The sequence below is a fragment of the Bubalus kerabau genome, chromosome 15 (genome assembly GCF_029407905.1).
Source record: "Bubalus kerabau isolate K-KA32 ecotype Philippines breed swamp buffalo chromosome 15, PCC_UOA_SB_1v2, whole genome shotgun sequence".
Classification (NCBI taxonomy): domain Eukaryota; kingdom Metazoa; phylum Chordata; class Mammalia; order Artiodactyla; family Bovidae; genus Bubalus; species Bubalus kerabau.
In genome coordinates, this window is record NC_073638.1 from 56,280,828 (window position 1) to 56,420,567 (window position 139,740).

General features: G+C 44.7%; 2 protein-coding genes and 1 non-coding gene across 4 annotated transcripts; 1 reads left to right on the forward strand and 2 right to left on the reverse strand.

Moving 5' to 3' along the window:
* Positions 1 to 62,936: 62,936 nt before the first annotated feature.
* THAP12 (THAP domain containing 12) lies at positions 62,937 to 92,629 on the reverse strand. The gene is made up of 5 exons (XM_055549131.1): positions 92,282 to 92,629; positions 75,906 to 76,026; positions 72,227 to 72,334; positions 67,421 to 67,457; positions 62,937 to 65,803 (listed from the first exon to the last, which is right to left on the reverse strand). Exons 1-5 carry the CDS (start codon positions 92,368 to 92,370, stop codon positions 63,870 to 63,872), a joined length of 2,289 nt encoding a protein of 762 aa, XP_055405106.1. The 5' UTR covers positions 92,371 to 92,629; the 3' UTR covers positions 62,937 to 63,869.
* A 206-nt stretch (positions 92,630 to 92,835) lies between these two features.
* GVQW3 (GVQW motif containing 3) lies at positions 92,836 to 120,323 on the forward strand. Of its 2 annotated transcripts, none has more exons than XM_055549132.1 (2): positions 92,836 to 93,822; positions 119,910 to 120,323. In XM_055549132.1, the coding sequence occupies exons 1-2, from the start codon at positions 93,358 to 93,360 to the stop codon at positions 120,168 to 120,170; spliced, it is 726 nt and encodes a 241-aa protein (XP_055405107.1). In that variant the 5' UTR covers positions 92,836 to 93,357; the 3' UTR covers positions 120,171 to 120,323. The 2 variants fall into 2 exon arrangements, with proteins under 2 accessions (XP_055405107.1, XP_055405108.1); XM_055549133.1 differs by lacking the exon at positions 119,910 to 120,323 and adding an exon at positions 94,285 to 95,357.
* Positions 96,588 to 96,660, reverse strand: TRNAD-GUC (transfer RNA aspartic acid (anticodon GUC)). The gene has a single exon. It is a non-coding gene; the product is annotated as a tRNA-Asp (tRNA).
* Positions 120,324 to 139,740: the final 19,417 nt, after the last annotated feature.

A 139,740-nucleotide genomic window follows, 5' to 3' on the forward strand; every position in this document is an offset into this window, starting at 1 on the left:
TGTGGGCTGGCTCCATCCAGGAGAACGTCATTTATTATATGGAGCTGTGACATGACACGCTGGTGAGTTCCAGTTCATCCAGAGAAAGAGAGCTGGCAAGGGTGGCCTTCTGGACTCCCACCCTCACCTCCAAGCCTGCCCTTCTCCAGGTGGGCACCACTGCCATCTCAGCCACACTTCACAGGACATGCTTGAGGACCTATCCAACATTCTGTCTCCTCTGAGCAAGCTCCAGTCTCTCCGTGGGGCCCAGAGGGGGCTGTTCTCCAAAGCAGGACACCCCCTCTGTGGTCCTGGCCCCTATGCCTCTTGGTGATGCAGCCAGAGATGACACTGGCAGCCTCTGCAGCCTCACACTGTTGGCTCGTGACCACCCTCCTCTCTTCACCCCTCCTGGGTGGCCTGCAGGTGCACTGAGCCACAGGTGGCAAATATTTGCTGACTGAGGGAATGCATTGTCACTGAAGCCACTCAGCAGGTGTCTGCATGTGCAGGAGGTGAAACAGGGGGCAGTGGCTGGGGAAGCAATTGCCCCAAACCTCACACCTGTGGGGAGGCCCAGACAGTGTGTGACCCAGCCCCAACCCCAGTCAAGTTCAAAGACTAAGGGAGAAGACCGGGGCCAGGTGAAACCTTTAAACAACCAGGTACACATGAAGATGTCCTCGAAGGCCAGGATGACAGCCCCACAGCTGAGTCTGAGCAGGAAAGAGCTGGGCACGAGAAGACAGCGGGGAGGGCAGTAGCTGCTCCTGGAAAAGCCCGGACATCCAGAGACCCACCAAAGATGCTGAGCATGAGGGGCTGGAGAGGGGGGGTGCATATCAGGGTCCGCCTGGGGAAGGGCTGTGACTGTGAACGTTCTGGACAAAGAGTCCCATAGAATATGCTCCACCCCCCAAATCTGTGCAGCCTCAGCCAGGACACACCCCCTCTCTGAGATGCCCCTCCTCCACAAGGTCATTGCCCCAGGAGGGATGATGGCCGTGCAGCGGGTGTTCAGTAGAGAGGAACTCACCCCGTCTCTAAATCAGGCCCAGCCTTCAGCTCCACAGCTGCACCTGGGTGAAGCTGGCCTGTTCACCACTAGTTTAAAAGTGTCCATAATATAAGTGGTGAATATAAGTAGCTACATCTTATTAAGCATCTACTAAGTACCAGTACTTGTTCCGTGCTTTGCAAGCCCTTGCAATGGATCCTCAAGGCAAGGGCATGAAGTAGGCGCTGCCACCACCATCCCTTTAGAGACAAGGATCCTGAGGCTAGGAGCTGGAGGGACTTCCCGAGGTGCAAAGCCAGCCTCAGAAAGCACGAGGCCCCCAAGGGGCTTTGGGGCTTTGATGCCAGGCTGCAGGACCCTGTCCATCCTATGGCAATTCCCCCCGACCCTGCAACTTGTCACCTGGTCACTCGTCTGACCCAGAACCACCTACCACCTTAGAACAGTTTACAGAAGGGGTCCTGGGTTTCCCCCTGGTCCTGTGGGCAGGAACGCTATCTGCTACCTCCTGGTCTCCCTCTCTCAATGGGAGAGACTGGGCAGCCTCATGCTCCTGTGGAGAGATGAGGGCCTGGGTGTGGCAGGCCATGGCTAGGGAGGGGTCCTCAGAGCAGCAGAGAGTCCAAGACTCAGGAACTTACACAGCTTGCCATGTCTGGGGGCTGGAGAGGACCTGGCCTCCTGCCGACAGCCAGCTTCTGCCCACGCCTGGGAAAGGAGAGGCAGGGAGACGGGCCAGCCAGGTCTTTAGCTGTGGGGCTGAGGCCCCTGCATTGGAACCTGCCTTGCTCAGTGTCTGGGGTGAGCACAGAGGAAAAGGTGCCACATACGGGCCTGGGACCCTGGGATCTCTGAGGCAGTCTTGGCAGCCCCATACTGTCTCAGGGCCTCAGTTTCCCCCTGTTGACTGATGGGCAGAAGTGTCCAGGGAGACAGTGCGTGTGAACATCCTTGGGCAGGGGGCAGCTCTCTGTTTTTTTACTGTCATTGTTGTTGATATGCAACCTCAGGGCACCTGTGTGTCTGTCCCAGCAGGGTTCCAGGTGGGGGACAGAGGTATGGTCTGCTCAGATAAGGGGTCCCCTGGCTCCTGAACCGGATGGCAGGGGCACCGCCATGTGATAATAGAGGCCGTCATAACAGTTAGGGGAGCCAGGAAAATCATAGCACGACTGCTCCTTCCTGCTGCCAGAGTCACAGATGGGAAAGAGCAGGGTGGGGCCGCATGGCATGGCGGGGAGAGGGTGGGGGTGGGGGTGTTGTAAGGCCAGTTGCCCTTGAGCCCACTTATTCACTATGTGGATATCTAGGGGGAAAGCCCCAGCCCAGGGCTGGTCTCAGCTCACTGTGCCTGCAGCCTCCCCCAAGGATGGGCACCAGGGCATTGGAGGGGGCTGGATGGAGCTGGGCTGGACTAGGAAGATCCCTGTCTTTCAAGGGAACTTGGGGGTCACTGGCCCACTCTGGACATTACAGTTTCCATCTGTAGAGGAGGGATTTCTTTCTGACTTGACTTCTCCAAGACAGGTGATCCTGACAGAGGCTGCGGGTTGATGCTTGCAGGGGCCTGTGCTGGGAACAGGCCGAAGGGGAGAGCTAGGGCCGCTCGTTCAGCCTCTGCAGGTCACTCTGGCCCTGCATCTGTGGCCTGTTCCTTCACATCCCTCATCTGGACATCCCCAGGCTCCCTGCCTCCCTGCGCCTGCCTCGCCTCCTCCAGGGTGCACAGACATCACCCCCACCCAACACAAAGGGCTCCTCAAAGCAGGTCTCTGGCAGGTGCCTGGCACAGAGGAGGCACATGGAGATGTCTGCTGAAGGACCATCTCCTGGTGCAGAGAACTGGACCAGAAATGCTCAGAGCTGGAGTGGACCTGGCCCAGTGGGGCCCTGGCGTGTCCTGGTGTGGCTCAGGGACCAAGATGGGGTGGAGACAGCAGTGGCAGGAGAAGGGACTGAAGAGCACATTGAGGGTAGACTGAGAGGGCCTTGAATGCTGGTTGAGGGGCTGGGGAGGCCCCCACACAGGACACTTTTGCTCCAGGAAGGAGCCCTGTGTTCACAGTATGGAAGAGAGCCAAGAAAGAAGGAAGAGACCAGGACAGTGGGCCTGGAGAGTGTGGTGGGGTTGGGAAGGATTCCAGAGCCTTGACAGAAGTGCCAGGACAGTCACAGGGGAAGGTGCCCAGCTCTCTGGATGGGGGTCTTGCTGGGGCTGGGTCTCTCACCACAGGGCAGAGATGGGGAGTTGGGAGGGGGGTGGCGCAGCATTCAGTAGCCACAGTGCCAGGAGCCCAGTGCAGCCTCAGGGTGGTGGGGGGCAGACCCTTAGTCTAGGACAGTCCACCTGGGTAGGCCTGGGACAAGGGCAGTCACCACCCACCCCAAGACAAACTTGACCAGTGTGGGGTGGGGGAGCTGGTGCTCCCATCTAGGACCTCCCCCAACCTCAGCTGGAGGTGGACACAGCCCCTGCCCCACCTCTCTTCTGACACCCAGGGCCTCCTGCCCACCAGCGCCTCCTCCTCTGATTTCCCAGGAGCGTTTCTCTGTGTTTTAAGGCTGGGATCAAGGATGCCTCTTCTGGCAGTCTCCCTGAGCCTTTCCCATTTTGGGTTTCTGGGATTCCTGGGTTTCCCAGCTCGACACGATGTGTTGGTGACATCTGAGTCTGCGTCTTTTGCCTGGTGCTCCCAGGATCACTCTGAAGTCTGAGACTCTGGGATGTGACCCAATCGGAGGTGTGTGTCCCCAACATGCTGAGTGACCGTGGGCAATCCACACCTCCTGAGCCTTAGTTTCTTAGCGTGTGAAGTCTGATGATCACCACCAGGCCCATCCTGCAAGTTGCCAAGGGCCTGTGGAGTTGTGTAGGTAAGAGTATCTCTAGATGTTCTAGGCATCCGGCTCAAGGAGCCGTGTATCATCACCGAGCATCCTCTGGGATGCAGGTGCTACTTGTGCCTGGCACCCGTTGGGACAGGAGAGAGGAGACTGCTCCCTGTCTGGTCTGTGGTTTCATCTGAGCCACCTGCACTTCAAGGGCCCTACTCCTCCCTGCCCTGCCCTGTCTGTCCCAGAAGCCACCCCCCACCCAGACCCTTACTGTTCTCAGAGTCCTTCTCCTGAGATTCTGCTCCCAGGCTGGAGCTCTGGAGAAAGCTCGCATTCCAAGGATTCCACAGCCCACACCTCTGCTCTCAGCCTCCTTCAAAGAGGCCGCTGGAACTAGGGTCCTCTTCACAGACGTGCCAGGCAGTGCACCCCTCCCAGGCCCCTCAGGCTTTACTGCTTAACTGCTTCTGAAGTTCTTCCAGGGGTGCTGAGAAAGGGCTCGTGCCATGGAGCGTGCAACTAGGGAGGCCTGGCTGGGATGGTGGACTTCAACCTAGATCCAAAGCCAGGGAGGCCCTGGTGAAGCCACTGTCCTCCTGGGACCTCAGTTTCCCTGAGAGTTACAGAGGTAAAGCTGGTCAGAGACACAGGGTTCGGTGGTCCTATGCTTGGGTTTTGGACTCAGATGCTTCTAGGCCCTGGTCCTGCCTTTGACCTGCACAGGGTATGAGATCTCCGTATGCCTCAGTTTTCTCCTCCATCAAATGGGGATAGTACCAGCACCCAGCTCACAGGGGACTGTGTGGTTTCGATGAGCTATATAGACAGCCCTCCCAACTCAGGGCCTGGCCACATGAGCACAAAGGGGAACAGCCATCCCTAAGGGGCCTTCCAAACATGCCCCTCCCCTGCATCACCTCCTGCCACTTTTTGCTCCCCATCACAGGCTCTCCATGCAGTCCTGCCCTGTGCCTTTTGCCATGTTGACCATCCTATCTCTTCATCGAGCCCCAGCCATGGACCTAGCACAGTACACACCACACAGCCACCCAGGGGTGGGGAGGGAATGAGGGAGCTTAAATAAGGGAGAGAATAAGAATTCATGGCAGCTTCTCAGGCTCTGGACTGAGCCTCTTTTATGCTCTCTGGCACTTCTCTTCCTGAGCAATCTCGTCCCTCACCCTCACCTGGACCCAAAACAGCCCCCTCACTGGTCCCTCTGCCCCTGCAGGATGCTCGGATGTCCAAGTGGGCTTTTTACGCCTCTTTTCCAAGACTCAGTGTTCCTTGGGGCAGGGCCAGGGCATGCTCATGGACCTGTCACTCCAGTGCACATCTGGGCTCGGGCAGTGAGGATGCTCAGTCATGGAAACCTTCAGTGATTGTGACCCTACCTAGGATGGCAGCCTCACCTCGGGCCCTCTTCCCAGGCTCCGCTCTCCAGCTGCATTGACCTTAAACACTCGCTGCCTGCTCCTCTGGTTCATCCTCCACAAGCTCTTTCTGCCACCGGGACCACCCTTCCCTCACCCAAGACCATCCCTTCCCCAGAAGAGTCCTTTCTGACCCTCACACTGAGTTAGCTGCCTTCTGTCCTTCCTGCCGTCTTTCCCAGCAGAGTCATCTCCATCGTGGCCACTTGAGAGGTTAGATGGCATCCCTCCAGGTTGTAAGTCCCACAGGGCAGAGAGCTGTGCGGCTTGGGTCACAGAGCGAGCCCCACACTCCTTGACCCTCACTCAGGGCCGTTTCCAGAGCCCGTCTCCGCCTCCGAGGGGCTGGACAGGGCAGGGCCCTTCTGGTGGGTCTCACATGGAAAGTTGAACAGAGAAAGGACTGAACTCAGGCCAGCCCAGGGCCATACGGCCACTTTCCTGCCCCTCACCTGCTCCTAGTGCCCCCTGAGGCCTGAGACTTTCCACCCACACCGTCCCACATCCTCCTATTCCCACTAAGACTCAACTTAGATGTTACCTCTCCCTGAAGCTGCTGCTGACCTCGGGGCAGGCTTGGTCATCCCAGCCTCAGGGCACCTATGTGTTAATCATTAGCTGTCTACCAGTCAGTCTCCCCTCTGCACACCAGGCCTGGAGTCCATTGAAAGCAAGATCTGAGCCTGCCTCCATCTCTGAGTTCCCCACTCCCAGACAGGGGGACCTCTGTTGCATTTGGTGTTGACTGATGAGTGGACAGGGAAACGAGGACAGATGAATGAAGTGATTTGAAGGAACACACCCATCTCCAAAAGGCCTCCAGCCAGCCAGTCCTCCCAGCCCCTCTGGCATCCCTGCTGGGGCCTCCCAGGCCAGGCAGCAGTGGGCCTTATCCTGCCCTTGCTGGCCTTGATTTGCGGGATCCCTGAGGTGGTGAAAGGGGCCTGGGCCCCCTTCCCCTTCCTGCTTGGCCTACATGCACCTCTTGGAGGCTCTGAAGCTGAGAACTCCCTCAGAGGAGGCATCTCTCAACAGCATCAGGGAAGGGCCACGGTCAGCTTAGTCAGCCCATTTGTCAGCTCACTGGTTGACACCTGCCTGCTTCACAGGAGATGCTGGCCCTGGCCCCTCCCTGCCCTGTTTCCCTTGGAGCCATTTCCCAGAGCTGTCTGCTCCCCATGATCAAAATCCACTCATTTCCTTCTAAAAATACAAACCACTTCCTGGCTTCACAGAGAACTGCCCTGTTGAAATGGGCCATGGTCTCAGGATAGTCTGGACACCCCTCTCTACCACCCAGCTGGTCAAGGATATGTCCCCTGTCCCCATCCCCCATCCCAGTTCATGTATGTCCCCACAGACACACATGCTCAGCCCATCCACAGTCTCGACCCCAAGCCGCCCATCTGCCCAGCCCTGCACAGAGGACTGGGGCAGGTGCAGAGTGCTCTTTTATTCAATCAACTCCCACCAAGCATCTTTTCCATGCCAGGGCCTGGACTGGGCACTGGGGTGACAGGAGGGCATGCCCTGGTCTTGCCTCAAGGCTTTGACCATGTGGATAAGGAAACCTAGATATGGAGAAAAGCCAGATCCTGTAAGCCCACATCTGAGTTTGCCTCCTGACTTGGCCATTCACAAGGCTGTGTGGCCAGGGGAAACATGGAACCTCGTCCCTGAGTGCAGGTGGCACAGGCTGTGCAAAGGCCCAGAGGTGGTGAGCAGATGCCACGAGATGCTCCAGAGGGGCTGTCTCCTGGGCAACCCTGGACTGTCCTTAGTTATAAGCCAGTTATAAGGCAACAGATACTCAGGGTGGGGGGAACAATTCACTCCAAAAGTGCTGAAGAGATTCCCAAGTGGGTGAGATTGCCTGGAGCCCCCAGAGGTGGGAGCCTGGAGCCTGCCTCTCACTACCTCCAGAAGGGCCTCCAGACCAGGCCTCCCATTGGACAGAAGGGGGCACGGGGATCCAGAAAGGAGCAGGACCTTATCTTAACGGAGTGTAGCCCTGAGCGACTAGGAAAGGAGGCGGCCCTGAACCCAGGTTCACTGTGGGGTCCCCACACCCTAAATGAAGGGGAAGAGGAGGATGTGAAAGAAGGGGTGTGGTCTGCAGAGGAATCGGTGGCAGGGGAGGGCACGGATGTAGAGTCCGGGGCTCTGATAAAGAGTCTAACAGCACCTGGACATCCCTCATGCCCTGCAGACCCCACCTGTCCAAAACCTCAGCATCCACCCTTACCCCAGCTCTCCCCGCATTCTCTTTCTCAGCGGGAGTGCTCCTACACTCCTAAGAGGAGCCAGAGCTCAGCCATTCCTGGAATATCCCGCCTCTCCCTCCTCCCCACAGTGAGCCTGTGACAAGGCCTGGCGGCCCGGCCTCTTGAAAACCTTTCCACGGTGAAGGTGTGAGCTCCTATAACTCTCACGCACTTCTGAAGGAGCGTGGACTGGCACAAGTACTTTGGAAGATGGTGCTGCTGTTCAAGCTGAATGTATGCACTATACAGCTCCCGTGAACCAGCACTAGGAATGGCCCCGGTGATGTGATGGCAAATGTTGACCACCAGCTCTTTTTTAAAAGCCCCGATTTGTAGCACTTGGCAATGCCAAGTGCAGATGCCCCCAGGGTCCATAGTTTTGAACTATGTACCCAGGCCATGGCACAGAATGCAGAGTTGGGAAGAGAGGCACGCCATGGGCCCTAATGTGGCACCACTAGATACATCCCACACAAAGGATGAGAATATTCACAGCAGCTCTGCTCCTAATAGCTCCAACCTAGATGCTGCCACATGCCGACCACAGCAGAAACAGTAAGCAAGCTCTGGTCTTTTCACACAGTGAAACATCACGCAGCCACGCGAGAGGACAAGCTGCTGAGGCTCCGAGCAGCCCGGTGGGTGACCTTTACATGTTCTGTGTTGAACAAGAGCAGCCAGACACAAGTGGGGACACGCTGCCCTAAGAAGCCCCAGCGCCGGCAAATAAGCCTGCAGTGATGGAGGGCAGGCTGTCCCTGTCAGCCTGGGTGAGGTCCTGCCTGGACGGAGCCCGGGGCGCTGTCCTCTCTCTGTTCCTGCTAAGCCGTTACCCAGGCGTGTCCACTTTTGCTAATTTACTGAGCCCTGTGTTTACAATTTGTGTGCTTTCCTGTATTGTGGTATACTTCAACAACAAGAGAAAAACCAACACCCAACCTTCTTGACTGCCCCAAACCACCCATACGCTAGCTCTACCAAACTTGTTTTTCTTTTTTCTCATGGCATATCAGTGGACACAGCTTTTACCCATTTTCCCCCTTTTTTATACTGAGACATAATTGGCATACAATAGTAGTTTCAAGTGTACCACATAATGACTCAATATTTGTATATATTGCAAAATCATCACAATAAGTCTAGTTAACATCTACACCACATATTAGTACAAAATTCTTCATCTTATGATGTGAACTTTTTATAAAACAAATTTATTTATTTTTGGCTGTGATGTGTCTTCATTGCTTCGCGGTCTTCTCTCTAGTTGCGGTGAACAGGGGCTACTCTCAGCTGCCGTGTGCGGACATCTCACTGCAGCGGCTTCTCTTGTTGCAGAGTACAGGCTCTAGGGCGCCCAGGCTTCGGGAGTTGCAGTGTGTAGGCTCAGTAATTGTGGTTCCCAGGCTCTAGAGCACAGGCTCCATAGTCATGCTCTATGTGGTATCTTCCCGGATCAGGGATCAAACCCCCACCTCCTGTGTTGGCAGGTGAATTCTTTTCCACTCAGCCACCAGAGAAGCCCTGTGATGAGAACTTTTATGATCTATTCTCTTAGCCACTTTCAAATATAGAATGTAGAATTTTTAATGACAATACTCCCAAGCTTCTTCACATTCATTCAAAAGCTAGTCACTGAGGGCTAACCATGTGCCAGGCCCTCTGCCCCACTACTCTCTAAAGGACTGTCATTTTGCACGTTCTCTCTGCTGTAAGGACCGTCCTGTAGCTTCGCTGTCTGATGAACTCATCTTCAAAATTCAGGCCAGGCTTCCTCTCTCCATTCTCCCTGTGAGCTCCCTGACCCCAGGCTGTGTTAGGGGCCTCCCCGCAGGTCTTCTACAGCCCCTGAGCGTCCCTTTGCCCTGGCACTGAGCAACTGGTTTGTCGTTGTCATTGCCTGTGTCCATACCTGTCTCCCCACAAGACTGTGACCTCAAGCCGGACAAAGGCCAGGTCTGACTCATCTCGGAGTCCCCAGCCCCAGCTTGGGGCCTAGAGTGGAGCCAGAATCAGGAAAGGTGTGTGGAGGGACTTCCCTGGCAGTCCAGTGGTTAGGACTCAGCCCTTCCTCCGCAGGGTACATGAGTTCGATACCTGGTGGGGAAACTAAGATCCTACACGCCACTTGACACTGCCAAAAAAAGCGTATGGAGTAAGTGGAGGAAAGGGTGATAAAGGAGCCAAAGGAGCAGAGTCCTGGAGTTTTCCAGGAGATTCTGATTTCACAGTTTCTTTCCAGTTGCCCTTGTAAGAGCTCAGCTATTTGCAGACATGCAGACCATGTGTCTCTACTGATGTTTCAGAAAGCACAGTCTAGGCAGAAAGCATCTCTGTGCAGGCGCAGGGCCTGGGAGGTGGGGTGGGATACGCAGTGGGCTGTGAGGCTTGAGTTGGGGTTTGAGCTCTGACTCAGCCTCAGTGGGTCTTTGTTCCCTCAGCTCCCCAAATTTCAGTCCCCAATCTGTGATTGGAAACTGGAAAGTGTTTGAGGGTCCATGCAGGCAGCCATTTCGGCCCTTGCTGTGTCTTCTCCAAGTTGCCCTTGGGTTTCACGCTCTAGTGCCTGTGGCTGTGGGAGGCGAGACCAACAGCAGCAGAGGTGGAAGCCCCAGCGCATTAATGGGACTTGTGTTTACCCAGGCCGGGCCCATAAAATGCCTCAAGCGGAACTGTGCTTGGCTTAGCGTGATCTGGCATTGTCCGTTCCAGCTCTTGAACCTTGGAATGGACCACCTGGATAGGCATCTCCTTTCCTAGACACCTGGGGAAACTCCAGAGGGAAGCCTGGCAAGGCCTCGGAGCAGAGGAGTGGACAAAGTTGGGTTTGTAAGACTTGGAGACCTGAGGGGTCAATTTGTCCAGCCCCCAGTCCCAGGCAAGGATCCCCTTCAGGTTGCATAGTGGCCTAAGGGGAGAAGGACTTGAGCTTGTCCTGCATGCTACCTCTCAGCAGAACCCTGCACTGGTGCCCAGGAGGCACGGCTCTCTGACACATCACCTCTGCCCAGTCTGGCTTCTTTCCCTACATTTTTTCTGTGTTCCTGAGGTCAGGGATTTGAGTCTCTTCACCCTTCTGTCCCCAGCCTGGCCCTTCTAAGTTCCTCCTTTGTGCCCTGCCCTGTGCTGAGCTCTTAGAGTCAGAGAAGCATCAGATGCAGTCTTTCCTTTGGGTCATTTATGTCTAGCAGGAAAAATAGCTGGGTTTCCAATGCACCAGACGGTAAGTCAGGAATCCATCCATCCATCCAACTAACCACCCACTGTCCATCCCTCCATCTACCCATCCATCCTTCCACCCATCTCTTGACAATAGTCCCATCAGTTCTGGGAAGCAAAGCTGTAAGTGAAAGCTTTGGGGTCACATGATTTCAAGTTCCAAACTGTCCTGTATTGCATGACCCTTGGCTTCTCTCTCCATCTCTCTCTGGGCCTCAGTTAAAAAACCTGCCTCACTGGGTAGCTATGAGATTCCCTGAGACAAGACAGGCAAACTGATGGGAACAGTGCCTGGCACCAAGGCACACTCAGCTGGAAGGTAATGAGTCCTCTGGAAGATACTCTCAAAATGTGTTCTCACAGCCACATGTTTTTTAAAACTTTTGTAAAAAGTAAGTTATTTTGGCCACAAAGGTAGCACTTTTTCTCCCTGAATTCCCTCCATCTTCCTTTCCAATTGAATGGTGTTGAGTGGCTGAGGCACTTTGGAGATCTGGCTAAAAGGGAAGTTAAGCCGAGGATACATCTACAGCATTGGGGGATGAGTGATGTGTATGTATACCCTTTGTAGTCACCTATGGGTACAAATATTGTTAGCTGTCCTGGCGTAGAAAGAGCTTCCAGCATGAAGACCCCTGCCGCCCACTGCGCCAACTCCTTTTAGCCTTGGAACTGCACCCAGCCCCGGGAAGTATCAGTGGAAGAAAAACAAGTCTTGAAATGAATGCACCTGGGAAGTTAGTCTGTGGAATATTCTTTCAAGCATCAGTTGGGCCAAACCGCAGGCAAAGAATTTGGGCCTTATCAAAATAGAAACTCTCTCCCGTCAATAATGGCACTGATAACAAAGTCTGTATAATTAGAAATGATAAATACAGCTTTTTGTCTTGCTGGGAATCATGTGGATTAGAACTGATCCGAAGTTCTGTGTTTGTAGGGTACCATCTGTAGCTGTACACAAATGGTAAGTAGCTCTCCATCTCAAGGGGCATATTGTATGTATCCCAACCAACAGTAAACTAGTTTTAACTAATCAGACAAGAAGAAAGACTGAAATATCTTTCTACAGATGATATTACAAAAGTTATTATGAGGAGGCAAAGAAAGAGCACGTAATCCAAAATTACATGGAAAAAAAGTGTTATGAAGGTATTTTTGACAATTTTTTAAAGATTATATTTATATTTTTCTGAATTTTTTGGTGTTGGTGGTATTCATCCACTTCTTAAAATTTGTAATTAGTTGTGACCTCTTTTCTCATTCTGATTATTTACTTTTGTACTTGGTTTTGTAGTTTTTGTGTGTGTATTTTCCTCTCAAAGATTGATCCCAGAATTGTGTAGTTTTCGGGTCCCTCAAAACTGGATCCGGCCCCACCTAGCACATAGTAAGTGCTCCGTAGTGCTGGAAATTTCTGAGTTGGTCCTTTTGCTCTAGCCAGGATGCCCGGCAAGGCCTTCTGCCTCCTCCACCATAGAACCCAAAGCCCCCAGCCATGTTGCAATTATCGGCAGATACATGGTAGCAGAGAGCAGGGCAGATGCAAGGTCAATGCTGGCTCAGCCAGCCAGTGTCTCTATCACACATCTGTCTGCCCCACCAGAAGGAAGGCTCCCGGGCAGAGACTGACTTCTTTGGGTCCCCAGTGCCCAACGCGAGCCTGGTGTGGGTGAGGCCCTCAAACCCTAGAAGCAATCTGTCTTGGGCTCAGTGCCAGCCACAGCTGGCACTAGTTCCTTCACTTTTCATCCAATGGACCAAGAAGAGTACAGTTTGGTGGTGTTAAACTGAGACCTCAGGACCCTCAGAGGGGCCCGAGAGCAGCCAAGAGGGTGGAGGGAAGGCTGAGAGGTTGGGTTTCTGAGGCCTGCCCTCACCTCCCTCAACCCAGAGCACTTCTTCTTTGGTGGATGTATTCACTGGGGTTCTGCTTATGAGTTCCCCTGGAAATATGTTGTAATGCAAGAAACAGGATGGAAAAGCGGTGGTATGTCCCTGCCTCCCATGCCTCATAGGAGTCCAGCTGGGCAGAAGGGATGGCAGACCTAGGCACTACCACACTAGGCTCACAAGTATTTGCTGAACAAATGAACGAGTGAGTGAGTGAGTAGGGTCCCCTTGGGCAAAGTGAGGACCAATAGAAAGGCAGCACAGGGAGGGAGAGGTTTGGACCAGTGTCTATAAGGACCTTCTGGGCAGAGTGGCCCCCACAGAGGCCCTGCCCTGGGAGGAGTGAGCTCCCCATCAAGGGAAGGCTGGAAGAGTCACTCTGTGAAGGACCCCCGGTCAGAACTGCTAGAGCCAGAGTTCTGGCTCCTGAAGATCTGGTGTCTCTGAGATTCTTTGCACGGAGCTGCTGGGGACCACAGCTGATCACGTCAGGAAGAGGAAAGTGCCTGCAAACTGGACACCCAGCAGGCTGGAAGGTGACCCCTCTGAAGGTCTGGAGGAGGCGGGGGCCCACGGAGGACTTGAGGCCTCCATGCCAGACAGCCTCGTGGTCTAAATGGCCCAGGCCAGCCTGCCACCAGCTCACCGTGAGGCTTCCTGTAAGTCTTGCCCCCTCAGTGCCCTCACCCGCTCTGTCTGCTCTCAGGGTTGTTCTAAGGCAAAAAAAAAAAAAAAAAAAAAAAAAAATCCTATCCTCCCACACAGTTTGCAAACTAAAAACACAGTTACATTATGCCACTTATATACAGTGGGGGAAAAAAAAACACAACTCAAGCTTGGATGTATGTCTTAGATGCAAGAATTTCTTACTATAGTGGAGGTGGAGGGCTGTGAGGTGGCCCCCAGAACAGGACCGTTCTCGTTCTCATCTTCCCCAGAGCCACCTCATTCTTCAAGTCCCTTTGGATCTCCACACCTCAGTTTCATATTCCTTAAAATGAGGGTATAAGACTGTTTTACAAAATCAAACTGAAAAAAGAAAAAGTTCTTAAGAAAGGGATGGCTCTTACCTGACCCCAGGACGTTGAGGGCAGATGTGATGCCTAGAAGATGCCCACCCCAGGCCTGGCTCCCACAGATGCCCCCGTTGGCCCCCAGATCAGGCACCAGCATGGAGAGTAGGCCAGCGTGGGGAGCAGCCCTACCACACACTGCTTCTGAGCTGCTCGCTCCTCTCACTTTGGCCCCGAGCCGGGAAGACATGGAAACTCTGAGGGCCTCAGACTCCATGTGTTTTATGAGCTCCAGAACACGGCAGCCCCATAAAGTCACTTCAGATGGCTTACAAGCCCCGAGACCTACCGGGATCACCTGATCCAGGGAGCCCTGAGCTCACTGGGGAGCGGTGGGGCCTCAAAACCCAAGGACGGGCCTCCAGGGCTGAGGGACTGTACCACCAAGGTGAATCCCCCGCCTGCCTCGCTGCTCCTGTGGCCTGACAGACTTGGGAATGCATCTCAGCCAGCCAGACCCAACTGAGGAGGCACTGCGAGACTGCTCCCCTGTGCACTGGGTGAGCTGAGGATGGACTCGTCCCCAAACCCAGGCTGAGCCTGTGTGGCTCCTGGAGAGCAGTTTAGGAAGGGAGCCAGAGAGGCTGCTCTTCTGCTTGCATCCCACGGGGCCCTGGTCAAAGGCTCAGGCTTTGCTGTCAGCCCCAGGTTTGATCCCACTTCTGCCACTAACCCTGTGGCCTTAAGCACAGCACCAGCAAGCCAGCTCCTCACTTTCTCCTCTCTTCAGTGACAGTAAGAGCAGCTGTTTCTACCTCACGTGGTTGTTTTGGGGGTCAAACAAGATAAATGTGCCCAACAGGTGCTATTATTTCATCCCAGCTTTGCCCTCCAGGCATGATGGTGTCAACCCCTGACTCAGTGGATGGGCATATTTTGTTCTCATCACAGCTGCTTCTCTCAGGGATTCACCCCACTCCATTTGACTCGGTCTTGTTCCAGGATTGCCAAGATCTTCCAACAGAAATCTTGGCTCAAGTGTCCACTATCCACACACAGTAGCCCCCCTCAAACTCTCTAACCTGATTTTCAGGGGGCCCTCCTCCACTCAGCCCATGTAGACCTATCATTGCCCTCTGGCTCCCCCAACCCAAAGGACCCAACGTGCTTCACTCACACAGGTAATGTTACTACTAACAATAACTAGCATTTATGGAGTGCTCAGGCTTCCTTCCCAGGTGGCTCAGTGGTAAAGAATCCGCCTGCAATGCAGGAGACGTGGGTTTGATCCTGGAGAAGGAAATGGTAACCCACTCCAGTATTCTTGCCTTGGAAAATCCCATGGACAGAGGAGCCTGGGGGGCTACAGTCCATAGGGCCACAAAAGAGTTGGACACAACTGGGCAACTAAACGACAACAATGGAGTGCTCACTCACCGTGTATCACATGTTACACATCATTGAGTTACATGAACAAACTCAATTAATCCTCACAACCACCTTATGGGATAGGTACCCATGTTATCCCACGTTTCAGATGAGGACACAGGCCGAGAGAGAAGTAACCTGCCCAAAGGCCACGCAACTGAAAGGCAGCAGAGCTGGGTTTCGAGCTTGTGAAGTCTGGCTCCAGAGCCCCAGGATGCCCGCTCTTGGCTCACACTATATGTTCACTCACAAGACCTGAACGGGGACTGGAGGGCATGGAGAACACGTGGAGGAGGGGCCGATGTCTGGTCTTGGCATCCTGGAGCTGCCCTGTCGCCTGCAGTGTTATCCTCACCAAAGACATCAAAGTGAGGGTGGTGTTTCTGGGATATGTTCTCTGGACCACCTACCTGAACCGGAGCTTTTCACAGGAGCTCGTGGAAATGCAGAGTCCTTGCCCCCACTCCTGATCTGAATCAGAGTTTTGGGGAGTTGAGCTTGAAGGCCAGAAAAAGAAGTGCTAGAGTAGAAAGTTCTGCCCAGATGCTCCAGTCCATTCAAATCCTGATTCAAGGGCCCCTGGGCAAGCCATTGAGTTTCTCTGAATCTATTTTTTCATCTATAATTAAGCAATGATGATAAAATTGACTTCAGAAACGGTGTAAGATTCCTTGGAATAACGGATATCATCATTGTCGCTCAAACCTGCCCTAAGGTCTCTCCCTCTCCAGCCCTAACAAGGACCTAGGCTGGAGCCCAGCATTCCTGCTCCAGGTTAGGTATAAAGTGACAGTCTCATTTTTAGATGGAAATGGGTGCATTCAGTTTGACCTCAGACGGTCACTCACACACGATTTAAAGTTCCTTCTCCACCTACTCGGGCCCATTTCCAGATTTAGCCACTGGGAGGGGGAAAGGAGCTTAGGGGCTTCTATTTCCTCACTTCCCTCCACTCTGTGTCACTCACTGCTTTCAGAGTCAGGTCTGGATGGGGGGACAGACTAAAGGGGGGCGTGGAGCGGGGGTAGACACAAAGTGACACAGCCAGGCTTGCCTAAGGGGTGCTGAAATCTGGCTTGGGGTTGTGGGGGAGTCGCTTTGCAGACTCTGGGACTTTGCAATGTCCCAGACAAGCTTTCTCTCTTTGGCTGTACTGTGGATTTTTCAATGACTCCCACTCCTTGCTAAGGAAAATGTGTTGACATAGGTGATGCCCCCTCTTCCAGTTGATGTCCATTCTCCCTTCAATGCCAGTTAGACACCTTTGGGTTGGGTCACCTGATCCTGGCAGACAGCAGACCCTTGACTGGTCCTTGCTAGACCCTTGACTGGTTCGTGCTTCGCTCCATTCCAGAGCGCCCACTTGGCCCACAGAAATCTTGTGTTCTTTGTCTGCAAAGCCTAGTAGGGAAGGGTTGACCCTGCAGCCCGCTCTCCTCTCTCTCCAGTCTCAAGGCTTTAGGTGCCATTTCAGGAGAGAATCAGACACACAGCCCTCTGCCCCCAAACTCCAGGACCAACACGAGGAGGGGACAGTCCTTGCACATCAAGCCTGTCCTTCAACTCCTACTTGGACTAGAAGTGAGTGTCAGACACAGAACTGGTCTGAGGTCATTCTTTTGTCCTGTCCTGCACAGATGCTTTTAAATGTGGGGTGCTGGGTATCAGTGGTATGCAATTTAGGGCCTCAGCATCCAAGTCAAAGAAGGTGTCCATAAAGAATTCCAGGCCCTTCTCTTCCTAAAACAAGAGGAGCTAGGGATTCAAGGAAGGAAACAGAAAAGCAGAAGCAGGGCTACACAAAGCATCAGGCAGAGCAGAGCCTCCGTGGGCTCCCGGAGATGCACGTAAAACCAGGGATTGGATGGATTCGGTTTTAATTAAAAAGCAATCGAGGCCCAGATATAAAGTATCATGATACTAATGGTTCAGGAAATCTGGAACCTTAAATCACAGCAATCTCTCCCCAGAGGGCAGGCCTGGGACCCCAGGATTAGATAGGGGGCTCGGCGTGTGCCAAGGCAGGAAATGCTGAAGGTGAGTGCAGATTCCTCCCTGCTAAAGCATTCAGATAAACAGCGGGTGAGAGCTCAGAGGCCTCTGGGTCCAGTTTGGCATTGTCATTTCACAGATGGGGAAACTGAGGTTCAGAGGTGGGGTGGGTCCTGCCCCAGGTCACACAGAAAGCAGAAACAAACCCAGAACCAGAACCTGAGCCGGAGGCCATGTCCCTGTATCAGCATTGTGATCACACCCCAGGATGGATGCTTTCCCGTGGTCCCTTACCAGGGTCCTCCAGTGGGGTCTGGGCATCTGCCAGGGTCATGGAGCCAAATGATTTTTTGAGTTTCTGCATGGCTCAGGTGGTGGTGGTGAACAGGGCTAACCTAGAAGCCTCGCAAACAGGGTGAGCCAGCTGTCTCCCCTAGGTCAGGGGCCACCTGCACTTCATCATCCAGTGTCCTCACCACTGGTGGAATCGCCTTCCAGCAGCAACTCACCCAGTGACTCTAGGAAACCTTGACAGCATCTCCCTTTCCAGCCTCAGTTTTACCATCTGTATGATGAGAAGGCTGGACTGGACCCTCTGTAGAGGCCCCTCAGTGCTGACAGCCTGTGAGTCTATGAGTCTATTAGCCTGCCATTCCATCCCCCAAAGAGGGGTATTGTGAAGACAGCAACCAGCAGGGTGGAGTGATGATGAATGAGGAGACAGGAAGCATTTTGAGCTCCCAGGGAAAGACTGCAACACAGCCCCCAGCTGCAGGGATCCTTCTGTGCCCCCCTAAATTCTCTGGATTTCCCTCCTTGGGGCTGGCCTGAGCCCAAAGTCAGACACTTCATTCATTCATCCCACAAGGATTTATCACTTCCTGGAATGCTCTGTGCTTCTACAAATCTTGAGAATGTCTGAGAGCATCTAGCCTAAGTGGGTGGGTCTCCCTGCTGCAGCTGAGTAAAAGGCAAGTGGCTAGCCATTGACTCCTTTGGCCATATCAATAGAGATTGTGTCCAAATCCAAGGAGGTGATTTTCTCAATCTACTCCACACTGACACAATTCCTAGAGAGCAGTGATCAGTGTGGAACTGTGTGACCAGAGGAGGTGACTAGGGAGGTGAGAACTCTGGAATCTGGAGAAGAGCAGACTCGGGGGACAAAGGTGCCAGTTCCAAACCTCTACAAGGGTGCTGGGCTAGGTGGCCCTGTGTGTTTCGTGGAATAACAGACCCGAGAACTAGAAGACAGCAGAAAGTTCTGGTTCAAGCTCTCTTCCCACAGCCTCCTTGACTGATAAACCCCTACCCGGCATCTGCTCCTGTAGTAAGAGTCCGGCAAATAGAAAGCTCTGTGACTGGTGGTGCCCCCACTGGGTACCTCTGCGCCGACCTCTGCCAGAACCCAGGTGGGGTGTTTACCAACCTTCTTTTATTTAATTCTCACAGCTCCCACATGTTAGAATTATATCCCATTTTCTACAAACTCTGAGGTTCAGACAGTCCAGCAACCCTCAGAGTCCTACAGCTAGTAAGAGCAGTGCTAGGGTTTGATCTCAGGTCTCTTTAGTTCCAGAGCCATTTACACCAGGAAGGAGTCACCACTTTCTCGATTCAGCAACGTAGAACTCTGCACTCCTGTCCAAACCCACGATGCCCTTTCATGAGTCACTGCCTTGCCTAGAGCTTCTTCTGCCAGGAATGCCTTTCCTCCACACCGGTTTGAAAACTTCTTTTCTCAGGGTTATGTCTTTCTTCGTCTCTGTTTTATACACAGCATCATCTTCTTCATCTAGTATGTTTTATGACATAAAGTAGGTACTCACTCCCTGTTTATCTAGTCAATACATAAATGCATCAGCAATTCCATCCTCAACAAAACTCTCCCTCACTGTGAAAACTCTTTCCTGCCTTTTGTCTCCAGCTGAGTGACATGGTTTTGGGGCTCCCCCAGAGAATCCCATGGATGGAGGAGCCTGGTAGGCTGCAGTCCATGGGGTCACTAAGAGTTGGACACAACTGAGCGACTTCACTTTCACTTTTCACTTTCATGCATTGGAGAAGGAAATGGCAACCCACTCCAGTGTTCTTGCCTGGAGAATCCCAGGGATGGCAGAGACTGGTGGGCTGCCGTCTCTGGGGTCGCACAGAGTCGGATACGACTGAAGTGACTTAGCAGCAGCAGCAGCAGTGCGCTTCCCTGTCCCCACCCTCTCAAACACACACCAACAGGCCCGCAGCAACTCTCTCGACCCCAGCACTGGCAGAAGAGGGGGCTCAGAAGGGAATGTGAATTGCAGTGGAACATGAGACCCCTAACAAAACTTGTAGATGGCTTTATCTAACCGCCGATTGTTACAGAAAAAGAAACTGAGGCCCAGAGAAGGCAGTCCTGACCAGAGAAATGTGAAGAGGAGGCTGTGCCAGCACAGGGCCGGAGCTGGCCCCAGGCTTCCCGCAAGTCAGCCTTTCCGCAGCTCAGCCAGCGAGGCCTGCCTCTGGGGCCCTGGAAGGGTGAGCCGGGGGTCAGGGGGGTTACAAAGGCTCCTGCCTCCTCACAGATGCCTTTCATTTTCCCAGCCAAGAGCCTGCTCCCGCTGGCTGGAGGAAAGGACCCCAGTGGGCGCTGAGTGTGGGGCTGAGATTCAAAGGCTGCCTGCAGCAAGCGCTGGCCCTCTGCTTCTGCCATAAATTTATAACCCCGAAAAGGTCCAGTGTTTTTGGACGGAGGTGGGGAGGGTGAGTTTTTCCGTGGTTGGCCCCATGGCCCTACAGAGTCAAACGGCTTGTTGGAAAGTCTGATGGAGATAAAGTATACTTTCCACACGGGGCTGGGGGATGGGGGAGGCAGGGCCTGCCCAAAGGGACCCCACGTGTAGGAATCTTAAGGCAAGTTTATCGCCTGAGCCCCAATCTGACCAGGCCATTTCCTGTCTTGCAGGGACTCCCACATTTCTTAGGTGATGTTCATGCTTCCTTATCTGGATTCAAAAAACAGAGGGTCAAATTGAGGGAGAGGGGGAAGTTGACTCCATACCCCTGGACTCTTTGGGGGGCTCTCTGGGGCTCAGAGCCACTCAGGCCTGTCTGATGTTCCCAGCCCTGCAGAGGGCAGCCAGGACCCCAAAGTGGAGTACCCCTGGCAGAAGCGGCAGCAGGGACCCAGCAAACTGAGCATTTGATAAACATCTGTAGAAAGACCCCTGCCTGCCCAGGAGAAGGCAGCAAGGAGGCTCAGTTCCTGGGAAACCCTTCATGCTGCCTGGAGGCTGGGGCTGAGCCCCAGGGCCCACCTCTGCAACCCCTCATCACATAGCATCAGCACCAGCCTCTACTCTCTGCAGCCAGACCTACAGCAGAAACTGCTGGAATCCCCGAGCAGTTTCCCCAGGTACAGGGCACCGACTGCCACACTCCGCAGAATAGGAAACCAAAAGGGGAAGGAAGTAACTGGTCTCGGGTCAGTGGCTGAGCTGAGTCATGAACGAGGCACCTGGTTCTTCACCCATTGTGGCCTGTGCAGCTGAATGATCACCGGGGCCTGGGCTGGGGCCTTGACAGGGTCACAGCATTAGCACCGTGGGCGACACTCGAGACAATAGAAACTTCCTGGGCACTGCCTCAGCACCAGGTTCTGTCCTGGCTCTGGGGGCATCGGAAGGTGGGGGAGGTCAGATCTGCCCTGTGCCCCATTTTCTGGAGAGACAGGGCATTGCACTTGAGGTGTTAAGGGCAGGGATGGGGCAAGGGTCAGGTGCTCTCTAGGAAAAGTAGGGGAGAGGACAGCCTGAACCAGGAAACCACAACGGCAAAGGCCCAGGGAGATGGGAACAGGGGTGCAGGCAAAGCTCGCTGGTCAGAGAACTACAGGTGGATACAGAGCGTCTCCGGTGTCTGGTGAGAGCAGGTGGGACAGGAGGAGGAGGGCAGGGCAGGGGCTGGATTGGGGGAGGGCTCTAGGAGCCTGTTAAAGAAATGGGCTTCACCCTCAGCACAGAGGGGTTCAATACATCCTTCACACAGCAAGCTGCAGACAGAGCCCAAACAGCGGTCCAGATACCCAGCTCTCATTTGCACCCACCCACTCACCACAAAGAGCCACATGTCCCCTTGCCTGGGATCGTGAGGAACAGAGACTTGGCCATGGGTGAGGACCTCCCCAAGTGACCCCTTCAAGCCCCCCACCCACCCAGACCTTGGGAATCAGGCCTTAGCCAGATCTGCCAGTCCTTACCATCCCTAACCAGGAATTTGCTTCCTAAAGTCTTTGTTTAATGAGGGTCATTTTCTCCCAATTTGCACATCGGGCTGAAAACAAAACAACAATCCTGGCCTCTCCCTCTGCAGCTCTGCTTTCCCACCAAGGAAGGAGCAAGCCCCCACACCCAGCTCACTGCTGCCTTTCAGAACTCCCAGGGGTCAAGGTGTGGTCGGTCAGGCCTGCCCCACCACCGAGGGAGGGGCCCAAAGCATAGAATCCATATAAATTAATTTAATTGGGCCCTATTATCACTTTGCTCCGAGCCTGCAAGTCTAATCTAGCGTTGAAGTAATTCATTGAGTGTGAATGTTCTGGAGCCAAGACTTCCCTCTGCTCTCGGAACAGAACTCTCCACGCTTGGCCTGGGCCCCAGGCCGCTGCAGCCTGGCTCAGCAGAGGGGCTGTGTGAGGAGCAGGGCGGGCAGGAGAGGCCTTAAAATAGTTCTTTGCTTTGGCTTCGTCCCCTGACTTTCCCAGAATGAGGCCCCGGTCCACACCTCCAATACACACACACTCGGCCACAAATGCACACGCCTGGTGCCACTTGGGCCCTCGCAGAACCCAAAGTTGGCTGAAGAGTTCCCCAGAGACCTCGGTAAACCTCAAATGACAACAAGAGGTTGGACAAGTCTTTCTTGCCCTTCAGTGCCTCAGTTTCCCATCCTGCCAAGTTTCCTGAATTCTCACTTTAGCAGCTGTGTGACCTTAGGTAAGTTATGAAATCCCTCTGAACTCAGCTTCTTCATCTGTGAGATCCAATGTTGATCCCATGGGGTCATTCGGGTGATGAAATGAATACAGCTGTAAAATGCTTAGAACCCTGCCTGGCATACTGTTAGTGCTCCACAGATGTTCTCCCATCACGGTTGTGAGACTCGGATGGGATGGGGGCAGAGAACCCTTCATGCTACTCTAATCGGTGAGGCCAAGGTACACATTGTAGTTATAACTTCAGAAAAGTAGGAGGAAGCTGTATGGAGTGGTTCCCACGGAAGTTTTGTCCCAGGAGCAGGGCACCTGAGAGCTGAGAGAATGTGAGCTTTGCAGCGTGGTATTGTTATGCTTAGATTTGCATACTTTATGGTGCAATTATTCATACCCTGATGCCAAGCTCATTAAGCAATCAGGCACCATGAACAGAACCTACCTGGGTTGGGCCCCAATCTGAAGGAGAGACATGGCCTAGGGGCCCTGGTCTGCGGGAAGAAGCAGCACACCCATGTGTGAATGCAAGTGTGCATACCACACACCCACAGGGGACCCAGGCCCTGCCAAGGGCCCTCTCGTGAAGAGGCAAGGGGCACAGGCCCTAAAAGGGGTGGGATGTCCTTGTCTGCCTGCTCCTTCCCTTGCCCACCTTGAAATACCAACCAACCTGGAGCACAGGACTCCCTCCTCAGCCATCCCCCAACCCCAGCCCCTGTGCACCAAGCCCTCGGCGTATGCTAACCCCTGAGCCACACAGCGTCCAGAAAGGCAGAGTCTATATATTAGCACTACTCCTAGAATTAATACTGATTTACAGATAGGAAAAGTAAGGGTTGCCAGGTCCAGCCCAAATCTCTCCCCAATAAAAATAAAGTCAAACCAGAGGTTCTTTCCCACTGATATTTGCTCCCTAATTTGGGGATTATATGAGATGGGAGTTATGGTTTGGGGCAGTAATTAGGAAAAGTTGAGAGAACTTTAGGAGATCTGGGTAAGGCCCTGCATGTCTTTGGACCTCAGTCTCCCCATCAGAGCAATGGGAGTGATCTGCTCTCTCCCACTGGGCCCTGGTGTGGATTGGGTGAGACCACTGATTATAAGCCTTCACACGGGGCAGGCACACATCAAGTGCACACAAGATAAAGCAGATGTGAACACAGCCCTAGAGCTGCCAAGTTAGGACAACAGTCAAATTGCTCTGACAAGTCTTTTTATTTATTTTTTACTGCACCGGGTCTTCAGTGCTTTTCGTGGGCTTACTCTAGTTGTAGAGAGCAAGGACTGCTCTGTTGCAGTGCATGGCTTCTCATTGTGGTGGCTTCTCTTGTGGAGCGCAGGCTCAGGTGCGCAGGCTCAGTAGTTGTGGCACAATCGCTCCTGGTTTAATCAGTAGGCAGGTTCTTATCCACCACACCACCAGGGAAATCCCAAGACTAGGCTTCTTGATAATAAATCCTTGACCCCTACATCTGGCCTTAGCTGGAGAATCTCTACAAGGGGTTGGAAGGTAGGAAATCAGGCCCCCAGCCTCCTTACCCAGGACGGAACTTCTCTTGTTCTGTGGCTAATGACTCTGTTGTCAGGGGAGGGCGTCTACTCCCGCTTATTCTCTTCCTTCTTTCCAGGGCTCAGCAGAAGCAGAAGAAAGATTCAGACAAGATTCATCCAGGACTCTGTGGCTGAGGCAGCTTGAACCTGTCCCACTTCAACTCACCTCCAGGCATGGACTCGCGGAACTGGCCAGACCTGCACTTGGAGGGGCTTCTGCTCCACCCTCCTGGGAGGCTGCCAGAGCTCCAGGAAAGTGTGGTGGCTCCCCCTCTGCCTCTCCATTCTGAATTCTCTTCCTCTCACCTATGTTCCTTCTGTCCACCATTTATTAATTGGATATCACCATGCAAGTCACTGCAGCTCCCCAAGCCTCAGTTTCTTCATCTTTCAAGTGGGATAATAAATTGTACCTCTTCACAGAGTTGTGAGAACTGCCTGCAGTGTATATAGAGCACAGGTAAAGCACTGACAGATACTTCCAGATGGCTGGGGACTTGGGAGTTTCGTTTTGCTTGTTTTGCTTTGTTGTTTATCCTGTCTAACCCATGATCCTGGGAATGGCAGGGCCCAGCTCTGCCTCACCTGTCTTTCCACTAAAACACATGACTTACATCACCTGCTGGCTCTCTGCCGGTACCCAGGCTGTGCCTCTGAAGGGCTCTGGGGGACCAGGGATGGAACTAAGGCCCAAGTGAGGACACTCCTGGGGCTGTGAACCACCAGCGGGAGGTGTGAGATCATCCCCTCCCTCTTGGGTCCCCAGAAGTGGCTTCTGCAGTGTCCCTCTAAGCCCCGAGTGAGGTCACCTGGCAGAGGGATCAGCCATTCACGGCCCCTGCACTGGATCATTTAATTATGTGGCACCCCCTCAGACCCGCTGGTACTCTGCTGCCCCCATGGTTCCCCAAGCGTACAGCTGGTGCCAAGGGCAGAAAGAAAGGTTGGGGGCAGATGGACGAGCTGAGACTGAGAAGCCATGCCATCACAGAGCAATCACAAAAGCAAATCTTGGAACCTCTGCAAGCCTCAGTTTCCCCATGTGTCACGCATGGGTGACATGTACCCCCATGTACTGTGCTGGGCCGGCCAGGACCTTCTTATGGAATGAAGTGCTGGGAATGCTGTGTCAGCCCTTCCCGAGGACTGGACGGCTCTGCTGACAAGGATCGCTCCCCCTTCTAGGGGAAGCCTTTGTCAAGGGTGGACCAACTTGCAGGAGGGAGGGCCCAGCTCCCCACCACAACTGGGCCCAGTCTGAGGTGGTCCCAGCTCCAGAGCTCCCCATGGGCCTGGCCGAGGCCACCTTCTCCCTCTGCCCAACCTTGCTTTCTCCTTCCCATCCATAGCAGGTGGTTCCAAGAGCGCACTTAATAAACACCTTGCAAGCCTGTCTCCATCTCAGAGAACGCTTCTCACGGAAGCCAACCCATGACAGATACTGCCTGAGACATGATAAATGCCTGTCCCAGTGTGTCATTATTTACAGGGCGTTCTTTGTCTAATTAAGCCTCTCACTGGACTCTAAGCTCCAAAAGGGCAAGGATCATGCTTATTCTTGTGTATTTCTAAGCCTCATACGTACAAGGTGCTTAATGAAGATGGGTAGAGAAGGAGGACTTCCCAGGTGGCTCAGTGGTTAAAGAATCCACCTGCAGTGCAGGAGACACAGGAGGCTCGGGTTCGATCCCTGGGTCGAGAAGACCCCCTGAAGGAGGGCATGACAACCTACTCTAGGGATTCTTGCCTGGAGAATCTCCATGGACAGACGAGCCTGGCAGACTACAGTCCATAGTGTCAGAGTCAGACACGAATGAAGTGACTGAGCACCCAGGCACCAGAGAGAGGGGAGGTAAGAACCGGAGAAGTAAAATGATCCTGACAGAACGAAGAGAGGAGGGAGTTGGAGAGTATACATGGAAACTGACTAGATTTGAAAAGGCAGGTAAGACGGCTTCAAAAAAGCGATGTTTAAACTGAGAGCTGATGGAGGGTGGAAGGCGGCCAGCAGTGGATGCCAGGAGGGGTGGATGGAGGGAGCAGAAAGACATATTCTTCCAGACAAAGACGACAGCCCAAGCAAAGACTGAGGCAGGAGTTTGGGGAGTGGAAAAAAAACTGGGCACAGACGACTGAGGGGCACAAGACCATCCTGGAAAGGTGGGCACAGCTGGACACAGATCCACAGAACATGGCTTTCGTCTACAGGCACTGGGAACCTGGAAGAGTTTCCAGCAGAGAGAGACAAGGTCAGGTGTGCATTGTGGACAGATATCCCACTGCCACGTGGAAGACGGGTGAGAGAGACCAGTCAGGGAATTAGACCTGAGTGATGAAGGTTCACGGAGAAGGCAATGGCAACCCACTCCAGTATTCTTGCCTGGAAAATCCCAGGGATGGCGGGGCCTGGTGGGCTGCCATCTATGGAGTCTCACAGAGTCGGACATGACTGAGTGACTTCACTTTCACTTTTCACTTTCATGCATTGGAGGAGGAAATGGCAACCCACTCCAGTGTTCTTGCCTGGAGAATCCCAGGGACGGGGGAGCCTGTTGGGCTGCCGTCTATGGGGTCGCACAGAGTCGGGCACAACTGAAGCGACTTAGCAGCAGCAGATGAGGGTTCAAAGAGGATAGTGCTGGTGGAGACAGAGAAAACTGGAAATAGCAGAAACATATTTGAAGGTGATATCCTCAGAAAAACTATGACAAACTTAGTGTATTAAAAAGCAGAGACATTACTTTGTTAACAAATTTCTGTCTAGTCAAAGCTATGGCTTTTCCAGGAGTCATGTATGAATGTGAGAGTTGGACCATAAAGAAGGCTGAGCACCGAAGAACTGATGCTTTTGAACTGTGGTGTTGGAGAAGACTTTTGAGAGTCCCTTGGTCAGCAAGGCAATCAAACCAGTCAATCCTAAAGGAAATTGGCCATGAATATTCATTGGAAGGACTGATGTTGAAGCTGAAGCTCCAATACTTTGGTCACCTGATACGAAGAACTGACTCTTTAGAAAAGACCCTGATGCTGGGAAAAATTGAAGGCAGGAGGAGAAGGGGATAACAGAGGGCGAGATGGTTGGATGGCATCATTGAGTCAATGGATGTGAGTTTGAGCAAGCTCCAGGAGATGGTAAAGGACAGGGAAGCCTGCATGCTGTATAGTCCATGGGGTTGCAAAGAGTCAGACACGACTGAGTGACTGAACAACAACAACAATCCTCAGAGCTTACTGCTTGTTTGTTTGGGTATCAGAGGCAAGTGGAATGGAGAGAGGAGTCTGGAAAGATGCTGACATTTTAGGGGTCATTTACTGACCTGGGAAAACTGGAAGAGAAAAATGTGTAGCTAATGATGCTCAAGTGTTCTGATTTGAGGAGCCTGGGGGAACCCAAGTAGTGAAGTTCAGGTATCTGTGAGATATAAGAACCCATTGTTCAGTCGCTAAGTTGTGTCTGATGCTTTGCGACCCCATGGACTGCAGCACACAAGGCTTTCCTGTTCTCCACTGTCTCCCAGAGTTTGCTTGAGTTCCTGTCCATTGAGTCGGTGATGCTGTCTGACCATCTCATTCTCTGCTGCCCTCTTTTCCTTTTACTTTCAATCTTTCCCGGAATTAGGGTCTTTTCCAATGAGTCGGCTCTTCCCATCAGGTGAGAGAGTAGGAATCCATACCTGATAATAAAGTCCAGGCTAGTGACAGAGATATGAGGACAGCTGGGAGATGGACTGTCGGTCTTTGAGGGCAGGGACCCAGTGGGGGTCTACTCTGCCATCATAGTATAGCCTAGGCTTGGGACAGCGACCCTGCTGGGTAAATATTTGCTGGGTGGATGGATGGACTAATGGATATATGTGTTCCCCCTTGGAGAACTTTAAGATCTCTCAGGCTGTGATGCCTACGACCCAGCCCAGGCCTGAAAAGTGACCAGGACACAGGATGCTAATGTATTCACCACCCTCTGTGTGAGGCTGAGAGAGAGAGAGGAGAATGGTAAGAAACAGGACATAGTCAGGGTCCTGTTTGTACAGACGTGTTGCTGAGGTCCAGAGAGAGACAGAGCCAGGCATAGCTCCTGGTCTAGAGTTTTTTCCCCACAAACAGCCTCTCCATCTTTACAAGCACCTTCAGGAATACTGGGCAATAGTTATCTTCTTGAAATAGATAAAGAAACAAGGCCCAGAGGAAGTCATCCACTTGCCCAAATTCACACCTTCAGGCAGAACTGGAGGTTGAAGCAAATCAGTTTGGAGTTTAAGACTTGATTTCAGATTTGCAGCTGGGTCCCTGGTCACTCAGTGCTAACGGCCCATCTGACCCCTCCCTCTGCAGGTCCCAGGTTCCTCACTGAGAGGCTGGCCCCCAGGCTGTGAGGAGGGCCGCAGGCTTGGTGACCTGCAGAGCACTGCAGACCATCCAACCCTGGGAGTGGATTCCAAGACCTGCCCCCAGCAAAGCTTGGCTGATGTCAGTGGGTCCACTAGCCAAGTAGGCTTGCTCAGGGCAGAAAGATCAGAGCTGAGATGGAGCAATTCTGAGATGAGATGATGTGAAGCAGCGTGGGGTTAAAGCAACTTGGTAGGCCCTTCTCACACCCTGGCCTTGTGGGGCTCAGGGCTGAAGGGACAAGAACAGGGCAGGGGCTGGGGGCAGCGTCATGTTGGGCATGCGCCTCACTCCCAGTTTCTAAGGGGCTGCTGGAGGATCCCATCACCCCAGTGGACAGAAAGTGAAATTGAAAGTGAAGTTGCTCAGTCGTGTCCGACTTTGCAACCCCGTGGACTGTAGCCCACCAGGCTCCTCTGTCCATGGGATTTTCCAGGCAAGAATATTGGAGTGTGTTGCCATTTCCTTCTCCAGGGGATCTTCCCAACCCAGGGATTGAACCCGGGTCTCCTGCATTGCAGGCAGACTCTTTATCCTCTGAGCCACCAGTGGACAGATGGGAGACTTAAAGCCAGAGTGGAACAGGCTTTAACATCTTCAGGTGCCTCTACCCAACATCTTTAGGTGCCTCTTGGTAGAACTGAGGCCCAAAATTTGCCAACTGGGGATATTTGACCTTTCTGATTCTTTCATACATTTATTTGTTCATTCATTCATTTATTCACCCATCCAACAACCTTCCTTCTTGGCTGTGTCATGCAAGCTGCAGACTCAGAGAGGAATCAGACAAGCCCTGCCCTCAGGGAACTCCTGGTCTGATGGGCAAACAACCACATTACTAGTCAATGACAACATGGAATTGTTGTGACAACAGTTCCCAAGGCTGGAGAGCTGGGAGTGAAGCCCAGTCCAGGCTGGGGTACAAAGTGGCTTCCTGGAGCAGGTGGAGACTGTGGGAGAAGAGGGGCCCCCAGGGGCGTGTTCCCAGCAGAGCGGGGAGCCCAGAGATAGGAGAGCCATGTGGGAGGACGAGACACAGGAGCCCAGAGGGAACACCCCACTGCTAATTCAGTGCCCACCCAACCCTGGTTCTCTCCCCCTCCTCAGACTGGCATTGCTTACCCCTCAATGAGGGGGAAGTGGAGAGGAAATGACACTCCAGCCAGTTGCCAGGGACAAACGTGGCTCTGCACTCAGGGCCCCAAGGGGCAGCTCCTTCCCTGGGCTGGGACTGAACACCGATAAGAGCAGGTCCCCTCATCCAGCCGCCTGTCCTTGAGACTTAGTTCATTCACTCACTCCTTCCCACAACAAACACTTCTTAGGCCCATACTACGTGGTCCATGGGGTCACAAAAGTCATATCAGACTCTCTGCGACCCCATGGACTATAGCCCACCAGGCCCCTCTGTCCATGGAATCCTCCAGGCAAGAATACTGGAGTGGGTAGCCATTCCTTTCACCAGGGCATCTTCCCAACCCAGGGATCAAACCTGGGTCTCCTGCACTGCAGGCAGATTCTTTACCTTCTGAGCCACCAGGGAATGGTTATTCTCACCAGTCACAATCATTTTAAGAAGGAGCAATCATGGTCTTTCCCTATACATGAATGGGGACAGCTTTTTTTAAAAAATAGGTATTTATTTGGCTGTGCTAGGTGCCAGCTGCGGCATGTGGGATCCATTAGTTGTGACATGCTACTGGACTCCCCAGTTGCAGCATACAGGATCCAATTTCCCGACCAGGTATGAAACTTGGGGGCCCCACATTGGGAGCATCGAGTCTCAGCCACTGGACCACCAGGGAAGTCCTGGGACAGCTTCTGAATCTATAAAAGATTTAGAAAGACTCACATTCAAGTCCTGGTTCCCCCACTGAGTGACTTGGAAATTTGGGGTCTCAGCTGGCCATCGGAGTAATGACACCCACACCACTCAGAGTGACTGTGAGGACTGCCCAGAGAAGGCAGCCACACCAAGCACCAGCGGGAGCTCAGAAGAGGCTTGTCCCCTCTCCCCCTGGCCATCAGGGCAAGCACCCTTCCCCAGGAAGGGAGAGGATGCTTCAAGGATGAGGCAGGGCCTGAGGAAGAGCCAGGGGGCCAGAGGCAGAGGCTCTGGAGCATGCTGAGACTCGCCTGATTGCTCCACTTGGGGAAGGGAGACGCTTTTCCCCGCAAGTCCCCCAAGGCGAGCTGGCGGCACCATCCTGGGGCTGATCTGACTTTTCCCACCAGGAAACCAGCAGGGATTCTCCACCAGAAACCCAGTCATCTAGAACCAGATGGCTGGAGAAGGTGCCCTATCCCGAAGCTGATGATCCACAGGAAGAGCTGCCTGCTAGAAGTGGCTGGGCCCCTCGGCTGAGTCCAGGAGAAGACCTGACTAGGACCCCATGGGAGGCCCCGGGAGCAGGCCTCCCCAAGAGAGGATGACCTCACCAAGCCGAGTGATGCCATTGGGTGGGCATGTGTCAGGTTGAGCTAGGCGTCACCACTAGGCAGACACCCCCGTCCTCACCAGCAACTCCACACAACGCCCTGCCTCCACACATCCCCAAGCAGCCTGGTTGCAGCTAGTGTGGGCAGGGGTAGACCCAAGGAAGTTCTCCAGCACTGCTCAGAGTGGATTTAGGCCAGCAAAGCACTCTGGACACTACCTCCAAGAGGGTAAGGGTTAAATCCAGCCATAGGGGCAGCCCTAAATGACCCCCAGAATGTTCCCCCCAAAGAATCTGAGCACAAGTCTTAGAAGAACAGGAGGGAATGTGCTTAGAGTCATCACCAAGTCAGCGTGGGAGTCAGGAGACCTGGCTCCTGGGCCTGGCTTGCTATGGGACTGGGCAGGCACACTTGCTCTGTGCCTCAGTTTCTCCTTCATACAATACAGGACCCAGGTTTCAACACCAAGGGCCCTTCTATCTCTGACTTGTGCGTGGCTTCAAAACTGGGCACCAGACACAGGGGTCCCAAGGTGGACTACGGGCTAGAATTTTCCACACTGGTGCCTAGACCAGGCCAAGGTCACACAGCAAGCGGAGGACACACCCATCATTGTACTGCGACCCAGAAGCGAAAAACACTCTGTGGGCCCCTCCTTCCACCCATCCCCAGCCCTGGGATTCTCTGCAGCGAATACTTGCAGCTCGTTACCACACCCTGCTCCTACTGGCCTGGTTCATGAGGGCAGCCTGACCTCTGGCTTTTCCCAGCATCTGGCCCACTCACCACAGGGCTCCTTGGAAAGTCTTGGTGTTTGGGCCTGGTCTGATCTCAGACCATGAGCCACCCACCTGCCCAGCAAGGCCTGCCCCTCCCCAGATCACCGGGTCAGCCTCTTCCTGGGCCTCAGCCGCTGCTTGCTGTCTCACAGCCGCCATGTGACCATCTGGTACTCAGGCCCCAGGGCCTTGCCTGACTCAGAACAACTGAGGGCCTCCCAAGCCCCAAGACAGGGAGGGAGCTCACTTTTGAGGGCCATCTGCTCCAGGCACCCCTGATGGCCCCACACGGGCCTTACTCAGACCCTTGGGTACTTGTGGCTCCTGCTACCCTTCAGCTGAGACCTTGCCCTGCCCGCAGCCCCCTAAGCTCCATTCCACTCACTCACTCACCTTCTGCACTTCTATTTCCTGTTTTGCAAAACCAAGGTAATAACTGCAGCCTCTTACCTGCCCAGGCTTTGTTGGGATCAGAGAGGCTGTGAGTGTGCAAAAGCGCCTAGCTCCGTGCCTGTCTCGTGGCAGCATGCACTGACCTGGTTAACGCTCTGCCCTGAGTGTTCCTGTCGGTCACCTGGTCACCCAGAGAGGCTGCCCTGAGCTCCAGCTGGCACTCCCTGCCCAGGGCGCCCAGCAGAGGGGCCAGGCACAGGGGTGCCCAGTCACACAGTATAGTCACAGCCTCGGGAGCCCTGGAAGGGGTACCTAAACTCCCACACCTCAGAAGCCCCACCAGGTCATGGAGGTTGAATAGGAGTCTGACAGGACAGGGAAGGATCAGCTTGATGGACCCAGAGCAGATGAGGTCTGTGAGAGAGACGTGGGCCTTGTTCCAGGGCCTGAATTCCAGGCTCAGGAGCATTCCCCAGGGTTGGTGGGGCAGGGAAGTGCTTCAGCAGGGAGGATGAAGGTCAGATCCGTGTATGAGAAAAATCTTTGGCTTGAGTGGGGGCACAGTGGGATGGAGAGAGGCACAGGCAGGCGTGGAAGAGACCACCCTGCAGGGGCCTGTGAGGAGACGGGGACGAAGGTCCAGGCCAGGCAGATAGATGAGGACTGAGCGGAAAAGAGGCAATGGGGATGGCGAGGCAGAGGCAAACTGGAAGAGGGACTCAGGAGGAGGAAGGGACAGCAGATCTCCCCACATCAGGCACTCAGTAGCACCCCTGAGATACTACCCCACTTAGAGACTCAAGCAAGCTGCTCCCTCTCTGGACCTTAGTTACCTTACACATCCTGCAATTCTGTAAAGCAAAGCAAGTGGCTCTCTTTGCTCTTGGAAGAGGGGGAGTAAAGCCCACCCATCCCCGCCCCACACACATACACCCCAACCCAACCTTTCTCAGCACCTCATCAACAGAGATAGGGCCCAAGCAGGACTGGGGGTCTCCCTGCCCAGGTGAGGGGCAGGTAGCGCTGCCCACAGGGCTGGATGTACAGGGAGGCAGCGCCACCTACTGTCGAGCTGGGAAGAGGTCACCATTCCCAGGAGCCTGGCTCCGCCCTTAACAAGTCCCCAGGGACTGAAGCCTACGCAAGGGTTCCTACTGGGGCCTCTTCCCTGGTTCCCTCTCCCCTGGGCCTCTCCAGGTGGCTTACCAAATACATTCCCTTCTCTAGTGGATTCTGACCACATCATTCTCTTGCTCAGAAATATTTCATGGCTCCCCATTGCCCTGGGGTTCCATGCACACTCAGCTTAACAATCAAGGCCCTACACCATTCCAGAGCCCCCAGCCTCAATTCCTAAACAGCAAAACACGCAACAGCCCCCGAAACTCTCCACATTTTCCCAATCCCCACGACTTTGCCTTTGTAGAAAATATCCTTCTCTGCCTTATTGGCTTAGAAAACTCCTGCATAGCCATCAAGTGAAAGTCGCTCAGTTGTGTCCAACTCTTTTCTACCCCATGGACTGTACAGTCCATGGAATTCTCCAGGCCAGAATACTGAAGTAGGTAGCCTTTTCCTGGAATCAAACCCAGGTCTTCCACTTTGCAGGTGGATTCTTTACCTGCTAAGCCACAAGCGAAGCCCAAGAATACTGGAGTGGGTAGCCTAGCCCTTCTCCAGGGGATCTTCCCAACCAGGGATCAAATCGGGGTCTCTTGCATTGCAGGCAGATTCTTTATCAACTGAACTATTAGTGAAGCCCACACAGACGTCGAAGGCCAATGCAAATGCCACCTCTTTGGTGAAGGCTTCCTTAACACACCTTATATCTGAAGTTCAACACTGAGCCCCAAGCCTGCTCCGCTGCAGGGATTCAAGCCAATCTTCTTCTGGGTACTCCTGCCAGTCCCTGGGCTGCCCTTTATTTCTGCATAAACCAGGAATGTTTCTGTGTTTATCTCTTGCTCTTCTCAGGCTCTGAGCTCCTTGAGGAAAGAGAGTGCGGGTGTGAACCATTGCTTCCCCACATAAGGTTTGGTGTTCAATTAAGTAGCATTTATTAACCATCTACTCAGTGTCATTGGACTAGATCTTTCCCATGCCTTACCCCATTTCAGTAACTCAATTTACTTGTGTTGAACAAAGAAGCCTTTACCATTTTGTTCCCACCAGTAGCCTGCTGCATGACCATGGGTGGCTCGCTTAATTTTCACTGGGGCAAAGAGAAGGGTGTGCTAACACCACGGTAATGGTTCCTTTGGCTGGGATCTCCCATGGCTCTGCTAACAGATGCTCATCCTGCTGTTCCCAAGATGCCCATGTCCCATGCCCTGATACCTGCTGCAGCCATTCCAAGCCAGGCCCTTGCTAGTTAGTCCTCTTGGAACTGCAGCTCGGGGCTTGTGTTTCAGGTGCCTCTGCCTCCCAAGGAACCACAGGCCGAATCCCATGAGACTCCAAGCCCTCCTGGGGAACTAGGCCTAGGTCTGGCCTCTAGAGGTCTGAAGGAGCGGGTACTTTTGCTTCCCCATGAGGATGGCTATAGGCAGAAACCAGATTCACAGGTAGGAGGAGGAGCTCATGGCAGCCTGGGAAAGAGTACCGCTAATTCTGCAGTGCTCAGGGCTTTTTGGGAGCTATGGAACTCCACTGGAAACTGGATGACTGAAGGGGCAGCAGTGGGGACTCCAGGAGCTATCTTACGTACCCCTGTAGTCCAAGGCGGGCAAAAGGGCCCTGATCTGCCTTTTGGGAGGTCCAAAGCAGAGCCTCGTGCCTTCTAATCCCAGCCTTAAAATCATTCTGCTAACCCACTCTGTGACTTCTTTCTGAAAGTTCCAGAAAAGAAGTTTTAGGAGACACTCTTAAAGACCTTTGGTTGGTTCACGGCTGACCAACTTTAGTGGGGGGAAGAAAGCTCACTCATTGAGCACACCCCTCATGCCTGGCATACAGAACCCTTCAAGGGAGGATTATTATCCCAATTTATGGATGAGGAAAGCAAGGCTAGAGAGAATGAATGACTTTTCCAGGTCACGGAGCAGGCCCACTAGGATTCTGTGATCTTAACCACCATGCTGGGCTCCCTTGAAGGCTGCTGCACACAAATTAATTCTACAACAATGCAAGACAGCAAATAACCAAACACAAGTTCTGATGTTCTGAAATCCATCAAGGAGAAGGGAAGGCTTCCTGGAGGTGGTGGGGTGAGGCACACTGAATAAGGCCTTAGATATAAGCTGGATGGATAGGAAAGGAGGGGCACATCATGGGAGGAACACATCATCTTCCCCCTTGCTTCCTACTTGGGAAAGGGTGGGCCACCCACCCATCAACCAGTCTAGCACTGAGTCCTATCCACAACCCTCATAAGTTTTCCAGTCCATCCCCTTTCCTCCATTCCCACTGGAGCCACCTTGGCCCAGGCACCATGACCTCTGTCTACAGTCTCCTCCCTCATGTCCTGCCACCCCTCTATTCCACCTCCCACACCATGCCAGAGTGCTCTTTCTTAAAAGCAAATAATCTGGTCAAAATACATGTCCTGCTTACTACAGTGCCTGCCCCACTGGGTTTACAAGGTCCTATTTTGGACTGGTCCTTCCCTGATGGCTCAGATGGTAAAGAATCTGCCTGCAATGTGAGAGACCTGGGCTCCATCCCCGGGTTGGGAAGATCCCCTGGAGAAGGGAATGGCTACCACTCCAGTATTGCCTGGAGAATTACTTCCACAGAGGCTACAGTTCATGGGGTCGCAATGAGTTAGAAACGACTGAGCAGCTAACACTTTCACACTTTGCCACTTTCTCCAGAGCCATCCTGTGACACTTCACCTTGAATTCAATACTTCATTAACACAAAATACCTGTAATTTCCCCAACTGCCACCCTCTTGGCCTTTGCATATTCTGTTCCTTATGTTCGGATGCGTTCATCTTTCACAGCTTAGCTTAAATATCCCTAGGAAGTCTTCCCTGACCCTTGGATCGAGTGCAGAACCCTCCTGCAGATTTCCCTCATGGGTCTGTTTGCCTCCGCTGCCAGGGCCCGGCACTTGGACAGCGCGGGGCTGAAGCTCGGGCGGGGTACATTTACCCTACCCGGGACTGCGCATGCGCCCTCAGGCTTCCCAGGCGGAAACGGGCTGACTCGCGTCCAGGCTTCTCCTCGCACAGTTCGCGCCGGGAGGAGATGGTCCAGGTCCGGAAGGCGCGCTGGAAAGTCCGTTTCCCCCCGCTCTGACCCAGGGAATATTTATGGGCTGCTGGAGGCTGGTCGGAGGGAGGCGGGGGGCCTTGGCTGCCCGGCAGGCGGGGAGCGCCGTGCACTTGGGTCCCCTGCGGTCCCCGGCGGGGGGCCGGCGCGTGCGGAAAGGGGATCCTGAGCCCCCAACCTCAGGGCGCGTCCGCAGCCTATTAGGGAGGCGACCGCAGCCTGGAACCAAAGAGCCCCCAGCTGTTTCCTTCCATCTCCGGGCGGGGCGGATGATTGCGGCAAGGATCCTGGGGAGGCAGGCAGGTGTGGAAAGTGCCCGCGGCACTTCGGCCTTCGGATCCTCGCGTGACTCTCCCACTTCGCAGGCAGGAAAATGAGGCGGTCCCAAAACAAAGCCCAGAGGGGCAGTGCTGACGCCAGGGTCCCCGCTCTGCCCACTGCGCCGTTTGGCATCAGTGCAGGCCCAGGGCGGTTCATTCTTTGGTGAGCACAAGAATCAAGGGGACAGCTGTTAAAATGCGGATTCTAGGGTCCTGTCTCCCATTGATTAGGTAGGTCTAGGATGGGAGCCAATAACCAGATTTTTAAAATAAGCAAGAGTCAAATATGAAAAAAGTTCTATTGGACTTAATGCACATTTGTCAAAGCCCATTGAACTGTACATTTAAAGCTAGTGAATTTTATTGTATGGAAATTATATTTCACAAAAGCTGAATTTAAAAAGTTGAAGCCCTCTTTCTCCCCCTCTAAAAAAAAAAAAAAGTAATAATAAGCAATAGGGCCATACACCACGCATTGTGAAACATTGGTGAAGAGTTATTTTGGAATGGGAAGGCTCCCCTCAACTGATGGCCAGGATAAAGCTAGACTGAAGAGGGTGGGAGAAGCAGGGAACCTGGAATTAGAAGGGATGGATTTGAATTCCGAAACCAACATTACCAGGAGCTAGTGATAAAACCTCTCTGTGCCTTCATTTTTTCTTGCCTAAAATGGAAATAACCTTCCGCCCACCAAATTCTATGATATCAAAGAGATGTCTGTAAAAATGCTTTGCACACTGACCCACCACCATCATTATTATTTGCTGTCACTGCCAGTCCTCTAGGCAAGTAGAGAAGCCAGGCTGAAGTGGTGGTGGTGATGAGGTCAGATGCCACCTCCTCTGTAAAGCCCACAGTGGTTCAGTCACTTGGGATGAAGCCCTCCTTCCCCTGGACTGCACACCACTCAACTTCTTTACCCTGTTGGGTGCTCCTTCTCTGCCTAGGGCTGCCTTTGCAGTACATGTGCCGTTTTTTCACCAGAATGTGAGCTCCTTCTTTGAGGAGCCTCTGAGTTAAGGATAATGTCAGAGAGGCTGGATAGTAGAGACAGGAGTTCAGTCCTGTCACTCATTAGTTGTGGGATCTTGGTCTGCGGATCCACCTCTCTGAGCCTCTGTAGCTATAACCTATGAAAGATTAAGTGGAACGATGTCTGTAAGTTTCTGTAATGTCTATCACTCAGTAAGTCCAACTTAGGTAAAATAAGATATAAGCTTGGGAGACTGAGGAAGGCATCACAAGGGATGGCTTTTGACCTGCACTTTTAAAGCCAGGAGAGACTGTAACAGGTAAAGAACTGGTGGGGAGTGCCCCTACAGGCCCTCTTCATATTCTGGTTACACTCTATTTACTTCTGTAAATTGGAAGCAGAGAATTCCTCCTCTGAAATGTGTTGCTGTTCATTTAAAAATCGAAATGGGATAAAGATAGCAAGTTGAACACACACTGTGGTCTTTCCTGAAACCAACTAAAACAACAGTAAAGGGATTTAATCAAAATATTGGAAACCAGATGCAGCCAACAAAGAATGGTAACTGACTGACTCCTAAACAGGCAATAAAGAAAGTTGAAGAGCAGCCCAGTTTACATGTGAAACCCCCAAATGGTCCAGGAATTGGCTGTCCCAGGTATTTCTGGAAATTGGGTGGGTGGGGAGGCTTAAAAACAGGAAAATTGTTTGAAAATCTATTTAAGAAGCAATCAGACTCCAGACTCTCTCTCCACCTGGTCGAAAAGTGAAGGTCTATTCTCAGGAGAGGGAGCAGGATTTCTATTCTGGGAGCACACTGACAACAGGAATAAAGCCAACACTTTGTATGCAATATTGAGGCCTCTAGCCTTCTTTCTCCACTCAGCTACCCAGACTCTGGCTGCCAGGAGAGTACCCTCCAGGCAGGAGACTGGAAGAGTTTTCTCTTGACCAGCTCAACAGATAAGACACGGAATGGCCCAATAGATTCATGCAGACAGCCCCAGTCATGACCATCATGTATCAAGTCTTTTAGTGTCCCATTCTTAATTATAAGAAGACAGTACAGGATGAGTAAATATTTGAGGAAGGCCTCTAAGAGTGAAGTTAAATATTGGGACCAAAAAAGGAACTTAAAAGATAGTGACTATGCAAAAAGAAGACTTAGAAGAGAAAACTGTCATTAATGTCTTAAGAGATAAGATATTGCATCCATGAACAAGAATGGGATGCTACAGAAAAAAAGAAAAAAGAAGAACAACTTTTGGAAATTAAAACTACAAAAGCAAAAAATTAAAAAAACTTTAAAAAATGGTTGGAATATAAATTTGAGAAAATAGAGCAAAAGGGCCAAGAGATGGAAAACAGAAAAGATATGATAGTTTGCGGGCTAGTCAGGGAACTCAACATCTGAATAACAGGAATTCTAGAAAGAGGGATTAGAGAAAATGTCCTAGAATTGAAATACATCAATTTTAGATTGAAATGCCCAGTTGAGGATTCAGCACAACCGATGAAAGTAGATTGACACCAAGACATCAAAACTTCAGAACCCTGAGAACAAAGTAGTCACAAAAGCTTCCAGTAAAAGAAGAAATAAGCAGGCTTCATACAAAGGCTTAAGTATCACAATGGGGACTTCCCTGGTGAGCCAGTGGCTAAGACTCTGCACTCCCAATGCAAAGGGGCCAGGGCGTGATCCCTGGTCATGGAAATAGATGCTACAACTAAGAGTTCTCATGCCACAATGAAAAGATCTCACATGCGGCAAATAAGCTCTGGTGCAGACAAATAAATATTTTTTTAAAGAAAAGAATCACAGTGGCGTTGGATTTCTAAATAGCAAGGTGAGAACTGGGAGATAGTGGCAAGAGAAAGGTACTTAACACTAAAATGTCCCTTCAAAATGCTGAGGGAAATTATCTCCATCCCCAGATTATACCAGCCAAATGATCATAAAGATTAAAAACAGTCATGTAAGGTCTCTTTGTGCATCTTCTCAGGAAGCTACTGGAGGATGTGCTTCAACAGGAATGAGTGAGCAAACCAAGAAAAAGGAGGACATGGCATTGAAGGAGGAGAAGAGAACACAAAAGGGGAGGCAGAGAAATGCCCAGGTCAGTGGTTGTATGGTAGAGAGTAGCTAATCCTGACTGGAACAGGATGGAAGACTCTGAAAGAGATTCCTTCAAGAAGGTGAAATTGGTAGACTATCCAATGCATTTAAACATATTGAGAGGAGATTACATAAGTGTAATTGTTATGCAGGAAAGGAAAGGAAAAGTAATCATCGCCTATTACATGGCTCACTTGTCAATGGCATTTATACTGCCTAATAATGCACACAGTGAATACTGTTCCAACCAAACCTGTGAGGTAATTATACTGGGAGGGTGTCAGGGAACACAAAATGGACATGTGGGTGTGGAGAGAGCAAGGATAAAGGGGGTGGGTGGTGAGAGAAAGGTACTTAACGCTAAAATAAACCAAGAAGTAGCAATATAAAGAAATAATTTAGAATTGAAAGCAATTGCCTCTGCAGAGTGCCAAGTGGCCTGTGTGTATGTGCTGAGTGGGGGACTACTATCTTTTATTACCAGCCTTATAGATTTTCTAAACTATGTACATGTACAACTAAAGCTTGTAAAAACTGAGTGAATGGCAAAAAGCTCCTAAGCAAAGGTCACTAGTGCCAGAAGGGCAGTTTGCTTTCAGCACAAGGCTTAGTCTGACACTGACCAACTCTGAAATGCTAGCAGGAGAGGAACCTCCTGCGGGACTCTGGGGAACTGAGTAAATGGAATGCAATTCATCTGTCAAGGGCAAATTCAAATACCACGCCTTCCAGAAGCCACTTTCTGTGGTTCCTACAGCCTCGTGGGTACTTCCTTTCCCCTCACTGCTTATCCCACTGCCATTATTGTGTTGTCTGGCTTCAACGGTAGATATTCTGTTTGCCCCACCAAGCTGTGAACTCTCTAAGGACAGTGACTTCAGCCAAATGACATGGAGAAGCTGCTCAATACTTAGCTTGCTCAATGCATGAGTGGTCAGCACCTAGTGAGGCCTGGGCACATGCTTATCGAACACAATAATACTTATTTGAACAAAAGGATCGTCTTCCCTAGAATCACTCTCGCCTGAGTTCTTGGGACAAATCAAGTCCTTGATAAATGTGCATTGCCTCAGTACAGCGTATACAGTTTCCTGGATTCCCAGCTTGCTGTATGGTTTTATCAAATTCCTTAACCTTTCAGAAAGGTGCCAGGATTTCCTCATATATCAATGAAGAGAAAAAGAGAGGTAAAGAATGATTTCCTACATCTAGGAGGGTTGACCTGGGAATTGAGTAGCGGGGAGAGGAGGTGGTGGTGATGGTGCACAAAAGAGCCTCCAGGGATTCTTGTGTGTCCGGGGGGCGGGGATTGGGGAGGCAAGTAGGTGGAAGAAAGAGTTACAGCTAATGAAAAGCAGCTAGAGAGCAGCCTCGATGGGAGCAATGATTCATCCCCGGCATCGCCTGCCCAAAAGCCACTCCTCCTCACTGTCTCTTGGCCCTGGCTTCCAGCAGCCAGCACTGCTTAGTCCCACATCCGGAGGGACATTTGTCCAGATCCTCCCTATCTATCCCCCAGGACTGGGCGGCAGAATCCCAAGCCAGGACTGCTTCCCTCTGGTTGGTGCATCTCTGAAGATGCCAGTTCCAAGGACTCAGGTTGAACTGCAGAGTGCTAACCCTGCACAGGACATGAGGTCATCTAGCCAAATTTTAAGTCTTACAGATGAGTAAATCTTAAATAAAGAGAGGGGAGACCAGCCTAAAGTTGCCAACTTTTTATTTTGCTTGGTAAAAAACAATTTTTTAAAAGAATTATCACAACGTTCTGTTTCTTAATCTGGGAGGTGGTGATGGAGTGTGTTCACTTAGTGGAAATGCATCAAGCTGGACACGTGTAAGTGAGACTATGTGTTAGAATTTGTAAAAAGTTCACTCATAGAACTATCATGTACTATCACACCATCATTTCATCTTAAAAGACATTTTAATGCTATAAAATGGGAAAGGCATAATCTCAATAAAGGACAATCAGTCCTTCTAAAAAGGGGCAGTGGTAAATTCACAACAGCATAGTTTGCATGTATGAGAGTAAAATAAATCTCATCAGGGATGAAACAAAGCTTTATTTTACAAGATTACTCATACATCAGTTTTGTCAATTTAGGAGTCTATTTCCAGGATGTACTTAAGCTTTATCACAGTTCTTGTTTCATTTGATTATCTTGAGGGAAATGGAATGTACTTCCACTGAATTTGGAATGTTCCACTAGAGCTGAGAGAGGCTGAGAACCAGGAGAGTAACCACCAGCCCCTGCTCCCTCTACTGCTTGAGGGAGCAGGTGGCCAGGTGGTGTGGGACTCAGAGCCAACAGGCACCCTGCTCACCCAGCACAGAGTAGTCAGACATTCACCTAAAGGGATGCTGCAGACAGAGACTTTCTGGAGACCTTGGTCAGTAAGTGCATCTGCAAGCTTTTGGACTCCACCCCTCTATTAGATTGAGGCCTAGGGAGAGGAGGTGGTTTACCTGAAGTCACACAGCAAATTAGTGAAGAGTTGAGGCTAGAACCTGGGTTTCTATCCTGTCAGCCCCATATTCTCCCCACCCCTCTTGCCTCTGGGGCCCCTGGTGGTCTCCTTTCCTAATTCTGAAAGGGGCTCACAGGTCTTGCCATGTTGTCATAAACTTTTCAAGCCTCCAGCTCTGGTGGCCAGAGATAGGCTGGTCCTAGGCTGCAGAGGATCAAGTTTCCTGCTTGGAGTGGGTCTCCTCCAGGAGCCAACCGCTCTCCAGCTTGGCTGGAGGACAACTTGGCGAGGCTGGGTTCATGGAAGATGCCAGAGTTTCTACAATGGAGGGCTTCAGCGATCCAACACCTCCTTTGAGGCTGCTGTCACCAAACCCAAGCTGACACCCTGGCTCCAGGCAGAGGATGGTGGGGGCCACTACGGGGGTGGGGGCCGGAGCACGGTGGGGGGAGGGTGTTCAAAAGGCTCTGCCAGGTAGGGGAGGGAAGAGGGTGGGAAGGCCTGGCCTCTGCAAGACTTCTTTCCCTCCTTGAGGGCTTCGCTTAGGCCATGCCTTTTTCCTGCTTCTCTTTCCTCTTAGACACGCCTGCTTCCACAAAGCCTCTTTGACTAGGGACCCGAGACCTGTTCTACATTTGGGGCCTTCATCACCTAATCTGTGAAATGGACAGTTGTGAGCATGGGAATATCTCTAAGGGTCCTTTCAGCATAGACATTGAGCCTCTCGGGTCAGCTCTGTGGTGGGTGGGCTCCCAGATGAGGACATGGACCTGGCAGCCCAGGTGGCTGATTCCAGCCCGGAGTGGAGAGATAGGGACCCTTAATTTTTCTGCCATATGTCAGAGTGCCTCAAAGCAGGAAGAAAATCTAGTGAACCGTATGTTCCAGGCACCTGGAAGGTCTCAATAAATACTTTGTTGAATCGATGAACTAATATTAAGGTTTAGCTTAAGGTTATTTTTAAGAAAGTTACCAAGGCTTTAAAAAAAAGACAATCAAAGACCTAGTCCAGCTGTGCTCATATGACAAAGAGGAAACACGCCTGATGAAGGCCTTTCCTTGCTGAAGGTCACACATGAAACACTCTGGGCCAGGCAGGTGTCCCAAGCCCAGCTCTTCGAGTGCCGCTTTTCTGATGGGTGAGAGCCCATCGAGGGTCAGGGCTGAATGACAGCCTCACTACTTCACTCTCAAATTTGTAATTTCCAGGGACACTCCCAGTCGGTACCCTGAGCTTCTTGAAAATCCCGTCATTCCTTGGGCTAGATTGCTCCACTCCCCACCCCCCTTCTTTTGAATTTTTCCCAAGTTCCCAAACCTCTGCTGTGTGACCTTGAGCAAGTTGCTCAACTTCTCTGATCTTGCATCATTACATTGAGAGACACAGTACTGACCTTGAAGGGTTGCTGTGAGCTTCACAAGCTCTAGGAGAGAGAGACATGACAAAGTCAACATTTGTGGGACACCCTTCCTTACTCTTTGCCAGACACAGGGGAGACACAGGGTCATTTTTTGCACAAAGCAGTGTAGAGGTTAAGGAGACATTAGATTCACAGGCAGGACTGACCTGAGGTAGAATTCTGGCCCCACCTACCCCTGATTCACTATGTGACCCTGGCAAGACACGTAGCCTTTCTAGGACTCTCTTCTCATCTATAAAATGTAGATAATAATACCTACCTTGCCGGATTGTTGAGAGGGTTAAGTGTGAAACCTATAAATGCCCAGTGCTTGACATATGGTAGGTGCTGAGTGAAGGGCAGCTTCATGCATTTCTTCCTCCATGAAGTGCCCCCTGGGCCAGTGCTGCACTCCAAGCCCCAGCCCTCAGCCCCAGGTCCGCAGGTAAGCCCTGGCCCCTGGTGTTTCCTAAGTCCCCACCTCAAGGCTGTGGAATCCTACCTGGGTCTAACCAGGGGCACCAAAATATAGGAAAATGAGGAGGCCCCAAGATGGGGAGCTTGGAGTGGGGGTGCTATGCTCGGCTGGCAGCCAGCAGGCCTGGCCTTGAGCCCCCGGCAATCACCTTTCTAAATCATATCCTTCCCTCCGAGCAAGTGAGCAAGCAAGCAGGCCCTGGCGGAGGCCCTGGCCAAGCACAGCAGAATCTTTGTGAGCTCTTGGCTCTCCCTGCAGCTCCCCGCCGTCATCCTGTCATCACCTACAAGGAGCCCTGGGGTGGGGCTCCAGGCAGGGGAGCAGTTCCCAGGCTCCCTGGCCCCCTTTACCTCCAGGAATCTCTAACTGCCTGAGCCTGACATTCAAGGCCCAAGGTTCTGGTCTCAGCCCCCTCTCCTGTCATCTCCCTCCAGGGTCCTTCCTCCGCTACCTGCCTAGCACCTGGTCTTTGAGTCTCTGGAGAGGTGTGAACAGGGCCAGGGCTACGGAGAGGCAGGAAGAGGACTTCCCTCCAGGAGAGGTCAGCATTGTCTTCCCACCAGAGAGCAACACTTTATCGCCACCCTGGCTAGTCCTGACCACTCACACCTCGGTTTACGTCTCCACTGGCCAGATGACTTCAGGCCCAAGATTCACTTTCTTCCCTTATACACAGAGAGGAAATCCCTGCCTAGAGCAGGTCCTAGTGGAGCAGCTTTCGGTCTACTCAGCGAAAGGCTCAAAGAGACTCCTTGGACGCTGTTCCTTGGCTCCCAGATCCACCCAGGCATAGCTGTGCCAGGTGCCTCATCACCCACCGAAGGACCGACTGGGCTCCAGGATCCTGCCTCTGAAACCTCTGTCTCTTTGAGATTTAGACTTGTATGAGTCACTGCTCAGAACTTTTCCCCTGCAGCCTGGACCCTGGTTGTCCCTCCTCATTCATCAGATACAGCCATGGAGGTGCCCCTGTGACATTCTCACTGAACACTGCCTAACGCCCAACGCCCATCACTGCCATCACTGCTTGTCTCCTTCACCACTGGATTCCCAGGGCCTGGAACAAGGTAGGAGCTCAATGAAGAGAACTATCTACCTGACTTAGGACCCCCACTCCTTTTGCTGCCAGCACTCAAATGCAACTTCACTTCACTGAGAAGTGAGCGTTTCCACATTAAAAAAAAAAAAAAAAAGACAAATGACAAAATGGAGAAAACATTCCCAACAGACGAAATGCTAATTCCCTTAATACTTTTTAAAATTTACTTACTTACTTTTGGCTGTGCTGGGTCTTTGTTGCTGCACCCAGGCTTTCTCTCGTCATGGCAAGCGGGGGCTACTCTCTAGTTGCAGTACGCAGGCTTCTCCTGTTGTGGAACACAGGTTCTAGGGCACATGGGCTCAGTTACCCCAAGGCATGTGGGATCTTCTCAGACCAGGGATCAAATCAGTGTCAATTGTATTGCAAGGCAGACAGATTCTTAACCATTCCTAGGAAAATAAGGAAAAGCTACACTTCACTTCCTCTGGAAGGAGGAATTTGCGAGACCAAGGGACCAAGGGTGGGAAGAGAACTTCAAAGCATACCCCATTGCTCTGTTTGAAAAATGTATTCATACTGTAAACAGATATTAACTTAAAAAACAAAATTAATCCCCTGCTGCTGCTGCTAAGTCGCTTCAGTCGTGTCTGACCCTGTGCGACCCCATAGACGGCAGCCCACCAGGCTCCCCCGTCCCTGGGATTCTCCAGGCAAGAACACTGGAGTGGGTTGCCATTTCCTTCTCCAATGCATGAAAGTGAAAAGTGAAAGTAAAGTCGCTCAGTCGTGTCTGACTCTTAGCGACCCCACGGACTGTAGCCTACCAGGCTCCTCTGTCCATGGGATTTTCCAGGCAAGAGTACTGGAGTGGGTTGCCATTGCCTTCTCTGAATTAATCCTAGTCCCCCAAATAAAGATGCCCCCTGAAACAAATGGATTTGTGGTGAAATAAGTTCGGTCCATGTAGGGTTAAGCAAAGTTAAAGTGTCTTTGTGCAGGATTTGGGGGTGAGGTGCCCTTTAAATACTACTGTGCCTTGTGGTTCCTGAGGAAGACTCTGCACGTGCAGCTTTCTACGCTAATTGCAGGACAGTGTTTCCATAGCGCATCTCTGGGGGCTAGTATTCTGTGACTAGATGCTGGGAATCCCCATCTCTAGGAGCAAACACAAATGCCTTCACCCTCCCTATATTCTCTCCCTCCCTTCCGCCCGCCTTCCCTCTCTCCCTCTCTCCCCTCTCCCTCTCCCTCTCTCCCCCCTCCCTCTCCCTCTCTCTCACACACATACACACACACACATGCAAACACACGATACCAAAGAATTTCCTCAAGGGCGTTCTTCAGGTCACTGATCTCACAAGATGCTCCATGGTCAAATATTCTTGGGAAATGCTGCTCTGCCAGTGCGGATGACAGATCACTGCTTACCCTTCTCCCAGATTTTACAGATTCTCTGTCTTTGCTCACACCATCCCTTCCATCTGGACTGTTCTTTGTTTTAACCCACTTCTTCCTGCCAAAGTTCTGGCTCATCTGTCAAGGTTTGGGTCTCATGTTTTCTGCACCATGACGAAGGCTTCTTGGATCCTGGCAAAATCCTAGAGATGCCTGACAAGTGTCCCAGACCCTTGTTGAAAGAAAGAAATAAATTACTGATGCAGTAGAGGAGGGAGGGGGAAGGGATGCCTGAAGGATGGATGAGTGGAGGGTGAGCGTGTTGGGGGTGACTGTGATTGGGTTAATGAGTGGGGATGCAGTAGCTCGTCACACCTGTGTCTGCAGATCTATTCATCACGGTTGTTGCAGCACAACTTCAGCTCCGTAGATCTGACTGAGGGCCCCAAAGCAGCTTTTTGGACTGCTCTTGGGCAGTCCCAGGCAGAGGGGAGAGGTCTCTCTCTCCAAAGCCTCTCCCCTGGGCCCTCATCCCTATCCAAAGCCCCACCAAGAAAAATGCCCACCTTTGGATGTGGATCTGGGGATGTCTTGCCACATTTTGTGCTCTTGCCCTTGTCTGCATGGGTACTCCCTAGGAGGTGGGTATCCTCTGAGTTCTTTTGACCAGAGAACCCGCAGGGGTCTGTAGAAACTAAGCTATCCTCGCTCCCCACCCAGACTCTTCGGCCTGACAGACACCCCAACACACATGGCTCAGAGGCCATATGAGAGTGGACCTGCACAGGGACCCAAAATGGAGAGGCCAGTTCTCCTACTTACCTACTTATCTTTAAGCAAGTCTCCTTATAAGCAAGTTTCCTCAAAGCAATTTCCTCTGGAACCTTTAGCAAATTGCCTAATCTCTTTGAACACTCTTTTCCCTCACTCCACAATGGGTATGTCTACCTCACTACTTATGTGTATTAAACAAAGTAGATGAAAGTATCTGGCACACAGTAGGTTCTCAGCAGCAGTTTCTCACTCCCTTTTACCCCAGTGTGGATTCTGAGCTGCTGGAGAGGCTGCTTCTTACGTTTTCCACTGTGTAGTATCAGCACACTGAATGAAGGATCAACAGGGACTGATGGGAGAAGGCAGCTGTGGCCCAGTCTGTGCCAAGTACAGGTATGCAAATTTCAAAAGCAGCCTCAGCCCCAGGGAAGGCTTCCTTGAGCGTTTCCCTGCAAGGGTTGCTTTGATCATTTTGCAAGTGACCAGCTGCTTTTCTCATCAGTCTCCACTCTCACCCCCACCCACCTTCCACAGATGTAGATTCCCCTCAGGTGCTGGGGATGACTCAGCTCTGTGTCCCCAGTCCCCCTCAGTGCTTGGCACAGAGCAGGCTCAGCAGATGGAGCATCGGGAAAAGCTAGTCTCTGCAGTTGTCACTGAAGTTCCCTTAAAAGACAGTTTGACTCGTTGCCAAGAGGGTATCATGGTCTCAGCCAGAGAGAGGAGGCACTGGGAATCCAGGCAAGAAGGGATGAGGTGGTAAGAGGCAAAGATGGTCAGAGCTGGATGAGGAACAAGTTACTTTGTGACTTGCCCATGGGTATTCATTCATCAAACACAATGAACAGATATTAAGTGCCTGGTGTTTGCCAGGCTCTTTGCACTTAATATTTGTTCATTGTGTTTGATGTTTGCTGGGCTTCCCTGGTGGCTCAGATGGTAAAGAATCCGTCTGCAATGTGGGAGACCTGGGTCCGATCCCTGGGTTGGGAAGATCCCTTGGAGAAGGGAACCGCTACCCACTCTAGTATTCTGGCCTGGAGAATCCCCATGGACAGAGGAGCCTGGCAGGCTACAGTCCATGGGGTCACAAAGAGTTGGACACAACTGAGTGACTTTCACTTGCACATTCCAGCTTGTGAGACTACAAGGTGTTTGGTCAAGAGAGATGTGGATCTGGCTCTATGCATTCTTGGGCAAGTTGCTTACTGTCTTTGAGCCTCAGTGATAGCATCAGCAATAAGGCCATAATACTCAATGTTTCACAAAGTTGTTCTGAGAATTGTATTCATTTATGTATGTGAATTGCTTGACACAATCCCTGCTAGGTTACTGTTTACAGATGTAATTGTTAAAGATGATAATAATCCTGACTCAATCCTGTGTGGTTAGAGCCAGGACTTCAGGAAGCCTTGGAGTCCAGGCCAGCAATCCAGTTTCCTCATCTAAGAAAACTGGGGCCACAGAAGACCAAGCAGGAAGAGGAACAGATCCCTGGCCAGGGGCTTTCAGGGCACTCTTTCCATCTGAGCTGTTGTTCCTGAGTTTAGAGCCTGCAGAGCAAGCGTGTATGCTGATTCTCCAAGCACTCCTCTGGGAAAAATGGTATGTGAAGCTGGGGCGCAGTTTGCACATAACAGCGCAATAAAGGCGACTTCCTGCATCCACAGCTGAGGATATACTTAAGGCACAATCCACTGCTGGCCTGCAATGTGCTGCTCTGAGCACCTCCTCTCTCTGGCTGTCCCTTCTGCTAAGTTACAGCCTGGCCCAGGAGACTTGATTGCTTCACCCTCAGAACACTCTCCTATTGGAGTTGAGGCAATGATAATACAAGTGTATCTGTAAGACTTTCCACTGTTTCCTTTACGCTGTCATATCCATGATTTCATCTGGATGAAACACTTTTTTTTTTTTTAACAGATGGAGAAACTGAGGAACAAGGAGTTAAGTAATTTATCTGAGGTCCTGGTACCAGTCACAGTATTCTCACAAAGTCTAGTGCTTATTCAACTGCTTAAAATAAAGAGTGGACATTCACTAGTTGCCTTGTGGAAGGCAGTCTCCATTCAGAATGCTCTACGAACATTAAGTCCTAGTAATTGTCACAAGCACCCTCTGTGTAGAAACTTATTATATTCTTTCCCAGATGACAGAGGTCAAGTAATTGACCCAAGGTTACAAAGCTCTAGCGGGGGGCAGAGCTAGGGTTCAAAACCAGATAGTTGGGTTCCACAATCCTCTTTGTTTTTTGACTGCACTGGGTCTTTGTTGCTGCGCATGGGCTTTCTCTAGTCGCAGCAACGGGGGCTACTCTTGGCTGCAATGCGTGGGCTTCTCTTGTTGTGGAGCACAGGCCCTAGGTGCAAGGGCTCAGTAGGTGTGGCACACGGGCTTACTTGCTCTGCAGCAAGTGGAATCTTCCCAAACAAGGGATTGAACCCATGTCCCCTGTACCACCAGGGAAGATCTCAATCCACATTCTTAATCTCTATGTCAGGATTTCTTGTGCTATGCACATTTGGGGCCAGAAAATCCTGTTTGGGGGGCCTGTTCTGTGCAATGTAGGATGTTTAACAGCATCTGTAGGCTCTGAATATTAGATGCCAGTAGCCCCCTCAACCATAGTTATAACAACCGAAAACACCTCCACACATTGCCAGATGTCATTTGGGGGGGGGGGGAGGGTAAAATCACCCCTCAGTGAGAAATACTGCTCTGTGTTATGCTCTTCTAAAATCATAATATATGCAGTGTTTTAATATAGCAACCTCTGATTTCAGACAAAATATGTTCTATAGATCTCTCTCCAAAATGAATCAACATTCAAATTCAAACCACCTTCACTGCTCACCTCCTATGCCCAGGCAATTTATAGACTATTTTAAAAATGAACTGATGCTTAGGGAACTTAAGCAACTTGCCCAGAATAACAAAGTTGGTATGTGGCAGAACAAGAATGTGAACATCTGTCTCAATCTCTGCAGACAAACGTTTCTGGTAGTATTCATTCTAAAGTGACATATTCTGTATTTTCTCAATGCTAAGATACATTTTCTCCTTCCAATTTAATAGCTTTGAAACTGAGATGCAACTGAAAACCAATGTTTGTTTCCGAAGAACTATTTTTTTTATTCTCTCCAAAGCTACAATTTAATTAAAAGTGTGTCTCACAACTAACAGCCTCTTAGAATTGAGAATTGAGGGCAGGAGCTGTGAATGTGGGAGATGCTGATGGAGTCAGATGGGAAGGAAAGAGACAGCAGTAGTGCTCCCTGCAATGGGATGTTGCCTGGTTCTCTGCCCCAGCTGTCCATCAAAACCCTGCATCCTTCCCTGCTGACCCCCATCCAGCCTTTGTGACCTAGCTCATACCACACTCCTCCAGGAAGTCTTTCCAGGTCCTCTGGCATGAAGTTCATCCTTTCTAATTTCATCTAGAGGCGTTTTTTCTTTCACAGCATTTCAGGGACATGATAGAACATAGAGCTGACTTTCTCCTCAATCATGGGTGATATTTGCAAACTTGCCTTAACAGATGAGAAGACTGAGACCCAGAGAAGGGCAGCAACTTGCTTAGCCTCTCTCTCAAGAGCACGGAAGAGAAGGGAGTGTCCAGGTTCTTCTCATCAGTGCTCAGGCTTGCTCTGGGATCGATAACCATAACCAGCTGGTTAGCTGTCACGTTAGCAGTCACTTGGCCTTGGAGAAAGTGGCATTCCATGCTGTGGTGAGGTCTGACCATGACTGTACAATAAACACCATGACATCTGAGCTCAGAGTGGTGAAATGGTTTGCTCAAGGCCCCATAACTCCCAAGTAGCAGCCCTTGGACTGGGTCTCCTCACACCAGACCTCTGCCCTTTCCCCTGTTCCTTATGGCGGGGTGGTCCAACCTTCTTTCACTCTGATGTTTCCAGGTCTTGACCAGGCCTGCCTCCACTCTCACCAGCAGGACAAGGACAGCAGCTCTTCCAGGCTTCCCTCAGAGAATTAGAACCCACCCCTCTGCTGTCACTGGGGCTGTGGTCTGCATACTCGCCCCCGCCACGCACTGCCCTCAATGATCTAACTCTTCTAGAGCTGGTTCGAATCCCGCATCCAGCACAGTGACAAGCACGGGTCCCTGCCCAAGCCCCAGACTCCAAAGCAGAGGGCCATAGGGCTGGAGGAAGTCCCCAGGCTGGTGCATTGTGACAAGTCAGCTGGGGATGACTCTGCCAGTCCTACAGGTTGTCATGAAGACTGAACTGACAATGTCTGTGAAGACCTTGGTGCACTCTCAAGTGCTACGGCAGGGTTGGGGCTGGCTGTGCAGTGTGTACAAGGACACAGCCTCTGGCTCTGGACAGACACTGACCATGTGACTGCAGGCAAATAATGTCTTTGAAATTCAGTTCTCTCATGGGGACAAAATACCAACCTCATCAAAATATGAGTCTAAATGAGATTATATACATAAAGCATATTACACGGTGCCTGGCATATAGGAGGCACTAAATAAATATTCAATTCTTCCCTAAGTATAAGCATCACTACATGAAGCACAGCAGAAATCAATACCTTAATTCTATTAATCACACTGACAAATCTTATGCTATGGGTAGGGACTCTAACATCAGTGAGAACTGAGACCACTAATGACTAAAGCACCAGCAGCCATCTTTGTGTTTAGTGATATTTCAGGAGGACTGCAAAGCTGGAAAATGAATTGCAGCCCAGAAGAAAATGTCACAATGTAATGGAGGTGAATTAACAATGCACATCTCCCTCCACACTGTTTCAGGTCTGCTCCCCTTTCCTATAAAAAGGTTCTAAAGAGGGCAATGAAAATTATATGGGCTGTGGTTTGAGAAGGGAAGGAAGAGAAGAAAAAAACAAGGCAAAAATTACTTGACTTGGAAAGGAAAGGGTAAGACGGGTGATAAATGAAGGGTATTACATGGAAGGGAAGGGTGGTGAGTCACATGCCAAGGCTGTTATTGTGGCAGGGTCTGGGGGGACCAAAGGGATCATGTCTCAAGACTTGGGACACTTTGGAAGAAAGATTATACAAATCACAGACGCTATTAATTATGATTAACAGTGACCAATGTGGGATTTGCTTTTTAGTTCAACCATATTCTCTTTTTCTAAACATGCCCAGAAACTGCAGGCCAGACTTTACCACACACCTCACCTTTGAAAGGCTCCATTCCTATGGCCAGTTCACACAGACAAGGGACTGAGGCTCAGCATCTCTTGAAGGATTCCTCTGACCAGAGGGTAATGGCCAGCTCCTAAGCATAAATTACAAGTGTTTTCATGGATTGGTCCCTAATTGCCTTTACATCTTTATCTCCAGTTTCTTTCCCCTCCCCTGAATCTTCCAGCCACTCTGAATTTTCCAGCGACCCTAGAATACATCATTTGTGCATTCATTCAACAAATATGGAGCACCAGCTACACGTCAGGCACTACTAAAGGCAGTGGGATACAACCACAGCAAACACTACAATCTCCCAGCCCTTGTAGAACTTATATTACTAATGTAGGAAGTCAATTCATTTCTAGAAAAAGGTAGGCTAGTTTCAAAATGGTCATCAGAGAAAGTTGCACTGTGGAGATAATATTTAAGCAAAAATCAGAATAGTGCAAAAAAAGAGCTAGGAGTTAATTGGGCTAACAGCTTTCAAGACTCAGCACATGTAAAGGTCGTGAACAGGCTTCTCTGAATGAGCCTGATGAATGATCACCATAGCTGGGCAGAATGAACAAGAATCAGACTAGAAAATGTGACCAGAGGTAGGCATGGACCAGGTTACATAGGGCCTTAGGGTCATGCTCAGAGTCTGGATTCTGGCCTAAGACCATTGGAAGGATCTGAGAAGAGGAGGTTCATGATAACTCTGCCTGTTACATGGAAAACAGACTTGGAGAAAAAGGTAAGTGAGAGGTGATAGGGGTTTGAACTGAGGTGGTAATAGCAGAGGTCATGAAAAGTAACTGGGAACAACTGATTCGCTTGCACTTGAGCTGGGACTTGAAGAATCAGTGGCCTAACAAATGGCCACCAGGGTCAATGACTTATCTTTGTAGACAAAACACCTGGCATAATGCTTGCCATGAAGTGTATTAAATGGAACTGGAAACAGCAACAAATCTTTTGGAAGAAAAATTTTCATGTAACTCATCTTGAGTTTTCCATTTCAGAATGCTACACAATCCTTCCAAAGATGAGAAAAATAAATATGTTGTGGAAAATAAGGAAAAGATTTAATTCCCCATACTCTTACCACCTAGAAACAAACATTAGTAATTTGATGTACTGCCTTCCACTCCAGTCTTTTCACACCCACTTTTTTTTTTTTTAAAGGTGAGGATTTCCATTCTGAGAAACAGCCTGCTCTATCAGCATTGGTTGGTCCGGATTTGACTCTCACTCCACAGCTGAATGGCCTTTTACAAGTCACTTTCAAATCTACAAAACAAGGACAGTAACACCTACTGCCTCAGGTTCCTGTGAGCGTAAATAAAATGATTCATACAAAGTGCCTAATACGACACTTGGAACATAGTAAGTGCTCAATATATAGTAGTTGCTATTAATAATAGGAAGTCCAAATCCCACAAGACACAATTATAAGGAAAGTTTTCAACATCTCATTTTTTAGGAAAAAGGCTTTGCAAACCCACAATCTAACCGCATGTACCATTCCAAAGAAAAATAATCATACCAAGAATAAGAATTTGCCAAATAAAGATGTAAGCAATACCAAATATTTTTAAAACCAAAATTTTACGGTAACAGAAAATAGCAATGTGCCAAGAACCAACCCCAGGCTCTGGCCTGTATAATAAATCTCTCTCCTATAAAGCTGACATACTTATGGGATTACCGTTTACATTAATAAGTTTTAAAGGTGGACACTGCTCACTTGCCAAGAAATGGTTCTTTCAGGCTTTCCATCTTCAGCTTTGGCTGTGTGGCAGGACAGACCACAGCACTGTCAGGCACTTCTGCTCTCCCTGGCCTCTGCCACCACCGAGTGGAGTGATCCTACACACGCTGTCCTGTTTAGTCATCTGTAAAATGAAGTGCTGTCTATACAATTCTGCTGCTCTAAAGCTTCTACAACCATGCAGATTTTAATATGTATAATACTGGTTTAAGTAAGAACTATCACTTCTTAATTAGCAATCTTAAAAACCTTATATAGCATACTGAATATCAGAATGATCATCTGGGGCTTTTTTTTTTTTTTGGTGGGGGGGTGGTGAGAGATGATTCACATTATATGGATTTATTTCTATACTAAAATAAAATTGTCACATTTTCTTTGAGAAGGAAGTAAGAGGTTAACTTAAAAAATATTCGGGGTTATGTGGTCCCATGGTACATACCATGTTCAAAGGTGGATCTTCTCTTGGCAAATGTTACTTTCTCAGTGGCTTCAAACTTATTCCAAATGGACCTCTTATTATGTTAGTGGTCAGTTTGGCTTACTTTTACATACCATTAACACTCATTAATTAGATGAGGTAATATAGGAGAAAATAAATGTTGCTGTTTTTGTAGATTCCTGCAAAAGCTGTTGCCTATCCTTTGAATTTCTACACTCAACGTTGGCCATCTACTCTTAGCTATATTCAGGGAGACGTGCTGGACCCACACAGGTTCTTGCTGGACTTACATCTAGTAGAAGATCCATCACTTGACTCAGATTTCAGGGGAGGTGAAGGTCCTAGGGAAAGTGATTCTCAGCTGAAGTCTGAAGGTGAGCAGCAAGGGTGTAAGGGTGATGACTGGAGACAAGAGCACATCTCACTCTCTTCTAGGTCTAGCTAGGGCACCACCTCCTCTAGCTGCTCAGGACCCTGCCTTCACACCGTAGGTTTTCCTGAAGCTGGGTAACTAAGTCCTGGTTTGTTCCAGGCAGTCCTGCTCTGTCGTTCTGGCACTAACTAGTAATAGTGACCCCTTACGCTATCAAAATGGCACCCCACTCCAATACTATTGCCTGGAAAAGCCCATGGACAGAGGAGCCTGGTAAGCTACAGTCCACGGGGTCGCAAAGAGTTGGACACGACTGAGTGACTTCACTTCCCTTTACACTATCAAAAGTGCCCTGGTTGGGATGATCAATGATAGGATGACCCTATCCTAGTCCTGCTCCTGGCTTGCATGTCTGGCTCCCTGACATGACTGAGCTCCCTGAGGATATGGGCTCCATCTTACCTCTAAATCCATGGCGTGGGCTTCATCTCATTCATCTTTGTATCCATGACCCGAGTCTCATGTCCGAGGCTCAATTCAGGTTGAATATCACAGACATTCAATACAATATTTGAAGTAAGAATGAAAAGCAAATATGAGACAAAGAATTAGACTTGCAATCTTTACATCATGTTAAAATCATGGTTACATCTTTCACTAGCTGTGTGGCCTTCTAATCCTTAGATTTTCACCTGAAAAATTAGGGATAATATTACCTTTTTCATAGGTAGAAAAGTTTAAAGGAGATAATTCAGGTAAAGTGCTTGAGCACAGCACTGAAATTCAGTGAGAACCTTGTTAGCAGCAGCTGCTACTGGACAATGATGAGGACAGCTCCTGCTGCTGCAACCCTGCTCTAAGAAAATAAAACTAAAACCTAACAAGTATCCAGTAGGCACTCAAGAATTGTGCACTAAACACATCTTGGCCTTATGCTAGACCAAGCTGGCAGCAGACCAGATTCTTGGATTACAAAATGCATTAAATTACAGTTTAGTGAGACTTCCCCAGTAGTGGTCCAGTCGTTAAGATTCCATGCTTCCACTGCAGGGGACACACGCTTCCACTCCAGGGTTTGATCCCTGGTCAGGGAACTAAAATCCCATGTGCCACACAGCGCGGCCAAAAAGATTTAAAAAATTACAATTTGGAAGTCAAAAGATTGGACTCTTTTAAGTTCAGTTTAAACAATAACAGAAGAAAAACCCACCTCATATCCACAAGCAGCACAGAACACAGAACACAGAAGCACTACCTGGCCACATTTTAGACATGTTAATTAACAGCATTTAAACGTCATCTTTGTTAGAACCATGCCCTCTTTTAAAAGTTATTTTTCTGTAAGCATGCCAACTTGGATATTTGGGCCCATCTCCTCTCTTTTTGAACTGTCAGCCTCTCAAGTTTTATGTGATTAATGTATATAGAGAAAATTAGAAAAGGCTTCAGATTGAGTCAACAGTAGTTTTCTTGATCCCTCAATTATAATATCCTTTTTGCGGTATATCCTTGTTGAACATTTGGAATGAATTAGAACTTTAAACTTCCAGATGTTTAAACTACTACTGTAAATTCAAACTCATTAAAAAGGGCAGATTTACTACCTCTACTTAGTTTTGAAGTCTGTTGTTCACCCTGTCCAAATAATTTATGAAACCAAATACAGTGGTAAGTAGTGTATTCTATTTATATAGTATTCATGGTAAGAAATAAGGGGCATGTAAAGAGGTCTGGAAATTAACTGCCATTTTAGCCAACCTATAGATCACACTTGTTGTTGTTTCTAAGCTAGTAATTGTTTCCTGAAACTGATCTAGAAGACTTTTATGCTAATCTGTACTAAAAATTACTTTGCTTTTTCTGGCCACAAAAAGCTGGCTACAGAGGAACATTTGATTACAGCAGAAGACAGCTGCACCCAGTCTCATGAAGTAAATGGACCTGGATCTACAGTCCTTTGTGGTAGTGCCTTGGCAGCCAAACAAAGGTGGCAGCATTTCTACACCTAGTTTGTAAAGTCTCCGAAGTTTTGAGCTTCACTTTTTTTTTTTTTTAACAAGGAACCCATATTGACTATAATGAGCACATTTTTAGAGATGCTGAATGCTGGCAATGGATAAAGCAAGAACATGAAAGAAGCCCATTCCTAAAGCAAATATTTCTTTTACAAATCTTAAGAATGAAGTGGCTTTCACAATCAATTTTAAGACTGAAGGACTGGATTGAAGTACCTAGTTCTGGCATTTATTAGCTATATAATCTGGGGCAATTCATTTACCTCTGTGAACTTAATTTCTCAACTGAAAAATGGGGATAATTCTTGCCTGAATTTTTTTTTAGAACTTGAATGATATATAATCAAGGTGCCTTGTGAGTTCTAAAATATATAAATATTAAAAACATTCCAAGTATAATTTTTGTATGTTTAATGAATTACTTTAAACAGCACTTAAAAAGTAGCTATCTCTAATATGAAATAAAAACCAGATCCAACTAAGTTACTGCAGAGGAACTGGTCTCAAGAGGGGTGGGAAGTGGGGTCTCTTTCAACTTAATCAATTATCACTTACTTCATGGGGTAATTGCTAAGAGTTAAGTAAAAATTACAAAAAATTATCAATAAAGTATTTGTTCTCATTAATTTACAGGTAACAAATCCTATGTTAGGCTTTAACTTTTTATCCCCCAAAATAGAGTGGATATGTCAAAAGCAAAAATTCCTCCAATTATATATGCTAAATCTTGAATATATTTCCTAGTATCTTTTAAAAATTGTTTTGATATGATATACAATCTTTTAAAAATTACACAAAGTTTTTATGGATACCCTATGTCATTTTCTTTTAACTTCAGTAATACGATGCACTTAACTCTGTGAGGTATGTTTGTGCGTGTGTGTGCAGTTGTAAGTACAACTGTAGCCCCATGGGCCAGCTCTAGGCTGTAAGTTCTGTAAGAAGCACATCTGTCATTGCCAGCAGTTAAGCACACAGAAGCCTGGCACACAATAAGTATTCAACTAATATTTGTGGAATAAATACTGACTACATCAACTACACCAACCAAAATCAGATTGATTTTATTCTTTGCAGCCAAAGATGGAGAAGCTCTACACAGTTAGCAAAAACAAGACTGGGAGCTGACTGTGGCTCAGATCATGAGCTCCTTATTGCCAAATTCAGACTTAAACTGAACAAAGTAGGGAAAACTACTAGACCATTCAGGTATGATCGAAATCAAATCCCTTATGATTATACAGTGGAAGTGACAAATAGATTCAAGGGATTAGGTATGATAGACAGAGTACCTGAAGAACTATGGATGGAGGTTCGTGACATTGTAGCGGAGGCAGGGATCAAGACCATCCCCTAGAAAAAGAAATGCAAAAAGGCAAAATGGTTGTCTAAGGAGGCCTTACAAATAGCTGAGAAAAGGAGAGAAGCCCTAAAGGCAAAGGAGAAAAGGAAAGATATACCCATTTGAATGCAGAGTTCCAAAGAATAGCAAGAAGAGATAAGAAAGCCTTCCTTAGTGATCAATGCAAAGAAATAAAGGAAAATAATAGAAGGGGAAAGACTAGAGATTTCTTCAAGAACATTAGATACGAAGGGAACATTTCATGCAAAGATGGGCACAATAAAGGACAGAAATGGTATGGACCTAAGAGAAGCAGAAGATATGAAGAACAGGAGGCAAGAATACACAGAAGAACTATACAAAAAAGATCTTCACGACCCAGATGATCACGATGGTGTAATCACTCACCTAGAGCCAGACATCCTGGAATGTGAAGTCAAGTGGGCCTTAGGAAGCATTACTACAAACAAAGCTAGTGGAGGTGATGGAATTCCAGTTGAGCTATTTCAAATCCTAAAAGATGATGCTGTAAAAGTGCTGCATTCAATATACCAGCAAATTTGGAAAATGCAGCAGTGGCCACAGGACTGGCAAAGGTCAGTTTTCATTCCAATCCGGAAGAAAGGTAATGCCAAAGAATGCTCAAACTCCTGCACAATTGCACGCATCTCACACACTAGCAAAGCAATGCTCAAAATTCTCCAAGCCAGGCTTCCACAGTACATGAATCTTCGGTGAACTTCCAGATGTTCAAGCTGGATTTAGAAAAGGCAGAGGAACCAGAGATCAAATTGCCAACATCTGTTGGATCATTGAAAAAGCAAGAGAGTTCCAGAAAAACATCTACTTCTGCTTTATTGACTATGCCAAAGCCTTTGACTGTGTGGATCACAACAAACTGTGGATTTCTTAAAGAGATAGGAATACTAGACCACTTGACCTGCCATCTGAGAAATTTGTATGCAGGTCAAGAAGCAACAGTAAGAACTGGACATGGAACAACAGACTGGTTCCAAATAGGAAAAGGAGTATATCAAGGCTGTATATTGTCACCCTGCTTATTTAACTTATATACAGAGTACCTCATGAGAAATGCTGGGCTGGATGAAGCACAAGCTGGAATCAAGAATGCTGGGAGAAATATCAATAACCTCAGATATGCAGATGACACCACCCTTATGGCAGAAAGCAAAGAACTAAAGAGCCTCTTGAAAAAAGTGAAAGAGGAGAGTGAAAAAGTTGGCTTAAAGCTCAACATTCAGAAAACTAAGATCATGGTCCTATCTGGTCCCATCAGGTCCCATCACTTCATGGCAAATAGATAGGGGAACAGTGGAAACAGTGACAGACTTTATTTTTTGAGCTCCAAAATCACTGCAGATGGTGACTGTAGCCAAGTTAAAAGACGCTTGCTCCTTGGAAGAAAAGTTATGACCAACCTAGACAGCATATTAAAAAGCAGAGACATTACTTTGCCAACAAAGATCTGTCTAGTCAAGGCTATGGTTTTTCCAGTAGTCATGTATGGATGTGACAGTTGGACTATAAAGAAAGCTGAGCGCCGAAGAACTGATGATTTTGAACTGTGGTGGTGGAGCAGACTCTTGAGAGTCCCTTGGACTGGAAGGAGATCCAACCAGTCCATCTGAAAGGAAATCTGTCCTGAATATTCCTCAGAAGGACTGATGCTGAAGCTGAAACTCCAATACTTTGGCCACTTGATGAGAAGAACTGACTCACTGGAAATGACCCTGATGCTGGGAAAGATAGAAGGCGGGAGGAGAAGGGGATGACAGAGGATGAGATGGTTGGATGGCATCATTGACTCAATGGACGTGAGTTTGAGTAAGCTCTGGGAGTTGGTGGTGGACAGGGAGGCCTGGCGTGCTGCAGTCCATGGGTCGAAAAGAGTTGGACACAACTGAGCGACTGAACTGAACTGATTCATTGGAAGGACTGATGCTGAAGCTGAAACTCCAATACTTTGGTCACCTGATGTGAAGAGCTGACTGATTAGAAAAACCCTGATGCTGACAAAGATTGAAGGCAGGAAGAGAAGGGGACAATAGAGGATGAGATGGTTAGATGGTATCACTGACTCAATAGACATGAGTTTGAGCAAGCTCCAGGAGATGGTAAAAGACAAGGAAGCCTGGTGTGCTGTAGTCTATGGGGTTGCAAAGAGTCAGACACGACTGAGTGACTGAACTGAACACCAACCTCTATCTAATCTTGCAAAAATGATAATCTCTGTTTCATCTATGAAGAGACTACCATAGACTCAATCTACCTTCCAAGACCAGAGTTTATGAAGATGCTTAACAAATCAGGGTTTTCAAGCTTCTAATAAATTCCTCAATTAACTTGGAGAACATACATAAATTATGAAAACAAGTGGTGGGCATCTTAAAAGCTTAACCAATGCTTGCTACATGTTTTGCATGAATTATTATAGCACACTGAAAACCGGGCCCTATTTTACAGTTCTGGTCATAACGATGAGGAGTCTATTATCCTTATCCTTTCTGAGCCAGCCTTGTGACTTGTTTTGACCAAAATATGTGGTGAAAGTGACGTTCTGTGAGTTCTGGAGCCCATACTTTGAAGCTATTGCCTTTGCCTTCTTGTACTCTGAGACCAGAAGTGTTAGTAGCTCAGTCGTGTCCCATTCTTTGTGATCCCATGGACTGTAGCCCACCAGGCTCCTCTGTCCATGGAATTCTCCAGGCAAGAATACTGGAGTGGGTTGCCACACCGTTTTCCAGGGAATCTTCCCAACCCAAGGATTGAACCTGGGTCTCTCGCATTGCAGACACTGTTTACTGTCTGAGCCACCAGGTAAGTCCCTATAACCATGCCACAAGCCCAAAATAAAAGACCACATGGACAGGCCCAGTTGTCCCATCTAGGCCCCCAACCAATCTGCCAACTGAATGAAGAGCCCAGATGAGATTAGCAAAAGAACTATTGAAAACTGGTGGTTTAGCTTTTTTTCTTTTCTTTTTAAGCCACTAAGTTTTGGGATACCGTTAAGTAGTAATAGATGATTGATGATAAATTATCTAATTCTCATAGCGCAGCCTGTGGTTTTACAGTTGAGGAAATATACCCAGATTACACAATCTGCCAAGGTCAAACTGCTACTTAAGTGTCCTAAGAACTAGATGCAGCTATTAAAAGGCCTGCTCTGTGTCTCCTCCTCTGTTATCCTGCCATCGTAACCTGAACAGTTCTGTCAAGGACAGAGGTACCTCTTAGAGCTTTGGGTATTAGAAAAACCCTGTTATCATTTTTATAGCTTGCATGGGTAATGTGTCCTGATTTGACACATCTGCCCTGTTTGTCTACAAGAAGGAAATGCACTACTATCAGTTCAGTTCAGTTCAGTCGCTCAGTCGTATCCAACTCTTTGCAACACCATGATTCGCAGCACGTCAGGCCTCTCTGTCCATCACCAACTCCCGGAGTTTATTCAAACTCATGTCCATTGAGTTGGTGATGCCATCCAGCCATCTCATCCTCTGTCATCCCCTTCTCCTCCTGCCCCCAATCCCTCCCAGCATCAGGGTCTTTTCCAATAAGTCAACTCTTCCCATCAGGTGGCCAAAGTATTGGAGTTTCAGCTTTAGCATCAGTCCCTCCAATGAACACCAAGGACTGATTTCCTTTAGAACGGACTGGTTGGATCTCCTTGCAGTCCAAGGGACTCTGAAGAGTCTTCTCCAATACCACAGTTCAAAAGCATCAATTCTTCGGCACTCAGCCTTCTTCACAGTCCAACTCTCACATCCATACATGACCACTGGAAAAACCATAGCCTTGACTAGACGGACCTTTGTTGGCAAGGTAATGTATCTACTTTTTAATATGCTATCTAGGTTGGTCATAACTTTCCTTCCAAGGAATAAGCGTCTTTTAATTTCATGGCTGCAATCACCATCTGCAGTGATTTTGGAGCCCCCCAAAATAAAGTCTGACACTGCTTCTGCTGTTTCCCCATCTATTTCTCATGAAGTGAAGGGACCAGATCCCATGATCTTTGTTTTCTGAATGTTGACCTTTAGGCCAACTTTTTCACTCTCCTCTTTCACTTTCATCAAGAGGCTCTTTAGTTCCTCTTCACTTTCTGCCATAAGGGTGGTGTCATCTACATATCTGAGGTTATTGGTATTTCTTCCGGCAATCTTGATTCCAGCTTGTGCTTCTTCCAGCCCAGTGTTTCTCATGATGTATTCTGCATAGAAGTTTAACCAGGGTGACAATATACAGCCTTGACATACTCCTTTTCCTATTTGGAACCAGTCTGTTGTTCCATGTCCAGTTCTAACTGCTGCTTCCTGACCTGCATATAGGTTTCTCAAGAGGCAGGTCGGGTGGTCTAGTATTCCCATTTCTTTCAGAATTTTCCACAGTTTGTTGTGATCCACACAGTCAAAGGCTTTGGCATAGTCAAAGCAGAAATAGATGTTTTTCTGGAATTCTCTTGCTTTTTCCATGATCCAGCGGATGTTGGCAATTTGATCTCTGGTTCTTCTGCCTTTTCTAAAACCAGCTTGAACATCTGGAAGTTCACATATTGCTGAAGCCTGGCTCGGAGAATTTTGAGCATTACTTTACTAGCGTGTGAGATGAGTGCAATTGTGCGGTAGTTTGAGCCTTCTCTGGCATTGCCTTTCTTTGGGATTGGAATGAAAACTGACCTTTTCCAGTCCTGTGGCCACTACTACTATCAGTAACACCCGGCAATTGGCAAAGACACTCTCATCCTGTTTTCTGAAGCTCAAACAGCACTAACTTATCCCAACATAAACAATTCAATGTCTCTGCAATATTTATTCATTTACATTTTAGCCAGCAACAATTATGCAAAAATTAACTATATCAGGGGTCATATAACATATTTTAAAAGTTAGATAAATCTTACATTTAATAACTTCACAATTCAAATGGTTTTTTTAAAGAACTTATCTTCAATTGTGATGGTGATATTTTTGAAAAGAGAATTTTACCACAAGAATCTGTTTTGTCCCCACCAAAAAAAAAATCTGAACTTTACACAAAATTCACATTTTATTTAGGTTGAAATAAACTATACAAAATTGATTTTCTTCACCAAAAATAACAGCAATATTTTCTGTATTATTCCTAAACTACAAAACACTTATTTTTGTAGGCTTTCTAGGCTTTGCTTGTAAATCAAGATGAGGCAGTAGATACAGTCATGGAAAAAGCCAGAAGAAAACAGACAAATCAGCTGTCAGTATCCATGGCCTCTGATCCTTTCTTGACCATGAAACTGAAATGTTCAACATATACCTGCCAAAAAGCTTACAAAGACGTAGGCTCAATAAAGGAATGTAAACAGCAATACCAGATGTGGAACAACAATGGCAGGCTCTTCCATTCAAATTTTAACTTCATTTGATAAAGAGAAAATCTACACCGAAATCCTTGTTGGACAAGCTTACACGTTTCTCTTAGAGTCTGATAATTTTCTTAACTGTCCTTTATAGATTTTTAATAGCATACTTATAACTCCTACTATTCAAAAGTCAGTCATGAGCTTCACTGTAACATTTTACAAAATGCATTCCTTCTTCCCATACCTTCTCTAATTTTATTTTTTCAAAGATCTGATAACTTAATACCTGACAATTTGATCCACAGTGATAAACGTAATGTCTAAAATCACTTAACTAAAACAATTCCAAAGTGCCATTAGCAGAGATCACATAAAACTGTAATATGGTACTTTCAATGCTATCTTCTGGAAGAACAGTTAGGTCTCCAAAGCATGGGCATTTGAACAGGCCATTTAAACAGGCAGATTATCAATGACTAATATACTCAATGGGAGGCCTACAGGTCAAGATATTCAGTGATTAAGTGGCCTACCCTTAAAACTTTTCTGTAAGATATTTTAAAATTTCTTACATTTTTTTTTCAAATATCAAATATAAGAGAAAGTCTAGGTTAAAAGTCTCTTAGGTATTTTCAATGGTTTCTGAATTATCTGTAGGAAGCTCTGACTTACTTGTATACAGTTTGATATATGTATCCACCATTAAATCCAAATCATGTTTTATATCAAAATTTATGTTAAGCAAAGCCAAGTTACTTGATCTTTGATCTGTCAAAGTGTTCCTCAAGTATGCTTTGAGACGCTTTCGCCCATTTTCATAGCGTTCATTCTCAACTTTCATCACAGGAAGAATACATAGGACCTTCAGCAATGCATAAACATTAGGAAAAAACTTGATGTCTGGTAGATGAAGGGCTTCATAAATAGTGGATGGAAGTTCTATATCTTTCCCTCTGTGTTTCCATTTGATTCTCCAACAATGCAGCTCAGCAGAGAGTGTGTCAGGATTAGGTAAGTCACTTCGGTACATGTCAGCATGGTGCTCCTCTGATGTATTGAATTTGAGCTGTCCCATGACAGAGGGTACCAGGGATAAGCATTTAAGCGCTTTGAGGTGCTGTTCTGAGAATATATCTTTCAGTTCCTGAATAATGTGTTCCACAGTTGGAACACTTAGAGTTTCTTTATAGTAACTCTCAGAGGTTAGCTGAGATTCCAGGTTACTGTGCTGAGCTCTGCGAAATTTCCCTGGGAGTTTCATCTGAATATCAAGTTTGGTTGCCAAATTTGTGGCTTCCTCAAACCAAAATTCATGATAAACTTCAATATTTTCCATCACTTCATTTAGTGAATGTAACACTGCAGTCAAGCTACTGGCTGCAAAAAAGACATCAGAGGTTTGCCCCTGAAGATTTTTCCCAAAAGCTCTTGTAAAAGATAAAACATTTTTAAGAACAACAATGGTAACGATGAAATCAAAATCTGTTACCGCACTACAGAGCACAAATGCTCGGCCAGCTATACAGTTAGTCCATCTAACATTTGTGTCACTATTTATACCATCTAAACATAAAACAAGTGCTTGCAGGAGGTCCACTAAGATTTCAAAAGCATCATGCCTGCCTGTCCACTGAGAATGGCAAATTTCCTTCAGTTCTTTGCCCCTTTCTTCATTGTTCTGAAAGAGGAGAGAAATTACATTTTCAAGCTCTAAAAGCAGTTGTGGTGATCGATGAAAAAAAGAACAAACTTCCTCAATTGTTCCTAATGCAACAGATACTCCCATAACAGGCACTGATTTTGCCAACCACATATTTAAGGCACAGGAAGAGCAGAGTGTGTAGATAGCTTGGGGATATTTCTCTAAAAGTCTAGAAGCAACAACTTTCATTTTGGATGAAAATCCACTAGATACAATGTAAGCCTGGCCACGACAGTACTCCATGTTTAATCCCCATTTCTCAGTTATTGTAGTGTGAAATTTCACAGCCAAAATTTCTGCATCAGCTTCATAAGGCAGGAAGCCTACAAATTCCTCTCTCAGGTTGTGAGCTTCGTCGACAAACCTCACCAACACAGGCAGGTGCTCTTCCCCTGCTATGTCCACCACATCATCAGTGATGATGGAAAAGAAGTGAGAATCTCTCACTTCCCTCAGGGTTTCTTCCCGAATGCAGCTCTCACAGATCTCCAGCATCTGTTTCTGCTGTGTTTTGGAACAGAACAATGTGTTAACTGCTGTTGTCTCAAAGCGCTTTCTCAGAACCTCTTCACCAGAATTGATCCGGCACTCTAGCAGTGCTTGAAAGTTATCAGGAGTAAAAAGACCTTCTGGGATTTCATCAGTTTCATGTCCATCCAGAGGTATGTTTTGTTTTCCCATAAGAATCAAAATTTCAAATAAAGATTTTAAATATTCTTTGTTTTCCTTCTCTTCAAGAGTTAAAGGTAAAATGTCTTCATCCTGCTCTTCACCCGCTTCTTCTGCACTGGGATTCTGAGCATTGCTGTTGTTTATTTCCTTATGTTTTGGTTCCTGTTCAGAAGTTTCATCAACTGGAAAACAAAGAATTAATTTTATAAACAGGTTCATAAGGAATCATACAAACAAAAAATTACATATTTGACTGGTTAAATATTTAAAATTCACAAATTCATTCATTCAACACTCACGAGACACCTACTAGACCACAGACGAGGATGCAGAGATTAAGTTAAGACACTCTAGTGGAGGAGACAAATACTCTGAATGAATATATATTCATCCTACATGTCAATGCTATTATGAGAGGAACAATTTCTTATAAATTTAAGAAAGCACATTACATATACAGAGTAATAACAGACAGTTCACGCCGTCACAAAAAGGACTTGAAGGACTAATATTTACTGAGGCACTGTGTTGTCCTCTTATATGTAGCAGACTGCTCCCTCTACAGGCATGTTATCAACCCCATTTACAAATGAGGACAGTAAATAATTGCCAAGGTCACAGATAGAGGTGAAAATTCAAATCCAAGCTTGTCTGGCTCCAAGGTCCATGCTGACACTTTTAAGCAATACTTTTATATGGGAGATGAGACAATATACTACAAACTATATTCATGCAATTTCTAGGGCTCTATTAGTATATTATTAATAGAAATCTCAGCATAATCTCTTCATATGTGGATGGGAGAACTGAGGCCCTGAGGTTAAGGGTTCTGACTGTACTCATACTCACAACCCTGTAAGTCCTGGCCCCTGTGGCCCCTTTTTTAACCATCATGGGTTCGTAGAAGTTCCAACCACAAAATGAATGTGTAGTTCCCCAAATCCGGCACCCTGTTTCAAGGCACAGAATATCCTTCACTCCTTTCTTTGCCTGACTCCATGTCTCTTCATCTATAAAGGAGGAAAGTAATAGTACTTACCTCAAGGCTACTGTGAGAATTACATGAATTAATATATGCAAAGCTCTTAATGACTTGGCACACAGTAAGCACTCAGTAAAAAGTTATGTTAATAATAGAAGTAGTAGGAAGAGATACGAAAGGAAGATTAAAAGTAAAAATTGATAAGAACAAAAACCCCTCTAGTTCTCATTCTTTGGTTACACAGCTCAGGCATCAGCACCTGGAGAACAGCTACTGTGACTCCTACTGTCCGTAAAGCCAAGTATCTCAACAGCACTTATTCTTTAAATATTTACCAAGAACTTAGTATGTACCACCAGAGAAGGTGATGGCAACCCACTCCAGTGTTCTTGCCTTGAGAATCCCAGGGATGGCGGAGCCTGGTGGGCTGCCGTCTATGGGGTCGCACAGAGTCAGACACGACTGAAGCGACTTAGCAGCAGCAGCAGCAGCAGCAGTATGCACCACAGGTTGCATGGACAGAGATTCGGCTCCTTTCCTTCCCTACAATGAGATACTCTGCCTTGTGCCCTACCACACTGGGAGCACCTAGTAGAAAGAGAGAAGGCCAAGTGCGTGGCATAGTGATACTCAATAAAGACTAACTGAGCTAAGATTTTATCTCACAGACAATTCCAGACCACAGGACAATGCCTACCACACTCTTACATCATTCTCACAATAGGTTTTTGGACATAAAACATATTTATTTGTCCTTACCAGGTCAAGGCCTTTTAAAAAGGCATTCAGAAGTTGAGTCATTAACACTATCACTTACTTTTTTTCTGTTTCAGTGTCCTGATTTCATCTTCACTCTAAATGATAAGAAAAAAAGAAAAAAATATCTTTAATAAAACTGAACTCCAGTATATCATCACAGATTCAAGTAAAAAGCATATTATGAGTCAAATTTAATTCTTTTTTTTTTTTGGCCATGCCATGCAGCATGTGGAATCTTAGTTTCCTGACCAGGAATTGAACCTGTGCCCCCTGCAGTAGAAGTGTGAGATCTTAACTACTGGACCACCAGGGTAGTCCCAAATTTAATTCTTTCAAGAGCATAAATTCTTCATAAAGAATATATTCTTCAAATAGACAGATGACAAGAAAAATAGAATAATCTGCTAATGACTCCAAGTTTATAATAAAATACTAGAGGGTAAAGAATACATCGTTTAACTTACTTTATACCTAATCATCATAATTTGGGGTTACAAGTATGTGCTGGCTAATAAAAGGCATGAACGTATATGATGGCATTTAAGGTCAAACTCAAGGTTCATAAATCATGTCCCTCTCCCCAGTTTAACTCCAGGGGATGTCATGTAAAACGGAGTTGCTGGAGTCCAGAACCTAACACAAAAGCTGTGAGAAATCTCTGAGAAGCAGAAAGTGACAATGCCAAAATGGAAAAGAAATGGATATAAACAGCAGAGAGAGCCAAGTGGCATCTTCAGGCTTAGACTGAGGGAGAACTTTCCAAATGTGTCCTTTTCTCGCTCTAACCCACTACACATGACTGAGCGACTGAACTGAACTGAACCCACTATAATTATTAGCTCACAACCTACCCCATTACTATTGTAGGGCATGAAAGCAGCAGTACCAGTGACAGCTAGAGACAGCAGGGTACCTGCTGGGCAGCACAGGACATAGTACTGGTAAAATGTCAGCAGGTTAGCCAGTCTGGAACATTCTCTCCTTATCCTATGGGCTGTGGAGTTACAAGGATGGCAGATCCGGAAGTGAGCCTGCTGTATGATATCTGAGGTTCTTTGAGGGGCAGAGAACAGGAATTGATAGTTACAGGATGGGAAGTGATTGAGCTCCTCACCCTTGCTTCATATTACTAAGAAGAAAGCTGATGTGCAGTGTTAGCACTCATTTATGAGAGGTCCCAAAAAAAAAACAGAGCAGAAGAAAAGCATGAAGAAATAAAAACTGAGAATTCCTCAGAACTGTACAATATAAGTCTGGATAAGAAAAAAACCTCACATTCAGATATAGTTTAGTCAAATTTGAAATATCAAACATAAAGAAAATATTTAAAGGAGAAAAATGCATTCACTAAAAAGGAACATGAGACTGGCATTGACGTCAACAGCAATAATGGATGAAAAAAATCGAATCTAGCAGAAACCAATAAAATAGCTCATAAGTACAGCAATCAGTGATAAAACTCACTACTGTTTCTTTGAAAAGACTATTAAAGTAATTTTAGGAGCAGAGAAAGGCAAGCAGCCTAAAACTCTAGGTGAAGCTCATAAAGTTTTGTAAACATATAAAGCACAAGAAGAAAGAGAAACAAATAAATAAACAGAAATGATAATCAAAATATTCCCTCATCCACCCAAAGCCCTCTGATGGTTTTACCAAGTTCAACCTAACTTTCAAGAGCAGACAATATCTACCTTATACAAGTTTTTCTAGGGAAATTAAAAGAAAAAAAAAGAAAAGTTATCTAACTCATTTTATGAGGCCAATGGATCCCTGATATCATAACTGTGTAAGAAGAATACATGAAAAGAAATTACAGGCCAAGACTTACAAATGCAAAACTGACCAACTAAATCTAACAGTATATGAAAATGAAAAGAAATATACTGCAATCAATTAGGCAAAGATGGTTCAACATCAGCAAATCCATCAATGTTATCACTAAGCATTAAAGAAGGGGGGAAGAAAGAACAGATACAATGAAAATATTGATAAGTTCCATAAGTTAAGACAAAAAAAAACCTCTGAATATGAGAACTAAAAGAAAATAAAGGGTATTTCTTTAACTTGATAAAAAAAATTACCTAACAATACCAATGGTAACATCACACTTAATGAAACAAGACAAGTGTACCAGCCATGACATTCCTGGGACTACTCAATATAGTACTAGAGATGATCCTGACCAAATAATAATACAGGCAACAGAAAACATTAAAATTGGAAGACTGAAAGAAGAGGCAAATCTGTCCTTATTTACAGATGATACAATCAACTACATAGAAAACCCAGTAGACTATTAGAATTAATCTAAAAAAAAAGGATCTTCAAAATTGCTGGAGGAACTTTGCTGGTGGCCCAGTGGTAAGAATCCGCCTTGCCATGCAGGTAGCACACGTTTGACCTCTACTTGGGGAACGAGGACCCCACATGCCACAGAGCAACTAAGCCCTTGTGCCACAACAACTGAGGCTGCACACCACAATTACAGAGAGTCCGTGGACCACACTAAAAGACCCTGCACAATGCAATGAAGATCCCATGAGCCTCAACTAAGACCCAACACAGTCAAACAAATAAATAAGTTTTTAACTGGTGGAAACACTCTCTTAACCAGAAATACATAATCTTACCGTAACTTAGCAAGTAATTAAGGAAGGATGTACACGTTCTCTTCTAAAGAACAACAAAAATCCTGACAATTTTTCAAAATTTTTACTTTCTGCACTTCTAAATTATTATAATTTTTTTTTTTAGTATTTATTTACTTGGCTGCATGGAATCGTAGTTGCAGCACACGAGATCTTTAATCTTCACTGCAGCATGTTGTTTAGCTGCTCAACTCTTTTTGACCCCATGGGCTGTAGCCCACCAGGGTCCTCTGACCTGAATACTGGCGTGGGCTGCCATTTCCTTCTCCAGGGGATCTTCCTGACCTAGGGATCAACCTGAGTCTCCTGAAAGTCTCCTGTATTACAGGCAGATTCTTTTACCACTGAGCCACACTGCAGCATGCAAAATCCTTTAGCTGCGTGTGGCATGTGGGATCTACTGGGCCCCCTGCTTTGGAAGTGAGGAGTCTTACCCCCTGGACCACCAGAGAAGTCCTGTTTTGAAACTATTTTAATAGTCTTTTCAAAGAACTAGTAGCTTTGTCAATGACTGCTCTGGTACTTGATAGCTATTTTATTGTTTTTTTTTCCATTCATGGATATGACTAATTAACACTGTAAAAATATTAATTCAAAGTATTTACAATGAAAATCTCAACAGAATTTCTAGAATATGACAAAAGGATTCTCAAATTCACATGGCAGAATAAAAGTCTACAAATAGCTAAGACAATTTTGAAAAGGAAGGCTTAAGAAATCACTCTCTTTGAAAATGATATAATATAAAGCAATGTAAGGGGCAGCATCTTATCCAGACTGATTAACAGACTATGTTAGGAAAACTTGATCCCTATAAATAGAAAGGTAAATTAGATCTCTACTGGACACTATACAAATTCAAATGGATCAAAGATCTGATTACGAAAGGTAAATATAGAAGAAAATGAGGAAAACTAGATAAATATTATCTTTAAAAAGCACATAGCCAATGGACTGAAATGACTCATTAAGTACAGGAGCACGGATACAAAATGGAGGAAGGTGAGGAATGGGAATGGTTATAAGGAAAAAAAATAAGGGGCTTCCTGGTGGCAATGGTGACAGAAAGCCATGGCCCGAGGAGTCTGAGTAATTTCATTTTGTTCATTTGAGGCCAACAAAAAACAGGTAGGTTTTAAGGATATCAAAGGTTTATAAAAAACATGCACAAAGATGTCACATAGAGAGACTTAAAAGCTTTTATAAACCTTGTCAGTACTTAATAATGATGGAATCCTTATCTCTAGTAAAAATACCCATGTCTTAACTTTCACTCTTTCCCTTCTTAATCCCTTTGTGCCAAAATATTCTAGAAATATACTTCAGTCCCACTTTACCACAAAGGAAGAGGTGAGTTTTTTTTCCAGCTTCCCTGGAAGAAAATGATTTAGTAGCCCATAATTAACAGCATGAAATTAACATGAAATTAAAAGATGCTTACTCCTCAGTTATGACCAACCTAGACAGCATATTAAAAAGCAGAGACATTACTTTGCTGACAAAGGTCCATCTAGTCAAGGCTATGGTTTTTCCAGTAGTCATATATGGATGTGAGAGTTGGACTATAAAGAAAGCTGAGTGCCGAAGAATTGATGCTTTTGAACTGTGGTGTTGAAGACTCCTGAGAGTCCCTTGGACTGGAAGGAGATACAACCAGTCCATCCGAAAGGAAATCAGTCCTGAATATTCATTGGAAGGACTGATGCTGAAGCTACAACTCCAATACTTTGGCCACCTGATGCAAAGAGCTGACTCATATGAAAAGACCCTAATGTTGGGAAAGATAGAAGGTAGGAGGAGAAGGAGCCAACAGAGGATGAGATGGTTGGATGGCATTACTGACTCAATGGACATGAGTTTGAGTAAACTCTGGTAGTTGTTGATAGACAGGGAGGCCTGGCATGCTACAGTCCATGCGGTGGCAAAGAGTCAGACATGACTGAGCAACTGAACAGAACTAAACTGAATTAACAGCATACTTTGGCCCAAGTCAACAAGTATCAACTGGCTAAATTTGAGGAAGATTTTCCAAAGCAAATACTAAAACAAACTAAATATCTTAGGTCCATGCTACTTCAATAACCATGGCATTAATCCCCCATAATGCTACACCTGATATAGAGAGTAACTTGGTTCAATGTTAACATGAATGCATCTATACTACATTTCATAATATTATAGAAGATAGAAAAGCTGGAGGAAGCACACTGACATACCAATTCTTTTATTCGTTTTCTGTGTCTACTATGTGGATTATTCAAATGGCTGGTAAGATCGAATATTGTTGGTATGGCATTATCTCGGAGAACTGTCCTGTAAGGACTCTGAAAAAGAAAAATGCATCAATGCAGAAACAGTCCTTAAAAATACATTACACACAAACAAAATTGTTAATGATTTCCCCAGTACTACTTCAACTCCAATTCTAAAGTGTAGAGACTTGCAGAATTGATGATGTCAGTCCAGATCAGCTAACTATTTCTAACTCCTTTTACATTTGTCCTTCTGGCCAACTTATAAATGAAGGAACTGAACTGATGATAGGCATAAAAAGTAGAATGTATTTGTATTATATATATATTTTTCTAATTCAATCTTCCCGCTACTTTTCTGTTCTTCCATGAGCCTACAAAGCAAAGCAGGCACAGAAGTTTCTCAAATAAGCTATCCTCTTATACAATTCATAGTAACTCTTCCCTCCTTTACCTGCCATTCACGCCTCTTTTGCTACTATTACTGAGAAGCATTAAGGCACTGTGAAATAATACTGATGAGGACCCAAGAGACCAAGAGCTTCCCTGGTGGCTCAGACAGTAAAGAATCTGTCTGCAATGCAGGAGAACCAGGTTTGACCCCTGTGTTGGGAAGATCCCCTGGAGAAGAGAATGGCTACCGACTCCAATATTCTTGTCTGGAGAATTCCATAGACAGAGAAGCTGGTGGGCTACAGTTCATGGGGTCAAAATGAGCGCACACTACTGATCGACTAATACTTTCAGAGGAGGCTTAGGGGCTAGCCCTTAATCTACCAGTGACTCACTCTGAGACCCTGGACAAATACTTTTCCTTTCTAGACTCAGTTTCTTCTTTTGAATAAAACTCAGGTATTGAATTAGATGAAGTTATTCACACACTAATGATCATAAAGCTGACCATTTCAGTTACCCAACCACTTATACTTTTTCATAATTGACTCATTTTTTTAACTAACAAAATCTTAAGGAATAAAAACTATAAAATAATGATTTGATGAGCTAGTTATATTTTTAACACATATTACAAAATTTAAGATAAAAACTGATTCATGTACCACTTGATACCACTCATATGCCACAAGTTATACACATAATCACATTTTTGCAAACACTGAACCAGGTATTTCTAAATTTCCTTCTAATTATAATATTCTTGTCACTGAAGGGTGACCATTCTCTATCCTTATAAACTAATTCAATCTGACTAGAAACTGAATGCAAATTTAGATGGCGACAGTCTCCCACAGCCAGCAAGACCAGAGGTCAGGTAGGGACAAGAAGTTTATTAAGAGGTAGAGTAACAGATGAATAACTGCTACTACATTCCCTTAGCTAGTCCAAAGAAACTGTGCCTTCCCAAATTTGCACTGATAAAAACAAAACACCCTTCAGTTTAAAAAGCTTTTGTGGGAGCACTGATTGTTTCAAAGCTAATAAAGCACATTCAAAGTATATGTCAAACAAAAGTAACAATCCCCATATTTTTTTAACTCAAGGAAAGGTTAGGAAAATATGATGGAAAAATATATAATTAAAGAGAACACACTTAAGTTTTATCTAAAGAACTGTTAAACACATTTGGGAAGAATTTCTATTTCTATTCAATATTTTCTAGTTCAATCACAAGCCTCAGGGAAAACACAAAGAAGAAAATCTATTTCTTAATAACATTCAACTTCTAGTGCTGGGCCAATTATTCTCAGTCTACTACGGAGTTTCAATCAGGGATTGATATGGTACACAATCACTGAAGGGCACAAACACAATACTATACCCTAAGTGCTTTAGCTTTCCTGCTTGGCAAACATCTCAAAAAGCAAAACCATATCCATATACAGAGTCAAGTCTTGATATCTTCCAATTAAATAAACAGAGGAGGGATAAAACACCATGAAGAACTTAAAAAATTGGTATAAAATTAATCTTCTATAAAGCAAAGGTATTACAGACGAAAAAAAAATACATGAATGAAAAACATGCAATATTTTTACACCCACTCTAAGTACCCATGCCAAAAAAGGCTACATTCTATTCCTGTGCATGACAATTTTTATTCAGTATCAAAATTTAATCTTTAACTGCTGAATGAAGGCTTGAGTATAAAGTAATGATCTTACTTTAGCATCAGAGATAATATTTAGCTTTGGTTGAACTAACCACAAACGTTTACTGATGAAATCTTAAATGCCAAACTAATGAATTCAAAACTCTTACAACATTTGGGTATAAACATTAGATAATCCAGCTTTTAACAGCAATATTTTCTATATGTGGAGAATGAAAATCTCTCACATTTGCAATAACTGATTCAAGATTAAAAAATTATGTGGAAATTTAAAAAGTAAAAATAATTCTGTTCTATGCTCTGACTAAACAAGAACAGAGGTGAACTATATATCTTATATTTCTCACAATCTTGTTGGAATTAACTGATTAAGAAATGGTATTTATTAATAAAATAAAAATTTAAAAATTCATATGCGTGCATATTCAAAATAATTTGGGATATTTTAATTTAATGTCAAGAACATAAAGTTTGCCTTTTAAACATATGAAATCTTTTATTTTGATCATTACCCTGTTAACAAAGCAAGGCAAAAATATCCCTCAAATATTTGTGATTAAACTGTTGAACCGGAATAGGCTCACCTCCCAATGACTTCACAAGTATCTGCTTCAATTAATTTTGAGAAATAAAATAACCCAATCATTCTTTAGTTTTCTGATGCCTCTGCAAAATGTATCTGAAAAAAATATCAAAATAAATTGCTGCATAACAATATATAGTGTATCTTCAAATTAAGTTTATGTCTATCCCAATAACTGTTGACAGTTATGCCTAAACAAGAATATTTGTTTTCATACCTAAGCAAGAATACTTAACAAAATTGTCTTCCTAACTAGTTTTTAAAGTGTTTCAAGTCTGCTTCATTTCAATCAAATCTGTCTTATCTGTGCCTTTTACGAATCAAAGCAGTAACAGAATCACAGACGGTTAAAAATCTTAGACCTCAGGAATTATCTGGTCTAAATTCTTCATTAGAAATTGGGGGGCTAAGAGAGGAGAAGTGACCTGGACAAATTTACAGTTAACTGTAGTAAGACTGAGAAATTCAGGTCTTGATATGAAATTGCAAATTACTGATGAAAATGTTTTTGTCACATGAACTGTATGATTTGCTTCCTGTTGTATCCAGCACACAAAAATTAAGGGTAGGTTCTAATAGTACACACAAAAATTTGCAAAGAGCTCTATGCCTCGATGAAGATTTCACTCATATAAAAGCTCTAGAGAAGCTGTTCCAAATAAAAATGCCAAATTCACCTTAAACATACACATTTATAATCATCTAAAATTTTCTGAAGGCTACAAAAAAAGTTTAAAAAGTGGTGACCTTTGATAAAGTGGGAATGGGGCATCAGAAATAGAAGGGTTAAAACACACACACACACATACACAAAGGTTTTTAAAGAACAAAATAGGTACTATTAAGTTCCAAATCTGTCTTCATCTTAAAGGAAAAAAAAAGTGGCAGGGTGTAAGGATACTCTCCAACATTAATATATAAAGATTTACATTTCCAACCAAATAGTGAGTGAAAACAAAACAAACAAAAAAACAAACCTTCTGCTTACTTACAGTTCTGCAGATCATAGAAGTTTCAAAGTGTTTGGCACACAATCGATAATGTTTATTTAGTTGATCAGGTGTTTTATCTTCTAAGTCTGCTCTCCGACAGTTCTCCACCCACTTCTGGCATCTACAAAAATAAAGCCAAAATAAAACTACAGAATATGAGCTTAACATTTAAATTTCAGCATTCAGTTTTAAGGTAAATACCTGTTATGGATAACAGACTTCTGCTCCCCTAGACCCAAAAAATATAATTTGGAGAAGTTGATTAACAACAAAATGAGAGCTGGTAGAAACCTCAGAAATCATTTAGTACATTCACTTACAGACAAGGTTAAGAAGTAACTTGTCAGAGTCATGTACAAACTTAGCAGTAAAACTAGAACTTAAACTTGAATCTTTCAACTCCCAGGACATCCTAGCATCAGAGAGGACTTACTAATCAGCAGTACAAGCAAAAAACTGCACAACCATGAGGCCAATGGCTTAACATTCCCCTTAAGATTTCAACTTAAACAAGCATATGAAAACACATTGTCACTATAGAAAATTACAAAGTAGATGTTCTATAAATAACTAGAGTTTATTATGGAAGCATAATGGCTATATTCATCTGCTTTATTATAAACATGGTTATCTACAATGATAAGTGCAAACTAGACTGTAAGCTCCATGAATGCAGGGATTGTGTCTACACAATCTTGTACACAGATGGTGTTAAGAGATAGTGACTGAGACAAAGTCCATGTCCTCTTGGTGCTTAAATATTTGTAGGAAAAAACTAACATCATCTTCATCATCATAATGCTTATTAAGCACTTATTAAGAGCCAGCTGCTGCTGCTGCTGTTTAGTCACTAAATCGTGTCTGACTATTTGTGACCCCATGGACTGTACCAGACACTGCTCTAAACTGTTTTGAAAGAGGATAGAAATGTTCTATGCACCTAAAAGAGCAAAACTAAGCTCTTGGTAGAAATTTCAGGAAAACAAAATTACCATGGTGAAATGTTGATTATCTAAAATTGTAAAGCATTTCATTTGACCAAGAGGTATTAATTACTATACAGTGACGATGCCTAAGATGTTTGTATTTTAATCACATTCTTACATAGTTGTACAATGTGATTATAAATATTTTGATTTCAACACGTAAATTATTTGGTATGAAAACTCACTATAAAACAATTGCCATATTGTTAGAGTTAAATTTGTTTTTTAATTCTTAAATCTCTGGAGATCTTCCAAACAAAACATCACTGTCTGTATTATTTCTGAACCAAACTGAAATAGCTTTCTGATAAAAAGAAGACTCAGATTCAATCAAGAATAAGTTGAGCAGTTCAGTTCAGTCACTCAGTCGTGTCCGACTCTTTGCAACCCCATGAATCGAAGCACGCCAGGCCTCCCTGTCCATCACCAATTTCCGGAGTTTACTCAAACTCATGTCCATTGAGTCGGTGATGCCATCCAGCCATCTCATCCTCTGTCGTCCCCTTCTCCTCCTGCCCCCAATCCCTCCCAGCATCAGGGTCTTTTCCAATGAGTCAACTCTTTGCATGAGGTGGCCAAAGTATTGGAGTTTCAGCTTTAGCATCAGTCCCTCCAAAGAACACCCAGGACTGATTTCCTTCAGAATGGACTGGTTGGATCTCCTTGCAGTCCAAGGGACTCTCACGAGTCTTCTCCAACACCACAGTTCAAAAGCATCCATTCTTCAGCGCTCAGCTTCCTCCACAGTCCAACTCTCACATCCATACATGACGACTGGAAATACCATAGCCTTGACTAGACAGACCTCTGATGGCAAAGTAATGTCTCTACTTTTTAATATGCTATCTAGGTTGGTCATAACTTTCCTTTCAAGGAGTAAGCGTCTCTTAATTTCATGGCTGCAATCACCATCTGCAGTGATTTTGGAGCCCCCAAAAATAAAGTCTGACACTGTTTCCACTGCTTCCCCATCTATTTGCCATGAAGTGATGGGACCAGATGCCATGATCTTCGTTTTCTGAATGTTGAGCTTTAGGCCAACTTTTTCACTTTCATCAAGAGACTCTTTAGTTCCTCTTCACTTTCTGCCATAAGGGTGGCGTCATCTGCATATCTGAGGTTATTGATATTTCTCCCGGCAATCTTGATTCCAGCTTGTGCTTCCTCCAGCCCAGAGTTTCTCATGATGTACTCTGCATATAAGCTAAATAAGCAGGGTGACAATATACAGCCTTGACATACTCCCTTTCCTATTGGTGATAGAAGCAAGGTCCGATGCTGTAAAGAGCAATACTGCATAGGAACCTGGAATGTTAGGTCCATGAATCAAGGCAAATTGGAAGTGGTCAAACAGGAGACGGCAAGAGTGAATATCAACATTCTAGGAATCAGTGAGCTAAAATGAACTAGAATGGGTGAATTTAACTCAGATGACCATTATATCTACTACTGTGGGCAGGAATCCTTTAGAAGAAATGGAGTAGCCATCATGGTCAACAAAAGCGTCTGAAATGCAGTACTTGGATGCGATCTCAAAAACGACAGAATGATCTCTGTTCATTTCCAAGGCAAACCATTCAATATCCCGGTAATCCAAGCCTATGCCCCAACCAGTAATGCTGAAGAAGCTGAAGTTGAACGGTTCTATGAAGACCTACAAGACCTTCTACAAGTAACACCCAAAAAAGATGTCCTTTTCATTACAGGGGACTGGAATGCAAAAGTAGGAAGTCAAGAAACACCTGGAGTAACAGGTAAATTTGGCCTTGGAGTACGGAATGAAGCAGGGCAAAGGCTAAGAGAGTTTTACCAAGAGAACACACTGGTCATAGCAAACACCCTCTTCCAACAACACAAGAGAAGACTCTACACATGGACATCACCAGATGGTCAACACCGAAATCAGATTGATTATATTCTTTGCAGCCAAAGATGGAGAAGCTCTATACAGTCAGCAAAAACAAGACCGGGAGCTGACCGTGGCTCAGATCATGAACTCCTTATTGCCAAATTAAGACTTAAATCGAAGAAAGTAGGGAAAACCACTAGACCATTCAGGTATGACCTAAATCAAATTCCTTATGATTATACAGTGGAAGTGAGAAATTGATTTAAGGGACTAGACCTGATAGACACAGTGCCTGATGAACTATGGACGAAGGTTCGTGACATTGTACAAAACACAGGGATCAAGACCATCCCAAGAAAAAGAAATGCAAAAAAGCAAAATGGCTGTCTGAGGAGGCCTTACAAATAGCTGTGAAAAGTTGAGCAGAGGGCCCAATGAACTACACCTACCTGTTCCACATCAAATACCTAGAAATAAATCTAATGAAAGATGTATAAGACTTCTAATAGAAAATACTTTTAATTTTTATTGTTTCTTTTAGAAAAAAATTTTAAATAAATAAACAGAGCAATACACAAGTTCATGGACTGGTACACTGAATCCTAAAGGTATCAATTCTTCTCAAAATGATTTATTGATTTAATACAATCACAGTCCCAACAAGTTCTTTTATGCATGTCTCTGTGTGAGAGAGAAATGACAAAGATCATTCTAAAACTTTTTATACAGAAATTCAAAGGATCAGCATAGTCAAGACAATCTTGGGGGGAAAAGCTGAAAGACTTATATTACCAGATAGACTTATTATAACGCTTATTAAAACTGTGGTATTGGACTTCTCTGGTGGTCCAAAGGTTAAGACTCCGAGCTTCCACTGCAGGGGGTGTGGGTTTCATCCTAGGTCGGGGAATTTCCTTCCACATGACTCAAGGTGAAGTCAAAAAAATAAAATAATAAAATAAAAATGCATATATCTTTTTTAAAAAAGTGTGATATTGGCACAAAAGCAAACAAAAAACAGAACAAAATGAAGAAGAGCTGTGGATGCTTAAGACAAGGGAATCATTGCACAGCGGTGAAGCTAAAAGTTTTTCAGTAGTCCTGAATTGGCCATCCATATGGGAAAAAATGAATCTTGACCTGCACTTCCATCTATGGAAAATAAATTCCAAGTGAATTATAGACCTAAATATGAAAGGTAATACAATACAGTTTCTAAAAGATAACATAAAAGACTATCTTAATCACCTTGACACAAAGAACTCTTAAAAAGGCAACAGAAAAAAAGTCTAGAGGCAAAGATGAGTAAATCAGGCTACTTTATAGTTAATAACTTATTCATTAAAAGAATCATTTAAGAGTGAAATGGCAACCCGCAAAATGGAAGAAGGGATCTGTAATATACCAATCTAACAATGAACTCATATCCAAAATATATATGAAGAACTCCCTACAAATAATTCAGACAATCTAATATAAAAATGAGAAACTTGAATAGGCCAATACACATGAAAAAAAAATGCTCAGTAAAAAGAAAAATAAAATTTTTTAAAAAGCTCAATCTCACTAGTCATTAGGGAAATACTAATTAAAACTGTAACTAAATTATTACCATATACTCATAAGGATGACTACAATGTAAAAGAAATAATACCAAATGTTGATGAGAAGGTGGAACAACTTTGCCCATCAAGGATAGAAAGGATAAACTGTGGTATACTATTACATACAGACTACTATTTTGGCAATGGAATGAATGAACTAGCTAGATCTCACAAATGTGTTGAGCAAAATAAGTCAGGAGTACATACTGTAGGATTCTTTTCATATTAAGTTCAAGGGTAGGCAAAACTCATACATGGTGATTGTACAGAAAAGGAATTATTTAACACAGCAGGCCTCAAGTTGCTATCTTCAGAAAGACTTTTTTGTAAGGCTAGTCTTTTGGCTGATGTTGGAACTTGGCTTCTCTACACTGATATAAAAATTTCCTGTAACTGATAAGGTGACTTTTAGTGCCTTGACTATTCATGCAAACAGTATGACTTTTAATGAAAGTCTGTCCTTTTTCTGGGAGTCTGGAATTTTAGCATATGCTAAGCAGAGAGTGTCTAAGTGACCAGAACTCAATAACAACTTTGGGCACTGGGTCTCTAAGGGCTTCTCTGGCACAAATGTTGCATTTTCACTGCTGGGGAAAAGTGGACTCTGAGTGACCAGACATGGGAGGGAGAGAACATAAGGAAGACTACACATAGATCCTTCCAACTCTACCTCTGTCTTTTCCCTCTCTTAGGATGCAGATGTGTGCTCTTACTACATTGCTGTAAGAAACCTTAGCTGTGAGTACAACTATATACTGAGTATATACAGTACAGCTATATACTGAGCTGTGAGTACAACTATATACTTAGTACAACTATATACTGAGTTCCATGAGTCCGAGTGAATCTCTGAATATGGGAGTGGCTCCGGAGACCCCCTCAACATAGTAATGATAGTGAGAACAATGGATACATTTAGGGAGAGGTTAACAACCAGGAGTGGGCACTTTCTGAGGTGCTGGTAATGTTTTCTATCTTGAACATGATCTGTGTATATTTACCTTACAAAAATTCATAAAATTCTAGACTATCATTTTTGCACTTTTCCCTATGGATGTCATATACCAATAAAACAGCTTCCCATCACTCTTCCCCTCCCTGTCAATAGCCAACTAATCTAATGTGCATGTAGTCAAACAGTGCCTACCATGGGGGAGAGTAGGATAATAACTGTAAGAACCACAAGGGAGAGGAAGTTCAGGATGTTAGTAATATTCTTCTTTTTTTTAAATCTGGGCAAAATTTTCATGGACATGTTACTCTGAAAATCTAACAAGCTATATACTTATGATTTGCAATCTTCTGTGTATATATGCTTTACATCAGTAAGTTATAAAAATTATGTATGACCACAAGTCTTTTTTTTTACACATACATATATTTGTGTACATGTTAAAATGCACATACACACTTCTACAGTTCTCTCTCGACCTTTTTTTTTAAACTAATGCCTTCCCTGTCCTAGCTCTCCCTGTCACTGTTCTGTGTCCTTTTTTCCCCTTGGCACAGTGGAATGATTCCCCAAATCCATCAACTTCCAAACTGGTCTTACCTTTCTGTGACCTCTTCTCCAAGTGGAAAATGCTTTAAAAAACCAATTTGAGAATACTATCTTTCTCTGATTAAGATCCTTTAGTGACTTTTCATTACTCGTAGGATAAAGAACCAACTCCTCATGTGTCTTACATGTACAATCTAACCCTTGTTTTCTTTTCCCTCTTCATATCACACCACCCTTCCACTTTGCCACCTCACATGCCTTATTTCAGTTTCATGAATGCACTCTGATTCCTTTCATCATAGGGCTGTTCCCCATGCTGTTTATTCAACCTAGAATACTCTTCTTGTTGCTTTTTTGCACTTCCTTTGCACAGGAAAATCTATGCAAAGATCTGTCTTTAGATCTTCACTCAAATGTCACTGAGGAAAAATTTTCAGATTTGAAAAGAGTATGTACAATACACACACACACACACACACCCAGGTAGGTAAGACTATTCTACCTCCATGTACAGTAGTTTCCCCCTTACCCATGGGGGATATATCCCAAGACCCTCAGTGGGTGCCTGAAACCACGTATAGTACTGACTCCTATATATACTATGTTTTTGCAATACTAATGGGTAGGTAGTGTATATAGTGTGGATAAGCTAGACAAAGGGATGATTCACATCCAGGACAGGACAGAGCGGGCCAGTGTAAGATTTCACCATGGCTACCCAGAACAGCTAAAGGTTATGAATTTCACCCTGCCAAATCCAAAGGTCACTTCCTGTCTTCAACTTAATCACCCTTTCAGTACTAGGCAACCATCACTGACCACTCCTTTTTAAAGTTTGAAATTTTTTCTTTCACTGGCCTCCTACTAATGCAAGATTTCCAAAACATATTCCAAAGACGACTAGTCAAAGAATTGCTCCAATTAAAAACAAAGGAGGTTTCATGGTCAAATAAATTTGGATAATATTACATACTTTATCCTACATTTGGGGTTTTAGATATTTCTCTGGGATCTTGAATAATTTAGCTAACCTCTCTGTGCCTGCTTTTCTCATCTGAAAGCAGAGACTATCTCAAAATTTATTGCAAGGGTTAACTGAAATAGTCTACATAAAACACACAGAATAGTGCCTGACACACAGAATATGAAGTATTCTATAAGTATTATTATTATTATTACAATTCGCAGCATTGTTTGGAGGATTAAATAAGATCATATGAAAGTACTTTAAGATTGTATCTTATAGAAGTGATTCTCAAACATCATCGTCTCAGGAGCCCTTTACCCCTTAAATTATTGAGTAACTAAAGAAATTTTGTTTACATGCATTTTATCTATCAATATTTATGACTACAGAAACAACTTAGAAATTTAAAAATATTAGTTCATTAAAAATAGCAATTCCATTACATGTTATATAGATAACATTTTAATGAAATAACTATATTTTCTAAAACAAAAACCATTTAGTGAAAAGAATGGCACAGTTCACCATCTTTGCAAATCTCTTTTATGTCTAACTTTATAGAAGAAAGCTACAGTCTCACATCTGCTTTTGCATATAATCTGTTGCCATACATTGTTTTGGCTGAAGTACAAGAAAGAAATGACTTCTCAATGATATGCAGTTTAAAAGACTATTTCAACATTCCTGTTTCCTACGTAATTGTGGATGTTCTTTGATAGGACACTGAAACTCCACAAGCAGTGGTTTCTTAAAGATTAGCTGCAATGTGGAATCTGAAACCAGACCAATGAGCCTTTTCATACTGTTTGATTAAAATCCACTAGTCTAACTTGCACTTTGAATAGAACTTTCATCCATGTATGTCTTTGTAAAATCATGAATTTATCAGTTTGGAAAATCTTAGTTCAGTAAGTTTGGCAGACTGGCTAAATGGTAACATATTTCATTATATGATATATACATATATATATTTTTTTTAGGTCACATGTATCAATATCACCACTGATCTCATCAGAAAAGTCTAATTAGAGAGTTGTCTAGCTCAAGGTAATGAATATAAATTTTCCAAAATTCTAACTTTTGCTTGAATGCTTGGCTGTCAGTTGTTTTTCTTTAAGTGGCAGGCTTATTTTGTTCATTTCCAAGAAAATGTCTACTAAACACCTATATCTGAAGTCATACTTAGAAAATTTTATAAAACATGATATATAACTTATCTGAGTAGTGACTTCATAATGTTATAATGCCCCTGAAAAACTCCACGGTACACTCCTGAGATAATGAGCACAAAAAAGGCAAATAATGTCAGTGTTATTATGAAGTAGTTTTCACCTTTTTGACTCCCTGAAAGGGTCGTGGGGACCCTCCTGAATTCCTGGAAACCACCATTTTACATTTTACACATTAGAGTATATCAATTCTCAGTTAACTTTGATTAAACTACCAAAGAATTTTGCAAGACTTCACTACCTCAGGGGAAAGTACTGTCTGAGAAGAAAGAAGAATGTTTCAACTGCCCAGTTCAGTTCAGTTCAGTCGCTCAGTCGTGTCCGACTCTTTGCGACCCCATGAATTGCAGCACGCAAGCCTCTTGATGAAAGTGAAAGAGAAGAGTGAAAAAGTTGGCTTAAAGCTCAACATTCAGAAAACTAAGATCATGCCATCTGGTCCCATCACTTCATGGCAAATAGATGGGGAAACAGTGGAAACAGTGTCAGACTTTATTTTGGGGGGCTCCAAGATCACTGCAGATGGTGACTGCAGCCATGAAATTAAAAGACGCTTACTCCTTGGAAGGAAAGTTATGACCAACCTAGATAGCATATTCAAGAGCAGAGACATTACTTTGCCAACAAAGGTCCATCTAGTCAAGGCTATGGTTTTTCCAGTGGTCACGTATGGATGTGAGAGTTGGACTGTGAAGAAAGCTGAGCGCTGAAGAATTGATGCTTTTGAACTGTGGTGTTGGAGAAGACTCTTGAGAGTCCCTTGGACTGCAAGGAGATCCAACCAGTTCATTCAAAAAGGAGATCGGTCCTGGGTGTTCTTTGGAAGGAATGATGCTGAAGCTGAAACTCCAGTACTTTGGCCACCTCATGCGAAGAGTTGACTCATTGAAAAAGACCCTGATGCTGGAAGGGATTGGGGGCAGGAGGAGAAGAGGACAACAGAGGATGAGATGGCTGGATGGCATCACTGACTCAATGGACCTGAGTTTGAGTGAACTCCGGGAGTTGGTGATGGACAGGGAGGCCTGGCGTGCTGCAATTCACGGGGCTGCAAAGAGTCAGATACGACTGAGCGACTGAAGTGAACTGAACTTATCTTCCTGCCACTGCCCTAAGGTGAGTTGATTATATATATATATATATTTAAAGTGCATTAATGCTACTTTTTCTAAACTAATATGAGGTATTAGGGTATGAAATTCCACAGAGTGCCATGTATTAATTATACTCCTCAATTTTAAGTTACTTCTAAACAGTTGTTTTAAAAAGTGTGCACAGGGACTTCCCTGGTGGTACAGTGGGTAGGAATCCATCTGCCAATGCAGGGGACATGGGTTTGATCCCTGATCCAGGAAGATTTCACACGCCACAGGCAACTAAAGCCAGTGTACCACAAATGCTGGAGCCCGCATGCTCTAGGGCCTGCGAACCAAAATTAATGACCCCCTGTGTCACAGCTACTGAACCCTGTGTACCCATGCTCTACAACAAAAAACCCACAATGAGAAGCCTGTGCACCGCAACAAAGAGTACCCCTCACTCACTGCAACTACAGAAAGCCTGCGTGCAGCAACAAAGACCTAGAGCAACCAAAATTCTTTTTTCATGTGCATGGAATTTATAAATATAATGAATGGGAAATATACTATTTAACAGCTTTAAATATATTTATATTTATGGTTAGTTAACAATGTGAGTTAACTTTTGAATAATACATGGGCTGGCAATGTCACCTTTTATCAACCTTCCCTATAACCCATTTACAGAAGGAAAAAAAAACAACTATAACCACTAACCCTAAGAATACAATTATTAATTCAGTAAGCAACTCTGGAAACTATTTCTTTATTATAATAAACTGGGCAGGGTGAAAAACTGTTAAATACAGTAGAATTTGAAATCCTCTAGTATTGATTTTTGGTTCTGATACAAAGTTAAGACCTTTAATACATTAAGTAAAATTTGACAGACATAAAAGGACTATTACTGTATGACTGACTTAGATAGTATGAGTATAAAGTACCTAGAACAGAAAAATTCATGAAGACTAAAAATGGACTGGGGTAAAACGTTACTGTTTAATAGTTAAGTTTTTGCTCAAGATAATGAAAAAGCTGTGGAAGTAGACAGTGGTGATGAATGCAGAACACAATGAATGGTAACTAATGCCACTGGATTATACACTCAAATATGCTTTTTAAAAAAAAATGATTAAAATGGCAAATTTTACACTACTGCCATTTACATAAGGGACTTGAGCATACATGTATTTTGGTATCTGCAGGGGATTCCTGGAAACAATCCTCTACAGACACCAAGACACGCCTGCATATTTTTATCAAAAAAATTTTAAATTAATAACATGATACACCAAAAGCCACTTAACTGCACATTTTAAAGAGGGGAATTGTATGGTATGCGAATATCTCAATAAAGATGTTTTTAAAAGAATTTTTAAAAAGCTCGTAATTTGGTCATGAAACACTCAAAGGGCTCTTACATATAGGTTGGTGCAAAAGTAATAGCGGTTTTGCATTGTTGAACTTTGCTGTTTGACAGTGGAATACATCCTTATATAAATGTGGCTATACATCATTTTAATGCTACCCGTCTGATCCACTACAGCTTTCTGAATCCTGGTGAAACTTTTACATCTGAGAAGTATGCTCAGTAAATCAGTGAGATGCACCAAAAACTGCAATGCCTGCAACCAGCATTGGTCAACAGAATGGGCCCAATTCTCTTCCACGGCACATCACACAACCAACACTTCAAGAGTTGAACGAACTGGACTACGAAGTTTTGCTTCATCTGCCAGATTCACCTGACCTCTCATGAACCAACTACTACTTCTTCAAGTATCTGGACAACTCTTTTGCAGACAAAACGCTTCCACAACCAGCAAGAGGCAGAAAATACTCTCCAAGAGTTCGTAGAATCCAGAAGCACCATTTTTTATACTACAGGAATAACAAACTTATTTCTCGTTGGCAAAAATGTTTTGGTTGTAACTCTTTTGATTAATAAAGATGTATTTGAGCCTAGTTATAATGATTTAAAATTCACGGTAGAAAACTGCAGTTACTTTTTCACCAACCTAATAAAACTGGGCAGAGTCCAGTGCCAGTCCCTGACAGTCCAGTGGTTAAGACTCTGTATTGCCACTATAGGGGGTACAGGTTCAATCCCTAGTCAGGGAACTAAGATCCTGCATATCACAAGGCCAGGCCAAAAAACAAATTAAAAAATAGATAAAATAGGACACAGCTTTGTTCATTGTCACCTGAGAACAAAAGACCTCCAAAGCATAAATTATAAGGGGGAGGCACATTTCCACTCAATACAAGGAAGAAACAATAGTCAATCCTGTCCAGAATCCTCAAGTATCCCCTCACAAAGCAAAGGAACTGACACTAGAGGTGTTTTAGCAAAGGCCCACCTGTCAGAAATGTGCAGAAGCCTCTTAAGGGTCCATAAATAACTTGATACGAAATCATTTCTCTGTCTTTTCTTAACAGTCATTACATTAGATTCTCAAAAGGAACACAGATCCAAAAAAGTTTAAAAGCCACCACTCCCGAGGGAATTCCAATACTTCAATGGATACTGTACTAGATCTACAAACTCCTTCCAAATCTGAGACTATAAGCCCCTACAGGCCATACTCCCCAACTATGGAGTATAATGAAAAGAGTATTCACTACCTATAAAGATTAACAACCTGTGGTCCAGAATTGACTAGTGGTGCCTTCATTATGCAAGTGAAATATACTTCCAATTGGGCTCAAAGGAAGATAATGCTTAACAGAGTGAGGCCCAGTCAGATTAGGATGCTCCTCTTCTGTGCTCTCACAGAACCCAATGGCTATTCCTCACTCTCCTGAGCTAGTAGTTCCTTCTTATCTCCCTGAACTTTAAACACTAAGAATACTCCAGGGTTCAATCCTCAGACCTAGTCTACTTCACTTATCCAGTTCCATGGTTTTAAATACCCTCTAGACGCCAGAGCATGAGATGGCTGGATGGCATCACTGACTTGATGGACATGAGTCTGAGTGAACTCCGGGAGTTGGTAATGGACAGGGAGGCCTGGCGTGCTGTGATTCATGGGGTCTCAAAGAGTCAGACACGACTGAGTGACTGAACTGAACTGATAAACTGAGAATGACTATATTCACAATCTCCAGTCTAGAAGTCTCTAAATTCCAGACCTGTATATCTTTTAATAGTTTTGGCTCTTAAATATTTAGGTCATTGATCTAAATATGGACAATTTTGAGTTCATTTATGGATATGTATAAAGAAAGACATCTATTCTTGAATGTCTATGAGGCCTCTCAAACTTCACATGTCCTAAACCAAATTTTTTATAGTCCTCCACTGAACCTGCTCCTCCCAGTCTTCCATAGCTCAATAAAGGCTCAGGTTAAAAATCTTAAGAGTCATTCTTCATACAGATGGCCAACAGGCACATGAAATCACTAATCATTAGAGAAACGCAAACCAAAATCACAAAGTACCACCTAACATGAGTCAGAATGGCCATCACTAAAAAACAAATAACAAATGCTGAAGCGGGTGTAGAGAAAAGGGAACCCTGCTACACTGTTGGTGGGAATGTAAGTTGGTGCAACCACTATAGAAAACAGTATGGATGTTCCTCAGAAAACTAAAAACAGAGTTACTGTATGCTCCAGCAATCCCACTCCTGGTCATTTATCTGGACAAAACTGTAATTCAAAAGATACATGCACCCCCATGTTTAAAGCAGCACTATTCACCATAGCCAAGACATAGAAACAATCTAAATGTCCATTGAAAGATGCTTAAAGAAAATGAGGTACATATCTATAATGGAATACTACTCAAGACATAAAAAAGAATTTAATAATGTCATTTGCAGCAACGTGGATGGACTTGGAGATTACCATACTAAGTCAGAAAGAAAAAGACAATACCATATGATATCACTTATATGTGGAATCTAAAACATGACACAAATGAACCCATCTACTAAAAAGAAACAGACTCACAGACATAAAGGACACACTTGTGGCTGCCAGTGGGGAGGGTGGTGGAGGAGGGCTGGACTGGGAGTTTAGGGTTAGCAGATACAAACTATTATACATAGAATGGATAAACAGCAAGGTCCTATTGTGTAGCATAGGGAACCACATTCAATATCCTGTGATAAAACATACTATAAAAGAATTTTTAAAAGAATGTATGTACTGGAAAAAAATTTTTAAAAGAGTATGTGTGTGTGTGTGTGTATATATATATATATATAACTGCATCACTTTGCTGTATAGCAGAAATAATACAACACTGGAAATAAACTATACTTCAAATTTTTTTTTTAAAGCAAAAAATCCTAGAGTCATTCTTGACTTCTGTTTTTCTCTTACAACCTATATCTACACCATTAAAAATCCTGCTGGCTTCACCTGACAAACCTCAAACGCAACTACTTACCACCTCCACCTCTATAAACTTAGATTACTGCAATTAAACCTGGATTACTGCAACTGCCTTTAACTGGTCTTTCTGCTCTCACCTTTGCTTCCCTACAATGCACTCATCAAGTTAGCCAGTGATTCTGCTAAACATATAAGTCTCTCTCTTCTAAACCCTTTGATGACTTCCTATTTCACTCAGGATGCCATTGTGCTTTCCAAGCCTACAATAACCTACACAATTTGCACCTACCACAAACACACGTACATTTTTCTGGTCTCATCTCTTCCTCTCCCACGTCCCTTTGGGCTTCCCTGGTGGCTCAGAAGGTAAAGAATCTGCCTGCAATGGGGGAGACCACGGTTCAATCCCTGTTTAGGGAAGATCCTCTGGAGAAGGGAATGGCAAGCCACGCCAGTACTCTTGCCTGGAGAATTCCATGGACAGAGGAGCCTGGTGGGCTACAATACATAAGGTGGAAAAAAGAGTCAGACTCGACCGAGTGACTGACCTTACATAAATCAGCTTGAGGACTCCTGCTTGTACCTCTAACAAGCATGCCCTGCCTTTACATTTACTCTTTCTACAGACTGAAATGTACTTCCCCTGGATATTTCCATGGCCGACTCCCTTACCTACTTAGGGTCTTTGCTCAAATAGACTCTCTTAGTGAGGCCTTCTCTGATAATCCTATTTAAAACAGCAACTGTGCCTCCCCTGCTGCTGCTGCTGCTGCTGCTGCTAAGTCGCTTCAGTCATGTCCAACTCTGTGCAACCTCATAGACGGCAGCCCACCAGGCTCCCCTGTCCCTGGGATTCTCCAGGCAAGAACACTGGAGCAGGTTGCCATTTCCTTCTCCAATGCATGAAAGTGAAAAGTGAAAGTGAAGTCGCTCAGTCGTGCCAGACTCAGCGACCCCATGGTCTGCAGCCCACCAGGCTCCACCGTCCATGGGATTCTCCAGCCAAGAGTACTGGAGTGGGGTGCCATTGCCTTTCCGGTGCCTTCCCTACTACTCCTATTCCCCTGCCCTCCCAGCCCCCTCCCGTCAAACCTTTGCTTTCTCTCCATAATATTATGACCAACCTAGACAGTATATTAAAAAGCAGAGACATTACTTTGTAACAAAGGTCAGTCTAGTCAAGGCTATGGTTTTTCCAGTGGTCATGTATGGATGTGAGAGTTGGACTATAAAGAAAGCTGAGCGCCAAAGAATTGATGCTTTTGAACTGTGGTGTTGGAGAAGACTCTTGAGAGTCCCCTGGACTGCAAGGAGATCCAACCAGTCCATCCTAAATGAAATCAGTCCTGGGTGTTCATTGGAAGGACTGATGTTGAAGCTGAAACTCCAATACTTTGGCCACCTGATGCGAAGAGCTGACTCATTTGAAAAGACCCTGATGCTGGGAAAGATTGAGGGAATGAGGAGAAGGGGACGACGGAGGATGAGATGGTTGGATGGCATCACCGACTCAATGGACATGGGTTTGGGTGGACTCTGGGAGTTGGTTATGGACAGGGAGGCCGGGCGTGCTGCGGTTCATGGGGTTGCAAAGAGTCGGACACGACTGAGCGATGAACTGAACTGATCCATCCCATCTGATACACGTGTATCTACTTATTTTCCCCCACTAGGACGGGGGAGCCTGGTGGGCTGCCCTCTATGGGGTCGCGCAGAGTCGGACACGGCTGAGCGACTTCACTTTCACTTTTCACTTTCACGCACTGGAGAAGGAAATGGCAACCCACTCCAGTGTTCTTGCCTGGAGAATCCCAGGGACGGGGGATCCTGGCGGGCTGCCGTCTATGGGGTTGCACAGAGTTGGACACGACTGAGGCGACTTAGCAGCAGCAGCAGCAGAACGTAAACACCATGAGAACAGAGTCTTCGTTTTATTCATCTATTCTTTCCCAGTGCTCAGAACAATGTCTAGTACACAGTAGGCCTTCTATAAATATTTGTAGAACAGCACACTATATTATAATCGCCTACTTATATATATTGTATATCTGCCTCCTTAAATGGATTGTAAGCTTTCTGTAGGCAGGAACGCTGTCTCATAAACTCTGCATTTCCGGGACCTCCAACGTTAGTGCCCTGACACACACAGTAGATACTGACCTGAAATGAATGAATCAACAAGACATGCCAAGGAAAAATCCTCAGACTTTCAAATACAGTCCCTACTCTATCACTCTCTAAATATAAGTGAGAGCAGGTGTGTTACGTCAAGGATGACGTTTCAATAACTACTACCAAGCCCTCTCGCGTACCCCGTCCTCTCCCACGCCCGTTATCCCCACATTAACCAAGTGAGATAACGAGTAACGGTCAGAAACAGAATTTGAACCATGAACAAGTCCGAAGGAGGGAGTAATTGTGACTGGAGATCAAAGGTGGTCAGACTCCAAAAAGAAACATTGTCCCGGGGGTAGAAGGGCCCCGGAGACACAACCATAGATTCTAGGTCCCTCTTTTGACAGCTAGGCTAACTAAAGCCCAGAGAGGCGAGAACCCACCTTACCCACTCGCGCCGCCCAGTTGCCTCTTATTTCGGGTGGTGCCCAACACACAGAGCCCCCGCGGACGCACGTGCTCCGAGGCCCCCGAGCGCCCGCCCGCCCACCGCTCGAGGCCCGCTCCCCACCTCGGAGCCGGGTTGGGGTCAACAATTATGCCCCCCACACGCCCCTCTTGCCCCGGAGTCTGCCCAGGGCCAACGGTTGGCAGCACGAACCGCGGAGGAGGGCCCGGGCTGCCAGCTCCGCGCCCGCCTCTCACCTGGCCGGATCCCGCGGGAACCTGAAGAAGGCCAGGTCCGACTGCGTGCTCTTCCGCGTGCAGTTGGGGGCCGCGCAGAAGTTCGGCATCGTTGTCTGCCAGCCGGCCGACCCAGCCCTCCCCTCCCCGCCTCCTCAGGGCAGCCCGCCCGCCCGTCGGGGCCGGGGAGGGGAGCCAGGCCGGCCGGCCGGCCCGTGAGAGCCGGTTCGCTGGGGGGGAGGGGCGGGCGAGAAGCCGCGAGGGGCAGGAGGGGCGCCGCGGTCCGAGGCCGGGCTGGGGACGCGGCTCCACAGTGCTGTGAGCGGCCGGGAGGATTTACCGCCGCCGCCGCCGCTGGTGCACCTCCCGCCCGCCCGGGACGCTGCCGCCTCCTTCCCACAATGCACCCTGGCGCCCGGGGGTGCCCTCTCTTCCCTCAGCCTTCCTTCCCCGCCCCCTCCTTTCCGCCGACTTCTCCGCGGGCGGGTACGCGCAAGGAAGCGCGCCCGCTCGGGTGTGGCGAGGCAGAGGCGGGGCCTGGCGCAGGCTGTCGCAGTGCGCCTGCGCGCGGCCTACCCGCGAAGGGAGGGAATGGCGCATGCGGGCGTGTCTCCAGGGACTCCAGAGGCTCCAAGCCCTCTGCAGCTCCGGTAGGTTTGGCGTGCACGGATTTCCGCAGATCTGGAGCGAGCCTGCACGTTACAACACCGATGCGTCGTTTCTTGCTTCTTTAAATTGCCACCACGTAGGCTTCTACTGCAGAAATTGCCTTAGACTCTTCAGAGCCGCGGGCAACGGGACGATCTTGGTGACTTGATTTGCACACCCCCATCAGATCTTCGTGCCCGAGTTGGACGCAGACGTGGGTTGTAGGAGATTTCATTTTCCCCAGCTTTGCAGCTACACTGTGGCCCCGTTAACTTCTAGATTGGAAGCCCCAGGGGCTAAAATTCAGAAAGGCAATTACTCTTACCTCATGAGGCTTCCAGAAGAGCAATAGCGACATGATTCCACCTGCACCCCTATAGAGATTGGTCCCTCTGTCTTTCCTTCACAGTTGTGGCGTTTTAACCTTCTTGTGTTGCTTAAGCCCCAAAATGAGTGACCGATACCTAGAACAAAGAATTAGTATCAAATTTTGCGTGAAACTGAACAAATCTGCAAGTGAGACTCACCATCTTTTAAAAGAAGCTTACGGGGATGAAGTCATGTCAAGGGCCAGAGTTTTCGACTGGCACAAAAGGTTTAAAGAAGGACGCGAAGACATTCGAGATGATGCCAGAAGTGGTCGTCCTGTCACCCACCGGACGGATGAAAATATTAAGAAAGTCAAGGACTTGGTCTGTTCGAATAGGCAGTTAACCGTGAGGATGATGGCCGAAGAGTTAAATTTAGATAAAGAAACTGTTAGGCTCATTCTGAAAGAAAACTTGAATATGAGGAAAGTATCTGCAAAAGTTATATCGGGTATTTTGAAGGATGAACCTAAACCTCGAAAACTTGACTTTTGCTCTCATCTTTCAAAGGAAACTAGGAAAAACAGCTCATGTGTGAGGGAAAAGGTAAGGAGCTCTGAAGCATGCAGTCATCTCCAGTGAGAAGCTGATGAGGAAATGCCTCTGCCTGTATCCCATCCCAAAATCCGTTCCCCTGCCAGCCAGCTGCTGCAGACTTCCTCTTCAACCAGCCTTCCCAGCAGGACAGCTCAGGGTTGGTTCACACCGTGGTGAAAGGAATGTGGGGTGGCTGAACCCAAACTGGAAAGCTGCCTAGCAGTTGGTCACCTTCATTTGCTGCTCATTTATTTTCAGCTTCTTTACTGCTCCTCTCTGTATGTCATATCTCTGCTAGTTACTCTTTACTGAACTCTTGGGCCAGCTTCCTTGCTGTTTTCCACAACTTTGAAGAACTTTTGGCTATTGACTTCTGGTACTTGCTTGTGCTTGATTTTTTCCCCTTAACAAGTTTTTTCTTCACTGAGCAGACCTTAGCTTGATGTGGCTGTCCTCTTCCTTTGTTCTCAGTATTCTGCCTCGGGATCATACGAATGCAAGGTGGGAGCATGACCTCTTGGAGTCTCTCTCTCTGTGTGCCCAGGGAGGCGTACTCTGCTGGGAGGACCCTGAAAGAAGGCCTACAGTTCTGACTGGCTTCACAGTCAGGGCCTGAGGTATGGTACAGAAGGCAGTGGCATGCTGACATACCGAGCAATGCTAAGGGCCCGTCCAGACCAAATGACTCAGAGGGAGCCCCTCAGAACTCAGGGGTTAGCCTCGCATTCTGACCTTCTCACAGACTTACCCCTCACAGAAGAGCTGGGTTTGTTTCATTCTAATCTTGTGCTTTGGACTCCCCTCCACCCACTTCATTTGGGTGTATCCTGTCTTATGGAGAAGGAGGATCTGGTCCTTAAAAATATAATATAAACCAGAGGATTCAGGCCCAGGCTGTGATGTGTATAGAGTAAGAAAAGCTAACACTCTAGACCTTGAATTCAGGCAGTCTTTTGCCTCTGTGCTGATTCGCACATATCAGCTGTTTTTAGTAACTAATACCAACATTGTCAGGTATTTTTTTGAACACCTTCAGTGTTTAGAACACTGCTGAGCATTGACAGTGTAAGGTTATGAAATAAGATCACCAAGGGTTGGATGGACTTCATGCATGAGATGGTTCCTGGACTGGATCCTTAGGAAATTAGGCACATTTCCAGGCAGGTAGAACAGGATGAGGCTTCAAACCTCTTGTCTGTAGGAAAATGAGGGCACTGTTGGCTGAAATAGCAAAGTCTAAAGAGGAAGATAATAGTGCTGTGCAGAAGATGAACAATTTGAGATAATTTGCTTCCTCTCCCTCTGCCCCAAACTCTGTTCTAATAGTTTATAAATTGCTTCCCCCTGAGTCTGTAGGCAAGTTTGTAATAGCCCACTTATTTGATTATCTAATTTTCTTATCAAACCTTCAAAAAGAAGCAGTCTTTACTAGTTTAGACTCCTTTATCTCTTCCTGGCTGTCTGCCAGGATTTATGGAGTAGAACTTTTCCCAAATGGGTTCCAAGAAATACCACATAGACTGGAAACATCTCAGAATGCCTGGAGGAGGAGTGTGTGTGTGTGGGGGGGGGGGGGGGCGGGTAGTGGTGGGGATGGTTAGTAACAGCATTTCACAGAATTGGCCAATGTCTGTGTTTTAACCCAAGGATTTTTACATATAGTAGCTCCTACTTTTTAACTGGTAAGTTAGTAAACAATACTGGTTGATGGTAGAGGCACAACATTTATTCAACACAGTTGTTTTTAGTTCTTGCACTCTTACCTTCAAAAAATTACAAGTTTCCAACTAATACCTGTCAGTTTTGAGGCACCCTGAAAACTAGACCTTATCTCGCAAATAACAGATATTTTTCAGGAAAACTCTAAGCAACAGCTCACAGACTCCTGCCTGCAGAGCAGCTTCTAGGCATTTCATCTCAGGATCATTATATCTTCCTACATCAGATAAAGCCCTGGGCTCCCCATAAGGCCTTTCCAACAAGGACACTGCACTTCTAGGAAGAAAACCCCACAGCTGGCAACCAGAAGCAGGTAATCAGGAGGGTGAGTTCAAATTGTTCTAAGTAGCTGTAATGAGAAAGACTTATTTATTACCTACCTTACCTTAGATCATGTCCTAGGCAGTAGTCAGGTTGTACTATATCACCTGAACCCATTACCCTTTTGCGAGGTCTCTTAGAAAATAGTCAGTAAGATCATAATACACTCTAGAAAGCCTCAAGTTTGGAGGGAGATAAAGATACTCATGCAGACCAAATCATTCACGTACAGCTTCTCAGGATCTCTACACCCCATTTTAGAGCATAACCTCTAAGGATTATCCCCAGACAAGAGAGTTCTCATGTACCCCTTTTGTGTCCACCCGTCAAACCTGTTTTGTTTCTGACAAGAATTTTGCCTGGCCTGCACCTTGCTGCCTAGGCCCCTTGAGCTTTTGATTTTATAATCTCAGGGATCCACCCATCATCAAGCCCCAGGCCCTTGGCCTTGACTTTTCTCAAATATTGCTCAGTTCATTATCTAGTCTACTCATGCTTCTCTGCTTCCCTGGGCTTTGTTTTCAAGTTCTGGACCACACCTCCAGTAGCTGCTTTTGGCTTCTTTGATATGTTGACCTTGAATTCCCCTTTTGGTCTTGATTTTCCACTCAGCTGCAGCTCTTCTCTCTTCTAATTTTTAGATCCCTCTTTGGCTCCCTAGTTCAGCCCTATCGTCTTTCTTTTTTTGTTGTTAGTTTGTTTTTGGCCATGCCATGTGGCTTGTGGGATCTTAGTTCCCCAGCTAGGATTTGAACCTGGGCCCTTGGCAATGACAGTACAGAGTCCTAACCACTGGACCACCAGGGAATTCCTGGCCCTATAGTCTTAAGTAAAGAAATTAGTCCATCCCTAACCCCAGATTGCCTTCCTATCCTCAAGAAGAGGGGTGGGGGAACATGGGAAAATGCAATCTTTTTTGTTTGTTTCTAGCCACCTGTCACCCTTAGCCACCAGGGGTTCCATTCCCCAGAGGCAATCAATATTACTAGTTTCTCAAGGCAATTTAGTTACCTCTGGTACTCAGGAATTGTAAAAGGATTTCAGAGGTATAATATGCAAATCCATTCTCCCAGCAACTGTATTTTCCTGGTTAGGAGAAGCTCCATTTAACCATAAGAGATGAAGCCTGGCTCTCTATAGGTTGTCAGGAAGAGAGCTGGCCATCTGCAAACCTTGAGTATAATTCTCAAGCTCAATACACAATCAGGGAATCTCTTTGGCTTTCAGGCTGATCTTCCCCATCCCTATTATGGTTCAAAATCCACATGGAATGTTATATATGTTATATGTATATATGTTATATACCATGGCTGCAAGTCTGGAAGGAACAAACACTTTCCAGGGCAGATCATCCCATCATTGAGTTTATCCAGTTCTTTCTTCTCCCATTATCCCACCTTCCTTCCACCTGTCCCACTGGTACTAGGACAGAAAGAATAAAATATTCACCAATCTTTGATTTAGAAAAACATGAGTAAGTTCTGCAGTCTTCTGAATTCTGCTCCTGGCTCTGAATTCTCATTGAAATGTCATTGTTTGGGAAGAATGTGTACCTGGGACCTGCTTTCCAGAATCTTCCTTTCAGATCCGTTTCTTAGCATTCAGACTTGCCTTTGGAGATGCCTAAGTAAATCTGGATGCTGAATGACTTGAAGATGTCTAATACAGGAATGGGGTACTATTGGGAACTGTCTGTCACTATATCACATGTACTGATCAGCCAGCCTGCTATCTGCAGATATCATTGCCAGCAAGTCCCACTGGGCTCATTGGAATCGGTTACTAGGGTCCTACGTGGCTCACTTTAAGAGTCTTTTTTGCTGCTGGGATTGTATATGTAACCCTGCATTCTCCAACTGCTCCTTAGTTGGATTAGACCTCTCAGATTTTATCAGGCTTTTGCATCCTATATGAGGCAACACTCATGTATTTATCTTCTGTCATCCTGCTTTGTCAGGTTCTTACAAATCTGTCCCAGTTGCATCACCCCTCTCCCAGTATTAATATCCAGGAACAAAAATTCTGTAGGGAGAAACTTTAATATCTCTAAGGACACACTTGGATTTAATGAAGATATCAACAAACTTCTGTAAAGGAAATGTCCTAAGTTGTATGAGTAACTTTCTCAACATTTTAATGCAAAACCAGACATAGCTAATATGGAAACAGATGAGCATGGCTGTGTCCTAATAAGGATTGATCCTTTTCCATCAATAACATTGTTAATGTTAAGTTGATCTGGCAGTATCTGGCAATTTACTACTATAGATATGGTGGAATATTGAAGGGAATCTTTATGGTGCCAGGAGAGTGAACCTGAGCTGAATGATTGACTATTTTACCTTGACCATATTCTGATTCACAAAATAAATTTTATGCCATCCTTTACTAAAAATTACAATATACAAACTACTACCTATATTTTGCCCTTGTAATATCTCAACAAAAAAAGAAATGGCAGTACTGAAAATGGTGCCAAGTTACAACCAGTGATAACAGAATGAACTGAAGATAATTCCAAAACTGCCTTGACCATGGATGGCATTTGAATAAGTTTGTTATCAGGAGGTGACAAAACTCATTGAATTACATTTTTTGCATGCTTGTAAAAAAACTATATATATATATATATATATATATATATATACTTGCAACTGATACTAAGCTGTGTTCTTTCAGATGTGTTTACTTGTTTTTCTCCCAAAGAGAGCCATATTGTGTCACCATTTAAACTGATTTTCCAAAGTTGAAATAGAATCTCAGGATTGAACAGACATTTGCAAGGGTGTTTAATCCAACCAGTCATGTTTCCTTTGAATCCAGGAGTGGCTAAATACTACAGCTACTGAAAAACTGCATCTGAAAGAAGATTCTGTGTTAATTTAGCAAATTTTTATTGAGTGGCTCTATGTGCCAGGCACTGTCCTGTGTCCTGGGGTACAGGAATGGACAAAGCAGACACAAGCTTTAGATTTGATGGTCTGAAATCTAATTATATTACTCTTCACTCTTGCAAAACTTCTGTTCCACGTGCTCATACTAACTCTTTTTCAATTGCATACCTGGAGAAAGATATGACCTTTGCCACAGACCACTCTGCTGTGGTCATGATGCCTCTCCAGCTGCATTAATAATTTAAGGAATGTATTATATTTTATTATCCTTTAGACCAATTTCTATTGATAGAAAAACACGCTGGCAATGTTGGAAGTGTAAATTGGCAACAGCTTTCTGAAAAGCAATTTGGCAGTATCTATTAGGAACTTTAAAAATGTTTATATCTTCTGATCCTCTAGTTCCACTTCTGGGAATCTGTCCTAAAGAAATAGTCTAAAATGTGGGCAAAATTTATGCTTTAACAATCCAGAAGTCCAACAGTAGAAGGCTGGTTAAGTAAATTACAGTATGACTATACAGTAGACTATTATGCAGTCATTGTAATTAATATTTGAGTGAAAACAGCATGGCAAAATGCTTAGAATGTTAAGTGAAAAGTGATACACAAAATTACATGCATAAATCCAAAAGTATTTTTCTAAAATATTATTACTTTTATTATCAGAATAAAACAATAGCACCAAAAGTTGGCAACGGAGAGAGTCGGGCCAAACCATGAGTTTGGCCCAGGAACTGTTAACTGGCTGGGTCCACATAGAGACTGTTTGATACTATTGTGTTGGTAGCAGGCGTGGAACAGGAGTGAAAAGGGCCTTTCCGAAAGGAGAAGGTGACCAGAATCCCTACCGAAATCCCAGCTGGCATGAGAAGACACCATGCATGGCATGTTCCTGTTACGTGGTCCTAGGGAGGTAAGGAACACATACGGACCCAGTATGTTCTGACAAATGGAAAGGATTTGAAGTACTCTCCTGGGTAAAATTAACCTCATTCTTGCATTCTCTCATACAAAATGAATATTCTTGAGAGATTTTATTACAGCTGATTCTCTGAAGAATCCTTGAGCCATCCATATAATTTCTTTAGGACAGGAATGATTTTCCATGTGCCAAGTCTACCTCCTCCCATACTGGGACACTCAACATGGATGTGCACAAGAATATTGGATATTCCGCACGGAGAATACCACACACATATTAATAGTCATCTTAATGGTGTAACTTACAAACTCTAAGGCTTGCAAATGTTTTTTGATGGTGTCCAGAATTACTGTGCGTTTATTTATATCTGAAGAGTAATCATGTCATGGTATTTTCAAGTGAGAAATGATGTCAATAATGTATAGAAGAAATGTTGGGGAAGTGTGTCTTTCGTTGTTACTTTAGCAAAATGTTTGTCATTAAAATGCCAAATACATCTCCTTGGTGAATTTCTAATTTTTAAGTGAGTACACAAGGTAAATACATGTTTTGTAAGCATAAAAGGTCTTCAAGGTCTAAGTCTCTTGGTCGATAGAACAAGAGTGAAACTGGGGTTTTAGTCCTGTTCCTTAACAAGCCATGTGACTTTAGGCAGTTCATTTGCACCACTGGAGCACTTCAGGTTATTCATCCACAGAAGGAGAATAATAAAACCTACCTCATGGAGGTGTTCATTTGGTTCATTCAGCAAATATTTATTGATTGCATATATGTATCTGACTCTCTTCTAAACACTGAGACAGCAGTAAACAAGACAAAAAAAAAAAAAGTCCCTCTTTATGAGCTTACCTTTAAGTAGGGGAGACAGACAAGAAATAAGATAAATGAGTGAAAATATGGTATGTTAGTGATTATTAGATGTGAAGCTTACATTAGAGTAATGTATGTGAGGTGCCCAACACAAGATCTGGCATGTAGTAAGTTATTCAATAGAGAGTAATTTCCTTTGCTTCTTCAGTCTTCCTAACAGCTCCTCAATTAGTCTGTAGCATGGTAGTAATCAGCAAAAGGCCTGACCCAGTGCCTTCTACCTCTTGCCAGTTAATAAAACCTACTTTGTTTAAGAAGACAAAAGAATTCTTACATTTACTTGTGAATACACACCTCTGGGAGAAGTAAGTGTTGTGCACTTCCGTGTGGCAGGTTAATCAAGGTCATGCCACACTGTTGATAAATATCCTTTTCTGAAACCAGTTGGCGAGGGCCCTTGCCTGGAGCTAGATGGCATTTGTCCACAAAGACAAATGCATAGTGTCTTTTAAGCAGAATGGACTAGGAAACTATACTGGCTGTTTCTCTTAAAGAAAAGATGTGTGACCTATATCCTGTTCCAAACATTGGAGAACTAGGCAAAGTTTACATTATTTATGGGAAACCAGGGTATTGACTAAAAGCCAGGAAAAGGAAGGTTTAATACTTGTGGTTTCTATATATTTTTTGCCCCTTGTAGAAAATTTGGGGAGTTCAGAAATGTTTAAAAAAGCAGCCAAAAGTTCACCTCTAGGGTTCAGGAATTTCACCATTTGCAGTGGCTTCTCTTGTTGTGGAACACAGGCTCTAAAGCATGGGCTCAGTAATTGTGGCACATGGGTTTAGTTGCTCCGCAGCATGTGGAATCTTCCCAGACCAAGGATTGAACCTGTGTCCCCTGTATTGGCAGGAGGATTCTTATCCACTGCACACCAGGGAAGACCCTGAGTTCCTTCTTTAGGCCTGCATCTGAACTAGGCACAGAGGGTATAGCCCTTGCCCTCAAGCAGTACCAGCCTTGTGTGGTAGGGAAAGGCCAGATGTGGAGAGACCCCTGAGAATGGGCTCCTACCTTACACTGTCAGGCTTTTTCCCACAAATCAGCTCTAGAACAAGCTTTTGTAAAGAATTGGGAACAAAAGTTGGAATCGTCACACTTAGGGTGATTGTGGGGATGAGAAAGGGGAGTATAAAGAGGCAAAACAGAGAGCAGTGGTAACTGCCTGCCTGGCATTGACATCCCCAGCTCCTCTTGTGTAGAAGGGCCTTCAGTTCTGTCCTGTGATGTCACCTCTCAGGAGAAACTGGACGTCAGGCTGTGGGCCATCACTCCTGTGACTTGCTTTGAGAACCTAATAAAGTGAAAATTCAGTATTACAACCCAGATTAGATGAGGAAATTGGCCCAGGGAGATTGAGTGAATTTTCTTGAATCACACATCTAGTTGGTGACAGAGCCAGGATAATAATGAAGGATGCTGAATTTCACTCAGTCCAGTGACTTTTTTTCCATTACTCCTTTGGTAATAATTTCCTTCACTAAAGTGTACATTCTTCAGATAACTTTAAAATAATGGTCACTCTTGCATTTGATGAATATGGTTTATCAATAACTGATTTACATGCAATTTGGGGAGAACATATTTATGGCATAGAAAGTGGTAAAAAGGTTTTTCCAAGTTTTCCTGGGATGTCTGGGCCTTCTCCTTCTCTCAGAGGTGTGTATTCACAAGTAAATGTTGGCCTTCTGTTGTTCATTTTTTTTTCCAGATGTTCTTCCCAAGTAGTGTGTTTTGTGATTTTAATATTTATCACATTTTTTTAAATCTGGGCACATAAATCTTAATAAAATTCTCAACTATCTCCTCTCTGCTGTCTGAAATTTCCGGGTGTATTTATATTCATGACGGTATCTGAAAGCATGAACGCTGTCACATCATTAGGGCTTATATTCCTAAACCCTAGATTTGTGTTTCTAGATGTTCTGAAAATTCTTTACACTTCACTTGTAAATGCCACTATACTGCACCATGACATTTCTATAGTAACATATGTTTCAAACAAGAAAACTGAAGAAGCCCAAGAAAAAGGGAAGGAGGTCTCAAATACAAAAAAAAAATTAAAAGTAGACTACATAAGATGGGGAGGAGTATAAATTCTAGTTTGATGTCCCATAAGAATTGAATGTCCTGCAGGCCCACTTTAAGGACTGGCAATTTCCACCACCAACAAAGTAGCCCAATTTTGGAGTCACACTTCCTTTGACCCTTACATCCTGTCAAGTCCAGGTCATTCCCCTAACATGTCTTAGTGTCACATACTGCATCCAGACAGGGGTGGTCACCTACCCGTCACATCACTGTTCTGAAGTCCATTCTCTGCAATGCTGCACACATCCTGTTTAGTTTGGAGTTCGCTTTTAAAAGAAAGCTATAGGCTTTTTGATGCCAGCTTTTCCAGCTTGATTAAGTCACACCCTCTGCTTGGAATCCATCCTTGCTGCCATCCACCTGGCAAACTCCTACTCAGCATTCAAGCTTCAGCCTTACCATTGCTGTCCTCCACCCCCTACTTCTTGGTAAAGCAGACCCCACAATGTACAGTGCCCATTCTTATGTCAAGGAAACCATAACACTTACCTGAACTTAATTGTCTGCAGAATGTTTTTCCTCCCCTACCAACCCATGAACTTATAAGCCAAAACCACATTTGATTACTCTCTGTATTTCTTGCATCCAGAATAAAGCTTGCCTGGAACTGTTCAATAAATGTTTGATAGATGAATGAAAGAATAGATTTATGGAAATTGTTTTTGTGTGTGTGATTAAATTCACCATTTTAACCAAAGTGTGCATTTCAGTAGCATTTGGCCCGTTCATGGTGTTGTGCAATCATCACCACTGTCTAGTTCCAGAACATTCCAAAAGCAAATTTTGTATCCCTCAACTATTCACTCCTCATTTAACCACTTCTGCAGCACCTGGCAACCACTAATCAACTTTATGTCTCTATGGATTTGCCTATTCTTGGCATTTCAAATAAACGGAATCATGCAATATGTGGTCTTCGTGTCAGCTCTTTTGACCTAGCATAATGTTTGCTAATTCATCCATGCTGTAGCATGCATCAGAACTCCATTACTTTTTAGGGCTGAGTAATAGTCTATCGTCTTGATATACCACATCTTTATCTGCTGCTGCTACTGCTAAGTCACTTCAGTCGTGTCCAGCTCTGTGCGGCCCCATAGACAGCAGCCCGCCAGGCTCCCCCATCCCTGGGATTCTCCAGGCAAGAACACTGGAGTGGGTTGCCATTTCCTTCTCCAATGCATGAAAGTGAAAAGTGAAAGTGAAGTCGCTCAGTCATGTCCGACCCTCAGCGACCCCATGGACTGTAGCCTACCAGGCTCCTCCATCCATGGGATTTTCCAGGCAAGAGTACTGGAGTGGGGTGCCATTTGCCTTCTTTATCTATTGATGTTTAAATGTCTGATAGACATTTAGGTTGTTTCCACCTTTTGACTATTATGAATAGTGCTGCTATGAATATGTATGTACAAGTTTTTGTTTAAATATTTGTTTTTAATTTTCCTGAGTATATACCTAGGAATGGAATTGCTGGGTAATATGGTATTATATGTTTAACTTATTGAGGAACCACCTGAGTTTACCACAACAATTACACCATTTTATGTTACCACCAACAATGTACAAGGTAAGGGTTTCAATTTGTCCACATTCTCTCTAACACTTCATTTCTTACTCTATCTGTGCTAATGAGTGTGAAGTGGTGTCTTTTGATTTTGATTCCCATGTCCCTAATAACTAATGATACTGAGCATGTTTTCATGTATTTTTTGGCTTTTGTGTATATTTTCTTTGGGGAAATGTTAATTCAGGTCTTTTGCCCATTTTATTTGGGTCATTTATCTTTTTGTTGTTGAGTTGTAAGAGTTCTTTATATATTCTGGATACTAAACCCTGATCAGGTATATGCTTTGCAAATACTTTCTGCCATTTTGTGGATTGTCTTTTTATTTATAAAATTTCTTAATTTAATTTTATCTTTTTGGCCATGCTGAATGGTTGTGGGATCTTAGTTCCCCAATCAGGGCTCAAACCAGTGCCCCCCTGCAGTGGTAGAGCAGAGTCCTAACCAGTGGACCACCAAGGAATTTCCATGGATTGTCTGTTTACTTTCTTGATAGTGTCCTTTGATGCACATATTTTTTAAATTTTGATGAAGTCTGCTGCTGCTGATCTATTTTTTTCTTGGTTGCTTATGCTAAGAAAACATTGCCAAATCCAAAGCTATGAGGATTTACCCCTATGTTTTCTCCCAAGTGTTGCTTCTATTTAGGCATTTGATCCATTTTGAGTTTAGTTTTGTACTGAGATGAATGCCCACCTTTATACTTGCACATGTGGCTGTCCAGTTGTCCTTACACCATTTGTTGAAAAGCCTGTTCTTTCCCTATTTTCACATTTGTTTTTGAAAAATATTTTCAAATTGTAAGTAAACAATTCTTTGTTCCTTTCTTTCCATATTTGAAAGATTTTGCTTCACTATCTTCTGGGTTAATTCTTACCTTTTTTCCTCTGTATGTACTGTTTTCACTCATGCTGCTCTTCAGACTTTATCATGGACCTTAGCAATTTTATTAAGATATACCCTGGTGTAGTTTTCTTCATGTTTCTTGTGCTTGAGGTTTATTGGGATTCTTGAATGTGTGGCCCTAAAGTTTTCATCAAATTTGGAAAATTTATGTCTATCATTTCTTTCAAAAATTTTTTTTGCCCCTCCTTCCTTTAGGGTCTCCAATTACATGTATATTAGTCTACTTGAAGTTGTTCCTTAACTCAATGATGCTCTGTTCAATATTTTCTGTCCTTTTTTTCCCCTCTTGTGTCTTTTTGTGTAATTTTTATTGCTATGTCTCCAAGCCTATGAATCCTTTCTTCTGAAATACCTAATTTATTTTTATTTCATTTAATGTACTTCTCATCTGTAGTTTCTATCCCTAGAAATCTGGCTTGGGTTTTGTTTGATTTTTTTAGTAGCTTTTTAGTTTTGGAATAATTTTAGAGTCATAGAAAATTTGCAAAGCATTCCACATGCCTCTCATCCAGTTTCAGTTTCTTCTAATGTTATTTTCTTACATTACCATAATACACTTATCAAAACTAAGATATCAACATTGGTGCATTAATAGTAAATAATTAACACATTTTATTCAGATTTCAATACTTTTCCCATTAATGTCTTTTTTATGTTCCAAGAATCAGCTGAAGATGTCACATTTCATTTAGTTGTTATGTCTTCTCTTCTCACCCACTACAGTTTCTCAGTGGTTTTTTTTTGTTTGTTTTTAATGACTTTGAAAATTTTGAGGCATACTGGTCATGTATATTATAGACTATCCTTACTTTGGATTTGTCTGATGTTTTCCTCATAATTAGACTAGGATTGTGGATTTGGGGAAAGAATAACATAGAAGTGAAGGATCCTTATTGTTACATCAAATTAGAGGGCACATTATATCCACATTTCATCATTGGTGATGTTATTTTAATCACTTGGTTAAGGCAGTTTTGCTAGATTTTCCTACTGTAATGTTACTATTCTTCTCTTTCCATACTTTGTTCTTTAGAAGCAAATCACTAAGTTCAGGCCACATTCAAGGAGAGGGGAGTGATTAAGTTCCACCTCTTATGGTGGGGGGTAGTATCTATATATATTATTCAGACTTCTTCTAAATGGAATAGTTATTAATATATTTTCTCCCCAATATATTTATTTATTCAATGACTGGTTTATATCAGTTTGGATTCATGTGTATTTATTTAACATTTTGTATTATAATTCAATACTATTTTTTTTATTTTATTGATCAAATGGTTCCAGCTTTGGCTACTGGATGCCCTTTAAGATTGATTTCTGTGTCTCTTTTACATGGTCCATCCTTTCATTTTCTTAGCACTTCCTTACTTTCTACTATTACATTATGCTTTGAGATCATCTTATATTTTCCTTATTCCAGATCTGTAATCAACCATTTCTCTAAAGTGCTTTGGTTCCTTTTATTGGAGAACGGTGTTTTGAAACCAGGATATGGACTCTGGTTGTAGGGAAGTCCCTGGGTCTTTTTTTTTGTACTGTCCATGTCTCTATTATCAAGTGCACTCTTTTCTCTAGTTTCTTATCATGTGGAATATAATTATAACTATTTTAATGTCCTTATCTACTCATTCCACCTATCTTAATCAGTTTTAAGTGACCGATTTTTCTCCCCTCATTAGGGGTCCTTTTATATGGGTCCTTTGGCTTTTGGAAAAGAGATTTTGGCTGTTATTTTTAAGCTTTGTTAGATGGTACTAGAGCAACTAAGTTATCCTAGGGCTAAATTTGCCCCACTATTGTGACGAAGCCCATCTGATGCCTTGTGATTTATGCCTTGCCACTCTTAATGTTGGGAACAGGCACTGGACCTCTGTGATATTCAAGAATTATTCCTTCTAATTCTTTTGGATGATTCTTTTTCTGGATTCAGGTAGTTTCCTCACATGCATGCTGAAGACTCAGGGTGGACCCGCAGCAGATAGCCAGGGCTTCCTTTCTGTTCAGCTCTCTTCTTTTTGGCATTCTTCTCTGTGAACTCACCACCTTAACCACCCTGAGATTCCCCACTTCATCTCCTCAACTCAGGGAAACTATTGAGTTCTGCCTGGGTTTGCTCTCTTGGTACCAAGGCTAGGAAATCCTCTCCAGGAGGAAAGCAGAGATAATCATAGGGCTTACTTCACTTATTTCCTGTCTTTTGGGAATCACTATGTTTAGTTACCTGATATCCAATGTCTTAAAAGTCATTGTTTCATATATTTTGTCCAGAAATAGGTCTAATCCCTATTCCTACATCTTGGCCAGAAGCAACAGTATAAACACAGAAAATTAATAGAGCTAGGGCTTATAATTAGCTCATGGGCATTCATACCATAAAACTTAAAGATGGAATATATATAGTGGTTAAGAGTATGGACTCTGGAAAAAGACTGCCTGGATCCAGATTCTGGTTTTCCATCTTACTAGCTATTGTCAGCTACAAATTGGCACTTGCTGTCTACACGGATTAAATCATGTGCTGCTGCAGCTGCTGATTTTCAGCACCCCCTGAAAGAAGCTCAGAGTGGAGAGCAGAAATGAGGCACTCTGTACTCCGGGAAAAACTGGCAGAACAGTTCTTCAGATATTTGGATATTTTTAGGAGCTGATTTTATGAGCCCAATTCTTATATCTCCTTATTTCTAGAAAAACACTAAAATCCTTCATGGTGATGACTTCTCGTGACTAGCAAAAACCTTCTGCAAAAAAATATGCTTGATTGCATGTAGTTTCCCTTCACCAAAATCACATACATATTGATCTTCCCCTCTACCTCTCTGGAGCAGTTTCTCAAGAGTTATCTGATATGCTGTCTCCCAGGTGATAGTCCTTATTTTGCCCTAAATAAAACTTGACTCACAACTCTAATGTTGTACTTTTTTTTTTTTTTAAGTCAACACTACAAACCCTGGGCCAGTCATGTAATCTTTCTGGGTCTCAATTTCCTCATCTTTAAGAGAGGATCTTAATGATCTATTCTCACTGGAATGAGATGAGGGTTAAATAGATTAGTACATGGAAAGCATTTGGAACAGTGCTAGGTTCAGAGCAAGCATTCAATAAATATTAGATATTATTATTCTGAATACAGTATTCTCCACCTCTTATTTGCAGGGAATGTATTCCAAGAGCCCCAATGGATGCTTGAAACCACAAGTAATGTGAACCCTATATGTACTGTTTTCCTATACATACATATTTATGATAAAGCTTAATAAATTAGGCACCATAAGAGATTAACAACAACAACAATGAATAACAAAATGGAACAATTATAATGAGGTACTACAATAAAATTTATGTGAATATGGTCTCTGTCAAAATATATTGTTGTCCTGTACTCACTTTACTTTTTCCTATGATGCTGTGAGATGATACAATTTCTATGTGATGAGATTAAGTGAGGTGAGTGAAGTTGATATTGTGATGTAACGTTAGGCTACCACTGACCTTCTGATGCGTTGATGAGAATCATCTGCTCCAGGTGATACTGGATAATTGAGAACTATGACAATGTTGATGGTTGGATGTCAGGAACGAATGACACTATGCTTGGGGATCCTGAATAGAATAGACCAGGCAGCATGAGATTTCATCAAGCTACTCAGAATAGAATGCAATTTAAAACTTGTGAATTATTTCTAGAATTTTCCACTTAACATTTTCTGACTATAGTTGACCACGGGTAACTAAAACTGTGGAAAGCAAACAACAGATAAAGGAAAACTACTGTACTTATTAAAAGTAGCCAGCAAGCTTGGCTGTGAGTTCTCTACTGACCCTAGTAAAGTGGAAGTATTGGTTACTTGATTTAGTGTTCATAAAATACGTACAAACTCTTGCATAAGAGACATATAGATTCCAGAATATTTCCTCCCAATATTCCTCACAAAGAGGTTACAGTGTGTGCCTGGAATAATATACCAGCCAGAAGGAGTTTCCCAGGATTCTGTCTTTACCATCCCGCCGAATAGCCGATAACCTCACACCAGAGCTCAGTTCAGTAAAAGTAATTCCACTGGGACTGAAATATTGTAGTACTTTTGGTCTGGTTTAATCCAACAATAAAATGTATAGTGTCAACATGAAACTCCTAAAACACATGTCATCTGGGCAGTTCTCCATAAATATTGGGGGATCACTTAGGAACCAATGACAATGGTTCAGGCAAGACAACTAAAGCCTGAGCCAAAGAATTAACTCCAGGATGAAAGGGTGTTGGCAGGAAACCAGCCCACTTTACAGTGAAAATCCACAAGGCTTGGCAATTAACTCAGTGTAGAGCTACAGGAAGGAGGAACTTTCAAGGCCCAGGAATGGAAGTATGGAAAGATAGAAAGAAAAAGTGATATTTGTGTTGCTCAAATCTTCTATCAGTTCAGTTCAGTTCAGTTGCTCAGTCGTGTCCAACTCTTTGCAACCCCATGAATTGCAGCACGCCAGGCCTCCCTGTCCATCACCAACTCCCGGAGTTCACCCAGACTCATGTCCATCAAGTCAGTGATGCCATCCAGCCAGCTCATCCTCTGTCGTCCCCTTCTCCTCCTGCCCCCAATCCCTCCCAGCATCAGAGTCTTTTCCAATGAGTCAACTCTTCGCATGAGGTGGCCAAAGTACTGGAGTTTCAGCTTTAGCATCATTCCTTCCAAAGAAATCCCAGGGCTGATCTCCTTCAGAATGGACTGGTTGGATCTCTTTGCAGTCCAAGGGACTCTCAAGAGTCTTCTCCAACACCACAGTTCAAAAGCATCAATTCTTCGGCGCTCTGCCTTCTTCACAGTCCAACTCTCACATCCATATATGACCACAGGAAAAACCATAGCCTTGACTAGACGGACCTTTGTTGGCAAAGTAATGTCTCTACTTTTTAATATGCTATCTAGGTTGGACATAACTTTCCTTCCAAGGAGTAAGTGTCTTTTAATTTTCATGGCTGCAGTCACCATCTGCAGTGATTTTGGAGCCCCCCAAAATAAAGTCTGACACTATTTCCACTGTTTCCTCATCTATTTCCCATGAAGTGATGGGACCGGATGCCATGATCTTCATTTTCTGAATGTTGAGCTTTAAGCCAAATTTTTCACTCTCCACTTTCATGTGCTGATAGATAGTAACAATCAGCTCTCATGTGGTAGGGAGTAAGGGAGTCTTTTTTTTTTTAATTCATTTTGGCTGTACTGGGTCTTCCTTGCTGCATGCAGGCTTTCACTAGTTGCGGAGAGCAGGAGCTACTCTCTAGTTACAGTGCACTGGGCTTCTCATTGTGGTGGCTTCTCTTTTTGCAGAGTACGGGCTCTAGGGCTCACAGGTTTCAGTCGTCATGGTGCACGGGCTTTGTTGCCCTGTAGCACGTGGAATCTTCCCAGACCAGGAATCAAATCCATGTCCCCTGCATCGACAGGTGGATTCGCATCCATTGTCCAAAGGGAGAAGTCCAAAGGTAGTCTTGATTTGTAGCATTTGCTGATCTTTGAGGTGCTCAAGCTATAATCAAGCTAGCAATGTGACGTCACCGAAGTCTAGAGAAAGGGAAAAGATGCCCAGCAGCACACCATTACACAGTACTTCAACCATACAGATGCGTGAGATATAAATAACCTCAAGAGCATAGATAATAGCAAAGTTGTAGTAAAATAATTAAGAAGTGATACATTGTGAGGATTTTAAACCTGTATTTTAAAGTCATTCATTTAAATGTAAGTTTGTGTGATTTAACTTTTAGCAATGACTGTTTAACATCCAGTTCTCAAAATTCCTGAAATTTTAAGAGTCGGCTCTTTGGGCTGATGTGAGCTGACTCTAGAACCTTCGTCGCATCCCCCTCCTTACATCTAACTTATTTTGCTGGATTGAATTATTTTCTTCTTACTGAAGTATATCCACTTGTATTCTTTCAGCAAAGTTTGTGTAAGGTAAACTCATCATCTTCGCTTGTCTGCAAATGGCTGAAAGTTTGGTGTCACTTATGAATTTAACTTGTGCAGAATTGTAGTTTGAGGTTTATTCTCTTTCCACATTTTGAAGATATTATCCTCTTGTATTTTGGTTTCCATTGTTGCTGATGAAAGGGTGCTGTCATAGTTAACATCCCTTTTGGTAATCTGGCCCTTTTCACTGAGGGCTTTTATAGTTTTCTCTTTGCCTTGTGGTTTTGCAGTTTCATCAGGGTCATTCCCTCTATTAAATCTTTCTGGAATTCCTATTAGACATCTGCTTGACTTTCTCTTTTTATCACTCATATCTCTTAAATTCTTGTTCAGGTTTTTTTATTTCTTTCTCTCTTTTTATTCTGTTTTGGGTAATTTCCTCAAATTTCTCTTCTAAGTCCCTCTTCAGCTAGATCTATAGGTAGTTTAGTATCCTTTGAGTTTTTAATTTCAGTGGCAGTGTCTTTCATTTCAGGAAGTTCTACATGGTTGTTTTTCAAATCTCCCCACTCTTTTCCTCTTATACTATTCTGTTATTTTATTATGGCTTCTACTGCTTCTCTTATATCTATATTAATCATCCTAATTCATAGTCTCTTTCAGATGGCTCTATTTTTATCCTTCTTATTTCTAGTTTGTTATGTCGATTGACTCTCCATTCTGCTCATTTCTTTCCTCATGGGGTTGATACTTTTTGTGAGCATCTTCATCAAGGATTGCTTTTTCTAGTGGATCTGCAAGCCCTGAATTGTTAAGCATTCTGCAGAGCTATTTTGAATTCGCTTCAGCCTAAACCTAAGAATTTTAATAAGTCTTACTTCAGCCCTAATCCAAGAATTTTATGTTAACTTCTCAATAGCTGTTTTCACATACAGGTAGAGTAAATTTAAACCCCCCATAAGCATTTGGCCATGATTAGAATTTCTGTTTCTCATGAGTGCCATTTTTTCCCCTACCCAAGGCCTCATCAGACATATAGCTTCCTTGAACTTCTCTGACCTTGGGATAGTTTTGCTAGTCTCTTTTTCATGGAAGAGGACAGAGCTTCCAATGTCAGGGCTTTTTGCAGCGGGCTCTGTTCCAACTTTCTTACTTGTCCAGGACTGAAGCTCCATCTCTACTCCTTAGTGTACAGTGTAACCCTGGCCTGCAGCTCTCAGGATCTATAAGTGTGAAATCTCTGTGGCAGCTCAGGCACATCACCTGTGCCCTGTTCTGGCTTTCAGTTTTCCATTTCTTTTTCATTTATTTTATCTAGAGATTTCTCTTTCTATTTTTTTCAAAATTGGCAATAAAAATATAACTTTTCTGTTATAGTTCATACAGCATCTCCACATGTCTATAGTTGGGGGGGGTGCCCATCTATGTTAGGATAATTGGTCATGTTTCTGAAGTTTTTCAGATCAGAAACAATCATCCTATGAGGCAGACATGTATTGTCTCCATTTTGTTCTCCAAAACTGAAGCTCAGAATGGTTGTCTACATTGCCAAAGCCATAAAACTTTAAATGGGATTTTTGTCCAGTCTGTTTGCAAAATCCCATGCAAGATATCTAAGCATCTTCAAGTTGACTTGGTACCACTGGCTTCTCTCCATCATTAACTTTTACGGATAATTCATCTCTGGCATTTTGCTGAAGCGAATACTCTCTAAAAGATTCTTCCTACTTCTTTAGGTAAGGCTGTTTAGAAGGGAAGGGAGTACAATGCAGGTCGTGGAAGTTGGGCTGTCCTGAGCCCGAGAGCCCTTGGTAGGAGCATTTGCCTGGGAGGAGGTGAAAGCCAACAGGCATTTCTGCCACCATCCAGAAGCACTCCCAAACTCACTTGTGCAGTGGGTATTGAAGGGGACGTACCGAGGGTCCTGCCCGTTGTCTCTGGCTTGCCTCTGGAAAAAGGAAGAAGCCCAGGCAATGGCAAGACTTACCTGTAAGTTTTGCTGAGTTTAGGGATCCCTCAGCAGAGACCATTACATGCTGAGGCTTTTTGCTTTGCTCCTTAGACTAGCACACCTCTTGCCCTGTGTGTCCTGCACAGAACCTGACCCCGAGTGGGTGCCCTAAAAAGCTAATATGGATCAATGAGTGTAACTGAGGAAAAAGAGGACATGTCAAATATTTACAGTGGAGGGACCTAATGAAGTGGACTGGTTACACAGGTCGTAGGATAGGGGATGGAGAGGCAGCCCAGAGCTTAGGGAAACCACTGCTATCCATAAATCAAAGGGGCAGAGGGAGGAGGCCGTCTCACAGGGGATGGGGAGCCAGGAGATGGAAGCCAGGAGCCACGTGGTCAGAAGCTTGAACCCTAACATTGGGAGCAGGAGCCATTGAAAATATGCAGCCAGAAATGCCCCTGAGGCAGATGGTGGTGGGGGGCAGAGGGCAAAAAGCATCCCAGCATCTTCCTTCCAACCCCCACCTTCCAGCCCCCACCTACCCCCAATCTCCTGCTAGTATGATACTTTCCCTAGGCCAAAGTCAGATGTGTTGGAGCCTGGATTCCCAGCCTGAATGGATCAATGTCCCTGCATTACAGAGCACAACAGAGCAGAAGAAGCCTGAGGGGTGAGTCTGAGAAAAACAGGCCCAGGGTTGGCATGGAAGGAAAGAAGGAAGGAAAAAGGGAAAAAAAGAAAAGAAGACAAGCCTATGTGTAACATATGAGCATTCTAAAATACTTATTAAATATCCTTTTGCAATTGAAAAGGATTTTTCAGATAAAAAGTTGCCTTCCTTACAGAGTTGTAAGGAACAAATGACAAAATAGATGTGAAAATCTTTTGAAACTTGCCAAGTGCTACATAAATACGAGATGATCATCATTCATATCATTAATTCTCTGAATGGAGGAACTGTGTTTGAATATGAGTATCAATGGAAACACTTCATAGGGCATCTTATTATGTGTGGATATCTTTTATGTATGTGTATTAGAATATTATTAGCTGTAAGCAATAACTAGCAGTGACTTAACCAAATAGGTAGTTATATACTTTCTTATATAACAAGCTCCTTTGGTCTTTCCATCTAGATTACAAGATGGTTGCGATGCCCAACCTTACCTCCAAGATTAAGGCAGGAAAGGGTGGGGGTGGGAAAACAGTTCAGACTTAGCAGTCCTGTTTCCTTAGGAAAGCAAAAGCTCTCCCAATAACTCCCATAAGAGTTTTACCTAAATCTCACTTGCCAGAACTGAGCGACACAATCTCCCCTAAAGAAGTAGCAAGAGAGAAACAGCTTCTAGGTGGTCAAACAGCGGTGTCGGCCACATGCATATAAAGCACAGTACTGGGCACAGAGTAAGTGCTCAGTACACCTTAGCTATTTTGTGTGACTGTGCATCTGTCTGCGTCTATGTTGGTGTGGTTCTTTGTAGTTCCCGTTTCTAACAATCCTGTGAAGTAAAATCATCTAGGTGCCTGCTCAGTCTCTCAGTCATGTCTGACTCTTTGTGACCCCATGGACTGTAGCCTGCCAGGCTCCTCTGTCCGTGGAATTCCCCAGGCAAGAATACTGGAGTGGGTTGCCACGCCCTCCTGGAGGTGATCTTTCCAACCCAGGGTTAGAACTAGAGTCTCTCACATCTCCTGCACTGGTAGGGGGGTTCTTTACCACTATTGCCACCTGGGTGAGGTAGCTGAGTGGTTAAAGCGACAGACTGCTAATCCATTGTGCTCTGCAGGCTGTGGCTTTGAATCTCATTCTTGAATGATTGCCGCTTCCGCGGCGTTTGTTGTTTTCCAGGGGGTTCCCAGGGGTCGATAGCGGTAATTACCCACCTGCCAAAGCAGCAATGCAGGAGACACCCTCCCCCTAAACTGGCCCTTTAAGATCTTGGCCTTGGAGTCACATCAGGGCCAAGTGGGCTTGATGAAGAGAGAAAGTGGAACAGGACCAGCTCTGAAATGAATTGACGCCTGTACCTGGGGCTATAATGATGAAGTCCTGGGAGATGGGCCATATACGAGCTAGACTCATGCCTCCTCCTACCTGTACTCACTTTGGAATGGTCCTGTAGGGAGGCCTGGCACTTGTGATGATGCCACTTCTGCCCAAGAACTCCTGTGGGAATCCTCTTTACAAGTCACAGAAAGACCTCAATCTCATTACTGTAAAATTACACCTCATTTCTGACTCAAACCCAGCTGCAGCTCCTCATCTCATTTGCCATGAATTCCAAATGGCTTTTGATGGTTGCTGAAAATAAAAAATCATTCCCCAAAGACAGAATTATATTGCAATTGAGGTGCAAAAGAGTGAAGTTTCTGCTCTTTGGGCAATTTTCAAATCAAAATTATAGAAATACTTACAGCAGTAAAAGATATGTTTAAACAAATATGCCCTCCTTAGGTTATTATCTCAGAAGAAGACAACTCTGTATGGTTGAATAATTTTTGCTGTGTTTAAGAAAATTACCCACCCTAAGGGAAATTGTGAGACGATCACTGTGGTTGGTGAAGATTCCAATGGGATAATACTAAATGTAGGTGAGGACACTGTAAGATGGGCACACTCATGTACTACTGGAAGTGTAAATTGGTTCTTAGAGCAGTTTGGCAATGAGCATCAAGAACCAGCTTAAGGAGTTTAAACCAGTTGACCTAGACATTCCATTTCTAGGAATCTTCCTGAGGGAAATAGTCAAAGATGTAGAAAAAGACTTATGTGTACAGCAACTCATTTTATTTGGAAAAACAGTAAAAAGAAGTAATTAGCCTAAATATCTCTCAGTGAGGAAACTGTCAGGTAAATTGTGGTCAACTCATTAAATGAAAATAGTGCAGCCATTTAAAATGATGTTTTTGAAGAATTGTCAATGATGTGTTTATGTTCACAATGGAAAGATGCTAAAGCCAGACTGTGAAACCACATGCATTACTTTTTTACTTTCTATTTTTACTTTCTATATGCTATGAAAAGGCTCAAGATATATTAAACATGTTGCTGCTGCTGCTAAGTTGCTTCAGTTGTGTCCGACTCTGTGCGACCCCATAGATGGCAGCCTACCAGGCTCCCCCGTCCCTGGGATTCTCCAGGCAAGAACACTGGAGTGGGTTGCCATTTCCTTCTCCAATGCATGAAAGTGAAAAAATAAAGTGAAGTCACTCAGTCGTGTCCGACTCCTAGTGACCCCATGGACTATAGCCCACCAGGCCCCTCCATCCATGGATTTTCCAGGCAAGAGTACTGGAGTGGGTTGCCACTGACTTCTCTGATTAAACATGTTACCAATGATTTTATCTGGGTGATGAAATTATAGGTGATTTAAAATTTTCTTCATTATACATTTATATATACAATTTTGATCATTATAACTATAAATATTACTTTTATAATTAGAAAAATATGTATGATGAAAAGTACTTTTTAAGAAAGAAATGTGTTTAACTAGGAGAGAAGAGATCTGTCAAGAAATTGATGGTTTAATGAAGGAAATGAGACACGTACACAAATTCATTACAAGGTAATAAGGGGTCTAATGGACACTCTACAAAGTGTGGAGGGAAGGATTAGCTCTGCCTGGGAGAGTTGAAGGTGAGTGAAAATAGGTGCAGGGTCTTGAGGGATGAACTGGAGTTCTCTAGGGCTTTGTAAATTGTCGAGCACTGTGTATGTATAAGTTAGTTTGGGGCCTTTATTATGACCGTCAAAGCTTACCTCATACAAAGCTCTCTTTCTTGTCTCTCCCAAGCTCCCTAAAGCCCAGCATCGCTGGGACAGGAAGCAGAGGCAGTTAAATAGTCACACATCAGTGCTCCAGCAAGTGAACTGAGGTGCATCCAACGAAGAAGCAGATTCAGGACCAGAGGACATAAAATTATCTGGGAGCAGGGCCAGGAAGGTGCTGGTGGGTAAACAGTTCCACCTTATTTGCTGCCCTGTGGAAAGGCTATTGGGGCCCCCACCCTGAGTTATGGGGCCATCTCCATGTGCTGCTACTGCTAAGTCACTTCAGTCGTGTCCGACTCTGTGCGACCCCATAGACGGCAGCCCACCAGGCTCCCCCGTCCCTGGGATTCTCCAGGCAAGAACACTGGAGTGGGTTGCCATTTCCTTCTCCAATGGATGAAAGTGAAAAGTGAAAGTGAAGTCGCTCAGTCGTGTCTGACACTTAGCAACCCCGTGGACTGCAGCCTACCAGGCTCCTCTGCCCATGGGATTTTCCAGGCAAGAGTACTGGAGTGGGGTGCCATTTCTATGTGGGGGATGGTAAAAACTGAGAACAAGGTCACATATCCGTTTAGGATTTTCATTGGCAGGAAATGGTGTGTCAAATGTCCTTACAGACTCCAGACAGGGTGGGGTAGAAAGGAGGGGTGTGATGAGGAGACCCTGAAGGGTGGCAAGAGATGATTTGTTTGGGAGACAATCCTAGAAGCTCAAGGTTGCAAGAGATGTAAAAGCTATCTTACTTAATCCTCTTGATACCCTTCTAACATCCCCATCACATTGTCACCCTTCTTGGCCTTCAGGGAGCAGCTCGGAGACCAACTTCCCATCTCAATTCCTCCAGCCTATGCTTTAGGTGAGACTTCCCAGGTGGCTCAGCAGTAAAGATCTGCCTGCCAATTCAGGAGACACAAGAGAGCAGGTTTGATTCCTGGGTTGGGAAGATCCCTTGGAGAAGGAAATGGCAACCCACTCTGGTATCCTTTTTTTTAAAATTTTATTTGTTTTAATTGGAGGCTAATTACTTTACAACATTGTGGTGGTTTTTGCCATACATCGACATGGATCAGCCACCGCTCCAATATTCTTGCATGGGAAACTCCACGGACAGAGGACCCTGGCAGGCTACAGTCCATGGGGTCACAAAGAGTCAGACACGACTGAGCACACATGTGCTTTAGGTATTTCTCGTTCAATTTTATGAGAAAAAAAATTCAATGCCAACAGTGCAGCAGGCAGTGTGTTTATATTTCCTTGATAGCAGTAAGCCTTCCTGAGCCTCCTGAAGTTTATTTACTTATTCAGGCAACAAACCTATATCAAACACCTATACTGTGTCAGGCAGTGTTCTAGATGCTGTGATAGAGTGAAGAGAAAATACAAGATCTTGTGTTCTCTTGGATCAGTCATTCTAGTGAAGGAGAAATACAAGAAACAAAGGAATAAACGAGAAAATACCAGGTTATAAATGTGAAGCTGTCACCTTTGAGAAAATCTAAGGAAAGAACTTTCATAAAAAGAAAGAAGCTGATTCCAAAATCCCAGGGGATAATTGTTGCTTGTTCTAGAAACAGAACATTGCATTATTGTGCGTGGACTACTCTTTTGTGTTCTAGCTGCAAATGAAAATCTTCTCATTTTTCAGGACTTGGCCCAAACATTGCCTTTTTAGGCATATCTATCCTATTTCTTTACCCTCAGTAAGAGTGACCACTGTCTCCTTTCCTTCCCACTGACTCAGAGCAGGCTTCTGTCAGCACACCTATAACAATTTGCCATTCTTACCATACATAGCAGTTTTCTCCGGTGGCTCAGGTTAAAGAATCCGTCTGCAATGCAGGAGACACAGGAGACTCGGGTTCGATCCCTGGGTCAGGAAGATCCCCTGGAGGAGGGCATGGCAACCCACTCCAGTATTCTTGGCTGGCGAATCCCATGGTCAGAGGACCCTGGTGGGCTACAGTCCATAGGGTCGCACAGAGTTGGATACGACTGAGGCGACTTAGCATGTACACGCATGGGCCATACTATATAGCATTGCTACTACCTAGTGGACCTGTCTCGTTGCTGGCAGAACTTCTTTTCTTAAATCCCTAGAGCCTGGCACAGAGTATGTGATTGGTAAACATTTGTTTCCTGAATACATGAACTCACATAGCACTTTCTTAGAACCTCCCTGGTGATGCTTATTCAGAATTGGCAACCCTTTTTTGATCATTGCCAGGCCCTGGACCCTGTTCTTTCAACTCTGCAACCTCTTATAAGCTTCATGATTACCCAGTGCAGTGTTTTTATCCCATTCTGTAGTTAAAACTCAGAGAATCAGAGTGACTTCTGCGATGACTCAGAAGTAAGAATCAGAACTAAGATCTGAAGCCCAGTCTTCTTGATGGCAAATCTCAATGTTTCATTTTCTGTGATGCAACCATTATGCTTTAGTTCTTCTGTGGACCTGCCCTCTGTTTTCCCCGAGTTAACTGTTTTCCTTAGGGAAGGATCTGTACTTGACTCCATTCTGTATTCCCCATGACACCAGAACAGTGCTATGTATTTAAGACACACTCAATACAAATCTCTGGAGAAGGCGATGGCACCCCACTCCAGTACTCTTGCCTGGAAAATTCCATGGATGGAGGAGCCTGGTAGGCTGCAGTCCATGGGGTCACTAGGAGTCGGATATGACTGAGCGACTTCACTTTATTTTTTCACTTTCGTGCATTGGAGAAGGAAATGGCAACCCACTCCAGTGTTCTTGCCTGGAGAATCCCAGGGACGAGGGAGCCTGGTGGGCTGCCTTCTATGGGGTTGCACAGAGTCAGACACGACTGAAGCGACTTAGCAGCAGCAGCAGCAGCAATACAAATCTCCAAGGAGGGAAAAGAGAGAATGAATGTGTGAATGAATGCTTCACCCAAAGTGGATCAACATCTGGTATCAGTTCAAAGGATGTTGATGTGCTGGAGGAGGAGATGTTTCTGAGGGGAGGGGCCTTCCCAGATACCTCTGTGCCCATCTGGGAAAGCCGAGTCTGCCGTCTCCACACTAAAGCACTCATTTCTCAGAAATCACACCTTTCACTCGGTTGTACATCTCAGCAGGCAGGCAGGGGCACAGAGGGGAACATGCATGGCTTCCAATGAGTTGGGAAAATGAGGTTAGGTTTCGATTCAGATAGTTATTTGTGTTTTCTGGGTCTGCACGGTCGATAAATTTTCAACGAGCAGTGATTCTGTTCCTCATCTTTCATTGCTTTATGGGACTTCAGGGAATGAAAACATAACATCCTGCTTTCCCATAAGTTCTCTGGCCACTACCCTGGCACCAATTAAAGACATGTCCATGCAATTAATCAAAACCAATTTGGAAGCACTCTGGCACTGCTCCTCTGATGTGCTGTCTGCTCCACATACAGTAGTTCCTCAGCCGCAGTGATGGAGCCAGGCACATAGGAGCTTTTGATGAACTGGTTGTGCTGGCCCCAAGTGTTAACTATGTCATCTGACATGACTAATGAGGCTCCCAACTTGATCCGTGTGAGCAGAGCAGCCCTGCTGTCTGGAGGAGGCTCAGTTTCCATGGCCAGCTTGGGAAGAGGCTGTGACGTGCGGGGTACACACTCCATCATGTCAGCTGGAGTCCGGGAGGCCTCTAGCGTTGGAGCTGAGAGTCGTCCACGAGGAGGGTGATGGAAATTGTGGATCAGGCTCTGTGCTGGGTGCTAGTGGGAATGTGACCTGATTTAAACTTCTAGCTCAGCCTCTTCATTTTACAAACATGGAAACCAAGACCCAGCAAAAGTGAGGGGCCTGCCAAAGGCCTGAGCTGTGGGAAGAGAAATAAAGGAACAGGCATAAATTCTATCTTTGAGGAACTGAACCCCTAGGTGAGAAAATAAACATGCATGAGGATAACAACTGGAATCTGATGTAGGTAAACCTTCTCAAGGGTTAAACTGTGGGTATTCTTCTTTCATTCCACAAACATTTATCAAAAGTAAGAGAGTCTGTGTTCTTGTCACCTCTGCAACCGCATGAATGTGTGATTTGAAATCAACAGGTCTGGCTTGGAGTCTCAGCTCTCCTTTGAGTTGATGTAATCTTGAGCAAATCATTTTTCTGAGCCTTTGGCTCCTCAGCTGTACATTGGGACAAGCCAAATATTGCCTACCCAGCCTACATCCTACAGTCCTTGTGAGACCCAGCAGAGTTAATGGGTGTGAAAGTGTCAGAGTCCATGCACATGTTAGTTATTATTCATATTACTACCCTCTCCAAGGACCCCTGGCTGAAATCTCTGCAATATGGATCCACAGATAGCTTTAACTCTCTTCCTCTTCCTGCCCCTTTCAAAATACACAGGAAAGAAACAGATATAAAACCAACTGGTCATCTGCCTACAATTTCAACAGCTTTCCCAGAGAGTCCATGACACAAAAAGAGGAAGAACTCAGCTGTTTTAATTTAATGTCATTCCACACTTTGATTGAGCACCTACCATATGCCAGACATTGGCCAGGATGTGTGGGGAATCAGAGTTGGATAAGACAGGCTCTTTGGCCACCTTGAGAAACTCACCATTTAGTGGGAGAAACAGACATGGACATAAATAACTATGACATACTGCAGAAAAATACAATTGCCATAGGAAAGATACAAATCAAGTGCTGTGGGAGTCAGAGAAGGGAATGATTTATTTCTGAAAAGGAGATGGGGAAAAGCTTTATCAAGGAAGTGCTATTAAAGAATGGGTGGGTTTTGGCTCTGTCAGGAAACACCATAAAGGGTACTCTAAACTGAAGGAATAGCATGGCCAGTGCATGGAATCCTGAAAGGAATGGCAATCTAGAGGACAGAGTAAAACTGAGTAAGATAGGGAGTGTAAGGGCTTCCCAGGTGGCTTAGTGGTAAAGAATCCACCTGCCAATGCAGGAGATACAGGTTTAATCCCTAGGTCAGGAAGATCCCCTGGAGAAGGAAATGGCAACCCACTTCAGTATTCTTGCCTGGGAAATCCCACTGGACAGAGGAGCCTGGTGGGCTATGGTCCTTTGGGGTCGCAAAGAGTCAGACACAACTTAGTGAATAAATAACAACAAAGGAGGGTAAGCCCGAACAAAAGAAGACTTGCTGGACCCTAGCTCTGAAACCAAGGCATGGATATTTCTATTTCACTATTCTCTTTGCTGGCTGAGGTCGCCTTGGCCTCTGTCCCTCAATCAGAGAGAATTCTATACTGGCTTTTCCTCCAGCAAGCCCAAATCCAAGCCAGGATAGCCAACAATAAAAATGAATGGGGAACAGCGACAACCATCAGATACAAAGTGGCCTGGTCTGGGAATCCCTGGTTACAGCGATGCCTCCTCGGTCCAGGTGAGAGGTTCACTGATGCAGCCGTGACACAAACATATGAAGCACGACAGTGAGGACCTGAGGCCTCCTGGCTTGGGTCATGCAGTACATTTCTCTCCTTTCCTCCTTTGTCCAGAAGAAACCAACTTCTTCAAGTGTGCTGCCATCCAGATGGCTTTGGAAGGCCAGGAGCTGCTGCTGGTCTCAAGGCATAGCCACAGGACATCCCAGGGTTTCATATTTTCTCCCTGTTTCCATTTTTCATTGTAAATTGGTTTTTTATTGTGCAAATAAAATAGTGATAAAAACAGAAACCTCAAAAATAGGAGAAAGAGGAAAGAGAGCATTCACTCACTCATCATCTGTTTCCATTTCTTCTTGCCCCTTCCTGCTATTCACTGTGAGCACAATTTGGGGGGAGGCAGCTTTTTTTTTTTTAATGTAAGACCTTCAGCTCAGACTTCCTTGGTGGTTGAGTGGTTAAGAATCTCCCTGCCAATGCAGGGGACACAGGTTCAATCCCTGGTTCGATCCCACACGCTGCAGGGCAACTAAGTCTGTGTGCCATAGCTACTGAAACCTGCGAGCCCTAGATCCCCCTGCAATGCCACTGCAAAGAGAAGCCCAAGCACCGCAATTAGAGAAAGCCTGCGTGCAGCAACGAAGATCCAGAGTAGCCAATAAATCAGATAAAATACAAAGACTTTCACCTCATGTACTTTATTATTTTTTAATATTTATTTATTTGGCTGCATCAGGTCTTAGTGGAGGCACATGGGCTCTTCATTACTGTGCAGGCTTCTCTGCAGTCTCCAGAGCATGCGGGCTCAGTAGGTGAAGTTTGTGGACTTAGTTGCCCTACATGTGGAATCTTCGTTCCCCAAACAGGGATCAAATCCATATTATCTGCATTGGAAGGTGAATTCTTAACCCCTGGACAGCCAGGAAGCCCCTGGGGTAGCAGCTTTGATCACTGATACAATTATATACCCTTATTGCTCAACATCGTATCGTACAACTTTTTCTGTTTTGCTACTTACTGTCAATCTCTGGTGTCCACACAGTCTTGACCTTGTTTGCTCACTCAAGACTAAAGAAAGATTGCCAGCATCATGTAAAAGGGATGCCCCATAGATAATATAGTGGTCATTGACTCTTGACATCATGGTGCATAGGAAAGCACTGGCTGCTCAGCCATTGCATAGACTTGGGCTGGAATCTACTTCGAAGCTGGATAGCCCTGGGTAGATCACTCCATTCCTTTGAACCTCAGGTCCTTGTCTGTATTGTGGGGATGCAGTTCGTACCACCCTCATAGGATTGCTACCGCTGTGAGGATTAAATAAAATACCAAAAGGCAAATGCCCCATAATGGTGCCCCCCTGCCTCTGCCCTTGCTGGGACTGACACAGGGTCTACTCTGCTCTGCCATTCTTAAGACTCCTGCCCACTTTGGACCTTCTCACCTCCACTGAGCCCAGAAAGCCTCCTGGATGAGTCCACCTTAATTTCGACAAGCACTCCAGCCTGTATATTTATTATTCACTGGATGAATGCATCATCTTTTACTTAGGTATTCTCCTCTGATGGAAATGTTGCCTGTTTTCCAGTTTTTCGCGGTTTCCAATAATGATGCAATACATATCTTCATATATATTGCTCATTCCATCCTTAAAAAAAGTATTCCTTAAGAACAACCCCCCCCCCCAAAAAAAAGAACAACCCCCAGGAACAGGATCACCAGAACAGATGTTAGACTCATTTTAACAACGTCTCATGTATATTTCCAAGTTTTAAAAATATTTTAATTTTCACTTATTTATTTGACTATGCCGAGTGTTAGTTGTGGCACACAGGATCTTTGATCTTCATTGTGGCATGTGGGATCTTTAGTTACAACCTGTGGGATCTTTACCTGAGGTATTCGGGATCTTTTGGTTACAGCATGCAAACTTAGCAACGAGTAGAATCTAGTTCCCTGACCAGGGATCAAACTGGGGCTCCCTGCATTTGGAGCTCGGGCTCTTAGCCACTGGACCACCAGGGAAGTCCCTTCAAGTTGTTTTTCAGAAGACTTGTATCTATTATTTTGCCACCAACTCAAGAGATAGGACCACTGGGACTACATTACAGGCTCTTGGGTTCTGGCCACAAACTCTCATTCCTGCTTTATTTTCCACCATTTTCTTCCCTAAGATGCCTCCCACACTGCAATTGCACAGGACAACTCAATATTTTCCCTCCAAAATAATGCTCCAATACTTTTGTGCCTTTGTACTTCCTATTACTCCCCATCACCCTTGCCTGGAATATCTTTTATCTTAACATATCCACTCACCACAGATCTCATCCTCTGTGAAACTGAGAACTTCTATGCTATCTTCAAGACCCAGCTCAAATGTCCCTTCCCTGTGAACTAGTTCCAATCCTCCTCCTCAGTAGAGTTAGTTACTCTTGCTGCATGTGGTGATGGGAGGGATCCTTGGCATCCAAATGCTTTCCAAGAACAGTCATCCTTGTGACTTCCCTGGTGGTCCAGTGGTTAGATTCAGTGCTTCCATTGCAGGGGGCCCAGGTTTGGTTCCTGGTCAGGGAACTAGGCCCTACATGCCACAGCTAAGACCTGGTGCAGCCAAATAAAATAAATAAATAAAAGCACTGCATCTCCATGTTAAAAAAAAAAAGGAAAAAAGCAGCAGTCCTACTCTAACCCCAATTTACACCCCCAAATCTGTGTGATTCTGCTCTCTCCTCCTCCCTCATTCCCTGCACGAGGCAATTACCAAGTTATGCTAATTCAAATCCTAATTACAATTTTGGATCCATTTCTCTCTCTCCTTGCCATCACCATTGACCATCACCTCTCATCAGGATTCCTGGAATAGTTTCCTAAAAGAAAAGAAAAAGAATGTGTACACAGTTCAAAAGTCAAATGTTCTCTAAAGCTTATAATAAAAAATGTAGATTATTTTGGGAGAGACTAAGATGGGAGACACTTCCCATCTCTCCCCATACTAAGCCCATCTCCTCGGAGATAACTAGACAATTTCAACTCTTCCAGCTGTTTCTTTTGGGATTTACTTCTGTTTTCCAAATAATACAACTATCCTTTTGTTTCTCGATTTTTAAGTGCACTGTATATTGATTTTAAACAATGGAAGATTTCTGTAACACCACTTCCCTGCCCCATCTTCCAATATAATTATATCACAATTTTTTGTTACATATTATGACCAGGAGTACCATTAAAAATATTTGCCTTCTGAGATGCCAGCATTATCTCTAGAACCATTGTCTCTAGGGGGGTGAGGTTTGAGCCTGCTGGGGGAAGGCAGAACAATTAGGAAAGGGGGTTGCAGTGTAGGAGGAGGGGCAGGCTGAGCACGGGCTGACAGCCTGGTGTTCCTATGCAGAACCTCTTGGGCCATGTAAGTGTAGCAAGCAAGGCTGAGTTAAGCGTTCTGGGGATGCCAAAGGCAGTGCCCAGGAGGGGCTGGAGACTGCCTACTTACACAGGCAGTGACTGATCCAAACACATGCTGGTCTTTCCAGCTGTGCTAGCTGTTGTCTCTGCAATCGTGAACCCTGGGAAGGTTCAAGGAGTTCTAAGATGTTGGGGGGAGGGGGGTGAGGGGCGGGCAGTGAGGGCAGCTGGAACAGTGGCAGTGGGGTACTCAGGGAGCCTGGGGTAGCTACTGTTTACTAACCACTGTAGAAAAATGTCAAAATGTTAACAACTTATGAAGTCTAATATAATTAATACAGTCCTGTTGACCCTGATTTTGACTATGTAAATGTTATTCATAGTCAAGCCTCATAGGACTTTGTGATTGCATTTCCATTTTTGTTAAGATTTTTCCTTGGACTTTTTCCTAGAGTTAATAATTGTCCTGTTATTTTCTTTTGCTTAGTTTCAATACACTCATCACTAAATCTTCTCCCAAACTCTTTGGTAGGATAATATGATTACCAAATCCATCAAGTCAACTCTCACTTTCAGTTATATCCCAGGCACCATGCTAGGCACTAGGGACTGTGTCTAGAAACTGTGAACAAGAAAGACGTGGTTTCTGCTTTCACTGAGTTTCAGTCCAGCAAGGGTTAAGATATAAGTAATTACAGTAATTTTTAGTCACAATGAGAGAGGTCTGGGTTCCTCTTAGAACATACAGCAGAAATACCTCACTCAGCTAGAGAGACAGGAAAGATTTCAGACCTGAAGAATGGAAGGAAGCAATTCATCTAGATAATATATGTTTATTGAGAGCCTCTTGTATGCCAGCCACTGTTCTAAATGCTGAGAACACAGTACCAAAAAGACAGACCAAGCCCCTGCCTTCCTGGAGCTTACATTCTAGGGAGGGGAGACAGATAATAAACACAAGATAATTTTCAATTGAAACAAGGACTATAAATAAACAGGATGATTTAATGGCTGAAGCAGGATGTGGGGGAGATGAGGCTAGTTCAAACAGATTGGCAAGGTCGTGGAAAGTTGCTCTGAGGAAGGGATATCTGATGAACAAAAATAGCCAGGTATGTGAAGAGCCAGAGACAGTGAGTTACAGGCAGAAAGAACAGTATATGAAGATTCTGAGGAGAAGAAAATCACAGTTTTAGAGCAGAATTGAAAGCAATTCCATGTAGCTGGAACTCAAAGGGCAGGGGGCAGTTGCTGGAGAAAAGAGGATGGATGTGAGCTACAGGGTGGGAGTTCTGGCATCTCCTAAGATTATTATTTGTTGTTCAGTCGCTCAGTCGTGTCTGATTCTTTTCAACCCCATGGACTATACCACGCCAGACTTCCCTGTCCTTCACCATCTCTAGGAGCTTGCTCAAACTCATGTCCATTGAATCAGTGATGCCATCCAACCATCTCATCCTCTGTCATCCCCTTCTCCTCCTGCCTTCAATCTTTCCCAGCATCAGAGTCTTTTCTAATGAGTTGGCTCTTTGCATTTGGTGGCCAAAGTACTGGAGCTCCAGTTTCAGCATTAGTCCTTCCAATGAATATTCAGGACTGATTTCCTTTAGGATTGACTGGTTTGATCTCCTTACTGTCCAAGGGACTCTTAAGAGTCTTCTCCAACACCACAGTTTGAAAGCATCAATTCTTTGGCACACAGCCTTCTATATGGTCCAACTCTCACATCCATACATAACTACTGGGGAAACCATAGCTTTGACTATATGGACTTTTGTTGGTAAAGTAATGTGTCTGCTTTTTGTATGATATCTAGGTTTGTCACAGTTTTTCCTCCAAGGAGCAAGCACCTTTTAATTTTGTGGCTGCCGTCACCATCTGCAGTGATTTTGGAGCCCAAGAAAATAAAATCTATCACTGTTTCCATTGTTTCCTCATCTATTTGCCATGAAGTGATGGGACTGAATGCCATAATCTAAGTTTTTTGAATGCTGAATTTTAAGACAGCTTTTTCACTCTCCTCTTTCACCTTCATTAAGAGGCTCTTCAGTTCCTCTTTGCTTTCTTCCATAAGAATTGTTATTATAATTATATATATTATTATATTATAAATATAATACTAGAGTATTGTAATTATTGATAAAACCCCTATTCTTCAGTTATTTGTCTGTTTGCTCTAAGACACATTCCCCCACTCTTTGCTTTCTTCAGTATAATAATATAGAAACTTGAGAAATACATTTTTTTAAAGCCTCTCTTGCCAGAAGAAAGGTATTGGCAGGAGACTGAAAGGCACTGTGAAGGGAAGAAGCCATAGTTTTGTCCCATTTTTTGGTGGTGCCTCCACCAGCAGCACCTCTAATAGATCAGTACCTACCGTGGGGTGGCTTCGCCCAGGGTGACAGTACCTTCCCCATCTCCCCTTTTCTCTTCTAACTCTCATAAGCTGTTTCTTCCTTAGGCTACTCTCAACAATTTCTTGTTCTCAATCCTTTTCTGTTTGAAATGATCTAGAGCAGTACGGCAACCCACTCCAGTGTTCTTGCCTGGAGAATCCCGGGGACGGCAGAGCCTAGTGCGCTGCCGTCTATGGGGTCGCACAGAGTCGGACACCACTGAAGCGACTTAGCAGCCGCAGCAGCAGCAGAGCAGTACGGCGGAGAAGACAATGGCACCCCACTCCAGTACTCTTGCCTGGAAAATCCCATGGATGGAGGAGCTTGGTAGGCTGCAGTCCATGGGGTCGCTAAGAGTCGGACACGGCTGAGCGACTTCACTTTCACTTTTCACTTTCATGCATTGGAGAAGGAAATGGCAACCCACTCCAGTGTTCTTGCCTGGAGAATCCCAGGGACGGGGAAGCCTGATGGGCTGCCGTCTATGGGGTCACACAGAGTTGGACACGACTGAAGCGACTTAGCAGCAGCAGAGCAGTATGGTCCCATATGATGTTCTGTGATGATAGAAATGTCCTAACTGCACTGACCTATACAGTATCCACTAGGCATATATGGCTACTGACTTCTTGAAATGTGACTAGTGTAACTTAGGAACTGATTTTTTAATTACTTTTCATTTTAGTAATTTAAATGTAAATAGCCACCCGTGGTTAATGGCTACCATACAGGACAGCACAGACCTAGAAGGATTTGTTTTTCTGACGGATATTGGCTGATACAATAGTTGATATCAAAAGTGGTTGTGGGAAATCAACCCTCAAATATAGGACTCTGGGAGACTTTCCTGGTGATCCCAGTGCCTAAGACTTCCTGCTCCCAATGGAGGGGGCTCAGGTTTGATCCCTGATCAGGGAACTAGATCCTTCATGCCACAACTAAAGATTCCGAGTGCCACAACCAGACCCAAGACAGCCAGATAAATAAATATTTTTTAAAAAGATGGGACCCTGGGATTGCTAAATGACCTCACTGGGCTTGAATTCAGTGATGAGCTCATTGCCAGTGGAAAATGAGTTACTAGGCAGCAAAGAACCCCAACCTCATGGAAGATGGCAGGCAGTAACAGGACTCCAAGTTGGTTTGACATACTCCAGAGGTCCCTAAAGTAGGCAAATTCAGTGGAACAGAGAAAGACAGTATAGTTCACAGGCAAACAGCAGGAACAATGGCATGATACAGCTGGTTTTATTGCCCTGAAGTCCCCTGGGGCAATCCAATGGGCCTAGATGGCAGCTACACACCAACGGATTTGCACTGTCACTGAGGAGCCCTGGGTAAGGGCTCAGAACCTTTTATAACAAGCAACCAACAAGCCAGTCTCCTTCCCCAAGGGAGTGAGAAGAGCTGTACAACAGTCATGCTGTGGTCACCTTGGTCTACTTCACTGTCTTTGAGATTAGTTGCAGAAATGACCCAGAGTCCGAGCATGGATAGTCCTCGCAGTCTGGCACACTTAACAAGGATCTACAGAGACCCTTGGGGCCCCTGGTGGGCTGCCTCTTCCAGTAACTAGTGATCCATAACTTGCAATAGCAAAAGAGTTACTTAAACCACCACCTGTGAAATTAAAACAAAAAGAATTTTTTAAAAAACCTATCACCTGTGACTACCTGGGATGAACTGCCTTTTGGTGGCCAGTCTTTGGGAGAACAAATTTCAGCAGACCATGCTGCTGAAATTATTGTTATGGTCAGAACTGTGACTACAAGGGTTTTGAGACAGGTTGGCTGCTTCTGACTGCACGAGAAGGCTTGTTGGAAGAAAATCATAAGCTCAGAGTTCTAAACTCTCCAGTTGTAGGCACACTGAGAGAAGTAGAGAGTTTCTACTATGACTCTAAAATAATTTTATACCTATTATAGCTTCAGGACTAATATAATGAAAATCAGATGCAAACTTTGATTCTCTGACTGCCCAATTAAAATGTTAGTGGAATTCACAGATTTCTTAGAGGAAAGTTAGGGCATGAATGGGAAGGAATGGAATCCTGAGATTTAGAATAGAGAGATTTGGTTTGATTCAGACAAATAAGAGAATCTGAAGTGCCCAAAGTCTCCTGCGATCCAGAAATATTAATATAAAGAAGCTTCAGTTCAGTTCAGTTCAGTTGCTCAGTCGTGTCCAACTCTTTGCAACCCCATGAATTGCAGCACGCCAGGCCTCCCTGACCATCACCAACTCCCAGAGTCTACCCAAACTCATGTCCATCGGGTCGGTGATGCCATCCAGCCATCTCATCCTCTGTCGTCCCCTTCTCCTCCTGCCCCCAATCCCTCCCAGCATCAGAGTCTTTTCCAATGAGTCAACTCTTCACATGAGGTGGCCAAAGTACTGAAGTTTCAGCGTTAGCATCAGTCCTTCCAAAGAATGCCCAGGACTGATCTCCTTTAGAATGGACTAGTTGGATCTCCTTGAAGTCCAAGGGACTCTCAAGAGTCTTCTCCAACACCACAGTTCAAAAGCATCCATTCTTCGGTGCTCAGCTTTCTTCACAGTCCAACTTTCACATCCATACATGACCACAGGAAAAACCATAGCCTTGACTAGACGGACCTTTGTTGGCCAAGTAATGTCTCTGCTTTTGAATATGCTATCTAGGTTGGTCATAACTCTCCTTCCAAGGAGTAAGCGTCTTTTAATTTAATGGCTGCAATCACCATCTGCAGTGATTTTGCAGCCCAAGAAAATAAAGTCTAACATTGTTTCTACTGTTTCCCCATCTATTTCCCATAAAGTGATGGGACCAGATGCCATGATCTTAGTTTTCTGAATGTTGAGCTTTAAGCCAACTTTTTCACTCTCCTCTTTCACTTTCATTAAGAGGCTCTTTAGTTCCTCTTCACTTTCTGCCATAAGGGTGGTGTCATCTGCATATCTGAGGTTATTGATATTTCTCCTGGCAATCTTGACTCCAGCTTGTGTTTATGGAACTCTTTTCTGTCTAATTTCTTGGGGAAGTATGAGAATATGATCAAGTTTTTTTTAATCACTCCTTACATAGGGGGTGTGTGTGTGTGTGTGTGTGTGTGTGTTTGTGTGTATTGTAAGAGAGAAAGAGAGGGAGAGCAGAGAGCAGCACATGTGTGCATAAAGGCATCTGTATCCCCTAGGACCATTTAGGACCCTATGTTTGAAGATGGAATGTACAAACTCAAAGTTCTTTCCAAGTCAGAAGAATCTAGGTCTCCCATCTCCTTCAAATCACTTTCATTCTATGTCTAGCCTTGGCTGTTAGCATAATAGAGGCAGGCAAGGTCCATGTGGAAACACAAAATTCTCAATCATAAATCTATCAGCCTTAGAAAACATTCACAGCCTCTTGCCAAGTCTGATTTCAATTCTCCTCTTGAGGGCCCACATTTCTCTCTCCCATTTGTTCTACGCTTTTATTGTTTGTTTATTGAAATACTCCACTTGCTGGAAGGCTCCCAAGGAAGTAAGTCATAATGCTATTTTGTTACAGCTGGGATTCTGGGGATGATGAGGGAGGGAAGGTGAATGTGGTGTTATGTGGGACTCCACACAACACCCATGGCAACTTCATTGATAAGACTTCAGTGCAGTGATAAAACTTCAACACCCTACTTGTCTGAGGATAGAGCAATGAATAAGTTGGGGGACCCTGCCCTCAACTCATGGTCTTACAATCTAGTGGTGAAACTTAAGTGAAAGTTGCTCCGTCGTGTTCAACTCTTCACAACCCCATAAACTATAGCCCGTCAGGCTCCTCTGTCCATGGAATTCTTCAGGCAAGGATACTGGAGCGGGTAGCCATTCCCTTCTCCAGGGGATCTTCCTGACCCAGGGGTTGAACCCTGTTCTCCCACACTGCAGGCAGATTCTTTACTGTCTGTGCCACCAAGGAAGCCCCAACAATCTAGTGGTAAAGATAGAGAAGAAAAAGGGACTCCCTGATGGTTCAGTGGTTAAGACTTCGCCTTCCAATGCAGGGAGTGCTGGTTTAAACCCTGGATGGGGAGCTAGGATCCCACATGCCTCACAGCCAAAAAAAAAAAACAAAGCATAAAACAAGAAACTATATTGTAACAAATTCAATAAAGACTTAAAAAATGGTCCATATTAAAAAAATCTCTAAAAGAAAATAGAGAGAGAGAGAGAAAAAAAAAGGTACAATCCAAGGAGATCAATGTTAGAAGCAAGGGCAAGGCGCTTCAGGATCAACTGAGTTGAGAATAGGAGGTGGAGAAAGAGGGGGTGCTTTCCTGAACCTCATCCTGAAGGATGAGGAGAGGTGTTCCAGACAAGCATATGGGTGGGGTTGGCGTTGATTCTGGCAGAGGAAGTAGCACGTGCAAAGTCTTGGAGGGGAGATATAGTGTGTCTCTTCAGGGACAGCGGTGACCAGTAACCAGAATTTGAAGGGAAAGTGATATAAGATGAGGCTGCACTGGTGAGCAGGGACACCTGTTCTGGAGGAATTTTAGGTGTAAGAGTGACATGGTCGGCTTTCTCTGTCAGAAATGTCATTCTAGAGAATAGCACGGGGGCCAAGAAACCGGTTAAGAGGTTGCTGCCTTACTCCAGGCTGCATTACTCAGAGAGATGTTGGAGGCTTGAAACAGGGTGGTAGGAGTAGGAAGAGAGAAGGATTCAAGAATTTCAGTGTTATTGAAAAGGCAGAATTAACCAGACCTTAGTAACCTATTAGACATGGAGAGTGAGAGAGAGAGGGAAGGGTGGATGGTGAGCCCAAGTGTATGGCCTGGCTAACTGCATGTTCTCTTTAAGTGTGAATCAATGGGAGGTTCAAGCAAGTGCTCATGGAACTCAGAGGCTAGAGAGACCTTTGTGGGGAGAGACATGGGAGGTGTGGTTAGTGAGGGTCTCTGCTTTCAGAGAGGAGGTTAAATGAGAAGAGTAGGAGGGAAAGATGGGTCAGTGGAAGAGCATGGGATTTTGGCATCAGAGATACTGGGATTCAAATCCCTGCTCTGCCATTAATTTGCTGTGTGATCCAGGCCAATCTTGGGTTCTCTGAGCTTCAGTATCATCATGTGTAAAATTTAGGCTAAGGCTAATTCCTACCCCTACTGGAAAAATTTAGTTTGTAAAAGTATAAGCACTGGACTTAGGCTAATTATCATTGTCTTCAAGTGCATATGTGCACAAATTCACCTTCTGTAATCCATCAGCAAATAGTGAGTACTTATAAGAACATTGTTCTAGGGGAGGAGCCAAGATGGCGGAGGAGTAGGACGGGGAGAACACTTTCTCCCCCACAAATTCATCAAAAGAGCATTTAAACATCAAGTAAATTCCACAAAACAACTTCTGAATGCCGGCAGAGGACATCAGGCACCCAGAAAAGCAACCCAACTCTTCAAAAGGAGGTAGGAAAAAATATAAAAGACAAAAAAAGAGACAAAAGAGGGAGGGACGGAGTTCCATCCCGGGAAGGGAGTCTTTAAAAGAGAGAAGTTTCCAAACACCAGGAAACCTTCTCACTGCCGAATCTGTGCCGAGCTTTGGAAGCACAGAGGGCAACATAACAGGGAGAAAAAATAAATAAACAATTAAAACTCTCAGATTGCGAGCCCTATGGTAACTCCCCCAGCGGAGAAGCAGCGCAGACGCCTGCACACGCCATTAGCAAGCGGGGGCTGGGCAGGGAGGCACGGCGCGGGCTGCATCGCTTAGAGTAAGAATCTGGCCTGATTACCCTGAGCACTATCTGAGCGAAATAATTTGGGCTAGCAAACCAGACTGTGGGATATCTACCACGCAAAAAGCCAGCCCTAACCTAAGACACCGCCAGGCCCGCGCACGGAACAAAGGACTGAACAGAGATAGCCGGCTGCAGACCTTCCCCCTCCGGTGACAGGCAGCCAGAGCCGGAAGGGGGCAATCGCAGCCCCAGAGAGACATTATTTATAAAACTGTAAGCAGGCTTCTTTGCTAACTAAAACTTCTTGGGGGTCTGGACGGTCAACATCTGCCTGAGAAGGTGCGCCGGTTTTACACCCAGATAACCGAGTGGCGGGGAGGCGATAAGTCGCAGCATTGGCGCTCGCCAAACACCTCATCACCTGAGCTGCTCAGACCTGGGAAAAGCACAAAACGCAGGCCCAACCGAGTCTGCGCCTCTGAGGACTACCCGAGTGCCTGAACCTGAGCGGCTTGGACCTGGGAGGTGCATGCAGCCCAGGGCCAGCCTCGGATTGTTCCCGGTGGAACAACCTAGAGCCCAAGCAGTGTGGGCAGGGAGGCTACACGCACCGTGAGCGGGGGCAGACCCAGTGTGGCTGAGGCACTGCGAGCGCACGCCAGTGTTATTTGTTTGCAGCATCCCTCCCTCCCTCCCCACAGCGCGACTGAACAAGTGAGCCTAAAAAAAAAAAAGTCCTCCACCGTCCCCTTTGTGTCAGGGCGGAAACCAGACACTGTAGAGACCAGCAAACAGAAGAAGCTATAACAGAGGGAAACGCCTTGGAAGCTACAGGCAATAGATTAAAACCCTGTGGTTACTATGGACTACATAGGAAGGGGCCTATAGATCTTGAGAAATATAAGTCGGACCAAGGAACTAGCCAAAAATGAACTGAACCCACAATACTCACAACAAAACCAGAGAAAGTCCTAGATATATTTTTACTATTTTTACGATCATTCTTTCTTTCTTTTTTTTTTTTAATTTAAAAAAAAAAAATTTTAAGTCCTCTATTGTTCCTTTAATTTTCACTTTTATAACCTATTACTTTGCAAAAAAAAAAAAAGACCCTATTTTTTTCTTTTTCAGCAAACTTCATATATATATATATTATAATTTTTTGACCTTGTTTTTTTTTTTTTTTCTTCTTTTCTTTAACATTGTATTTTTGAAATTCCAAACTCTACTCTAGATTTTTAATTTTAGCTTTTTGGTATATGTTATCAATCTTGTACCTATAGTTTTTTTAATAATTTCTGTGACTTTTTTTTTCTCTGTTTCTTTCTCTTCTTCTTTTATATAACATTGTATATCTGAAATTCCAAACTCTACTCTAGATTTTTATTTATGCTTTTTGGTATTTGATATCAATTTTGTACCTGTATTTTCTTTATAATTTTTGCAACATTGTTAGTTTTTGTTTGTTTGTTTGTTTTCTCTCTTTATTTTTCTTATCCTTTTTTTTAACATTGTATTTTTGAAATTCCAAAGTCTACTCTAGATTTTTAATTTTTGCTTTTTGGTATTAGTTATCAATTTTGTACCTGTATTTTCTTTATAATTTTTGTGACCTTGTTTGTTTTTCTTTGTTCGTTTTTTCTCTCTTTCTTTTCCTTCTTCTTTTCTTTAACATCGTAGTTTTGAAATTCAAAACTCTACTCTAGATTTTTAATTTTTGCTTTTATGTATTTGTTACCAATTTTGTACCTTTAAGAACCCAATCTTCAGGACCCATTTTTCACTAGGGAGCAAGATTACTGGCTTGACTGCTGTCTCTCCCTTTGGACTCTCCTTTTTCTCCACCAGATCGCCTGTGTCTCCTCCCTAACCCCTCTCTACTCTACCCAACTCTGTGAATTTCTGTGTGTTCCAGACTGTGGAGAACACTTAGGGAACTGATTACTGGCTGGATCTGTCTCCCTCCTTTTCCTTCCCCCCTTTTATCCTCCTGGCCACCTCTGTCTCCTTCCTCCTTCTTCTCTTCTCTGTATAACTCCGTGAACATCTCTGAGCTGTCCAGTTGTGGAGTGCACATAAGGAAGTGACTACTGGCTAGCCCACTCTCTCCACTATTGATTCCACCTCACCTCATTTGGGTCACCTCTAACTCCCTCCTCCCTCTTCTCTTCTCCATGTAATGCTGTGAACCTCTCTGAGTGACCCTCACAGTAGAGAAACTTTTCATCTTTAACGTAGAAGTTTTATCAATGGTGCTCTATAGAAGGAGAAGTTTTGAAACTACTGTAAAAATAAGACCGATAACTGGAAGCAGGAGGCTTAAGTCCAAACCCTGACTCCAGGGAACTCCTGACTCCAAGGAACATTAATTGACAGGAGCACATCAAACGCCTCCATACCGACACTGAAACCAAGCACCACACAAGGGCCAACAAGTTCCAGGGCAAGACATACCAAGCAAATTCTCCAGCAACAAAGGAACGTAGCCCTGAGCCTCAAGATACAGGCTGCCCAAAGTCACCCCAAAACTATAGACATCTCATAACTCATTACTGGACATTTCATTGCACTCCAGGGAGAAGAAATACAGCTCCACCCACCAGAACACCGACACAAGCTTCCCTAACCAGGAAACCTTGACAAGCCACCTGTACAAACCCACACACAGCGAGGAAACGCCACAATAAAGAAAACTCCACAAACTGCCAGAATACAGAAAGGACACCCCAAACTCAGCAATTTAAACAAGATGAAGAGACAGAGGAATACCCAGCAGATAAAGGAACAGGATAAATGCCCACCAAACCAAACAAAAGAGGAAGAGATAGGGGAATCTACCTGATAAAGAATTCCGAATAATGATAGTGAAATTGATCCAAAATCTTGAAATTAAAATGGAATCACAGATAAATAGCCTGGAGACAAGGATTGAGAAGATGCAAGAAAGGTTTAACAAGGACCTAGAAGAAATAAAAAAGAGTCAATATATAATGAATAATGCAATAAATGAAATTAAAAACACTCTGGAGGCAACAAATAGTAGAATAACAGAGGCAGAAGATAGGATTAGTGAATTAGAAGATAGAATGGTAGAAATAAATGAATCAGAGAGGATAAAAGAAAAACGAATTAAAAGAAATGAGGACAATCTCAGAGACCTCCAGGACAATATTAAACGCTACAACATTCGAATCATAGGGGTCCCAGAAGAAGAAGACAAAAAGAAAGACCATGAGAAAATACTTGAGGAGATAATAGTTGAAAACTTCCCTAAAATGGGGAAGGAAATAATCACCCAAGTCCAAGAAACCCAGAGAGTCCCAAACAGGATAAACCCAAGGCGAAACACCCCAAGACACATAGTAATCAAATTAACAAAGATCAAACACAAAGAACAAATATTAAAAGCAGCAAGGGAAAAACAACAAATAACACACAAGGGAATTCCCATAAGGATAACAGCTGATCTTTCAATAGAAACTCTTCAAGCCAGGAGGGAATGGCAAGACATACTTAAAGTGATGAAAGAAAATAACCTACAGCCCAGATTATTGTACCCAGCAAGGATCTCATTCAAGTATGAAGGAGAAATCAAAAGCTTTTCAGACAAGCAAAAGCTGAGAGAATTCTGCACCACCAAACCAGCTCTCCAACAAATACTAAAGGATATTCTCTAGACAGGAAACACAAAAACGGTGTATAAATTCGAACCCAAAACAATAAAGTAAATGGCAACGGGATCATACTTATCAGTAATTACCTTAAACGTAAATGGGTTGAATGCCCCAACCAAAAGACAAAGACTGGCTGAATGGATACAAAAACAAGACCCCTACATATGTTGTCTACAAGAGACCCACCTCAAAACAGGGGACACATACAGACTGAAAGTGAAGGGCTGGAAAAAGATTTTCCATGCAAATAGGGACCAAAAGAAAGCAGGAGTAGCAATACTCATATCAGATAAAATAGACTTTAAAACAAAGGCTGTGAAAAGAGACAAAGAAGGTCACTACATAACGATCAAAGGATCAATCCAAGAAGAAGATATAACAATTATAAATATATATGCACCCAACACGGGAGCACTGCAGTATGTAAGACAAATGCTAACAAGTATGAAAGGAGAAATTAACAATAACACAATAATAGTGGGAGACTTTAATACCCCACGTACACCTATGGATAGATCAACTAAACAGAAAATTAACAAGGAAACACAAACTTTAAACGATACAATAGACCAGTTAGACCTAATTGATATCTATAGGACATCTCATCCCAAAACAATGAATTTCACCTTTTTCTCAAGCGCACATGGAACCTTCTCCAGGATAGATCACATCCTGGGCCATAAAGCTAGCCTTGGTAAATTCAAAAAAATAGAAATCATTCCAAGCATCTTTTCTGACCATAATGCAGTAAGATTAGATCTCAGTTACAGGAGAAAAACTATTAAAAATTCCAACATATGGAGGCTGAACAACATGCTGCTGAATAACCAACAAATCACAGACGAAATCAAAAAAGAAATCAAAATTTGCATAGAAACGAATGAAGATGAAAACACAACAAACCAAAACCTGTGGGACACGGTAAAAGCAGTCCTAAGGGGGAAGTTCATAGCAATACAGGCACACCTCAAGAAACAAGAAAAAAGTCAAATAAATAACCTAACTCTACACCTAAAGCAACTAGAAAAGGAAGAAATGAAGAACCCCAGGGTTAGTAGAAGGAAAGAAATCTTAAAAATTAGAGCAGAAATAAATGCAAAAGAAACAAAAGAGACCATAGCAAAAATCAACAAAACCAAAAGCTGGTTCTTTGAAAGGATAAATAAAATTGACAAACCATTAGCCAGACTCATCAAGAAACAAAGGGAGAAAAATCAAATCAATAAAATTAGAAACGAAAATGGAGAGATCACAACAGATAACACAGAAATACAAAGGATCATAAGAGACTACTATCAACAATTATATGCCAATAAAATGAACAACGTGGAAGAAATGGACAAATTCTTAGAAAAGTACAACTTTCCAAAACTCGACCAGGAAGAAATAGAAAATCTTAACAGACCCATCACAAGCACAGAAATTGAAACTGTAATCAAAAATCTTCCAGCAAACAAAAGCCCAGGTCCAGATGGCTTCACAGCTGAATTCTACCAAAAATTTAGAGAAGAGCTAACACCTATCCTGCTCAAACTCTTCCAGAAAATTGCAGAGGAAGGTAAACTTCCAAACTCATTCTATGAGGCCACCATCACCCTAATACCAAAACCTGACAAAGATGCCACAAAAAAAGAAAACTACAGGCCAATATCACTGATGAACATAGATGCAAAAATCCTTAACAAAATTCTAGCAATCAGAATCCAACAACACATTAAAAAGATCATACACCATGACCAAGTGGGCTTTATCCCAGGGATGCAAGGATTCTTCAATATCCACAAATCAATCAATGTAATACACCACATTAACAAATTGAAAAATAAAAACCATATGATTATCTCGATAGATGCAGAGAAAGCCTTTGACAAAATTCAACATCCATTTATGATAAAAACTGTCCAGAAAGCAGGAATAGAAGGAACATACCTCAACATAATAAAAGCTATATATGACAAACCCACAGCAAACATTATCCTCAATGGTGAAAAATTGAAAGCATTTCCTCTAAAGTCAGGAACAAGACAAGGGTGCCCACTCTCACCATTACTATTCAACATAGTTTTGGAAGTTTTGGCCACAGCAAGCAGAGCAGAAAAAGAAATAAAAGGGATCCAAATTGGAAAAGAAGAAGTAAAACTCTATTTGCAGATGACATGATCCTCTACATAGAAAACCCTAAAGACTCCACCAGAAAATTACTAGAACTAATCAATGACTATAGTAAAGTTGCAGGATATAAAATCAACACACAGAAATCCCTTGCATTCCTATACACTAATAAATAAGGAAACAATTCCATTCACCATTGCAATGGAAAGAATAAAATACTTAGGAATATATCTACCTAAAGAAACTAAAGACCTATATATAGAAAACTATAAAACACTGGTGAAAGAAATCAAAGAGGACATTAATAGATGGAGAAATATACCATGTTCATGGATTGGAAGAATCAATATAGTGAAAAT

What these genes read in the sequence shown, in the direction of transcription:
- GVQW3 (XM_055549132.1), top strand. Translation starts at nt 93,358, where the DNA reads ATGAGTGACCGATACCTAGAACAAAGAATTAGTATCAAATTTTGCGTG. An exon ending in GCTCATGTGTGAGGGAAAAG is followed by an intron (nt 93,823 to 119,909) that starts GTAAGGAGCTCT and finishes GTTTCGATTCAG; the next exon opens with ATAGTTATTTGTGTTTTCTG.
- THAP12 (XM_055549131.1), bottom strand. Translation starts at nt 92,370, where the DNA reads ATGCCGAACTTCTGCGCGGCCCCCAACTGCACGCGGAAGAGCACGCAG. An exon ending in GAAAACGAATAAAAGAATTG is followed by an intron (nt 67,458 to 72,226) that starts GTATGTCAGTGT and finishes CTTATCATTTAG; the next exon opens with AGTGAAGATGAAATCAGGAC. An exon ending in GACACTGAAACAGAAAAAAA is followed by an intron (nt 65,804 to 67,420) that starts GTAAGTGATAGT and finishes TTTGTTTTCCAG; the next exon opens with TTGATGAAACTTCTGAACAG.